The 144179-nt window shown below is 35.4% G+C and overlaps 2 protein-coding genes across 4 annotated transcripts; one reads left to right on the forward strand and one right to left on the reverse strand.

Moving 5' to 3' along the window:
* Positions 1 to 1041: 1041 nt before the first annotated feature.
* Positions 1042 to 67001, reverse strand: LOC149769965 (cyclic AMP-dependent transcription factor ATF-2-like). 3 transcript variants are annotated; one of them, XM_089949613.1, is made up of 13 exons: positions 66940 to 67000; positions 65469 to 65569; positions 63858 to 64063; positions 55932 to 56045; positions 48671 to 48773; positions 44706 to 44830; positions 36355 to 36764; positions 30832 to 31198; positions 30122 to 30309; positions 20002 to 20064; positions 11141 to 11237; positions 9326 to 9434; positions 1042 to 5218 (listed from the first exon to the last, which is right to left on the reverse strand). In XM_089949613.1, exons 4-13 carry the CDS (start codon positions 55980 to 55982, stop codon positions 4971 to 4973), a joined length of 1761 nt encoding a protein of 586 aa, XP_089805739.1. In that variant the 5' UTR covers positions 55983 to 56045; positions 63858 to 64063; positions 65469 to 65569; positions 66940 to 67000; the 3' UTR covers positions 1042 to 4970. The 3 variants fall into 3 exon arrangements, with proteins under 3 accessions (XP_089805739.1, XP_089805740.1, XP_089805741.1); XM_089949614.1 differs by lacking the exon at positions 63858 to 64063 and having other exon boundaries at positions 66940 to 67001; XM_089949615.1 differs by lacking the exons at positions 55932 to 56045; positions 63858 to 64063; positions 65469 to 65569; positions 66940 to 67000 and adding an exon at positions 47097 to 47128.
* A 2368-nt stretch (positions 67002 to 69369) lies between these two features.
* Positions 69370 to 112575, forward strand: LOC149769966 (uncharacterized). The gene is made up of 14 exons (XM_089949610.1): positions 69370 to 69585; positions 75591 to 75824; positions 76195 to 76389; positions 80344 to 80481; positions 81247 to 81387; positions 87590 to 87730; positions 88104 to 88244; positions 88729 to 88869; positions 89126 to 89266; positions 90480 to 90594; positions 91171 to 91226; positions 94858 to 94976; positions 102046 to 102109; positions 102838 to 112575. Exons 1-14 carry the CDS (start codon positions 69501 to 69503, stop codon positions 103011 to 103013), a joined length of 1887 nt encoding a protein of 628 aa, XP_089805736.1. The 5' UTR covers positions 69370 to 69500; the 3' UTR covers positions 103014 to 112575.
* The last annotated feature ends 31604 nt before the right edge of the window (positions 112576 to 144179 follow it).

Here is a 144179-nt window from a genome sequence, read left to right on the forward strand (position 1 = left end):
AATTTTGTCAAATTCTGTTTGAAATGCCAAATTGACAGATCAGCGTCCAAAGAAGAAATCTAAAAGGAATGTTATCTGTAAAGTCATGTACGAATTGGCCAAGCAGAGTTTTACAATAAGTTGTAAATAGTGACCATGAAAAGACAATGCACTCGGAAAATACACAAGTATCATACCGTAAGTTCACCTGACCTTAAAGTCAGGTATGATAAAATATTTAAAAAATCCCTCGGTAACAAATACTTTTCTTTGTGTATTTGTTTGGATGGATCAGTGGTCATCAGATCTTGACAAATTTAATAAATATTTCAATACTGAATTTGCTATTATTTTATAGCTGATCAGTGCCAGAGTACTTTTTCACCTATTCCATGTAATGATCCTTTCTTATATACAGACATTCAATTGTGAGAAATTCAGGAAAATGCACACAAACCATTCTTAATTTTAAAAAAAAATAGAATTGGACTTTTTTAACCCTCATTAAGTGAAAAAAATCTGATCTTCTTAAAACAGATCAATATTTCAACATTTTACAAATCGTTATGCTCAAATAACAACTACTGACTCAGTTCTGCTGGATCATTATTGTGGGTCTAACACACTTTCAATACACAATACAATACAGCCAGTATAGCTGGTGGAGGAATAACTGTGGAAAAGCCTAGTAAGAACCACTGACTTATGGGAAGCTACAATCAAGCTTTCTCACATACCGACACTGACACTGACTAAGCCTAAGACTTGAACCCATGTGGACAGGGGTGAGATGGCAGTGATTGGAAAAGGTACCCACCCATATCAATAGGTAATGGCAGGCAGATATAGTTTATGACAGAATTAAATATGCCAAACACTTACACCATGCAGTAACAATGTCACAATACATACCATTCTGTTGGCTCTTGAAGATCAACTTAAATTTAGGAGAAATGAAAATGGGCATGGTCTTTGTGTAGTAACAATGCTAATGTATTGTACAAGGAACTATACAGGTCTGCATCTTAACTTTAACAGTAAATGTAGACATAGTCAAGAACATGAGCTTTATAAACAGGTTTTATTAGTGGATCATATTTTCACACTTTTACAGCATCATAACTATCATATTTGGATTGCAATTTCTTCATTGCATTGAAACTTTTTCTCAGTACATAATTCATATCTATAGCTAGGTAACAATACTGAACACAATATCAAATGTGTCAGTATGCTTTCTCATTCAAGCATTATCAAAACAAAAACTTATGAATTTGAAAGAATATACTCTACATGTCACTAACAGGTACTGAAAAGAAAAGAACAGTAACTATTCCATCACATAAGTTTATGACACCCCCCACCTCAGTGGCTGAGTGGTCAAAAGTGCTCACCTTTTACAGATCACTGACATATTACTTCCATCCTCATGGGTTCAAGCCTCAGGCTCAGCCAATGTAGATATAGGATAAAGTTTGCCAGTAGCTTCCTGCAGGTCATTGGTTCTTCCCTGGGTTCTTCCTTCACAAAATATAATGACTGCTATGTATATCCTATCGTCCTAAAATGGCATTAAATCCACCCCAACCCCCTTCAAACTTTATTAAAAACACATCTTAATGTTACATATATCAACACCGTTGGACTGCACTAATTGAGACAAAACATTTCCGTTTTTTTCCTGAATGAGGTTCTCATTGTACATTTATGAATGCTACTCAACAGCAAACAAATATTGGGCTTTGGAAATGTGCATTTTTAATTGAAAAAAAAATTAATTTTTGGGTTCAAGAGTTAATTAGACATATGACCATGTACTAAACCACAGATTTATCACTAGAAACAAGTATAACAATTACAGATTAAAATTTTGCATTAAAATGTACTTAAAAAAACTGTCAACTTTATTCTACTAATTTGCATATGTTGGTATTAGTAATGTTTTCTATCTAGATAAGGGTTGTTTTAAATTTTGATCAAATAAATAAATATATATAATGCATCAATGTCAAGCATAGCCAATGTGTGGGATTTGGCACTGAGAACTGCCCAAGGAGTAAGAAGACGTCTATGTATTTTGCAGTGTCTGATAGAAAATTCACCACAAAGATTAGTTGGGAGCATGAGTGGTGGCAAAGGTTGCAGTTGGTAACATTGTTGAACACTATGTTCATAGTACGGACTGCCAAATAATATGCAAAGATTTAGCACAACACAGCTTTGTTATTTTAATACTAAAAGTGGAATTGGAGAAGATAAACTTCTTTATTTTTATCTCAAACTTTTTGAGATCACATGTTGCAGACATTAAGTTGGCACAATTAGTGGCATTAGTATCTTATACATATGAAAAGATACTAATATGAAACTAACTAGGATGTAACCAACTGACTTGACCAATATGATTGCCTGGGTGATTGGAATGACAATACAAATACAACAATACAAATATATGTAAGGCAACAACCAAATAATCCATACAGAAATTGTACCTCAACTGACTATGGAGTTCTGTAACCTCCAAAAAATCTGGTAAGAAATCAATAAATTTAACATGCAATCAGCTCAATTATGACTCAATTACATACTTTGTTTCTGTAATCAAGTACAAGTTGAAAATTCCCTATTCTGACACGACTCTGATAAATATTTGCAAAATTAGAGGTTTTTTCCTGTCAGAAAAAAGCATACTTGTTCTTTCTCCATACTTTCTGCCATTTTTCTGGAAGCAAGGAAACCATGTAGGAATCTAAAATATCGGTACTGATGTTAATGTCTGAATAAACCTGGTACTAATTAATACTTCCGTAGTAATATATTTAACCACTGTTAATAAACATTTAAATTTATGTTCCATCAACAAAGTTATAGTTTGTTGCAGGAAACTCATTCACTGCTGTTATTTTTGTGTTCACTAATCAAAAGGTCATTTTGGACATGACCTTCAATCAAACTGGTACATCATAAATTTTCATACTAATTAGGATTTATTTTGGTAACCAGATCATCGCCCAAAACATCAACATTTTTGTCCAAGGGTGTCATATAAAGTTGCTACTGAAGCCGATTGCTTGATAAAATGATAAAAATGTCGAAGTTTGTAATTTCAAGAATTTCAGGTATCACAAAAGAGCGTTCAACAGTACTTTACTATTGTAATGTACAGTAATTATCTGACATAGCAAAGCATACAACTGTACTTGACTGATGTTATTACAGTAGTTACTGGCAACACACAATAGACTGCAACATTACTTGGATGCTATTATGTACAGCAATTACTGGCAATTACATAGAAGCATGCAACAGTATTTAATTAATGTTATGTACAGTAATTACTTGCAACACAGACAAACATATAACAGCACTTGACTGATGCATATGCACAGCTATTTATTATCATTTATTTATCGTGTGCAGTGCATGTCCAGCCATTTAACAGTGTCATCATCAGCAAGGTGCAGGGCTTGCAGTCCATCAGGGAACTTTGTCAGTGGATGCACAGTAATTACTGGCATTACAGAAAAGCACACAATAGTACTTGACTGATGTACAGTAAAGAAGGCAACAGTACTTGATTGATGTTATGAACAGTAATTACTGACAACAAAGAAAGTATGCAACATGATTGATGTTATGTACAGTAATTACTAAAAACACAGAAAGCCTGCCAAAGTACTTGATTGATGTTATGTACAGTAATTACTAAAAACACATAAAAGCCTGCCAAAGTACTTGATTGATGTTATGTACAGTAATTACTAAAAACACAGAAAAGCCTGCCAAAGTACTTGATTGATGTTATGTACAGTAATTACTAAAAACACAGAAAAGCCTGCCAAAGTACTTGATTGATGTTATGTACAGTAATTACTAAAAACACAGAAAAGCCTGCCAAAGTACTTGATTGATGTTATGTGCAGTAATTACTAAAACACAGAAAAGCATGCCAAAGTACTTGCTTGATGTTGTGTACAGTAATTACTAAAAACACAGAAAAGCATGCCAAAGTATTTGATTGATGATGTTATGTAGAGTAATTAGCGGCAATAGAGAAAAGCATGCAACTGCACTTGACTGTTGTTATGTAGCATAATTACTGTCAATAGAGAAAAGCATGCAACATTATTTGATTGATCTTATGAATAGTAATTACTGGCAAAACAGAAAAGCATGCTGCTGTAATTTGCTTATGTTATGTACATTAATTTCATTACTCTTTATTTGTTTACACTTAATGTAGTACTGAAAAAATTAAAAGCCAACAATTGTATTCAGTGCTATAAACTTAGAGCTGCTTAAGTAAAGGATAAATGGATACTTTAAAATGCTTTCAATAGATACCCATAGATTTTTAGGTTAGAACAGTATAGGATTTTCAGCATGAATTTTGAGTAACCAAAGTACCCTGGTTGACATTTAGATATTTACAATATAACCCCCACCCCTGCCCACCCCACCTCACCACCGCCAAAACAAATGTCTTTCCTGGGTATCATGCATTTCTAAATGGAACAGTTCTTTCTTCATTACCAACAGAATCTAAGACACCATACAGAAGAACAACAGAAGAACAGAAGAGTAAAGGGAATGATATGCATATAAACATTTTACAAACACACTTTTGCATTGCTGATGCACATTTAGTTAATGTTTGGTGAATTTGATAGTTTCACAAGGCAATTATATGAACTATACATATAAAAATGTGTGCTTCTTTAAACACATGTGCATTACATTAACTCCAGTAGAAAATAATATGATTTCACTTGGTCCTTTTCGTCATCCTCAAGTTGGTTGTCTTGACATTATCACAATGGTCATGGACAGAACAGCAAAAATAAAGCAGTAGGAATTATAAAGGGATAATATTTTCAAGGATTTATAAATGCTTGCATCCAAGAAGTTAAATGGTCTCTTAAGCACATGGTTCAATACATGCAGTAATCACTAATTCATGCTGAGTTCAATGTCCAATGGTTAAGCCTTGGTCAGGACTCATCATCATCATCATCACTGTCATCATCATCATCATCATCTCCTTTTGTAAAGATGTTTAGGTTAGGTGTTACTACAGTGGGTATCATGGTAATGGTGCTAGGTGTCCCTATGTTGGTTGCCACTGAAACCCTTTGGATTGAAGATATGACAGTACTTGGTGTAAGACCTGAAGATGTGCTAAGAACTCGATTTCCACTGACCAAGCTAGTTACTGGGACTGGATCATTTAATAAGTTATCTGAAAGAAAAATGTTACTGACTTAAAATATTAAACAACAACTCTTATGATGCTATTTTACTCTAACCTTTAACCTCTAACCTTTAAATCTATAATTTTCTTTGTTAAGATATGTGCCAAGCCATTGATATAGTTTGTTCAAAAAACTTATTTCAGAATAAAGGCTACTGTGCAAAATCCATTTCTCTTTGATGCAAAATGATCCTGACCTTTAATCTTATAACCCTCAAACTGAAAGGCTTTGTCCTATCCTAAGTACAAACTATCCACAAAGCTTGGTCCAGGTGTGTGATGTAGAACTAATGATAATGTTTCTCCTTTCAGTTAATGACCTTGATATTTTATATTATGACCTCCAAATTAACAGGCTTATATCACAATCAATTCATAAAGTTAGCTCCAGGATGTAATAAGGAATTAAAATGTCTGCATGGAAATTATTTTTCTTTCAGTTGCTGTGACCATGAACTTCCAAACCCCCAAAACAGTAGCCTTTTTTCCTTATCCAACATGCAAACTATTTAAAATGTTTTTCAGTGGTAGATAATGGAGAACTTTATTTATTACATGTATTTTTTTTAAAAACAATATGTTTTTCTGAAGCTAACTTCTCTGCTTCATATTCATATAACTATATATATATATATATATATATGTATACACACACAAACACATATATATATATATGATTATACAACTAGATATAACTATATATATACACACACACATATAACTATCTTATATATATATATATAGATACATACTCACACACACACACAAAGAAATGCAACACATGCTAGAAATGGAAAGAAATATTTCCTTTAATTATGTAATGTTAATGATTAAAGTATCTACAATTCTGGATCAATCATATATACCATATACAAGTAGTGTTTTTTTTTGTTTTAAAAAAGCTGCATTTGAATTGAAGACATTTATCTCTGCCATTTTCAACTTTTTTTGAAATTTTCACTGTAAATCCATAATTTATGATAAATTACATGTTAATATTTTAAAGAAAGTGCCATGCTAATGAGATCTGATTAGTTAGTTCGGGTGACTCAGTGGTTTTAATAAAGGTTATGTCCCTTTGCAATCGGTCAATTAATCACCAGGGGAAATAACTCAGTCAGAAGTTCTTTCAGAGAAAGCATGATAAAATAAGCTATACTTTTTTTGTCTTTGAGACATTTATGCTTGCTATAAAATTGATACAAAGTTAAATATACTTTCATTACTTCTAATATACTTTCATTACTTCTAATTTATCTGACTCATTTACACAGAGTAATGCATTGTTTGTCCAATAACTGCCCATGTGTTGCAAACAGACATGATGCTTAATTCTGTGGAGATCATTTTGTGAGACATGCAAGTGTGTAAAAAGTAGATCCTGTCTAGTTTTCTACATATGCCTATGTGACAGTCTGCACTTCTTTTAAGATTCATAAGTGTCTGTAACTGGAGATGTATGTAAATCACATAAGTACAATAATAACTATATTGTGCAAATTAAAGGTAAAGTTCTAAATATATAATATGAAAGATTGCACAAAAACGTTAGAAATAAAACCCTTCAAAATAAATGTTAACATGAAGTATTACAATATAAAAATATTAGATTAAAAGTGTTTTAATATTGTTTAAGAAGTATCAATACAAAAATCCTTAAAATATATGCTCATAATCTGTAATATAAATCAAATCCCCTTTTGCAAGATTTGATATGGTGGTAGTTGGCTTGTGAAAGGATTGGGTAAGAGTCCATCTGTACGTTGCAATCTGATGCAATGTATTCTAACAACATGGATGCCCTAGTACAGTGCCTGAAAACTGGCCTAAAACTTGACTTGTGCTAGGTACATAGATATGAAAAAAAAGACAGACATTCAAACAGTAATAAGAGAACGGGTCCAGCATAATACATGTCAAAACATAGAAGGTGAGCTTATTACCAAACACAGATATCCTTTGTAATGTTGCCAACAGTTTTGTACAAAACTGGAGCTTTTCACCAGACAAACATAATTACACTGTATGGTCTGAATCATTTAGGTACAAAAGCTATCTGGATGATAATAAGTATTAATGAGCTTGCTTTACACCACTATAGTACTGGGTTTGATTCTAATATATGCAAGGTTAAGTACTGTATTTATCCAATGATAAGCTTAAGCTGAAGCCCACATCTAATTTTTATACATATTTTGTCCAGTATTTATTAAATATATCTTTCATAATAAGCACATTCTGACCATCCAGGAAAATTTATTTGGCTGGTCCCTTGGTCCTGTTATTTTAGAAATACTACTGATGTTATTCTGAGATTCCTTCTGAATACAGTATGCTGCCTCAAAGACTTCATGACTACATATCAACAGCCGAACCAAGAAAACAGTATCATGTTAGAATTTGCATTAAACTGGCATACAGTGAATAGTTTAAACTGTCTGAGAGGTGACATAGTGGAGCTGGTTACTGATTACTTGTTTAACTTAAGTGCTGATGGAATGACATGATAGGCTTTGTGTACCACAGATGACTACATGTCAAATCAGTCTTGGTAATGGGTCTTACAAATTCACAGAACCATTTTAGTTAGAAATAAGTATGGATCTGACAACTCACAGTACAGTTTTGGTTATGAAACGAGTATGGATCTAACAAACACTCAGTACAGTTTTGGTTATGAAATGAGTATGGAAGTGTGGGTCTCATAAACTGACAGTAGAGTTCTGGTTATGAAACGAGTATGTGTCTGACAAACTCACAGTATAGTTTTGGTTATGAAATGAGTATGGGAGTGTGGGTTTCATAAGCTGATAGTAGAGTTCTGGTTATGAAATGAACATTTGTCTGACAAACTCACAGTACAGTTTAGGTTATGAAATGAGTATGGGAGTATTGGTCTGACAAAGACTCAGTACTGTTTTAGTTATGAAATGAGTATGTGTTTGACACACTCACAGTACAGTTTTGGTTTTGAAATGAGCATGTGCCTGACACACTCACAGTACAATTTTTGTTTTGAAATGAGTATGTGTCAGACACAATCACAGTACAGTTCTGGTTTTGAAATGAGTATGTGTCTGACACACAGTACAGTTCTGGTTTTGAAATGAGCATGTGCCTGACAAACTGAAAGTATAGTATTGGTTTTGAATTGAGTCACAGTAAACTTTTAATAGGATTGGTCAGTAGGACATTTAACTTCTGACAATCCATAAACAGCAATGTCCATAATCTTCCTATGAGAGAAATACTCCAATCCGCTGCCAGCTTGGTGAGTGCAGTAAATAATTTCAGTACATTTTACATAGTATAGTGCTTTAGTGTTGAACATTGATGGCCAGACCAAAGTACAATGGGTGAGCTAATATAAAATACAATATCCAACAGTACACATTCTGTAACTTGATAACAAGAATGGTATTATTATATGCTCATTTTTTTCTCCATTAAGTTTAATTGTCAGATGTATGTAGTATTTTTCCATATTGCATGGCTTCATATTGCTTAACATGTATGCCTAAAAACAGTAAAGTGTATTAGTAACTACTTTGTTAACAAAACCATGTACACTCATGTCAAAGAATCTATAGCTTTTGGTTGATTAGATCTGTTTGTGAATGAACAGTGCAAGTTGTTTCATTCATTTGAAAGCTGAGATGATAAAGGTCAGGCAGTATTACTCAGAAAAAAAACATTCATATTTTCCCATACAAATGCAGTAACCTAGAATTACATTCACTTTTCAAAAAATTAAAGTGAATACAATTATATTTGAAGAGAAACCTTATTTTAAATATTTTTATGGCTGAATTGCACATAAATAGTGTAACATGATTTGACATACTTTTTTGTCAAAATAGACCTGTTGTGACATAATGCTACGTAATAAACATATTGGATATTATTTGTACAATGGTAACCATTATCTGCCTGGAAGTCACAAGCTGGGTGTATAATACTCAGACTTACATGTAGTGTGTTGTGGGACCTGCAGTGACATAATGCTACGTAACAAACATATTGGATATTATTTGTACAATGGTAACCATTATCTGCCTGGAAGTCACAAGCTGGGTGTATAATACTCAGACTTACATGTAGTGTGTTGTGGGACCTGCTGCTGGAGAGTGATGGGACAGTCTTTGTGAGCCAGGAGAAGTGACTTCAGCTGGGCGACTTCTGTTCGCAACTGGTTACACTCACCCTGTAAACAGGAAACAAACATTTAGACAATTAATTAAAGAACTTCATCAATATCTCACAGTGACCTAATTCTGAAGCAATGTAATATTGCTAAATAAGATACATCTGATAACCATCTGTCATACACTAGTAATATAAACAGTGTCATGACTGTAATATGAATTAATTAATTGGATAATAAACAAATTTGCCCCAAAGTAACTTTATAGTGAGCTAAAGGTCAAAGTGACATACTAAGGAACTGACTTATTACACACTGAAATATCTGACAAATTTCATCACACTGCTATAATGTATGCCTGAGAAATCGAACTAAATACAAAGTTCTTTACAAGAAATGCATCCATGCAACACAGATGCACCTGCCAATGCTCAAGACCATATTGAAACAATGGCCATAACTCCTTAGAGTTCTACAGGAAAACTATAAAAAATCAAACCATAGATTTCCAAATGGAAAGCCTCACAAAGAATTTTGGCTTTGATGCATTAAGTTCTTCCTAATCTATTGAGTAGAAATAAAATGTTGTGATACCCTCCATATCTTCATCGGATTCATTGGTCTTGCTATTGTTCCATTACACTACTTAGTTTAATATAAAGAGTTTATGTTATCAACCTGGCAATGATGTTGGTGCTACTATCTCACCTACAGTTTCATAGTAAGCCTAATGCTGCTAGCCCAACAGATCGTGATGGATTGCCATTAATGTTGCTAGCCCAACAGATCCTTATGAATTGCCATTAATGCTGCTAGCCCCAACAAATCTTAAAGGATTGCCATTAATGCTGCTAGCTCAACATATCCTTATGAATTGCCATTAATGTTGCTAGCCCCAACAGATTTTGAAGGATTGCCATTAATGTTGCTAGCCCCAAAGATCCTTATGAATTTCCATTAATGGTGCTAGCCCAACAGATCTTGAAGGATTGATACTAATGCTGCTAGCCCAACATATCCTTATGAATTGCCATTAATGTTGCTAGCCCAACAGATCTTGAAGGACTGCCATTAATGTTGCTAGCCCCACAGATCCTTATGAATTGCCATTAATGGTGCTAGCCCAACAGATCTTGAAGGATTGATACTAATGCTGCTAGCCCAACATATCCTTATGAATTGCCATTAATGTTGCTAGCCCAACAGATCTTGAAGGATTGCCATTAATGTTGCTAGCCCCACAGATCCTTATGAATTGCCATTAATGGTGCTAGCCCAACTGATCTTGAAGGATTTATACTAATGCTGCTAGCCCAACATATCCTTATGAATTGCCATTAATGTTGCTAGCCCAACAGATCTTGAAGGATTGCCATTGATGTTGCTAGCCCCACAGATCCTTATGAATTGGCATTAATGGTGCTAGCCCAACAGATCTTGAAGGATTGCCATTAATGTTGCTAGCCCCACAGATCCTTATGAATTGCCATTAATGTTGCTAGCCCAACAGATCTTCATTGATTGCCAGTAAATCTAGCAATTGCAAGGGAGGTAACCACTGCTAATCGTTTTCTCTCAGGACTGCTATGAGTTATGTTCATTTATATATCTTACCTAGGCTTTTAACGTCAAAAGGCCAGTAAAGGTATATATAGAAAGGGCCCTTTTTAAAACACAATATCTTTATTAACACAAGATAGACATATTCTACTGGCTTTGACAGATTAAAACCTTCCATGCCACAAATTGATGATAGTTCATAACACCTGTAGCCTGGTATTAGTAGATGTCAATTCCTCGGCTTTTCTTTCCAAGTTTACAATCCACTGCTTCCTTTTCTGTCTACACCTTGCTGCAGCTGCTCTGTGGAGAAAATAATAATTATCATACTTAAAGAATTTCCCATTTTATTGCTCTATCTCATATTTTTTTATATTAGACATGCATAGTTTTATATCCTATATGTGTTAATTGTGCATGAGTTTAAAGACACATGAGGCAATATCAAAGGTTAATTTACAAGGCTTGCAAGAATTGCACCACCAAACCTAATGCATGCACATGGGGCTGGATGAACTTATTGTTATCACTTTGCAATGGAAAATGACTGGACTGGATGACACTCTATCAACAGTGATGGATTAACTGCATATCATACATCTGAAAAACTAAACAAAGATACTTCTACACTGTGCCTTTTTATTCATATTACCACCCCTAACATTCAACTCATCCCATTCACATGGTGAATACCCTATACTTTGTATTCATATTACTACACCTGACATTAAACTCATCCCATTTCCATGGTGAATACTCTACACTTTCTATTCATATTACAACCCTGACATTCAACTCATCCCATTTCCATGGTGAATACCCTATTCTTGTTATTCATATAACCACCCCTGACATTTAAATTATCCCAATGACATTCCACTCATCCCAATGACAGAAAACAAATCCTTTGAATATAATTTAATTTGTCTAACTATGACTGCATATGCAAATACTGGTCAAAAACTATTTGGATATATCACCGTAAATGAGATTTAAGTAAATTTAATCTCTGACCCTTCCCAGGGACCTCACATGAAGGAGACAGAAATAATATCATTCGTTTGCATGCTAAGCATGTAGGCCAGATAACCATGTGGACAAGATAGCTAACAAGTTTTGTTGTTGTTATTGTGGGTTTAATGCCATTTTTCAGAACACGATAGGCTAAACATGGCGGCCAGTATAATTGGCAGATGAAGAACCTGGGAAAACCCCATACATACACATTTTTTTCAACACATGACTCGAACCTACACTGACAATGGTGGGATTGTAGTGATCAGTAACAGCAGGTGCTTTAGACCACTTAAAGCCAAATTTGCCTAGCAATTAAGGATTAATAGTGGTATTGGATACACAGATGGATATTCAGTAAAGCAAAGAAAGATGGGCATGCAAGAACAAAAATAGTAGTACAGTGGTCACCCTCATATATTTTCAACCCTTATACACCAGGAAAGTGGCCTTATAAAATGGGTGTCCATTCAAAGGGGGACTATATTTGTGATTAGTATATGTATGTATATGAAGCAAGAAAGTTACATGTAACTTCAAAACATTTAACGTATTCATTTCAAATTGTAAATATACATTAATAGTTGCTAATTCTTAATTTGGATGATCTTGACATATTCAGAGCAAAACCATACAAAATCCTTGTCATTTAAATTTTGGTGCAAACATCGCCCAACATCTAGAATCATTCTCTTTTTGTTTACTCTATTTTCCCACTGATGCAGAATATTCTCCTTATCTGTTACTATGTTGTTTCTTCAAGTCTTTCCAACAACAAGTTTGGAACTCTTCAACCGAATTAACAAACTTTTACTTTTCTTTTAAATTAAGAATTTTCCATTTACATGATAAAATATTGATCTTTTGTAATGACTTCTTCATTTGCTGCCAACTGCGATTTAATCATGCGATGAAATCTTTCTTGAGCAGACGAAATGCTTTGTGTATAAAGGAAGTTACACATGTACTGTCACATAATTTTTTGCTCATTGCCTGGTAACCTGTTTTGTTCAAGGTACATTCTCTTCGTGTGTGAATCTTCGTGTGTGAATCTACAAAAGCTATATTTAGCCTACGTATGCCAAAAAATCTCGTGACAGTAAGTGTATCGCTTCCTTTAAAAACAAGGTATTTCAACTAAACCACAAAAGTTTCGTCGTCAACTCTAAAAAAGTTTTTGTCAGCATAATTAAATTGCAGTACTGTACAATTAGGATCATAAGAATAAAGTGTCACAAAACTTTAACAAGTCACCAAGAAAATAAACAATTATTACTTTAGAAGAAAAAGTTAAAGTTATCTGACTCAATGACAATGCACAGAGTTCAAGAGCTCTTGCTAAAACAGTTTATGTTAGAAATACTCAAATAAACAACACCATAAGGAGAAAGCAGTGGGATAATGGAGAAATGGAATGAGAATGATTCTAAATGGCAAGCAATGTTTGTGCCAAGATTTAAATGGTTTTGCAGTGCACATGCCAACAATACCCCACTCACATTTCATGCTTAAGAATCAAGAATGTATGTTCACTTGAAATATGTCTATTCTTCGAAACTTTTAATAATTAATACTACTTTTAAATCAAGATATAAAAGCTTTGAAGTTACGTGTCGCTTCCTTACTACATATACATTCATATACTTCTCATAAATAGAACCCCTATAATTATGAGCAATACCCAATCTGGCAAGGCATGATGTCCAATAAATATAACTGTAAGAAATACCTAAATAGACAAGGCATGATGTCCAATAAATATAACTGTAAGAAATACCTAAATAGACAAAGCAAGATGTCCAATAAATATAATTGTGAGCAAAACCCAAATTGACAAGTCATGATATCCAATAAATATAATTGTGAGCAATACCTAAACTGACAAGGCATGATGTCCAAAAAACTGTAAGCAATACCTAAATAGACAAGGCATGATGTCCAATAAACATAACTGTAATAAATACCTAAATAGACAAGACATGATGTCCAATAAACATAACTGTAAGAAATACCTAAATAGACAAGACATGATGTCCAATAAATATAACTGTAAGAAATACCTAAATAGACAAGACATGATGTCCAATAAACATAACTGAGCAATACCTAAACTGACAAGACATGATGTCCAATAAATGTGTGTGTGTGTATGGTTTGGATTTTTAACATAGCTTTAGCAAGTTTTCAGTCATATCGCTATGATGTCTACAGCATGGCAGTTTATAGTGATGTCTAGCACTGAGGCATCATGCTGCAGACATGTAGCACAACCTTGGGATTGCAGTATATTGAATCTAGGACCTCTGAATGCGAGATAAGACAACTATCGCCTGCCTGCACGATCCAGCACCCATACTACCACGGCCACCTCCACATCACCAAAAAATGATGTTTTGGTATCCGTTCATATACGTCTTTCCTTAGTTCGATCCAACAAGTTGTTCGAGTTATGTTTCATATCATATCTGCAACTAGTGGATTCTTGTTCCATTTGTTATTATGACGCTATGCTGTAATTATAGGTTACTGCATTTGTATGGGAAAATAGGAACGAGTTTTCAGAATGAATACTGCACGAACTTGTGAGTGCAGTATATCCTTCCGACAAAACGAGTTTATATTTTCCCATACAAATGCAGTAACCTTTTAATTATATGCTCATTTATTTATTCTACCTAAGGTTTAATTATATAAACAAAATACACAAGAAGAAACAAAGTAAGTGAATGTACACCGTATTCCAAACTAAATACACAAGCACAGATTCATCATTACACAACATCAACATTATTAATGGGCACATAACTCCGCCCAGATAAATTTGTACTTAGTCGCGTGCTAGACATAACTCTTGAAAGAAAATGGCATTTTAAAATTAAAATTTAGATTCATATTGTGAATGAATACACATTGCAACATCTTTTTCAGTTGATCTGGAATGAATAGATTTTGGTATTTTTATTGATTCCACGAAATTTTGTGATCATGGACTGGATTCATCTGTGCAAATTCTACATGAAATTCATTGGATTGAAGTAGTGAGGGAGACGCGTGTTGACATTTGCAAGTGTTTCTGTTCTGCCATTGAATATTCAAAATCATAATGTGGTAAAAATAATAAGTCTTTCAATTGCAATTATCAAAAAGACACTATCGAATTTAATGTTTATTTCATTTTGAGTGCAATAAGGAGAATGCAACTGCACTTGGAATATATTCAAAAATACAGTACAATTTTGAAATGTGTAATGAAGCTTGAGAACCCATGACATGGATCATGTAATTTGGATTTGCAGAACTACTATAGGAAATTCAAGATTTAAAACTGTAAGTATATTTTTTGCCATTCTTATTACCAGCAATTTTATTACATCTGACATCTCCCGCCTAAATCCGAAACATTGTATCAAAAAAGTTAACGTGGAATGTAGCAAAGCAGCTGGTATGTGGCAGTCCATGAAAACATCTGCTTTAGTTCATTCAGAAACAAATGTAATCAACCAAAATGTAAACTGCCTACTATGTGAGTTAACATGATTTGTTTATAAAAAGTGCTGGCCATCTGTGTCCATTGTTTGTTAACAACAGAAAGTAGTTCCTTTAAGAGTGCAATATGAAGTTGCGCATGAGTTCATTATCATAAAATACTGAATGATTCTGACAATGCAAAGTTAACGGAGAAAAAAATGAGCACATAATAAGATCATTTTTTATTGGACAACATGTCTAGATAACATTGGAAAAAACTGCTGGCATTCTGCATTAAAAACATGTGCACATGACAATATCTGTGGCACCTCTATCAAGTTAGTCTGGTTCAATGACCAACTCCACCAAATCTAATATGAAAAGCAGAGTCTGCACCAAACCTGAACAAGCTGATATCTGCATTTAACTGCTTGTTTGTATGTTTGTGATTTTTCCTATGATCCTATAAGACTAATTTAGTCATCATTTCTGTAAGACTTATGGTTGCACAAACCAATCACCTGCCAAGATAAATCATATTCAACATCAACAGGGTCAGACATAGACTAAGCCAATTAGTTATTAAAGTACATGTCTAAGATCTCTTACTTAAAACACTGTCGATAAAGCAAATGTCTATGATATCTTCCTTAAAACACTGTCGATAAAGTACATGTTTATGATCTCTTCTTTAAAACAATGTCGATAAAGTACAAATGTAGGGTCTCTACCTTAAAACACTGTCGATAAAGTACATGTTTATGATCTCTTCTTTAAAACAATGTCGATAAAGTACGAGTGTAGGGTCTCTTCCTTAAAACACTCTTGATAAGTACATGTAAGCAATCTCTTCATGGTTCTCACGCTTTTCTAACGATAAATTTCCAGGTCATTTCCAGGCTTTTTCCAGGATGAAATTAATTTTTCAAGGTTCACATATGACCATTTCTGAATGGAATTGAAGTAAAATTTGATTATAAAACATGCATTTTCTAAATCTAAAGATGTTTATTTTTCAAGACTCTCCAAAACATACAAGTCAGAAAAGATGATCATGTACAAAACCACAAAATGTATCACACGAAACAAGTTTGATTATATTCCTATAAATTGCATGTAAAGTCATTTCAATGTACAGAATAAAAATTCTAACTTTATTTTGCTGACCTGCATCATGCTGCTGAGTGGGAACAACATAATGAACATAAATTAGTTTTGTTTCTTTTCAAACCTTTAATTCTAAAGAATTCTATAGCAATATGTATGTATGTATGTATGTATGTATGTATGTATGTATGTTATAAAAAGTAAACATTTACTATTACAGTATTAAAAAATAAACGCAAATACTTAGAATCTTGTCTAGTAACGAAAAGAGTTTAACCCTGAATTTATCTGTGCCAATAAAACCCAAACAAGATTTTTCAAACAACTTAATCTCCTTAAAACGATCTGCTTAAAAATCGATCATTAAAATAAAATTCAAAAGGGTTGATTTCAGTTTTTACAAAAAAACTTCAAAATTATATACTGTTGTATAAACAAGGACTGAATTTCCTGTTAAATCAACTTGTCTTCTTGTAATTCATTAAACCAATCCCCAAACCTGTACCGATATAGAGGCTTGTATCGTTTTTAATATATAATACAAGGGACGACAATTTCTCATTTCAGCTCCGAGATTCAACAATATGGGCTACAAATTTGGCTTAAAACGAATAGCAGTCCGTTTTTGATCCGGGCTTCCTCCAATTATTTCCACCCCATTTTTCATATTTGGACATTTGGGTGTGAGTTAATTTCAATTTTATATCGAACGTTTTGAATTTGCTGCCACCATGCAGTAGTGACATATGGTAGTCACTTACCAGTGGGCCTAGACAATTTAAATGTATGTTATATCAACTTATATCTGTAGGAAATCGATAGGAAAATAATTTATTTTCTTCCAAATGGCAAGTATTATAAGGACTAGAAAAAAACCACGGCATAGATAAAACCTGACCCTGTACTCGCCATTTGCATTACTAGTCACATGACTTCACAATTCTCAAACGACGACATCGGAAGTCTAACTGTCACTTGATGTCAACAACAAACTCCTTTTTAATGTTGTTGTACAGAATTTCAATTATATTAAATGAAAATCTGATACTTTTTGATAAAACTAGCAATCTGTCCAGTCTGATTTATCAAGCAGAGAGCACATGTCAATATGGTAGTCACGCGATGCAACAAAACTCAAGAAGCTGTTTTTGGAATATATAAATATGGAAAATTTTGTGTTGTTTCATTTTTGTATTTTTATTAAAGCCAGTATACAACTTTCATTTAATATCATTTTTCTTCTTCCTCTGCAACATTTCAAAATGAGTTGTTGGATTTTTTTAACCAGGTCACATCAACGACGTAGTTTTTATCTTGTCCTTCAGCAAATTAAAGACATAATGATTACAATAGTCACAATATCTGAGAAAGTAGTTAATTTTCATATCGTTTTCATGCATGTATCACTTGACCTAACAACGTTTAAAGTTTGCTAGGCCACCAGGTAAGCAGCTACGCTTTGCCACCACCATGTTGGCCTCTTATGATGCTAGACTGGTTTTCATACCTTCCATGTAAGGAAAGATACGGATATCGAGCTGTCTTTGAAAATAAAAGTCTACTACTAGTCTAATCCACTGAGCATTTGGACTGACTCAGCACATATGTTTATTGCAGGCACCCAAATGATCTGTACTGCACCCTCTGAATATTCTGGTTAGAATTTGATAAATTTAACTCATGATCAGTTTAGTTATGACTCAATTATGTGATTGTTTTGGGTGTCAAGTGCTGGCAGAAAATTCCCCCATTTTAACCAACTTTCATCAATATTTGAGAAATTCAAAGACTTTTCACAATAGGGAAATTTTTTTATTATTTCTCCCAATATTTTCCTAATAGCATGGGAACCTTGTCTCATTCTTAAAACACTGTTGATGAAGTACATGTCTATCATCTCATTCTTAAAACACTGTCGATAAAGTACATGTCTATGATCTCTTCCTTAAAACACTGTCGATCAAGTTGTAGCATCAACACTTTCTGATGACCATGATGTTAGCACAATGGCCTAAGTGTGGTAGAAATTAACTCGGGTCTCCACTGTTTTGGAATATATCATCATTCTACATGTGAACCAAATACGTGATCAGCTGCACCCTTTTCTTGCGATTAGCATGCTGTTACAACATTTTACGTGTTCAGAGACAATCAAAGTCCATCAATGTGCAAAGATGCTAACTAAATTGAAAACAGTGGAATCACTCCTTTGTTTGAGCCTGCCATAAGAATAAACTAAATTCAACCAATATACTTTACTTAATCACCTGGTCTATCAATGCTGATTCAATCTGAATAGATAATTGTGTGTCACATGAAAATGTGAAAGATCAGACCTAATTATATATCGCTTTGAAAAAACGGGACTTTAACTCAACAATGTCAGGATTTATCTCTGTGTACCAAAAAACTTCTCTGATGTTGATTCAATGAAATTGTCTGAAAATGAGTCAAGTGTGAGGTTTGATAATCTGTGGTTATTGGTGCATATCCAAAGTGTTTCATTAGTAACTGTGCTTTGAGCAAGAGTTTTAAGATTTTTGAGAGTCACGCTGTTTATGTATGTGATCCGGATTTTTAACGTAGCTTTTAACAATTTTTCAGTCATATCGCTACGATGTCTGCAGTGTGGCAGCTTATAGTGATGTCTAGCACTCGGGCATCACGCCACAGACACGTTGCATGATGTCTCACCCAGTCACATTATCCTGACACCAGGCTGACCAGTCCTAACACTAACCTCTCAATGCTGAGCACCAAGCAAGGCAGCTGTTAGTACCATTTTTGAAGTCTTTGGTATGACTCAGCCGGGGTTCGAACCCACAACCTCCCACTTCTATGGCGGACGCTCTAACCACTAGGCCACCGGAACAGTCACACGTTGCTTATTGGGATCAAGCATGAACAGATACAAGGAGATGTGCTTTTGTAAGTATTTAAATTTTGTGACGACAGTTCCACTTGAATAAAGAGCAGATCTGAAGAAGTATTTAATCTAATTTTCATTTACAGTATCATTACCTTTTATATTTCCTTATTTCCCCTCTATCCTTATCTCACGACATATCCATTTAAGGTAGTGAGTAGAGATTACAGCTGCCAGACATAACAGAGATACATGTGCATTGAAATAATAAAAAATACTTTATACTTTTTTTCTTGAAGAGTTAAAATAAACAAATGTATGTCAAAACTACTATTTTATAACCAGCTTACATATATAATGTTGATTTATCAAATACTGATTTTTATAAAAGCAACACAGTAAAACAATTAGCGGGGGCTTACTTACTATATGTGGCTCATTTTTCATACGGTCTAAAAGTTTGTTGTTCAGGACAAAAACTACATTCAAGAAAATTGATACCCAACAAAGAATAGTGATAAAACAGTACCCAGTATGGTTAAATTTTCACTATATTGCATACTTGGGGCGAGAGAAAACTACAGAATTCATGTTCTTATGTAAAATATTCACCTATTTCTTTCCAAGAATTTCCTCCTTCTCTCTTCAGGGTCTTCGTCTCCTTTTGCTTGTTTCCTAGAAAGATATACACATGCTTATATGACAAAAGATGGCTTCCTAGAAACATATATATAATGATAAATTCGAAACTATTTTTTAAAGTACAAATCAAAAACTTAGGGATCATATCTTTTTTCTAAATTTTAATGAATCTCCTGTCTAGAAAAAACCATTTTAAGCATGGCATTATGCTGCCCCCCCCCCCCCCCCAAAAAACCTTGAAAGAACTGTCATGCTTATGAAACCAATTTTTGGAGTGCAATATACTATTACGCCATCAGAATACCTTAGAAGTATAACTTCAACATTTTGCAAATCCAGTCCTTCTAAGTTAATATGCAGCCTCAAAAAAAGCCTAAATATGTTTGCTGACATAGATCTGAGTCAGACAAGAGTGATCTCCCCTAAGATAGTTGAATTAGTGCTAAACTCCTTCGTTAGCTCAGTTACTACTGCAGCATAATGCATGCTCCTTCAGTAAGATGTAAATGAGTTGATGTAACTGCTAGTAGTATGTAACTGCATGGAAGTAACTACCTGTTAAGATGTAAATGGGGAGGTTGGGAGGGTGTATGTGTATTTTGATCAATGTAAGTAATTATCAAAGATATATTTTACTCCAAAAAGTGGTTCCTACTACTTACCTTATGAGATTAGGTAAAATATGTAGGGAGATAGGTCCCTGTACCCCAGAGAAGGGCCATCTCTGGTCCCCTACAGTATGTGGGGAGCTTCTGATTCTTAACTGATTCGGCCCCGATCCTGTCTGTAGGCATGATGAGGCTGTACCCTACTTCTGAGCTCTGCAGCATCAAGGTTATTTAAGATACACCAACGTGGGTGGTATTAAAAAAAAGCAGACAGATAATGCTCTAAAATGATACCAAATAATTTGGAAGTTCTAGCTGCACTACAAAATACAGAGGGAAAAACCTCATTTTCTGGACCTGTTTTTTTTTTCACGCAAAATTCGCTTGAGGTCGGAATGCGATTTTGTGTCCGATCTTTAGACCTTTTGGCCTCAGATCTAAGGCATACCAGTCTTAACTGCACATAGACAGGTGATTCTTTGCAAAAACTAGGATAAGGTGGGCATTTGGAATAAATTGCGGTCTCCATACGAAAATGATGGGTCCATTAAGCAAAAAAAAATAATAATAATAAAAAAAAAAACTCCAACTTTTACCCTTCTACTCAAGCGCAAGCAAAATAACCAATGGAAAATGATATTTCTAATACAATCAGGCATTAGTCTCATGGAAAATCGGTTGAAAGCCGATGTATTGTGATGTATTCAGAAATAGCCCCCCCAAATGTCTTTCGTACGCACATTTCAGGCAAAAACGACAAAAGCCTCTGGGGCTGAATGAGTTAATATGACTCTGCTGGTGTACTGACTCCATATGCACAGATGCAGTTATCGGGAAAACATGACATCCTGCAAATAAAGCTTAAGTTGTAGTGCCACATCACTAAGAAGCTGACAAACAACCTGGGAAGTAGTCTGTTCTGTTGCTGCTATGGGACTGAGCCTTGTGGAATCAAAGATATGTGGGTAAAAGCTTGAGAAAGTTCACTCTGACCTCCATCCCATGGCTTGCAAAATATCAGTTAGGGAACAGTTGTACTTGAATGCAATGTCAGTGTCATCTGCCCTAACCTCATGAGCCAAAATGTGCAATAATTTCATTTGATCTTGGGTTAATCTTCTATATGCAAAGTGAATAACTCATCTTATCCCAGCTGATAGAACCATCTTGGGTTAATCTTCTATATGCACAGTGAATAACTCATCTCAGCTGATAGAGCCATCTTGGGTTAATCTTCTATATGCAAAGTGAATAACCCATCTTATCCCAGCTGATAGAGCCATCTTGGGTTAATCTTCTATATGCAAAGTGAATAACTCATCTTATCCCAGCTGAGCAGCCTCTTGGGCTAATCTTCTATATGCAAAGTGAATAACTCATCTTATCCCAGCCGATAGAACCATCTAGGGTTAATCTTCTATATGCAAAGTGAATAACCCATCTTATCCCAGCTGATAGAGCCATCTTGGGTTAATCTTCTATATGCACAGTGAATAACCCATCTTATCCCAGCTGACAGAGCCATCTTGGGTTAATCTTCTATATGCAAAGTGAATAAACTCATCTTATCCCAGCTGATAGAGCCATCTTGGGTTAATCTTCTATATGCAAAGTGAATAAACTCATCTTATCCCAGCTGATAGAGCCATCTTGGGTTAATCTTCTATATGTAAAGTGAATAATCTATCTTATAGAACCTGAGCTGAGGTTCTGATCAAAAGTACAAAAAGATTAGATCTCCTTCTGCAAACAATTTCAGTTTGTTTTTGGTACTGTTTCAAAGCCCTCAATGAGCCCTGTATATAGCATGAGTAGGAAGCAGGTCTTGTATGAGAAATGAACTAACGATGATCTAGACAGTGGTTGAAATGGTGCCTTATTCGGCCAGGACAAAACCCATGGTAGAATCTATTTTTAGCAATGTGCCTGCTAGTGTGGAACAGTACCCTTTAATTGAGATGAGTACTAATGTCTTAACTTTTAAAAGTCAAAGGAGAAAGTTAGCTATTTAGGGTAGTGATGCCTATACTATTATCCTCACAGTTGAGATAAGTCTATCCTTCCCATCATACACTTTGAAACTAATGGGCCTTCTCACCTTAGCAATTTTCACCACCGCTTCATCGGAAAACTGCTTGCCCCTAAGAGTTGATTTGATGTGATCCAGACATGTCTGTTCAACAGATCCAAGTTTGGATGAAACTGCTGCCATTGAGGTTACATGAGCACGCAAAGAAAGTTTATGATTTTCCATGGAAATTCTAAGGCCTGATATAACACGTCATCTATCCCACCTGAATGAAACTATCAGGATACAACAACACTCGAATTCCCTGACGTTTTGCAAGAACTTTTGGATCAGATGTGCTGGATGATATGTGTGCATCCCAAATGAACCAATCCATGGAAAAGCACTGACTTCTCCAGTCAATTGATCACAACTGGAGATGAAAAGGTTGGGAGATTTGCATTCCACCCAGATGCAAATAGATCAACCAGTAGGTAATCCCAGCAAACTCTCTGATTGCTGACAAATGACCTATTTTTAGCTATAAAGCTTGGTTGTGTCAAGAGGACCACCGAACCGTCCGATCGGAACTGAAGTTAATTAGTGTCAATGGAAAGGACATGTAGCTTGCTCACCCAGCATGCTGAAGCTAAAGCTACCAGGAAATATGTCTTGTATAATTGTACCTTAGCAAAGTGTGGTTCAAAGGCTCAAATGTAAAACAAATGACAGATTCCATTTTGGAAACAGAGCATAGGATTTTGGTCAACTGAGATCAAAATTGGCAAAGAGATCTGATAGATCTTTATCATGCTCAACATTGCATCTACCATGTTGGCAGAATGTGTCTGTCATGCAGCAGAAGCCTTTGATAGTAACTGAGGTCAACTGTTTCTCCTCAATAAGCCAGGGAGACAATTTGGCCAGCTGAAGGATTGTGGCACTCAGAGGGACACAGCTAAGATCAGTCACAGTCCCTGAAAACACACCACTTTCCCTTTTAAGTCTTCAGAGTTGAGGCATTCCTGCTCTAGAGATTCTCTCCACAACTGAAAGTTGAAATTGTTTATCTTGCAAGGCTGTCCAGATAAAAGCCAAGCATGAAGAAGATGGTCCAGGCTGGGATGGAACACCCAAGACTGGTTGTTTAAGAATCTTCCAGGGCAGACCTATGGCTAGATCAAGTAGACAGTGATGAAGGACTTGTCCATCTGAGAGGGGTTTTCAGAATCATCTTGCATTTCTGACCCCATAACTTCTGGATTATTTTTGGTACCAAGAACATGAGAGTGTAGCCAAATGCCTACAACACCTTCCATTTGACTGACAGAACATTCATAGCCCATGCTTCAGGATCTGGAACTGGAGAGACAATGGTGGGCAACTTGTGTTTCTACCTTGACACAAAAAAGATTGATCATTGGATGCTGCCAAAGTGTGTTAGAATAAAAACCGATGGATGGAGAGACCATTCCATGTCAATGACTTGACCTATCCTGGATAGAGAGTGATGGCCAAGATGAAATGTTTCAATGACAGCAGTCATTTCTAAACGACCGATGCGGAGAGGCCGCTCTGCTGGCATCCATGTGCTGCCGACATTAGTGAAGTCCAGCAACTGGTGGGCACCGCAACCATAAGGACTGGCATTGGTACATACCACTGTTTCCAGTTGGGGCTTCTCCAGTGAGACTCCCATGGTCAGCCAACCTGATTGACACAGGAATGATTGTACCTTAGGCATGACCATGACTGTTTGATTGAGCGGACTTGAAAAGGTGTGCCATTGTGAAAGCAATGTCATATGTAAGGGGTGCATAAAAAGAGGGTCGAGCAAATTCAAGTCGGTAACCATACTGAATAATCCAATGAGTAGCAAGAACTCTCTCACTGAAATCCAAGTCCTTTTAGAAATGGACTCAATGAGATCATCACTCCTGATTACATGTACAAGAGGAAGCTGTACCAGGTTTGTGATAAGCTCCATACCTAAGGAGGTCAGACTTTTTCCAGTTCATTAGAAAGCTTAGATGATCTAAAATTGAGAGAATATTGTTTCTGCCTTGGAGTAGAATACAGCTTACCATATGATTCTGGGTGATGGCATCAAGGTTTCCATCATTGTAGATTGGAACAGGGTGACAACGCAAACCAAAACCTAGGTTAAAACCCAAGGGATGATGTTGAGGTCAAAGGTTGGACTCTGAACTGATAAAATGTACCTCCTAAAGAAAAATGGAGAAACTTCCATGATGTGGGGTGGATAGGAGCATGAAAATTTGTGTCTGACAGATTGAGACTGATGGCATATTTGGCTGGTGTGATAGAGAGACAGACTGATCTCACCATTTCCATTTGGAATTTCTGTGGCAGATTGTATTGGTTGAGGTGACTCAGTTCAATGATCATCTTTAACTTGGAATTCACCTACTGAATAAGGAACAGCATGGAATAAATGCCAGCAACTATAGTTTTTGCATACTCTCCATGACCTGTTTTTCAATGAGTGACTGAGTATTGTGGAAAGGCATCCTTCTCCCAATCTGATGGTACCTTCTGTGAAGAGAGGAGAGTAGAAGAGTGGAGGGGGTTGGATAAATGATATCCGAAGTCGCTTCAAAATGACCTTGATGACCCAATTGTTTTGAGGAAATAGGTTGATCAAGTGAGCCTAAAATTGCATGTAGGCTGTGGAGGGCAGTGTAGAGGGTAGGTCAATGTCTAGAGTTAGGAGGTGAGAAACTTGGTTTCTTACCGCCTCTGTATGTTTGCCTCCTAGCTTGGTTAGACTGTTGTCTCCTGGCATTGGATTGGGATCTATACTGCACATTTGAGTGGAAAGATTCTTTGTCTCTAGTACGCTTTATCGTCCACCAAAGTGGCACAGACTGATTGTTTCACAATGCCCATGTGTTTTTAGGGGCAAGTTGAAGGGGCAGTTCCTGAGCAGCATTTAGCCAGATTTCTTAAATTTTTCCTCCAAGAGTAAGGGTGACCCAAACAGGGTCATCCATGAAGTAAGTGTATGATGAGGCTCAAGCGATGTGGCCTCATACATTCATCACATCAGTTCTAAGTTGGCTGAAGCTGTCAAATCTTTGGCCATGGAATGGTGAGCTACCTGGTACTGACTCTAGTAATCCTGGCCATCAACTCCCAAGTGTGGTCATTGCCAGATTTTATCATAAGTCAAAAAATTGCCAATAAGGCCAAGTCGAACATTGAAGACATTGTGACTACGTTCCAGGATAGCTTTGACATGACATAGAACACATTTTTGTTAATATTATAAAACAGTGGAACAGACATGTGAACTGCTGCTGGATTTTTATCAAGAGGCAGGAGACCTGTACAAAAGGCATCTGCGTGACTTTTGTACCAGTGAGAGGAGAACATCACTGGTACTTGTCTTCCTGAAAAGAAAGCCTTAGAATACCCAAGGTCACCAATTCTAATTGACAGCTAGTCAATGCTCTCCTTAATTTTAGCCAATTGGAGAAGAAGCCAAAAGCATGGCATCTCTTCCCCCATTTAAAAATCTACTGATGCTTTAACTTTAAAGTCTTGAGTAGCAACAGGAGGTGGAGGGCATTCTGAAGTTGCCAACACCCTATAAATTTCCTCATGATACTAAATTCAGTCCATTCCATGGTCGGATAGGAGTACAGATGATCTGAAGGAGCTTCTACATATAGTGTGACCTCGCTATAACACGCTCCATTATAACATTGAGTCACACTGTATGCACTGTGTGTTAAGTCCTGATCTGGTTATGCAACTCTGAATAAGCTATACCAGGTGGCACTGATGACTCAATTCCATCATTCTTGAAAATGTCACTAATGTGATAAGCAGTCAACATATGCATGTTCGGCATTGCTGGCTGGTTTGTTTACCAAATGGTTGGTCTGGATACTGGCAATGTAGAATATGTACTGGCTATCATCGGTACTGGCCACTCCATGGGCCTGACTGGATGGACAGATTTCTCACTTAAGTCTCCGTCTTAGTAAGCGTATGTCACAGTGTATACAGCTCAATGGATGGATCTGTCACTAAGATCCCTGTAAATCCCAGTAGGCCTGACTGTTTTATAAAATAAAGTCCACATGCTAGAATGGCTGGATGGTCAGTGATGGCAAGACTGCATTACGAAATGGATCCAGTAGATTGGTACAAACCCCATGTGTCCAGACTTAGAGGCCCCAAAGGCTATGTTCAGATATGTGGAAGAACTTATGCAGAATGGCAGTCTAACATGGGGTGGGGGCACTCCTCCAATGAGCTGATAAAGGTTTGGAAGCAAGTGAGGGAAATGAAGGTATTAACAGGTCTGAAGTTTATAATTGTGTCATTAAATCCTAGACCAGATAATTCTGCAAGCGATGAACATGAGGTGTGGGCAGGTACCTAATATCCTGCACAGGACTTGCTGTGGAGATTGATTTTGGATGCATACCGAGGGTGTCAAGATGATCTTTCCTTGACTTAATCCATTTTTCCTTCCTTCTGGACTACAGTAACCCAAAATTACTCTGTCCACATCTTACACATGGTGCACAGCACATGCTAACCAATTCCTTGACATCAGTGGTCAATTTATAGCTCTTGGAAAGAGATGCATTCCTATCTGCTGCCATATTACTCAACACTAGTGACCAGGGCAAAGAATGGCACTGAAATGATTCCCATCTGATGAAACTGTTGCTCTACTGAAGTTAGAAAAACTATGCCTCAGACAGGAAAAAAGCAAGAAACAGTTTGAAATTCAGATGGAGTATACTTACTATGTATGAGAAAATTCCTCCAATCTGCTATGAATTGTGACAAGCGGCTTGTGACATTAGATATCTGCATGTTCTCTAAAAGGAATGGTAACTAGCACAAGTAGTAACTTAATTATGGATGGGATTTCATGCCAATCCCTATAACCAAGGGAAGATCACTTCAGTATGACTCCTAACTATGTGTACACCCAACTTGTAGCTTCTTTATAGCTAAAAGTTAACTTGACAGGGCTGAATTTGCAATGGTTGTTATCCTTCTCCTAAGGTGTTATGATCAGGTAATGCATTTGAAGAAAAAAAGCATAGTTTAACAGTAAATGTTTCTCCAATACTTACCTGATCACATTAACATTAGGTATAGAAGCCTGCTACCTCCAGAATCTAACCCTACCAAAAATGTAAGTTTATCTTTTCTGTCAATATCATATAAACAAACGCAATAACTATTGCCCATTACCTATCTTTGCCACTGCTAGGTGTCACCAATTTTAAGCTGACCTTGATTTTTTGTGGTGGTTCAGTTAGACTGTAATCTTTCTGTGCAGATCTATCACTAGCTCAAGTAGATCACAGATCCAGACTTGTCCAAGAATTATATTGCAGTTATGACCCCTTTTTTTCTGTATCAATGGGGGGGGGGAAGCAAAGACCATTAACCAATCCCAACTGAATTGACAGCACATCGATGACCCAAGTTTCTGGGTCCAGGGCAATTGAGACAAAGGTGGGCAGCTTGTGGTTCCACCTTTTTGCAAACAAGTCAATCACTGGATCCCCAAAAGCACAAACATCTGAATATGTGTTATGAACTCCATATGAATTCTGCTAGGAATATGTCTGATTTGCAAATCAATCTGAAGTTGGAAGCACCAACAATGAAACTGCCCAACCAGCAGAATCAGTCAGGTAATCTAGTGCCCTCGTTTAAGGAAATAGGTCACCACTAAAGAGTTATCCAACATAATCAGGACTGATTTCCCAAAGGTTGGTCATTTTAGAACTGAAATATGTTTACGATATCTTTAAATTCTAGAAAATTGATGTGAAGAGGTCATTCCTCTTGTCTCAATGTCTTTTGCTGACTGTATCAAAATCCAGCAGCATGTGGGTTCCCCAACCATACTTACTGGCATTTATCATTTTTAGTTGGAGTTTCTCCAGAGGAATTCCTTTTTTGAGCCAATAATTGTTACACCACAGACTAAGAAATAATTGTACCTTATTAGTGATACTGACCTTCTGGTCAAGTGGACTGGTAAAAGGGGTACCACTGAGCCAGTAAAGTCATTTGTGACTAGTAAATATGAAGGCAGCCCTGCAGAATCAGATCTGCTGCTGTATTGAGTAACCCAAGGAGTTGCAAGAACTCTCTTGCTGAAATCCACATCCTGTTGGAACAAGGGAGATGTACAAGGTAGAGACTGATTATAAACTCCATGTCCAGTTTGACAAAACACTGGAACGGGTGAAGGTTTGACTTTTCGCAGTTTACTAGAAAATCAAGATGATTCAAATGGTTACAAGACTGTCTTTGATGAGAATAGCAATTACCATGTTTTTTTATGGAACAGATTGTGTAGATATGCTGACATTGCTGTAGGGTACATCGAGCTTAAAAGGGTGACAAAGCAATATACAAGGCACAGAAGCTGATACTTAGACTTAAGGAAAGGACTTTAAAGTGGTCAATGTTGTCACCAAAAAATCTTTTACATTGCCAGGTGAATAGGGACATGAAAGTTGGCATCTGTGAAATCCAGACTTATTACATACTCATCCTAAATAAAGTCAGATAGACTGCACTGTCTCCAATTTTAACTTTGTTTGAATAATGAATTCGAAGAGCAAACTAATGTTTATTAATTAATTATTAATCCAAACAAATCCAGCATTTTAAATAGATGGCTTATATTTCACACAAAATTTTTTGATTCGATGGGAAGTTTATTTTATACTATGTTGTGTATTGAAGCAAAGCTTAAAAACTGGTGACGCCAACTGGTGGCAAGGGGAGGTAATGGGCAAGAGTTATTTTTCTTTGTATAAACAGAAAAGACAAATTCTTTGTTTTTAGTATTTATGGATTTGGAACGTAGCATGCTAATATTCCCAATGTTAATGGGACTGGGTAATGTATTCAAAGGAGAATTGTATGTTTGCCATGTACTTACAGTTAAGAAAAGATGCATTATAACCCAACATATATGAAGTCAAAATGACACAATCTTGAAAATGTAGCTCTATTCTTCGAAAAGAGATTAAAATCTCTCTTCCCTAACTGATCCTGTTCTCACATATGTTTACTATATTTAAACCACTTATTGGATAACTTTATCTCTGAAACCTGATAACATGTTGAAGCAAATATACACTAACAGTCCCACAGAATACCTTACATGGAAACAAATTACACATGCCACTAAAACTCTATTTAATAATATCTATCTTTTGCAATTTTTGACAATACCATATTTTTCAGTCCACTTCATAAATTAGCATTTAGATTGATAACATTGCCTGTTCGGCTTATACAATGTTATGCCATTATCAAGAGGTGTTATTACATGAGTGTAATAAACATATTAGATGCATTGATGAATCCAAATAACACACTAGTCATGTTAAAAAAACATTAATACACAAATACTTTCTGTAATAAATAAAGAATGAAAACTTATGAAACTAACGGGGATGATAATGTATTTGGAAAGCTGTCAGACAGACTCCCCTCTGGTGATGAGACAGTCATGTCTGACATTGGGCTTGGCACTGTAGACTGAGGCTCTTTCTTAAAATCCTGTACCATTTGAAGAATCTGTGCTATTTTTACACTGCTACCTGGCGTTGTCTGCTGCTGAATGGCTGCTTTCAATTTCTGAAGAGACATTTTAAAAACATTTTTTATGTTTAAGAAGATAAACTACATAACATTTTTGCAAATAACATTATTTCTCATCACTTTTTGTTTTAAAGTTTAGAAAAAATGAATTTTTTTTACCATTAGTAGTCAGGCTGAATGTGATGTGTAATGCTTTTGTTTTATTTCATTAATTACTGTGCCATAGTCACACACACCACCAAGGATCGTTGATAGAAACACTGCCATGTGAATGTTTATAAATCTGCTTGAGATTATTTTTGAGTCACAAAAACATACTTTCTATTATAAAATATTTAGTTTTGGTCCAAAAGATAGAATGCATCTCATAATTCTTAAACAGCTCATGTTGAAAAAACAGGTACACTCTTTATCATGGAAATATGGTCTTACCATTGGTCAGAGGGACAAGGAATAAAAAGTTTTCAAAGATTACTTTGGGGATACAAGATACAAATTTACTGTATTTCTGAAAAATCCAATACAATAAAATTTCATTAAAAAAAACAACTAATGTACCTGTTTGGTGAGAGACTGTGACCCTGATAATGGTGAAGTAGCAGGTGACTTAGAAGTGACTGGATGGGGCACGGTCTGAGTTTGCATCACAGGGGATACTGATGAAACCACAATGCTTCCTGGGGCTGGGATGGTCACAGGAGCAAAACTATGTAAAGGCAAAGAGTTTGTAAGATATGTTGGCTTAGGGAGTGAGGCTCCAAAAGAAGCAGTAACAGCTGGAGTTTGTGTGGTGTTTGGAATGTTGGTTGAGATGGTATTGGTTGCTAAGGCTGCTGTGGGAAACTGGACTGGTATAGTCTGACCATTTGGAAGTTGAAGCAGAACTTGCACTGAAAATGGCTGTTGTAACATAGCTGTTGTTTGTCTGAAAAATAAGAAAAAATATAAAATGCCATTGATTCATTAAATTTTCATGTAAATTAAACCAACAAACAGAATCCTGATAAATATATATTATAACATATTATCTGTAACAAAATTATGTAATATCAATGATTTTTGAGTTTTTGTTAAAAAAAGATATTTTTGTGGGTACATAAATTTGTGGTACTGCCTGTAGAAGGTATCTAATTTCATGATCTACAAATACCCAAAATTAAGAATGCGAATGAATACCATTTAGAGAAAGCTGGAATTAATTTGATTATTTACCTGACAAGCATGGGACTGAATCGACATGATGTTGATACAGTGGTTTGTCATAAAATCAGCGAAGTGTGAGCTTTAATTAGTTTATATATACACTGTGTTTCATTAATATTAGTGCTTCAAGCAATATTTATAGTATTTTACAGGCTCAATACTTATGGATGAATGGATGAATAGACAAATGCATGAAAATGTAAAAATATTTTTAATACTAAAACTAAAGAATTGTGAATAGTCAAATACACATCTAGATTACTTTTGTGTGTGTGTGTTTATATGTATATATATATATATATATATATATATATATATATATATATATATATATATATATATATATATATGTTGTATGTTGACTTCACTTGCAAAGATTTTGGAAGGGGGATGTCAACGTGTACTGCATGTATGCTGGTGGCTGATGAGCCCAATACATGACAGGCATGTCCGTCCACAGAGGTGGGTGCTGCTGATGGTTCCAGGTTATTTCTTTGGCATCACTGTTCCTCTAAGCCAGCCCATCTGTTTTGTTCAAAAGTGGCAGTGGCCCGGTTAGCTGTATGTCAGCAGCTTGTGATGTCCATTGGCAGTGATCGATGCCACAGGTGGTGAGGGTCTTTTTCAAGGAGTATTTATATCTCTTTTGAGGTGTCAGTGGACAGCTTACTAAACAGTACAATCTTTGGCAGGCGATGATCTTCCATCCTGGACGCATGCCCTGCCCAGTGTAGCTTTATCTTCATAAGTGTGGCCTCAATGCTGGTGATCCCTGCTTGTTTAAGGACTTCAGTGTTGGTGACACAGTCACTCCAGTGGATGTTCAGGATGGAGCGGAGGCAGTGATGATGGAAGCATTCAAGGAGGCATAGGTGGTGGCTGTAGGTGACCCAAGATTTGGCGCTATATAGGAGGTTGGTCAGTACAACAGCTCTGTAGGCGATGATCTTTGTATCTCGCTTGAGACTGGCGTTGTACCACACCCATTTATTGAGTCTGCCGAAGGTGCTGTTTGCCTTGGCCAGTTTGCTGTCTATTTCTTTGTTGATCTTGGCATCAGAGGATATCACACAGCCCAAGTATGGTCACTGAACATGCTTGGTGGCTGACACTCTTCCTTGGGAGCAGGTTCATGAAGAACCTGTTTTCTTTACGCTGACCTCAAGTCCAAAGAGCTGGCAAGCTTCTGCAAAGCAGGATGTTAGGCACTGTAAGGTGGTTCCTGTGTGGGCAACAAGGGTGGCAGCATCTTCAAAGAGAAGTTTTTGCAATAAGTTTTTCCAAAGTCTTGGTGTGGGTCTCAAGTGGTCTTAAGGTGAAGAGGATTCCATCAGTACGAAATCTGATATAGATGCCATCTTTGTCATTAAGGTCTTCTGTTGCTTTTTGGAGCATCATGCTGAAGAAGATTGAGAACAGTGTGAGGGCTAAAACGCAGCCCTGCTTCACATCATTTCCAGTGGGGAAGATCTGTGACAGGTCGTTATTGTTTCTGACCTGACCAAGCTGGTCTTCATATAAGTTGGATGACCATGGTAAGGAACTTTGGAGGACAGCAGAGCTTTTCAAGGACTTTCCATGGTCCAGTTATGCTCACTGTGTCAAATGCCTTCATCAGGTCCACAAATGTGATGTACAGTCCTTTGTTTCTTTCTCGACATTTCTCGTGGATCTGTCTCAGGGTAAACACCATGTCAGTTGTATGGTCTATTGGCTCTGAAGCCACACTGACTCTCTAGAGCATGTTCTTCTGCAATGGTGGGCACCAGTCTGTTCAGCAACTCTCTAGCAAGGATTCTGCCTGCAATGGAAAGCAGAGTTATCCCATGGTAGTTTGAGCAGTCAGACTTTTCCCCCTTGCTTTTGTACAAGGTGATGATGACTGCATCTCAGAGGTCTTGTGGAAGTTTCCCTTGCTCCCAGCAGCAAACAAAGAACTTGTGGAGTTTGGTATGCAAAGCTGGGCCTCCTCTCTTCCATATCTCTGGTTGGATACCATCTTTTCCTGTAGCCTTTCCAGTCTTCAGCTCTTCTATGGCTTTTACAGTCTCTTGCAGTGTGAGTGCCTCATCAAGTTCCATCTTTGGTGGCTGTTGTGGGATGCAATCAATAGCTGCCTCCTGGGCTGTATGGCTAGTGCTGAAGAGGGTGTGGAAGAGCTCTGACCAGCGGTTCAGGATAGATTCCCTGTCAGTGAGTAGCCCTTGGCCATCTGCACTCCATAAGGGGCTTTGTATTTGGAAGGAAGGACCATACACTGCTTTCAGTGCCTCACAGAACCCTTTGTAGTCACCAGTGGCTGTGTACAGCTGGGTTCTTTCTGCAAGCTTTGTCCACCATTCATTTTGTATGTCTCGGAGACTGCACTGGAGGGAGCTGCGGATAAGGCAGAAGGCTCTTTCTTCTGTGGATAGGATGGTTGAGTAAGGTGGGCTTGGTATGCTGATCTCATTTTAGCAAGCAGTTGTTGGATTTCTTGGTTGTTTTCATCAAAACAGTCTTTGTTTTCCTTAACGGTAAATCCAAGGATTTCTTATGAGGTTTGCAGAACGGCAGCCTTGATGTGATTCCACATATCTTCTGGAGGTAGATCTGGTGGAAAATTAGGTTCTTCAAGTCTGGACTGCAGGAAATCTTGAAAATCTGCCTTGACGTCTGCACACAAAAGTTTTTCGATCTGGAGCTTCCTTCTCAGGGTACCTCCTTGTTGTCTGGGCCTGGGTTTGAAGTGGAAGTCAAGCTTGCATTGGACAAGATGATAATCTGTTTGGCACTCTGCACTGGGCATGAATCTAGCATGAAGGACATCTTTAAGTCCCTCTGGCTTACTATGATGTAATCGATTAGGTGCCATTGTTTTGATACAGGATGAATCCAGGTCGTTTTCAGGCCGTCTTTCTGCTGCAATATGGTGTTTGTAATGGTGAGCTGTAATTCTGCACAAAATTCAAGAAGAAGCAGGCACCCATTGTCACTGCAGCCACCCATGCCATGTTTACCAAGAATGGCTTCTGAGTCTTGGCCCATTCTGGCATTGAAATTTCCGAGGATGATTATGTCACTCTCTGGGATGCTCTTTAGAAGTCTGCACAAGTCAGTGTATAATTTATCTTTTCCAGAGTGTTGGAGCATATATACGCCTTGTTTTTTTCTGTTATGTTTTGACCATGTTGGAAGATGGCTGTTGGCTGTGGCAGGCCAATTGGGGGAGGGGTAAGGAGCTTTGGTTAGGCCCCTTTTCTAGGCCCCTCTCCATGCAGAGCAAGCAGTGTTGTCCCTAGAAAAAGCTGCATGGTCACTCAGGATGCTGCCAGGTGATGGTGTCGTCTCCAGATCAACACTAGACAGCCAAAGGCCTGAGTCGCATGCATGTAGGATTGGGACAGTGGCTTCCAGTGACATCTTTCACCTGCCATTTTTGCCCCGTTCCCATCGCTGCAGGGCTTGATAGAGTCGAACATAAACAGTAGACAGTTCCTTTATGCCTGTGCAATGGAAACTTTTACATGGAGTGCAGTCTGCGCAGACTGGCCATACCCTTTAAACCTGGGGTTCATCTGTCATAACCCAGTAAGACAGGATGGTGACAGCAAGGTCTGCAGGCCGTATGTAGGTTTTATATCTGAGTTTCCCTCTCTGAGGCAGATGGTCAACCATGGCTGAAGAGATCCACTGTCCCTGCACCATAGCTGGTCAGCCACAGCTGCAATCCTGAACATTTGGCCATTGATCTGTATAGACCTTCTGCCCTAGCTGGTGACTTCCCTGCAGAAGTTCATATGCCTAGTGATGCAGTGTTTATATATATATATATATATCTTAAATGGTTTTGAGGTCTTAATCTGAAAACAAAAGCGCTGTACATGGAAAACATGTGAATAGCAAATGGTACATCAGGCCTACTAACCTAATATGTATGTCTAGTTTCACAGAGATAAATGGTTCTGAATGTGGGTAATTGAGAAAGAGACAGACAGAATAATGTACAACAATACTAAAACAATTGTGAATAGGAAAAGACACATCTGGAACACCATTCAAATATGTCTACCAAGATCGACAGAGATACATTTAACAACTTTTAACTGCTATGATGGCCTAAGTGATGGCCTAAGTGGTTAGAGTGGCCATCTCGAATATGGGAGGTGGGTTCATACCCTGGCCAAGTCATACCAAAGACTTCCAAATATGGTACTTACAACCACCTTACTTGGTGCACAGAAATAGTAGGTTAGTCTTAGGACTGGTCAGCCTGGTGTCAGAATAATGGGACTGGGTGGCACATGATGCGAGATGTCTGCAGCATAATGCCCCAAATCACACACACACACACACACACACTTGAGCAACTTTTGAGCAACAAACACAAAAATGTACACATACAGATAGATGCATTACAGACAGATATACAATCATACAGACCAATAAATAAATGCATATGTGTGTTTTGGATTCTTAACTAAGCTTTAAAATATTTTCAGTCATATTACTACAATGCAGAATGGCAATTTGTAGCAATGTCTAGCACTGGGGCATCATGCCAAGGACACATAGCTTCATGTCCCACCCAGTCACATTAACTTGACAGTGGGCCAACAAGTTCTAACACTAACCTCCTAGTGCTGAGCATCTAGCAAGGCAGGTGTTAGTAACATTTTTATACGTCTTTGGTATGACTCAGCCAGGGTTCAAGCACATGACCTCCCACATCTGAGGCATACTCTCTAACCATTAGGTCACCAAAGTGGTCTAAACCAATAAATAAAACATTCACAGGAATACATTTCTGAAGCAGATGCTAAAGTAAACTGCTAACAAGAACAACAGTGAATAGTAACCCCTATGCATTTCTTGATAAAAGCAGCCTCTAAAACTTACGTATTCATAGTCAGATTTGATGAAGCAGCTGAAGCTAATACAGATTCCACTTCCGTTGTCGATGATGTAACCATGGAATTGTTTATAGAGTCTATTTTTTGGTTGCTAGAGCCAATCACACTTTCTCCATTAGATGTTGATGCAATAATATATTCCTGTTCATCATCCACCGTGGTTGATGTTGGCTGCACATGAGTGCTCATGAATTTCTTCCGCTTTTTGGGAATTATTGACGTTAAAGAATGTTCTCGTAAGGATGATAGGGAATTTTCTCGCAGTCTATTCAGTGTCTGTATTCCCTCAATATCAGCATCATGAAGTTTGAAGTAAGTTTCACTCCTATGGGATGACGATCCTGGTACTGGTGTGTTCAGATCATTTAGCACAGGGGGACCTGGAAGAGGGTTACTCTGCAAATGAAAAGTAAATGTTATTAAATGGTCAAAAAACTATTTCAACTGTTACGTATAGTGCTAAATGATTGTTAAGATAGTAATTCATTAAATCAAAGGTCCTCATATGATAGTACCATCTAGATCAGGGGTCACTCACATGATAAAACAGGTATAGGACAGGCCCTTGTACGATTATACAGTTATTCCACTGGCCCTTGTATGATTATACAGTTATTCCACTGGCCCTTGTATGATTATACAGTTATTCCACAGGCCCTTGTACGATTATACAGTTATTCCACTGGCCCTTGTATGATTATACAGTTATTCCACTGGCCCTTGTATGATTATACAGTTATTCCACTGGCCCTTGTATGATTATACAGTTATTCCACAGGCCCTTGTATGATTATACAGTTATTCCACAGGCCCTTGTATGATTATACAGTTATTCCACAGGCCCTTGTATGATTATACAGTTATTCCACAGGCCCTTGTATGATTATACAGTTATTCCACAGGCCCTTGTATGATTATACAGTTATTCCACAGGCCCTTGTATGATTATACAGTTATTCCACAGGCCCTTGTATGATTATACAGTTATTCCACTGGCCCTTGTATGATTATACAGTTATTCCACTGGCCCTTGTATGATTATACAGTTATTCCACAGGCCCTTGTATGATTATACAGTTATTCCACAGGCCCTTGTATGATTATACAGTTATTCCACAGGCCCTTGTATGATTATACAGTTATTCCACAGGCCCTTGTATGATTATAGTTATTCCACAGGCCCTTGTATGATTATACAGTTATTCCACAGGCCCTTGTTTGATAATATGGTTATGACATAGGCCCTTGTACTATGACACAGGTATTATCATGGATTCCGTTAGATCGGCTTAATGTTATCACTGGTGCACAAATTACTTAGTTTAGTTCTTGACTGATGGGAACCAACCATAGTGTGCTTTCACATCCGATCTTAGTTTTTCTATGATAAGACAGAGGGTCTTCTAAATAATTTTGTAAATGTTCTGGGTGGGGTTCTTACTGTCAGATATTTCATCTTATTTATTTGAAAAATTACTAACATGTTTTCGAAGTCTAGGTTGTCAAAACTGGGGGTCAGGTTGAGTAAAAACCAAACTTTGGTATCAAAATTGGGGCTCAGGCTGAGTAAAAACCGAAATATGGTATCAAAACTGGGGATCAGGCTGAGTAAAAAACAAACTTTGGTATAAAAACTTGGGGTCAGGCTGAGTAAAAAACAAACTTTGGTAACTGGGGGTCAGGCTGAGTAAAACACAAACTTTGGTATCAAAACTGGGGGTCAGGCTGAGTAAAACACAAACTTTGGTATCAAAACTGGGGTTATGCTGAGTAAAAACCAAACTTTGGTATCAAAACTGGGGGTCAGGCTGAGTAAAAAACAAAATTTGAGTCAAATTTGGGGTCAGGATGAGTAAAATACAAACTCTGTTATCAAAACCTGGAGTCAAATTAAAAATGTGGGGGTCTCTGAAGCGCAAATAAGAGTAAAGGGAAACACTGCACACACTGGGATTAGTACATTATGCACTTCACACACTGGGATTTGTACATTATGGACTGCACACGCTGAGATTGGTACATTATGGACTGCACATATTGGGACTGATACATTAGTTCTTTTATTAAAATTTAGGACTGGTCTTGTACTCTTCCAAAAAATATACTACTGCTTTAACTACCATGAAAATTACAAACAATATTCATCATATCATATTTATTTTTACTTTTTTATTTATATGACAACAAACTCTGTGACCAATCTGAGCTATATTTACTGATGATAGACTATGGTATGAGATTAAAACATTGCAGTCTCCTTTACTTCAAGTTAGAACATTTTTTTTTCAATAAATTACATTTTCTTATGGACTGAAATAAATAACCAAACCAGGCAATTAAAGTATACAAAAAATGTGATTACTCTGTTTTGTGTTTATGGGATTGCGTGTTGTATTTGTGTTATACGGGATTGCCTCATGTTATATTTGTTATACAGGATTGCCTCATGTTTTATTTATGTTATATGGGATTGCCTCATGATTTATTTGTGTTATATGTGATTGCCTCAAGTTGTATTTGTGTTTTTTGTCACTCAAATTTGTTGTCAGTCACCAAATAAAATATATTTGTTTTCAGGAAAACATATTTTTTCTCAAAAGAAAACATTCAGAAATTAAACTAGATCCAGATTTTTAATCAAAATTACTGACAATAACTCAGAAAAACTGCAGATTTTGACATGGTAAATGGCAGACACTGACTCATTTACATGTAACCTCTTATCTCCTAACATAATATTCTGACATGGTAAATGGCAGATACTGACCGATTTACATGTAACCACTTATCTCCTAACATAATGTTCTGACATGGTAAATGGCAGATGCTGACCGATTTACATGTAACCTCTTATCTCCTAACATAATATTCTGACATGGTAAATGGCAGATACTGACCCATTTACATGTAACCTCTTATCTCCTAACATAATATTCTGACATGGTAAATGGCAGATACTGACCCATTTACATGTAACCTCTTATCTCCTAACATAATATTCTGACATGTTCTGCTAGACATTTACTACCTGTACGTCTCTGTTATAACTTGATAAAGCAATAGTTAAATGGAGATATGTGTATGCCATTTAAATTCCTGTATCACATCAAAGGGAATGACTTATTCTCCATTTTCTACTTTCTCTTTCTCTTGCTAGTTCAATCTCATCTCCCTCAATTCCCCATATGATATGCTAGTTTGCTGTAACATTTCCCCTCTGATGATTGCTGTAAAATTTCCCCTCTGATGATTCCCTACATGATATACTGGAAGTAACTTGGTTTAATTTCCCTCCATTGATTTCCTAAATAATATGCTAGGTCATTAATTTTCCCTCCATTGAATACCTAAATGATATGGTAGGTCATTAATTTTCCCTCCACTGAATACCTAAACAATATGCTAGGTCATTAATTTTCCCTCTATTGAATACCTAAATGATATACTAGGTCATTAATTTTCCCTCCATTGAATACCTAAATGATATGCAAGGTCATTCATTTTCCCTCCACTGAATACTTAAATGATATGGTAGGTCATTAACTTTCCCTCTATTGAATACCTAAATGATATGCTAGGTCATTCATTTTCCCTCTATTGAATACCTAAATGATATGGTAGGTCATTAATTTCCCCTCTATTGAATATCTAAATGATATGGTAGGTCATTAATTTTCCCTCTATTGAATACCTAAATGATATGGTAGGTCATTAATTTTCTCTCCATTGAATACCTAAATGATATGGTAGGTCATTAATTTTCCCTCTATTGAATATCTAAATGATATGCTAGGTCATTAATTTTCCCTCCATTGAATACCTAAACAACATACTAGGTCATTAATTTTCCCTCCACTTAATACCTAAATGATATGCAAGGTCATTAATTTTCCCTCCATTGAATACCTTAATGATATGGTAGGTCATTAATTTTCCCTCCACTGAATACCTAAACAATATGCTAGGTCATTAATTTTCCCTCTATTGAATACCTAAATGATATGCAAGGTCATTAATTTTCCCTCTATTGAATATCTAAATGATATGCTAGGTCATTAATTTTCCCTCTATTGAAAATATAAACAATACGCTAGGTCATTAATTTTCCCTCCAATGATTTCCTAAATAATATGCTACCTCACTGTCTCACTTTCTTCTATTAATTCCATTTTGTCTCATTGCCCTCTGATGGTTTTCTCAATAATATGCAAGTTCACTGTCACATTTCCCTCTGAGGATTTCCTAAATGATATGCCTAAATCAGGTTTTCTATATTTACAATCATTTGTGACCACTGATCTCGTAATCGGGTAGAAAAAAATGAAAATTTGCAGTAGGGTCTAGCTAGAAAGCTATTCACGATACTTTCTGGTTTGACACAATATACACCTCTCCCTTGACAACTCATGCACAACAGGGTCCAAAAGCAGAATGCACTATAAAGAAGGGTGTGAGTTACCAAGGGACCTCCAAAAAATGTTATCCATCCCCACTGGACATCAAGCAAACCGTGGGATAGGAGCAGGGCCTCTGCTAGGCTTCACATTTGTCACCAAATACTAAAGAATTTTGAAAGTAGCTATCTGCGGCAGTCAGTGGATCATGTCAGTAGATGAATACGATGTTATGTGAACATGATTTGGTGTCATTTGCACGTGTTGTTAATTTATGTTTGTTGCAAATTGTGAGAGTGAGATACACTTGGGACTGCTTAGTGTTTAAGGATTTTTTAGTTAGATAACACGTTTTTGTGTTCTGAACTTAACCAAGTAACACAGGATGCTACTACAAGGATGCCAGTCATCGACTGTAAAGGGCCTGACATGCTTATATCAATGAAAAATTTACTTTATAGAACTGTATCAAGCACAAAGAATATGGCAAATCTAGCTATGAAAAACAAAGATTTATATCCAGCTGCATCAGAGGCAGCTACCAGGTTACTTGTTGTCCCTATTTCTACTGCAGGATGTGAGAGGGGGTTAAGTTGCCAGAATCTGTCATGAAAGCAAACTTATTTCTATGGGTATATGTACTCTGAAAAATTTAATGATAGTTTCAATTGATGGGCCCAGTGTTGAGAATTCTGATTTCAGGAAGGTATTTTAAAAAATGGTCTGAGAAAAAAAGAAGAGAGAAACTGATGAAGTCTCAGTGACACTGTTCATAAGAACTAAGCAGTATTTTGTATTATCAGTTATAAAGAAACATTCTAATTCATTCTTGCTTTTCATATACTATACACTGAACTTCATGTGTATATAACAGTATTGTTATATTTATTAATAATTATTCCTGTGCTCTGAAATGTAATAAAAACATGCAAAAACTGTTTTATTGTCAAGTTTATATAGGTTACAAATAGGGCCAATATAATATTACGCATATATTTAAGTCTCTGCATCTTAGCATAAAAATGGCTCATATGGCTGAAATGTGGCACCAAATTTCTAAACTGGCGAATTTCATGGCACAAAGAAACACATTTCCAAGAGAGGCCCTGTGTGGTGTATGTGTGTAAATGTACTGTTAAATGGCTGGTAACTCATTAAATAATCTCATCAAGAAGACTTTTTAATAAAGTGCTTTTTCTAATGAAGTTGTTTGTTATTCTGTATAAATTACATTTATTTCCAAGATGCCTAACATCTGAAAGATTGTTAATATTATTCCAACCAAGTTTCAAACAATATTCATGTGTACACAAGACTATTTGTGTATTACATCATTGCTTTTTGTTGTTGTTGATTAGTCTGGTTTCATATGTCATTAATGTCTATGAAGTTCAGTGCAGGGAATCTACAAAACAAGGACCAGACTACTGCATATATTGGGATGCAATAAAGTAATAATTTTTTTCCTGCCCAAAACTTATGGTGAAACTTTTTTTTCATCTCGGTCATAGGTCTCAAGACTTAAGAAATGAAATAAATTTGTGTTGAAGTTGCGCCCTGCCCCCAACCCACATGTTGCAATAAAACAGATAAACAAAACACTTGCTTGATAATAAAATGAAAGAAACTAACCTTGTATTGTTATCATTTATTCCTTTTTCTCGTCATGAGCAGTAAAGATCAAAATATATCCACGAACTCTGGATATGTAGCGTAGGCATCCATGCTGTAGTGTGTATTGCTTAGATCTGATAACATGAGGCACATTGTTCACTGACGTGAATATTGAGAAAACATTTGTGTTTGGTTATACCCAAATGTTTGAATAAGTTATTTGACTGAAATCTGGATCCAACAAAATCGCAAACGAGAGGGATATAATCAACCAATTGTTTGAAGACATCACATGGTGTTAGGAGCAAAATAACCAAGACTGAATTATATCCAGGTCAACTATATGACAACATCTCACAAATAAAAATCATTATTTGAAATTATATTCACTTGCATGAAAGTGACAATATTTTCACAGGCAAGGGTTACAAAAAGCATTATTAAAGAAAGTTATTGCTGTGTATTCTGTTTACCCACAAACATCAATGCCTGTTTGTATTAATTATAACTACTGATGCCAAATAAATAGAAACTCGGGTGGTGAATAAACACAACTAGCAGCGAGCAGTAACTCAAATGTGTGAACTTACTGACAGGACACCAAAGACAAAGGTTATTTTTATTACAAAGCAAGCTGACCTCGGATGCCAACTTTGGATTCTTTTAAGTGTGCCGATGTTTTCTTAAATGTCAGCTGATATATGGAAGCTAACTTTGGTTTATTTTCACCAGTATTGAAGAGAATTATGAAAATAAATTGTTAATTTTTTAAGTGACACAATATAGCGCTTTGTGCAAGAACATTGACAACCCAGCGTTGCCCAGAAAATTTGGAGAAAATGAAACCATTTTATGAATTTGTGAAGGCCAGAAGACAAGAAGATGATTTCGCTAACAATATGATCATTAACATGGATGAAATTGTAGTGTACTTTGCTGTGATTCCTGGATCGACTGATGGGGTTAAAAGTGTGAGAATTAGCACGACAGGTGTTGATTTTTAAAAAAATCTTACTTTAGTCCTTGCAGTTTCCGCTTCAGGAGGATTTGCAAGCCTTTAAACTTTTCTTTTATTTAACTGCCTTTATTTTATACAAAGATGCAATTCACATGATAATACAAAGTATGCCAGCTTTTAATTCAGTGCAACCATACAACAAATACTTCTGCAAGTCAGTTATCAAAACATAGATCTCAGCAAAACGCTCACGGCCATAGCTGTTATGATCAACTGATGCATTTTAGGTTTGAATACAAGAGGGCACATTGTATTTATGATGATTACACTTAAACCGAACTATATGATAAAACTAAAACACAAAATTTGCTGGGGCCCCGAGTGGCCGAGTGGTCTAAAGCGCTGTCATTTAAGGATCACAGCCATCTCACCTCTGTCTGCATGGGTTCGCGTCTCGGATTCACCCAATATGGGTATGTGAGAAAGCTTGCCAGCAGCTTCCCGTGGGTTGGTGGTTCTCTCCGGGGTTTTCCCGGGTTCTTCTTCCACCATTAATACTGACCGCCATGTATAGCCTATCGTGTGCTGAAAAATGGCGTTAAACCCTACAACAACAACAACAACAAAATTTGCTTGATAAAAAATTATTTAATTGATATTTATTTATTAAAGTAATGCCTCTAGCAGGCCTGACATTTTCATTCATAAAAATTTTGTTGGATATCGTTATTTACTGTGTACTAAGAAGATCGTTTGGAAACAGCATGTAACAAATTATATATCTTCTTATTAAAAGTTAATAATTTCATAATATTAATTAAAATTTCCAGGTCCAATCTACCATTTTCGACAATAAAACGTGAGATACACTGATGTGCTGTTTACCAATTTTGATCATGATTTTCAACAAATAAGGCTAATATTATTTTGCATCTTTTAGTTTAAAAATTGGGGTCCATGACTGACCCTGCATTATAAGTGGGTTTGCGAGTTATCAGGGCACGAGTTATCGAGGGAGTGGTGCAATTGGAAAAACAAGAGGCCTTATTCTGTTTTTGATCAGAAGTACCTGTATACTAAATAATAAGTCATTATTATGCATGCAATCAATACACTCCAAAATCAGTGACTGGTCAGCTTATCACATAAATCAGCGAAATGAGTATTAGTCAAAGGAAGCAGTGCATTTAGAGCAATGTTGGACAAGATAGATTTTCATTAATTTTAATGGCTCAATGTCGGAATTTGGTGGGAATAAGTTTACTAAAGAAACGGATTTATTACTTATACATAATGTTCAATAAAAAGCATGAACCATTTTACTGCTGAAGATTTTCTACATATTTGACCTAAGATTGCAAGAACTCATACTGTGGAGTCATCAGTGCTGTCAGTAGCTTTCTTGAAGGCATCATCAAATGGGTTCTTGGTTAGCTCTTGAAAAAGTCCCATTTCTTCACAGTTCCTAAGGAATTTTGTTGGTGTTGGAGTCTGGTCTGAAAAGGAGAAACAACCAGGTCTCTATTTCTTCTCTTCTTCTGTCTTATTCCCAAATCTTATCTGAATAAAAATTATCTAAAAATCCACAAAATTCAGAAGAGATTATTTTTGGTTACATCTCATGGCTGCTTCAGTGAATAATCTTTTGAGTTGTCTGAAATGGATTGATTGGCAGTGTCAGTAGGTGATTAACTATAATTTTAGTCATATAAATGAAACTTTGCCTTAAAATAATTACAAATTTCAAACAAGCCCATTTATAAAAGGCATTTAGATTAGTTAAAATCAGATTATGTGATGCAGAGAACTAGAATTTATCAATTCATAACACAAGAAAGGGATTACTTATATATTCATGCACCCTACCTGTGTGCATTGGCAATATTTCTACACAATACATAGGCTAGAGTGGGTACATGGGAAAGCCTGCCAGTAGCTTCTCGTGGGTCGGTGGCTCTTCCCTGGGTTTTCCAGGGTTCTTCCTCCACCAGTTATACTGGCCACCATGTATAGCCTATCTTGTGCTGAAAAATAGCGTTAAACCCTACAACAACAACACAATACATAAAAAACAGTTGTTATATATTACTTGAGATTTATTATTACTTTTGGAACATTAATTCCAGTACTTCCTATGTTACAAATTCATTCACTATGAAATTCAAAATTCATCTTTTACAGATTCATTCTCTATTAAATTCAATTTTAAACTGACAATGACCAAACTATAAAGACCTGATTATTCACTATAATATTAAATTTTAAACTGCTACTGATTCAAAAATAAAGACCCAATTATTCACTATAAAATTAAATTTTAAACTGCAAATTCCCAATGTATATAGTCCCAAATATTCACTATAAAATTAAATTTTAAACTGCAAATTCCCAATGTATATAGTCCCAAATATTCACTATAAAATTAAATTTTAAACTGCAAATTACCAAAATATATAGTCCCAAATATTCAATATAAAATTAAATTTTAAACTGCTACTGATTCAAAAATAAAGACCCAATTATTCACTATAAAATTAAATTTAAAACGGCAAATTCCCAAAATATATAGTCCCAAATATTCACTACAAAATTAAATTTTAAATAGCAAATTCCCAAAATATATAGTCCCAAATATTCACTATAAAATTAAATTTTAAACTGCAAATTCCCAAAATATATAGTCCCAAATATTCAATATAAAATTAAATTTTAAACTGCAAATTACCAAAATATAAATATGTATTACAAACATCATCTCAGTAGTATTCAGATAATTGCACAAAGAAATGACTTTTTTTTTAAAAGTGCGATCATGAAATTTGCTAAATCAACAAGCAAATCTGTTGCACGTATCCTGTTGTCATTTATAAAAAGAAATAATGTTTGTGAAATAATGTGGTAATATGCATAAGGTCTATTCTAAATATGCTAGTAATTTATTTATACCGCATCAGTTTTGTTTTAACATTCTTAACATCAGTCATCGAGAAATTATTTGAAACAAATCTTGTCAAAATTTACATATAAATGGTGATCTGAAATGTATGAGACAAACTTATTAAGTATTGTGTTCCCTTATCTTCATGGACCAAGAAATATACAATGAAAACCACCTGTTTACATTACCAGCAATGTTTTATTAGTGACAGCTGAACCAACCACATTCCCACCCACAATTAGTTGGCTAGTGACTACAGACAAACCCACACCCTACTAACATAGAGTTTAATGTCATATTCTGATGTAAACCCTTCTCATCAGAAAAACCCAACTATGTTTTAATAAAAGGCTTGGTTTGGAATAACTCTGTATACAATGTTCCCATATATAAATGATCTTACATGAGTGGTCATTTCAAACATGAAACATGCCTCAAATTTTTAAATAGTGGTAAATAATGGGTTCTCAATCTTGTTTAAATGTTCTGGCACCAACTGAAGAGAATCATGAAAGGAAAGTATGTACTACCTAAATACAAAATTTTTCTTGATGGAATCAACTGATTTCATAAGAAAGGAGGAAAGATGGAATCATAAATTTAAAATGATCATGGTTGGGTATTTTTTTAAATAAAGAGTAACTTTTAACAAATCATTCACAAAATTATAATAAAGTCTCTTGAATTTTGTTCACTTTTACATGATTATTTAATCCTATATTAATATCAAAGCAATCATACGATCAAAATTTTAAAATAGAAACAATACCTAGAAATAAATGCTCTGAAGACTGGATTACTCTATAAATAAAATAACAACTTACCTAGAAATAAATGCTGTAGAGACAGGATTACTCTGTAAATGATAACAATTTACCTAGAAATAAATGCTGTGGAGACTAGATTACTCCACAAATAATAACAACTTACCTAGAAATAAATATGTATGTTTGTGATTTGGATTTTTAATGTAGCCTTAAAAAATTTTCAGTCATACTGCCATGATGTCTGCAGTGTGGTAGTTTATAGACATGTCTGGTACTTGGGCGTCATGCCACAGGCATGTAGCATGATGTCCCACCCAGTCACATTATCCTGACACCAGGCTGACCAGTCCTAACATTAACCTTTAAAGCTGAGTGCCTAGCGAGGCAGCCATTAGTACCATTTTTATATGTGTTTGGTATGACTCGGCTGGGGTTTGAACCCACGACCTCCTGCATCCAAGACGGACACTCTAACCAGTAGGCCTCTGGAGCAGTCATCCTGTGGAGACTGGATCACTCTGCAAATAATAACAATCTACCTAGAAATAAATGCTTTGGAGACTGGACTACTCTGTAAATAAAATAACTTACCTATTCAAACGTGCTGTGGAGATTGGATTACTCTGTTAATGATATCAACTTACCTAGAAAAAAATGCTGTGGAGATTGGATTACTGTAAATGATATCAACCTATCTAGCAATAAATGCTGTGGAGACTGGATTACTCTGTAAATGATATCAACCTACCTAGCAATAAATGCTGTGGAGACTGGAATACTCTGTAAATGACATCAACTTACCTAGAAATAAATGCTGTGGAGACTGGAATACTCTGTAAATGATATCAACTTACTGGGAAATAAATGCTGTGGAGACTGGATTACTGTAAATGATATCAACTTACCAAGAAATAAATGCTGTGGAGACTGGAATACTCTGTAAATGATATCAACTTACCGGGAAATAAATGCTGTGGAGATTGGATTACTGTAAATGATATCAACTTACCTAGAAATAAATGCTGTGGAGACTGGATTACTGTAAATAATATCAACTTATCAAGAAATGAATGCTGTGGAGACTGGATTACTGTAAATGATATCAACTTACCTGGAAATAAATGCTGTGGAGACTGGAATACTCTGTAAATGATATCAACTTACCAAGAAATAAATGCTGTGGAGACTGGATTACTGTAAATAATATCAACTTACCAAGAAATAAATGCTGTGGAGACTGGATTACTGTAAATGATATCAACTTACCTGGAAATAAATGCTGTGGAGACTGGATTACTCTGTAAACGATATCAACCTACCTAGAAATAAATGCTTTGGAGACTGGATTACTCTGTAAATGATATCAACTTACCTAGAAATAAATGCTGTGGAGACTGGATTACTGTAAATGATATCAACCTACCTAGAAATAAATGCTGTGGAGACTGGATTGCTCTGTAAATAATATCAACTTACCAGAAAATAAATGCTGTGTAGACAGGATTACTTGCTAAATGATATCAACTTACCTAGAAATAAATGCTGTGGAGACTGGATTACTGTAAATGATATCAACTTACCTAGAAATAAATGCTGTGGAGACTGGATTACTGTAAATGATATCAACTTACCTAGAAATAAATGCTGTGGAGACTGATTGGATCCAAGTTGTAATGCTAGTGACATGTCATGCTTTTTCATATGTACTGCCAGGTGATCTTCATTTGTAAAGCGCTAAAAAGGCAGAAATAATAATAATAATGATTTTGCTGTGCTCAAATATTTGCTAGTACAGGAGAAATTAGCTTGAACATTAGGGTTCAAAGTTTGTTTTAAGCTAAAAACAAATGCTTACACTGGCAATCTTAGATCTAATAAACACTGACAATCTTAGATTTGATAAATAAAGGTAATCCTAGCATTGATAAACAGAGGCTATCTTGGATTTGGTAAACACTGACAATCTTAGATTTGATAAACAGAGGCAATCTTAGATTTGATAAATAAAGGTAATCTTAGATTTGATAAACACTGGCAATCTTAGATCTGATAAATAAAGGTAATCTTAGATTTGATAAATAAAGGTAATCTTAGATTTGATAAATAAAGGTAATCTTAGATTTGATAAACACTGGCAATCTTAGATTTGATAAACAAAGGTAATCTTAGATTTGATAAATAAAGGTAATCTTAGATTTGATAAACACTGACAATCTTAGATTTGATAAATAAAGGTAATCTTAGACTTGATAAACACTGGCAATCTTAGATTTGATACACACTGGCAATTTTATATTAAACACAGACAATTTTATATTTTTGATAAGCATAGGCAATCTTAGATTTGATAAATAAAGGTAATCTTAGATTCGATAAATAAAGGTAATCTTATATTTGATAAATAAAGGTAATCTTAGATTTGATAAATAAAGGTAATCTTATATTTGATAAATAAAGGTAACCTTAGATTTGATAAACAAAGGTAATCTTATATTTGATAAATAAAGGTAATCTTAGATTTGATAAACACTGACAATCTTAGATTTGATAAACAGAGGCAATCTTAGATTTGATAAACACTGGCAATCTTAGATTTGATAAATAAAGGTAATCTTAGATTTGATAAATAAAGGTAATCTTAGATTTGATAAATAAAGGTAATCTTAGATTTGATAAATAAAGTTAATCTTAGATTTGATAAACACTGACAATTTTATATTTGATAAGCATAGGCAATCTTATATTTGATAAACAGAGGCAATTTTGAAGTTGATAAACATAGGCAGTCTTATATTTGTTAAACAGAGGCAATCTTAGATTTGATAAATAAAGGTAATCTTAGATTTGATAAATAAAGGTAATCTTAGATTTGATAAACACAGACAATTTTATATTTGATAAACATAGGCAGTCTTATATTTGATAAACAGAGGCAATTTTGAAGTTGATAAACATGGGCAATCTTATATTTGATAAACAGAGGCAATTTTGAAGTTGATAAACATGAGCAGTCTTTGATTTGACTATAGAAATTAATATGAGCATCTACATTATGGACCTTTGTATTCCTGTAAATTCTCAAGAGAAATGATCAATTATATAAACATAAATGAAATAATTATTAAGGCCAGTACACATGCTATGATTTCTCTCACTAGACATCCGGGCACTGCTCATGGGTACAATGTAATGATGGACCCTATGGAAAATAACGGCAATCTAAATGTCTTACCTATAAAGCTGGCAACTCCAATGTGGGGTTCACAAAAAGTCTTGGAAGAGCCAGTCAGTAATTTACTGATGCCAAATTAAAATGCTAGGTAAAGTCTAAAACATGGGGTAATGAGTGTGTGTGGAAGGGATTTTTTTCTTCGTTTACATTAACAATGAGGACGGAATGTGAAATTTAGCCAAACATTCACTGATGTAAAGAAAATAACTTCCTTTACTATATACTTAAATGTAAAATATTGAGACTTATTTACAAGATAAGTTTCATATTTTTGCATTTCTACATTCTGACATGTGAAAAATGTATTCTTATATTTTCACATTAGAAAATATGATATTTTCCATCATGCCTTTTGATGCTTGATGGTGTATGCCTATAAAATTTGTGCCTGCAACAACAAGTATTTTGTGAGCACAAATAAATGGAAACTGCCTTAGATTTCAGAATGGAAATTAATCTTTGATAAAGAAACCTGACCAGATGCATTCACCTCTCTATGAAGTTATTTGCCTCTACTTCCCTTGACAAACTCATTGCTGAATCAGATGTTTTCAGATGGGGTCAAATAGTTTACAAAATGACAAAAATGTAATTTACAGCAACATTCTAGGTCAACCAAACACATATTAACTTAAAGGTCATGTCATCTTTAAAAATGTCTCTCAATGCTATGGTCATCTGTTACAGATATGCCAACATATTAGTTTAATTTCCAGAATTCAGACTGCAAACAGTCCTAGGCATGCACGCATTGGTTGTACTTTCAGTATTCAGACTTTTAACAGTCATAGACTTGTACATATTGGTTCCATTTCCAGTCTTCAGACTGCAGACAGTCCTAGACTTGTACATGTATATTGGTTGTATTTCCAGTCTTCAGACTGCAGACAGTCCTAGACTTGTACATATTGGTTCCATTTCCAGTCTTCACAATGCAGACAGTCCTAGACTTGTACATGTATATTGGTTGTATTTCCAGTCTTCAGACTGCAGACAGTCCTAGACTTGTACATATTGGTTCCATTTTCAGTATTCAGACTGCAGACAGTCCTAGATTTGTCCAGTATTCATACTGTAGAAGTCCTAGACTTCTACATATTGGTTGTATTTCCAGTATTCAGAATGCACAGAGAGTCCCCTTGACTTGTACAGACTGCAGACATTTCTAGACTTGCACATATTGGTTGTACTTCCAGTATTCAGACTGCAGACAGTCCTAGACTTGTACATACTAGTTGTACTTCCCATAGTCAGACTGCAGACAGTCCTCCTTGTACATATTGGTTGTATTTCCAGTCTTCTGACTGCAGATAGTCCTAGACTTGTACGTGTATATTGGTTGTATTTCCAGTCTTCAGACTGCAGACAGTCCTAGACTTGTGCATGTATATTGGTTGTATTTCCAGTCTTCAGACTGCAGACAGTCCTAGACTTGTACATGTAGATTGGTTGTATTTCCAGTCTTCAGACTGCAGATAGTCCTAGACTTGTACATGTAGATTGGTTGTATTTCCAGTCTTCAGACTGCACATAGTCCTAGACTTGTACATGTAGATTGGTTGTATTTCCAGTCTTCAGACTGCAGATAGTCCTAGACTTGTGCATGTATATTGGTTGTATTTCCAGTCTTCTGACTGCAGACAATCCTAGACTTGTATCATGTATATTGGTTGTATTTCCAGTATTCAGACTGCAGACAGTCCTGGACTTGTACAAGTATATTGGCTGTATTTCCAGTCTTCAGACTGCAGACAGTCCTAGACTTGTGTATCATGTATATTGGTTGTATTTCTAGTCTTCAGATTGCAGACAGTCCTAGACTCGTGCATGTATATTGGTTGTATTTCTAGTCTTCAGACTGCAGACAGTCCTAGACTTGTGTATCATGTATATTGGTTGTATTTCTAGTCTTCAGATTGCAGACAGTCCTAGACTTGTGCATGTATATTGGTTGTATTTCTAGTCTTCAGACTGCAGACAGTCCTAGACTCGTGCATGTATATTGGTTGTATTTCTAGTCTTCAGACTGCAGACAGTCCTAGACTTGTACATGTATATTGGTTGTATTTCCAGTCTTCTGACTGCAGACAGTCCTAGACTTGTATCATGTATATTGGTTGTATTTCCAGTCTTCAGACTGCAGACAGTCCTAGACTTGTATCGTGTACATATGCCATTTTCATCCTTGACAAGATAACAAATACACTTCCAAGTAGACTACCCTGTTAGTCCTCTATGTTGTCCTTGTGGGCCATTGTAAGTTGCTTTGATGTATGACTCATCTTAGTCACCATACAACATAGTTTTGCACTGCATGAATGCTTTAAAAACAGGATTGCCAGTTTGGAAGGCATTATGGTGTTAGCTTATTAACAGAAGAGATAGTGCAATTTCATCATGTAAGGGATTCTTATCTTGAACAGGTCTGGGTGTGAGAGCAGTGATGACTAACAACAAAATCCCTCACACTATACTTCCTGCAGATGCAAAACAATTGCTGTGACAAAATGCACTCATTTCTGTCAGTGTAATAAGGTGAATAAGCTCCATTCCGTTCTGATTAGTGGATTAGCTACCAATCAGAACTGTAGGTTATTCCACTGCATGATACAAAGGGAGTGTAAGGTTCGAAACTTGATGCAAAGTAACAGAAACATTACATAAATATAGGCTATTAAATGACTAGAAAAATACATCAATCTTACATGGAAAACTAGGTTGGAATGCCTCCTTTACATTAAATATTGTTAGTGGCAGAACATGGGTAAAAAATATTAGCATTGAATTAGCACTATGGTGGGGGGAGGGGCTGATTTCAAACCGCACACGTTAGTCACCGTGTGTTGGTGACAGCTCTCGCTGATGAATTCTCAAATTTAAATCATAAAAAAGCATGCAACAAATAATTATTCATGACTGCTAAAGATTCAAGTTTCTTGTAGATGACAAGTATTAATTTTTATAAACGTTTTGTGTCCTATATCAGTACAGCACTTATTGTTGACACATCCACACATCTACAATGATTAGGCTGAAAAATTCATCTACAAGTAGTAGCTGGCACACCACAAACAGTCACACATAATCACACATTTACAAAGACATTAAAAAAATCCACAAATCCTTTTTTAAAATCCACCTCACTGCAGAATACAGTATTAACATGTAGTTGCTGACTTCACTACTCCCGATAATTCATTGGAGTGTTGGAAAGTGATGCAAGCATCAACAGTGTTCAAACTTCTCCAAAGATGTTGATGATTTTTAATCAGCTGAAAAACGACCCCTCTGCATCTGGGGTGTCAAACTTCTTTTACAAAAGAGTTTGTAAGCAATATTGCTATCCAAGAAAATTTCTTACACAGATCTGAACTATCCACAACTGCAAATGACAGATTGTGCTCTGCAATGAAATAGCAGAAAAGCACTTAATCAGCTTTTGTGAACTGGACAGTGAACAATTGTTTAAACATGCTACGTGATTCTGGAGTGAGCTCTATAGCTGGACACAGTACAGATACAGTGAAATGTTACTACGTACTTGCAATGGATGTTGCATACCCCAGAATGACTAATGTCGAAATGATGTTATATATAAAGCATGAAATGCACCTCCTTACAGCGTGCTCCACAAAGTCAAACTCTGTCAACCAGGAATTCTGAAATTTATTTTTGCTTGGCTTTGTTCATGTCACAGATGGTTCATCCTTCTCTGAGTCACAGCTTCGTTTTAAAATTTTGCCCTAAAAAATGAATCACACTAGTAATTATATCTTTCCAACTACTGATACAAATACATTCTTTTCAATTTATAGTAAGAGTAAAATTCAATTCAAAAAACCAATGCCGCTGATCATGAACCATTCCATTGTCTTCAAAAAAAAGGCTCACACATTCTCGACACAATTACTTGCACTTGTTTTTGTTTGTCCAGGATGCATTTTTAATTGAACTAACAAATTATCTTATTCCATTTTGTGTAGTTTGATTGACTGGTCTCGTCCATAACACTAGCTCTAGAGAACACTGCTTTTATCTGGTCTCTATGACAATCAACTGTATAACTTACCCAGTGGTGAGTCTTCCATTCACATTAAGTGAAAGCTATGAAAATCACAACTATTTCCTGTTCAGAAATGATATGGGAAATATAATGAGGTGTTAAGAAAGATCTATTTCTCCTCATTTCTGTGCTTTCTTTTCTTCATAATATTGGTTGGAAATTGTGTTTTGTTCTTTTTAATACTATGTTGGGAAGTTTGGGAAGAAAAACAACCCTGTATTGTTTAGTCTGACATGCTGTGATCTGGTGGGCATGTAATATGTTAACATGATCAAATACAGTCTGAGAAGAGATGGCAATGGTGTTCGAAGAATACTGTATTTTGGGCAGTTCCTGCAGAGGCCATTGGTCAATTTTTAAAATAATTGAGGAATCTGTCAATGTGTATATTAATAAAAATAATCTTGAGCAATTGCATTGGTGGCCATTAAAAACCTGTTTTAGCACCAATTCCAATCCATGCCTCCACACCCGACTGCCCATTTCAATGAACTAAGGATCAAGATAAAAGAAAAACTCATTTTAATGCAGATTCCAATCCTACCCTCCTTAACTACACTGTTCCTTAAAGTGACCTAAGGATCATAATAAAAAAATAAATCTGCTTTAATGCAGATTCCAGTCCACTCCTCTCCAACACACCCCAGCCTATACAGTAACCTTAGGATCATAATACAAAAATAAATCTGCTTTAATGCAGATTCCAGTCCACTCCTCTCCAACACACCCTAGCCTATACAGTAACCTTAAGATCATAATAAAAAAATAAATCTGCTTTAATGCAGATTCCAGTCCACTCCTCTCCAACACACCCCAGCCTATACAGTAACCTTAGGATCATAATAAAAAAATATGTTATATATGTTACTCATGTAACTACTATGATGGCATAAATAAGGTTAGGTTAAAAATAGGTCACTGTAATTTATATTTTTGTATTTCTGACCACTGACTCCTTCCTAAATATAAACTGGCGAATATCAATGACGACACCCCTGCCCCTCCACTTCTGATGGTTACCTCGTGCATTACAGGTACAAATTTTTGTAAATGAGAGAAATGAAGCAAATGAGTGATATAAGGGTAATCCTCAAACTCAAAGGACTAAAAACAAATGAATTTTACGACGATGGATTAAAACTGCAGAGTAATGCTTATCAATGAGGCATGAAAGCACAAAAGTATAATTATTCTTTTGACCAAAATGATCATTAGCCACCGGCAATCAAATAACAGGTGTCTTAAACTCCACGCCTGCTAAATTCTAACATAATCCTATTATAATCACTTGAACGTTGTTGCTGCATGCTACTTGAATGATACTCAATGTAAAGAATCAAATATAATTTTGCCAACAAAAGAGCCTGCATACCGAGGACTGACCTGTACCCAAAAATAAAAAGGTGTACTTTCACGTAGATTTTGGCATCCTGGATAACCCTGAATAATATATGCTGATATACTGTTAAATAGGTCATTGTAATTTACATATTTGTATTTCTGACCATTGACCCCTTATAATGCCAATGCTAACATCTACCCCAACAATTTTCTCTGAAAAGTGCTACTTATATCTTATTTATAACTGTTCACATACCTGACTACAACCATCTTGCGAGCATATAAACGGTTTGTCTTCATCTGCCATAGTGTTGTAAGCTTTGCCTTCCACACAACATCAAACACATTTATCACACGTATAGGTGTTTCTCTACAAAACAACAATGAATTTACACATATATATTAGACTAGAAAAAGATTTTTGTATGATTTAGAAGATATATATATATATATATATATATATATATATATATATATATATATATATATATATATATACACACACACACACACACACACACACATAAGGTAAGTAAAGAATAAGTTATACTTTATTACAATTTTGTTCCAAGAAAGTAAAAGTACATATACTATGTAGGTTAAGGCCACCTCCTGTCCAGGCAACCCATTTTAAACATTTTGGTGATATGTATTTGTGCCTTACCATAATATGAGAAAATATAAATTTTATCCTCTAAAGCAACCAAGAAATTTGAAAAACTAGATTTTAGTGACCAGGAACAGCAAATAAAAATTTGCACAATGTGCAAAGTTCTCTCTGGTTATTGTGAAATTCATATGAAGGTTTTTTTTTGTCGGGGGTGTGGTGGGAATTTGAGGTATAAATGATATCACGGATGTTCATTCACTTCAAACGAAACAATTCATTATCAAAGAAAGAAAATGAATTATTATTTACTATAATATATTTCTGTATCACTTGTATGAATGACATTTTGAATACTACATTAATCCCATTAATTAAAAATGTATTTTGTTAATGAATAGCCACCCAGTGCTGATGTACAGTACTTGTTATAAATATGTAGATGTTATAAATACGTAGATGTTATGAAGCAAGAGATCCCATTTCCTCAATGTAATACTAAAATAATATCTATTTTGTACTTTAATGTAAGACATTCTCGCTTTAATGTGGCATTATGAGTGCTGTGCAACTGGATCAATGACCACACCCATGTTATATCAGTTTTATAAAGAGGGACTGTATAGAGAGGGACTAGGATATTTCTCTGTAACTATCTTCTTTTTCCACATCATACAATTTTTACCTTGAAATTGGCAATATGCAAATAAACAATCTTTACCAAGCTGTCTTTTGACAATGATTTGAGAAGACATATTTTTTATTTTCCAAATAGTAAATATATATTGGTTTCCTGTAATAATCATGTAAACAATGGTGATATATGCAGCTTGAGTGCTAGACTTTCAGGTGGCTAATTGTTAGAGGTCAGTGCCTTATATTTCCAAACACACCTGTATGTTATTAACAAACATCACTTAGTTACCGTGAAATTGGTGACATGCATCAAAACAATCTTTGACGCACTGATTGTTAAGTCAGAAATCTTGGCACAGTGGAGCTCACAAATTGCCTGTGGCTAGGTTAGGACCTGAGAATCGGTGAAACCTGTATGTTGGCAAATATTAAGTTTAAGAAACAACTGATATATTAAAACATAATCATTTATTTCCTATTTGTCAAAACTTACTTTAACTAATACATTCATATTACCATCTCTGTATCAGACAATGCGAGACTGACCATCACTATAAGGATGTGATGTGATGTGATTAGGATTTTTAAAGAAACTTTAACAATTTTTCAGTCATATCGCTACGATGTCTGCAATGTGGCAGTTTATAGTGATGTTTAGCACTGGGGCATCATGCCACAGATATGTAGCATGATGTCCCACCTAGTCACATTATCCTGACACCAGGCCGACCAGTCCTAACACTAACCTCTTAATGCTGAGCACCAAGTGAGGAAGCTGTTAGCACCATTTTTGTAAGTCTTTGGTATGACTTGGCTGGGGATTCACTATAAGGAAATGACAAACTCAGCATACCGTGTGAAATAAAGGCTTGATAGATCAAAGAAACTGGAGGAGGCAGTTATGTATTAGTGAAATAAAGGTACTGATATATGTACCTTGGTGAGATTGCAGAGTATAAAACATACAGAACATAAAACATTCTGAACTGAACTCTCAATTTTTGGACTTGTCCAAGGGCAAGTACCTTGGAAACATAAGACTGCCCGAGCTCAATTTGAGCCCAGAAGTCGGGCAAGTGGATTTGTAAAGCCCTGCATGTGGTTTTCTGCAGTATTAATCTTCATGTATGTGCACTGAGATCACATGACAGCCCATCTAAAAACAGTAGATGAAAAAGTATAGTTTTTTGCAGATATGTTACACTAGCAGTTTGCAGGAAGTTATTTTTGACCCATTGAGCTGATCACTTTTTTTAAAATTCATTTTTGTTTCTTTTTAAATGTTTGTCCAGTCTGAAAAGACATATTCAAGTTAGAGTCTAACCATGACTTTATAATAATTTTTAACATTTTCCTCCATCTTTTGGTTTCTCCCAAATTAAATAAATAACATCATTCCAAATTGTAACTAAAATAGTCACCTTTTGCAACTACAAGTTTAAAACTAGCAAAGGAAATTGTCAATTGGTCACTTTCTGACAACTTGTAGAATCATAATAAGACAGCATCTCTGGTGGCCTAAGTGGTTAGAGCATCTGCCTTGGATGCAGGTTCAAACCCTGGCAGAGTAACGCCAAAGACTTATTAAAAAAATGGTACTTGCAGCTGCCTTGCCTGGCACTCAGCATTAAGGGTTTAGTGGTAGGACTGGTCAGCCTGGTGTCAGGATAATGTGACTGGGTGGGACATAATGCTACATATCTGTAGCATGATGCCCCAGTGCTAGACATTACTATAAACTACCCCAGTGCAAGACATGACTATAAACTGCCAGTGCTAGACATCAGTATAAACTGCCACAGTGCTAGGCATCACTATAAACTGCCCCAGTGCTAGACATCACTATAAACTGCCCCAGTGCTAGACATTACTATAAACTGCCACAGTACAGACATCATAAATAAATCATAAATCAGGCAGATAACTGGTTGGTCTGCCATACTAAAAAGATAGACACTAACTGCACTCCCATGAAGCTGTTGCCTGACAGAAGCCACATGTGAATATTCTGCTGTATTTTGAGGATTTAAAAATGTAAATTTGGACAATTCCACTTGTTATACAGTGGTATGAAATCAAATACAATAAATCACCTGCACTACAACTCTCCATTATTTCATCAAAAATATACAATACAATCATTAATAGATAAAATAATCACACAGATCAAAGTCTGTTCAGTAATTTCAGCTCAACAAGAATTTCCCATTACGGTTTAACAATTCTTAATGTAATGCAGTGTGAGGGACCATCTTCGCACAGCTAAAAGAGACCGCTGTAAAGCTGACAGGCTTTGGCTTTTCACCAGACTCACTATTCATAAGCAAATTTATGAAGCCGCTAAAAAGAATGTCACAAATATCGTCCATGCAGCGAAATCAGCCCACTATACTACTAACATCATGGAAAGTTCCAGCTGTAAAGAGCTCTTCGAGATTACTAACAAGCTAATGTCAAGGAACAAATCTACACCACTTCCAACTACCTTCTCTCCAATCGACCTTCTGGACATGTTTGCCAATTTCTTCCGTGACAAAGTACAAACCATTAGAGATAAGCTTGACACCACAATTTCAATTGACTCGTCGTCACCATACAGCTGGGATATAGAATTTGAGCGGCAACCATTAGCAGCATTTGAACCTGTCTCTATGGATTTCTACGTACAATCGTGATGAAGAGTGCACCAAAGTCATGTGAACTTGATCCAATTCCAACATCACTGCTGCTTGAGTGCTTAGATCCAGTATTGCCATCACTAACTCATGATATTAATACCTCTCTCTCATCTGGGGAATTCCATCATTTTTCAAAACTGCCATTGTAAAGCGTCTGCTGAAGAAATCAACACTACATCATAACGATTTAAAGAACTACCACCCAGTTTCTAATCTCCCATTCATATAAAATATCTTAGAAAAGGTTGTTCTATCCCAGTTGTATCTCATCTAAATTCAAACAGTCTTTTTAGCAATGTACAATCTGCATATTGCCCTTGCCACAGTACTGAAACTACTCTTCTAAAAGTAGTTAATGACATTCTCTCTGTGTTGGATAGCGGACAAATTTTCGTCATCACCCTCCTTGATTTGTCTGCAGCATTTGACACAATAGACCATGATATATTACTTCACCATCTCCAGCATGGATTTGGCATTCATGATACAGCCTTTCTGTGGTTCAAGTCCTACTTGGTCAGCAGGATACAAATTGTATCTGCAAATGGAATACACTCCAGCCCAGTTGATCTATGTTGTGGAGTTCAACAGGGGTCTGTTCTTGGACCTGTTCTCTACATTCTATAAACTCAGTCACTCTCAAGTGTCATAGATCATCATCCAGTGTCTCACCAATTGTATGCTTATGACATTCAAATATACAAATCTAGCCACCCAACTGAAGTTGATGCTACCATCCAAGGTGTAGAGAGGTGCATTTCTGATGTGAAATCATGGATGACATGTAACAAGCTGCCGATGAATGATGATAAAACTGAGGCCATTCTGATCACAACACAAAGACTTTCTCATTCACATCCTTTACTTCAAACAATAAATATCAGCAACACCAACATTAAATTCACACAATCAGTATGAAACCTAGGTGTTACTCTGGACAGTACTCTCACATAGCACCAACAGGTCATGAACATATACAAGGTTGCATATCTTGAGATGAGACGCATCAGCTCAATTCGCAAATATCTTTCAGTTAATGCCACTAAAACACTTGTGAGTTCATTAGTACTTTCCAGACTGGACTAGTGTAACTCAATTCTGTCTGGTTCATCTCAATATCTGCTCCAGAAACTTCAAAAAGTTCAAAACACAGCTGCTCGGATCATACTTAAAGTACCACAATCAGAGCACACCTCCCCGCTGCTCTGTACCCTACACTGGCTATCCACTTGATCCAGAATGTAATACAAAATTTTTTCTCTGTGCTATGTTTCACCATCGGACTCTAGTCCAACATACCTATCCGACCTCAGCTATGTGTACACACCAGGAAGATACTTACGCTCCTCTTCTGACAATCGTATACTCATTATTCCAATTATGAAAACAAAGTCATTTGGACAGCGTTCTTTTGCATACCAGGGCCCAGCAACATGGAATGAATTGCCCAATGAACTTAGACACAAAGACACAGTGATCACATTCAAGAGGGCTCTCAAAACTCACTTATTTCGACTGCAAGAACAAACTTAAATACCTAATAATGTTTCCTACCATAAAGATTCTCAGCATGTTTTTTTAATGTTTTCTAATTTCATGGTGTTTGTTTTTGTAACCATATCATTATATGTTTTTTATCTTATAGGTGTTGTCTAATGCTGTAAAGCACTTAGAGCTTCTAAAGATTAGGCGCTATACAATGTCCGCATTATTATTATTATTATATTTATTTCCCAATCAAATGAAAATAAGAAGTTCTATATTATTTTACTTCATTCTAGTCATCTTAAAATCTTATTATTAAGACATTTATGGCTTTGTTAATTACTAAACTAATTCAGGAAAAACAAAACAGCAAAACATCGTAGTGATATGACAAGAGCTTGCCAGTCCTGCTTCAACCATCTGCTGAGTGGGAAAATGTGTTGATCAAAAGACCATTTTAGCTGTGCTGATATTTATAATGAGAAAATCCAGTAGCTGAAAGACACCCAGGTGTACATGTTGTTATTGTAAGAGTACATCTGAAGAACATCACCCAATAGCTTATCGGCAAGTTGAAAGGCTTGACTAGCTGCAGAGTGGTGGGAAAATGTACTGATATTTACAATGACTGAATACAGAGGCAGAAAGACCCAGTGATGTGTATTTGTGTAAGAGTACATGAAATGAACAACTTTACCTTTCATTATTGTGTTAATTTCCATGTGTAGCCGAATAAGCAGCGCACGTGACCTCAAAATCAAGACATGTCGAGAGTTAGACAAAATGTTGGATAAGTATTTTGGGGCAAATTGGTGAAGATTGTAATGAGATTAAACTGAGTGCTACAAGTTGCTAGAACTGATATTTCACATGGAACGATATGTGTGATGCTTAGCTTAGTGCATGGAGTTAACATGTTTCCTTGGCCTGTCATAATTCACTCTTACTTTAATGGACAAACAAGAGTTATATGTCAGTGGTGTCAAGAAGTTAGAAAATTAAACTCAATGGCAACCACTGGTTCTACTCATCTGGAAATTTAGCCACTTCAGGTATGCCTAATATGCTTTTGGTATAGGACTGCAACTTTTGCTGGTGGGCCTCCTGTTTTTCCCAGAATAGGAGTCCTGGTCTCCTAGTTCTAAAATCCCAGTGAGACCTCTGATAGTGATGTCTAGCACTGGGGCTTCATGCCATAGATATGTAGCATGACGCCCCACCTAGTCATATTATACTGACACCAGGTCAACGAGTGCTAGCACTAACCACATAATGTTGAGGAACAAGCAAGGCAACTGCTAGTAACATCTGCATAAATCTTTGGTATGACTTGCCCAGGGTTCGAATCCACAGCTTTTCGAATCGGAAACGGACAGCCTAACCACTAGGACATTGAAGCGTTCATTTTTTCGTGTTATAAATAATTGTCAGAATTAGTAAGAAGATATTAAAAAGTTTACACTTATAAACTTAATCACGAGACTTCAAAATATTTACTCCTAAGAAATCCTAATATCCTGTGATGAAAAATATTGATAAACCTGTGCAATATGAAAAGTTAAATGACAAATTTGTCAAGAATTTCCTGTTACTCTTGCTGTTGTTATAAACTTCATAAACTGTGGAAAGCATGTTAACTTTATGCTTGTTTGCTTTTTGTCATTGATTTGTGTGTGTGTGTGTGTGTGTGTGTTTGTGATTTGGATTTTTAACGTATCTTTAACAATTTTTCAGTCATACTGCTACGATGTCTACAGTGTGGCAGTTTATAGTGATGTCTAGCACTGGGGCATCATGCTGCAGACACATAGCATGATATGAGCGCCAAGCGAGATTGCTGTTAGTACCATTTTTGTAAGTTTTTGGTATGACTTGACCGGGGATCGAACCCACGACCTCCCGCATATGAGGTGGATGCTCTTGTCATTGATTTTATTTTAAAGATATAAAAAATATACCAAAAATATCTTATCAGAAACAAATGTTACAAAATTGTAAATTTAGATTGAAACATATGTACAAGAGCACTGTAATAATAAGCATGCATGATGTGAAGAATAATGTATAATTTCAACTTGTACTGCAAAAATATCTTATTTCATGCAAAAAAGTTGTGGTGGTGCTTTGCAAAAAAATGAACAGGAACACTTCAGAAGTACCTGGAGCGCACACACAAATCATATATATTCAAGAAAGCTGAATGTTCACAAAAGTGTTCAATAAGAAACATACAATTTTCAGCATACAATATGCAACACTGGCAAAAGGTATACTATTAAAAACAACAGCAGGCTTTAATACTTATTTTTTTATCTGCTTAACTAAAATCATAACTTTTTGTCATCTTCTAAAAACAATTCTCCAACCACTGATTCTTCTCTTAATGTCTATGATGACAAATTTATTTGGGCATTGCGGCCTAAAATTTGAAATTCCGCTAAATTTGAAAGTAGGTCGCCCAGTGGCAAATTGTGATAGGCACTTGATGCGCTTAATGATGTTTTATATTTTATAAACCATCTGTAATATTTACGGCAATGTCTCTCGTTTTAACTCAGAGTTTTGATGCAGCAAGTAACTTAACAGGTGAGAAAAAACGGTATTCTTTATTTCTATCGAAAATTGGGAGCACTATTAAGGACTTTTCAACATTCAGTTTTATTGAAATCTGTTGCACATTCAACACCCTGGGTATTTTCTGAAACCACAAATATCACGTTTATGTACTTAAGAACATTAATATATCTATATTTCACCTTTTAATTAAATTACAAACCTAATTTCGTTTTACGATTCATATTTTGACAGCTCTCCTGGTATTAGATGGCGCTTGCATTCACTTCCGTATCGCTTTGGATACATTCTTTATTTTACGTAGGTTAGGAAGAGCAGGTGCGCGGTCAGAAAACAGAACGGAAAGGTGCGACCAAATGATTGTGAGAAATGAAATTCCATAAATCGTATTCGTTTGTCCCGAAATAACTAAAAATAGATAAATAGAGAAGCAGATAAGATTGATTTAGATCAATCCAAATTAAAACAGCTAGTAAGATAAGCTTTAATGAGGTTTTTTTTCTTCTGACATTACATAAAACGTGAAAGGAACCCGCTAACAAAATATTTGATTTACGATACATATAAAATGGCCATAACACATAATTATGACAAGAGACAAAACACAGCACCGAACATAAAAGTTAAGCAAGCACAAAACTTTAAAAGAGACATGACTTTGCGGAATTAAAATCATGTCTTGATGTAACTTAAGGTTAACAAAATTTGGAAAGAAAAGGTTAAACAACAAGTATTTTCAACTTTTGTGGTAACTTTAGAAAGAAATGAACAGCAATTTAATAGCAATGCGATTTACTGTACAAAGACAAAGCTGAAGACAAAAGGATACGCATATATATATATATATATATATATATATATATATATATATATATATATATATATGTGTGTGTGTGTGTGTGTGTGTGTGTTGTTGTCAGGGCAGCATAGCTGAGGAGGGGACCGATTATATACCAAGATTACATCTTCATTTACTGACATTTCAGAACGAAAAAAAAATACATTCGACTGTACTCAAACACGAATTGTTAACTCATTACATAGACTGGCAGATGCATAACTAAAAAAAAATGTTGTTGCGACTTATAGACTGATTGATAGATCAGTAAAACATCTGGAAATAACATAATGTGTATGTGGTCTCAGAATACACAGAGACTAAATGGAAAGACACACTATAAATGAAAGAATTTAAAATAACCTTCCAATTTTTTTTCATGATTTGTGTTCTAAGCACATTTATCGCAAAATATCATTAATGAATATTATTATTGTTATATCAATAATGATACACTCAATTTAGCAACCATCTTTATACATCACAAATATTTTGCTACAGACCGAAATGCAGAAATTTATTCTTAAATCAAAAAGATTCACAAACACACGATTATGTTTTGTTCCGTGATGATTACGTTTAAAATTTCACGAGCCGGACCACAACGAACATCCATCATTCCTTCGTCCCTGTCATTTCATTATATCATCTGTCCTTACTTTTTCATAACTCTTGCCTGCACGTTCGTATATGAGTTAGTTATGCTTATAATGAGAGGTTATCAAAATTTGTGAGACTGACTTTGCCAAATCAAATTTTCTACAGATTTTTAATGGCTTTTCTGGACAGCAATAAATAATAATAATAATAATAATAATAATAATAATAATAATAGTTGTTGTTGTTGTGGGATTTAACGCCATTTTTCAGCACACGATACATGGCGGCGAGTATTAATGGTGGAGGAAGAATCCGGGAAAACCCCGGAAAGAACCACCGACCCACGAGAAACTACTGGCAAGCTTTCTCACATACCTACATTGGCTGAATCCGAGACTCGAACCCACGCAGACACAGGTAAAATGGCAGTGATCCGTAACGGAGGGTGCTTTAGACCACTCGGCTACTCGGGGCCCCTAGGAATAATAATAATAATAACAATAATAAATAATAATAATAATAATAATAATAATAATAACAATAATAATATTTGTGAAGGGACAAATTTCTGGCGATCTATGAAGAACACATTAGTTGAGACCAGAGAACAATTAATTAGATTTATGGGGACAGGCGCTTATCAAATCGCCATACTGCATTGATCGGTAATGTCTTTTCGAGGGGAACATTTTATTCTTAATTAATCATTTGTTTATACAGCAGCCAGACGGACTATTATGGACAGTGTAATCTTTGATTTCATGGTAAAACTGTCACAAATTGAGAATTTCCAGTGACCAGTAGTCGCAAAGTAGAAAGTCAAACTGACCCCAGATTTGGCGCTTCTGGAAAAAGGCGGCAAATATACTTAATCCTGAATGGTTACGCTAAATAAGGGACGTGTTTCACACACTAAATTTCCTAGTTTTAATATCACCTACATCGAAAATTTTAATCAGTCTAAGCTTTTCTGCAAGAAAAAGCAAGTGTAAAGAAGACCACGAGAGCAATTTGGGAGACATTCTCTCGTAAAACTGTTGTCCAAGAGGACTGATGTCGAAGGAAAACTGACGAACAAATTTGGCGATAGAAGCGAGAAACATTGAAAGGAAAGGTAGTTGTGACAATTCCATGTAATTTGTTGATGCCATATATAATGCTTTGCAGAATTTATTTACTTATATTTGCATGAATCTATTTGCTACATTCATGTATCAATTTGCTATATGAAGTATAACTGTGTTGAGTTGTGCATAGGAAGTCGTGCATTAATCTTTAGATACGTTTGACGAATTGTTTGAATTAGTCGTCTTATTTGCATAAGAATTAGGTTCTAAGAATTTCATGCATTACATTAGTTAATATGAGTTACGAGAATCCGTGTGAATACACTGAATTTAGAAGATTTCACGTATGATTAAGGCTGAATGTGTAATCACCGAACATGACGTAGAAGCCATGTAATGTATTTCATTTATTCACTTGTGTAAATTGAAGTTGGCTCGGAACCGTTATGCTTTGTGTGGTGTTAATGCGTGATGTTAATGCGTTATGAATTAGCCATTAAACTAACTAGGGTCATTATAGGACATGTGGAGCCGATTGAGAACCTTCGCATCTGTTTAGCACCGATAGTAAGATCTGATAACGAGAGGGGGATAATTCAAGTTCCGGTATTCATAAACAACAGGAAATTAGGTTGTCTCTATTTATATCTGCTTTAGCTCCTGCTACATAATATCTCTGAGACGTATCCTGAAACGAATTCTGCGACGTATCAGCTCTGCGACGTATTAATTCTGAGACGTATTCTGAGACTATCTCTGAGACGTATAGTGAGACGTACTTATCCCGAGATCCAGGTATCTGTGAATCTACGTGCTATGCACAGAGTGAGGACCGAAAGAGGCAAGACCGACGGAAGTCGAAGGAACAGCTACAGTGGAAGTGGAGTGAACGAAGAAACATGTTATGCAATTGTACAAGGCATTGATTTCGATTATTCACTAGATCCTATGATGAATTAAATCTCCATTAAAACAGATCGGCTACTTTATTTAAATATATTTGTGTTTTTTTTTTGTAATTCGGTGGAAGTTTTATATCTAAAACCAGAGTACATTCCTGATGTAACGAATTCTCATTTATATTTACTTGAACCGGGCAATAATATCGAGGGCGGTCAACCTCTAGATAACGACAACCAAGTTAAGCGGACACCTTGAAAGAAGGTACAATCCGTGAACCCACACCTCTTGCAAGAAGAGGTGACTTTGTGCAAAGTTTCTACAGAGTGGACCGTTGGTAGTGTGACAACCGCTTACAATAATAATAATAATAATGATAATAATAATAATAAAACGCATAGAAATCACAATCTGTGTGCAGATTAATGAAGCAAAATTGTAGCTTTCATTCACAAATGTACAATGTGTATTGTGAACAGAGACTTTGACCATCTTCTCGGTCTTTTGTGAAGGAGATGGTAAGAAAATAATGAATAAGTCCACTCGAAAACTTTACATGAATTTTGCTATTAATGTCATAGGAACAACGATTTTAAAACGAATTTTGGCCTATATAATTTGTCAATGTATTTCAAATCAATTCTTTAAATCTCGAAGAGGCAACATAAAGATATGGACGATGAATGTATGAATACAACGAGATTTATTCCACTGAGTTCTTTCACAGATAAGTTAACCTTAATTATGCCTTTATATAAATTTTCCATACTTTTGTTGCATTATTTATGGCAGGTCCCTCCTTAGAAATTGTGTCTGGTATTTTATGTGTATTATTCAATTGTACTATCTCTAAAATAAGGAGACAACTAAATGATTCATCTAAATATGGCTAAATCAATATTATGATCAAATATCACGCGACAGAGCTTGGAGTGCAACTCCTTCTAAACTGATTGCATTATTCGATCTATCAGTTATGCTTAGTTCGACTATATGCTTGAGCTTCGGGACACCTTCTCTAGCCAAGGTTCCGATAACCCTATGTACACCTTGGCATATGGAGCAGATATTTCTCTGCTTCGGGTCTGTGAATTTCTTTGGATGCTGCGGCAAGCCACCACATTCAATCAAAATTAAGTTGTTCAAGTTTTAACACTGCTCCTACGTGATCGAGACAAGGGGAGCACACGACTTGAATGGACTGAGAAAAAACAATTTTCCAGTGTCGGTCCGTGTTTGAACAAATATTTTTCACTCAAATACACATGTAATGGCTTCCCTCTGACACGTAGTCATTTCGGCGGAAATACAATGCAAAACACTATTGTTTAGTTGGCATTATATACGAAGGGAGGCAACACATGGAATCCAATAAATGTCGCTAGGACAAAGCACCAATAAAGCTGTTCGATCTGCCAAGGTGTAGGGTTATTGGAACCTTCGTTAGCGAACATGGCCGACAAGAGAGGGCGTGGGAGGCAACCGGGGATATAACCGCTTTTTCAGTACAAGGGGAGACAGTAGCGCTTGCAGAATAGCCAGAAACACTCCTTATCTGGTAGCGCGAGAACGGGGTAAAGTGAAGTGAAGTGATTTGGATTTTTAACGTAGCTTTAAAAAAATGTCAGTCATATCGCTACGATGTATGCAGTGTGGCAGTTTATAGTGATGTCTAGCACTGGGGCATCATGCCGCAGACATGTAGCATGATGTCACATTATCCTGACACCAGGCCAACCAGTACTAACACTGACCTCTTAATGCTGAGCGCCAAGCGAGGCAGCTGTTAGTACCATTTTTACAAGTCTTTGGTATGACTCGGCCAGGGATCGAACCCACGACCTCCCGCATCCTAGGCGGACTCTATAACCACTAGGCCACCGGAGCGGTTAATTAACCAAGTGGTATGAATACTGTGAATTTAGTTGTTGTTGTTGTTGTTGTTGGGTTTAACGCCATTTTTCAGCACACGATAGGCTATACATGGCGGCCAGTATTAATGGTGGAGGAAGAACCCGGGAAAACCCCGGAAAGAACCACCGACCCTCGAGAAGCTACTGGCAAGCTTTCTCACATATCCACATTGGCCGAATCCGAGACTCGAACCTACGCAGACAGAGGTGAGATGGCAGTGATCCGTAACGGAGAGCGCATTAGACCACTCGGCCACTCGGGGCCCCTATAAATTTAGTACACACGATACTACCTCTAAATGATATCATGCATACAGGTTTAAAAAATGCGCCCATTGGTTAAAAAACTTCCTGGTGATTAAAATATTCAAGAGGACCTATCTTCTATGCACAACAAATTGTATGCTGTTCGTTACTGTAGCTTCCTATACGAACGCCTGCTAAATAGAGCGTTAATAACGCCACAGTTTTAATTCATTTGTGATTTCTCTGTTGACTGTCACATTTAAAAGACGTCTTCTGCGGAGATGTCACTCTTGCTTTGGATGAAATTTGAAAACAGGATTAAAACCTTGTTTTTTCTTCTGGTTATCAGTAGTCATGGAGTGTCTTGTAAGTATCTGAAATATTTTTTGTTGTTTTTTTGTTTTTGTTTTTGAGGGAGATGGTTATATTTTAATTTAAAACCTACGTCAAACACGTCGGAACAAGACGCAATATACGCAGTTATATATGCACACTATTTTTCACATATGTAATCTGTATTTTGAGATCAGCCCAATGCATCTTGCCGTTCATCAATGTCCTACTGCTTTCGCAAGAGCCGTCACTCAGTTTGAACATTCGTCCAGAGTTGTACAATAAACTTATTTGAAACCATCATTTGAATTATATGCGGTTTAAATTACTTCCGTGTGGTAGGTGGAATAGACCTAAGTTTGTGATTACTCATCTGTATCTAGGATACTATCTGCCAATGTTTCTTTACCTGGATACTTATGATGTGTTAAAGTTCAAACTATAATGTAGTAGTACATACGTTGAGAGAACTGAGACAATACAATTGTATTGCAGTTATACATCCAATATATGGATACAATAACATTAGCTTTCGTTCGAGAAAATGTATTATTACAGCAAGACTTAGTGGTGATATGAAATCAAAATCAATAATCGCTGGGTCACTCATAGTCAATGTATTGCCATATAATAATCATTGGACCACATATAGTTAATGTATTGGTATATAATAATCACTAGGCCACACATATTTAAGGCATTGCCATATAATAATCACTAGGCCACACATATTTAAGGCATTGCCATATAATAATCACTAGGCCACACATATTTAAGGCATTGCCATATAATAATCACTAGGCCACACAGATTTAATATATTACTATAAAATTAATCACTAGGCCACTCATAGTTGATGTAGTACTATATAATAATCATTGGGATTTTCATGGTTAATTTATTACCATATAATAATCACTAGGCTAATTATAGTTAATTTAGTACTATATAATAATCATTGGGATTTTCATGGTTAATTTATTACCATATAATAATCACTTGGCTAATTATAGTTAACTAGTACTATATAATAATCATTGGGATTTTCATGGTTAATTTATTACCATATCATAATCACTAGGCTAATTATAGTTAATTTAGTACTATATAATAATCACTATTGCTGCACTAATTGGTCCCATCAGCTGTTATTTACTCTTCTTTCAGTCCCGAAATAAACAATTATAACTTATTTTCTCTCGATTGTCCTGAAGTGTTGCTAAGAAATAATGAATGATTCTTGCATTCTGTAAAACGCAGAAGCATAGCTTAAAGAGAAAATACAAGTAGTTATTAAAATCAGCTTCTTGGTTCTTGTTTAGGATGAAAATGTAAACAGGGTTTTGATTTAGTTGGTACATGAAGGGTCACTAGCCCCAAGATGTAGAGTTATTACTTTCAAATACAAACTTTGCCAGAAAATGTAACATATCATATCCTGTTTGATTTTGGATATGTCACGTCCACGTTAGTCTTGGTTCATACGGACATTTAGCTACAACAACGATTTTCAAACAAAAATTTGTATAAAAAAGAAGAAAAGGTATATAATTATTAATTGGCTTCTAAATGTGGTAACCGTAGCCGATATATATATATATATATATATATATATATATATATATATATATATATATATATATATATATATATATATATATATATATATATATAGATAGATAGATAGATAGATAGATAGATAGATAGATAGATAGGTAGATAGATAGTCAAATATTCTTGTCTTATTAATAGTTGTTGCCTTCCATTTCCATTTTGTTCGAACTTGGTAAATGATGTAGAATTTGCTTCGACTTTATGCAATTTTTGGTCGTATGAATACAATTCACAAAATGCTTAATAAGACAAAATATTAATTAACACTGCATGCTAAATAAGACAGGAAACTAAATAACATAAAATACGAAATAACAAATAATCTAGAACATTTTGTGACACAATAGTAGCTGCTTGCTGTATAATTGATTTTTTTTTAAAATCATTTTAGTGACAAGTAGTAAAATTTACTAAAAGCTGCTTGGTGAAACACTGTACAGGTTAGTAAGATTGATAAATGTCAGTTATATTGTTTCAGTTTGAAAATACTTAGAGCTAGACAGTGCCCTATCACCTTATTCAAAAAGTGACACGTAAAATTTAAAACATTATGTAAAATGCAAACACCTAAGCGAATTAAATAAATGTAATATAATTAAAACAGCAAACAATTCGTCAATTCCACAAACAGAGGGAAAGGTGCAGTCTTAAATTGAAAACATTGGGAAGAAAGCTTTTCTAAATCGGACATAGCAATAACGATAACTATGGAGAAGCTTACAAACATGCTTATGACGAAGGAATTAATAGTACAGAGAAACAAATGAGATTGTTTGTTTTAGAAAAATGTAAGTCACCGATTCAATTTTAATGATGCATTATGCCATACTATACATCGTAGCGATATGAATGAAACTTGTTAAAACTATGTTAAAAATTCAAACACACACATTATTATGGTTGAGATTCTCCGCAATATTCGCATTTAAGATCATTGATGCTTGCGTATGTTAGTATTAATTTGCTGTCGATGATTAATCGATTTCCCAACGACACTGTTAGAGTAACCACTGATTAATTTTACATCAGCAAAACAAAATTACCAATCTTAGTCACGTTTAACTTACCAGTTCTTGCACTGATCGTGGAATGTTGTGTGTTTTCGAGTACATTTAACCATGATCATAAATGTGGTGATAAACCTGAACTGATAACTCCATCTGATACGAGCACTGGAGAATTAAGAGCGAACAAATACTTTATGTACATTATATTAGACTGGACAACTATCACCAAATGGTAATTTGTCTTAGTGTACCACAGCACCGTTGTTCATCAATCCTGTAACACGACATAAACTAGTTTATTTGAATGGTCCGGGTGGTTCCAGTAAAAGAACACGAGTGATGTACCTGCTTAACGGTACCAACATGACTGTATTGACCCAAAGACTCGTCAAGGATAACCGATCCGTTGACACATAAAAATGAGATAGGTTCTCTCGATAGTGTGGTGATCAGCGGGTCCCAGCACGAATGGGTCAAAAATGTGTGCCGCGGGTCATCGTTTGGGGTGAGATCAGCACGGCACCGAAAAAAAATATTAGAAATGTTTCTTCGTTGGCTGTCACATTACAAAGAAGTGTTCCACTGTTACAGGGTCATCGATGATACACTACGACCTTTAAAAATTAGAATGAGTTTGAAATTTTATAGAGTACGATGCGAAGAAATGAAAGAGGCAATCATCGTTGTGCGACTTTATAATGACCTGGACGCCTGTCGATATTGTAGATATGCATCACGAAAATCGTTCGAGATGAACTTCAGACTGAGATAATTAAACTCCATCAGCAGAAAACATTTGTGTTGACGGTTTTTTTTAGATCCCACGTGTGGCTTCGTTATTTATCGCGGTTATTCCACTGGGTATTCTTGCAACTCTCTGATGGCAATCCACAATTGCTTGATAAAGAGCTTTGCAGCGTGACCACGTGACCTTTACATTAAGCTGTTGCATCAACGACGTTACTGCTCCAATAAGTTATGTACCAGAATGAACATGCAGTAATCGTGACCAGCGCAAATGACATCTTTGATCGATTCACGAAAATGCAGCTGCGATTTCAGTAGCTGTTTTAGTTGATACCGGTTATGCTTCTTTTTATCTGCTTGCATCGTCAAAGATCTTTAGAGCATGTTCATATGTGCGTGATCGCCTTTGTCGATCGCTTACTGTGTCGTGTGGTAAAAACAGAATACCTACCTGATGAACTCCATTAGTAGTGTTATCATCACACCATCCATATTGTATCGTTTTAGGTGGTGGTATATACATTTGCCATATTGCCTGTAGGGTCAACCAATCAACGGCAACATTACGTTTGAGACTCGCTGCATCCACGAGTTTGTTAGTCGTTGATGTAGCTCTCTAGTAACAACCAGGGCTATAATACATTGATTCCACTGTTGATTACTGAGCAATAAATGTGCCCGTAGCTCGACAGAAAGCCTCCGACCAGCAATTTACCATTAATAGCGGACTTCAGAAGGTTCACCAGAGACTCTTTCAGATAGTTATTCTTGATCGATCCAAGAGAATGGATTCATTTAACATCAGCGATATGTCGTTGATGCAGATTGTTTAAAATGTAACATCGTGAATGTATCATGCGCGATCGATATCGTCAACTGGTGCTTCGCCATGATTTGGTACAGTCGGATATCAAGTCCTGTTCCTGAACACATGTAATTATATCCAGGAAGCTGTTTTACATCATGATATTTCGCTCTTGCAGTTCCTTGCAATTTTGCACGCGCCGCTGCCACATTGCTACCTAATGCTTGTGTTATAAACATCTACATTTTTTATGTATCGAGGATTGCTTGTATTTATTCTTCGTCATCACCTCTGTGGGATTATTAGTCCCAGTGATAGTTTTACATTTATGATAATATGAGCTCCTATCGTTATTGTATTACACTTTCATCCAGTGGAAGTGATTGACTTTTCAATGATACGTAGCTTTATTCCGACTAAGTATCATCATGCGCAAACAAATTCAATTCGTGCGATAATTACTGGGCCGTCTGGGCCTGATAACATTCAGCCGTCGCTAAACCAGATAATATGGTGGTTGAAATAGAGAAGAAAAAGACGTTATTTAGTTGCTCCATCCGCAGATAATCAGCGTTGTTAGGATGTTTGCAAAACAATTTTCGCTGCTGTCACTGAAACATGCCACGGAACAAATGATCAGACAGTCTGTTTTATCAGTCAGCAGCTAAGCTCAATCGATCTACAACATTAATGGGAGTATGAACAATCTAGTTATTTACGACTATGTTATGTTACATAAGCAAACAAATCCAGCAAGGATTTTCTCAAGAGGCCGACATAAGAACACACTCGATGTATTAGGTTTCCAATCAATTGATGCTAATACACTGACACACGTTGTCGTGGCAATTTTTTTGTTTGTGTGGTGGCTAGTACGCGGACTCTTGGCATTTGTCGTGGCTATGAGCGAATAATTTTTGCAACGGATCAATCTCAGGTCCGACGCGGTCCTCTCACCCTAGGTACTGCAAAAACACATGAGTATCTTCTCCTCACACGTCACGTGTTATGAATGACACATTGCTATTAATTCAATTTGACAGAGAGGAAGAGATTGAGAGACTGAGATCAGGTAATGTATTGATTTGTCCCTTTGTACATAAGACACAGACGTAGTGTTACGTTCTGCATACACAATGCGTGATGAATCAGAAGAAAGTCCTTTTTACAAGAAAGGAATGTCATTAGTACTCCGTGTGATAAACTGAGACCCGATGACCGTCAAAGTTAGAATGAAAATACCGCAAACTAACAAGGATACGTTATGTGCGTTAAATGAGAAGACGTTCCTGTGTTACTGTCTCGATCAATGTGTGTGTGTGTGATTTAGATTTTTAACTTACCTTTAACATTTATTTCGTCATCTCGCTACGATGTCTACAGTGTGACCGTTTACAGTGATCAATATTTACTAATGAGAGCCTCCATATATGTGACCAGACACAAATGCACATCTTATATCCTAAAAATAACAGGTAAAACAGTCATGGGAATTCGTAGCCTCGCTAATTAAACCAACCTCAGTATATCCCAGTATCTTATATACGTTATTCACATCATCTTCATTATATTCCTTCTATACATTTTACCACTAACTAAATATTCTGAACATGAACTACTGACCAATGAACGTCGGTTGCCTCACGCATCTTCATATTGTTACGGCGAAAGGCAATGTTTGGATGCAATAAAATGACGTTTTGTTTTTCGTAAATCAGCGTGTATTCGTACCACATGTGTGTTCAGTCCAGGCTTGATTTAGTGTCAGCATTGCCACTTAATAGGATATAGTCCCCTTGCTTGGAAGACTTATGTCCTTTAATTCGATAGACAAAATAAGAATTATATTCTTATCATTTTCGAAGGTTGGCGAAACTTCGCTTTGAATAAATTCGCGTATCAGTCGTCAACAATCTACTTTAACGGCTTTAACTGGACGGCTGAAAATGCTGTTGATGGAAATAATGATGGATCCAGCCCTGATAATTCCAGTACATGTAGTGCAACTAATGTTTCCCTAGGAAACCATACTTGGGAGGTTGATATCGGATTCCAGATCATGGTGAAGAACATAACTGTTTACGGAAGAACAGATGGAGGTACGTATATACGTAAGTAATTACGTACATAGGTATTTAGGTAGGTACTAATGCTATCCTTTTACACAATCAATTAAACCTTTAAATTTTAGAATGTCAGAAAACAATAAAGAAATGCTATTTAAGGTCTTCACTTAAAAAATATAGAGTTACAACTTACTTGTGATCGCTTCCTGTATTTTCATCAGCGTTATCTAGATCTCTGACTGTTTTATCTATATATGGTGAATGTATTAAATGGTACACGTAGGAAATACAAAGGGTTTAGCTATAGTAGTATCATCGTACTGGTGAATTCGAAAATTCCTATGTTTCTGAAAATATTTTGTTGTTTTGTTTCATGTCATTTTAATTTTTGCTTTCATCCTAGTTGATCAACTATCAGGTTTTCAAGTATTCGTTGGAAATAACTCAAGCCCCTGGAGATTCAATCAACCATTAACAGCACAAAATTCGTCAAATTTTACAACCGTGTTTTCATCTATCGACGTTCCTGCCCGCTTTGTGTCAGTTGCAAGACTTAACAGAACCTTACTGACCCTGTGTGAAGTCACCGTTGAGGGTGGTAAGATATGTTTTACACTAGTCTTCATATAATTATCGCTTTAATGGAAATTATGTGAAAAATACAGCATGATCCAAAATGTAGTCAAGGACTGTGAAACATCAATGATCACTCCTTAATCCATAGTGATTGTATTAGGTTATTATTACTAAGTGAAGCCACTTATTGGATTCGTAAAGTCATTAAAAGTGACGCTTCAAAATTTGAGAATGAACAATATCATCAGAGATCATTTTGTTCTAGAACCAATTACATTGTATTTTATTATTTTCTCATTAATTCTATAGTTGAGAGAGTCGGAAAATTAAAAAGCAACATGAGCGATAATATTCGATTAAACTGACTGTTTTCACTTATCCGAAACATTTTAATATTTCTAGTAAAATCAGCAATAGAGAAAACAATTATTGATCTTGCCGAAACTTAGTTCTGTAATGTTAAATAAAATAACGATGTATAGAGTGAAAAAGACGTAGGCAGAATGTCCAGAAATACACAGTAATCATATGATGAAAGGGTAACATGTTTATCGAGCATTGTAAGTTGTCGGATCATTTTTCTGTATCGTTTGTGTGATCCTTCATAGCAAAAGAGAGCTTTTGGAAGCAAGAACCAGGCTTGGGGGCTCAAACATGGCTCGTCTGTCTCACGTGGGCACTACTAATTGGTTGCCGGTATATAATGGAATGAGATTCATTGACCTCAGAAAGAAACTCACCCGGTTAACTCAGTTGGTGAATGCTTCTGATTATCTTCTAGTTCACTGGTGATAATAACCTGGGTTATTGCATGTGGGTGATTGATGTTAATACACTGTTGTGGTAATGACCTAGGATTATTACATGTGGGTGAATTGATGCTAATACACTGTTGTGGTAATGACCTAGGATTATTACATGTGGGTGAATTGATGCTAATACACTGTTGTGGTAATGACCTAGGATTATTACATGTGGGTGAATTGATGCTAATACACTGTTGTGGTAACGACCTAGGGTTATTGCATATGGGTGAATTGATGCTAATACACTGTTGTGGTAATGACCTAGGATTATTACATGTGGGTGAATTGATGCTAATACACTGTTGTGGTAATGACCTAGGTTTATTACATGTGGGTGAATTGATGCTAATACACTGTTGTGGTAACGACCTAGGGTTATTACATATGGGCGAATTGATGCTAATACACTGTTGTGGTAATGACCTAGGGTTATTGTATATGGGTGAATTGATGCTAATACACTGTTGTGGTAACGACCTAGGGTTATTGCATATTGGTGAATTGATGCTAATACACTGTTGTGGTAATGACCTAGGATTATTACATGTGGGTGAACTGATGCTAATACACTGTTGTGGTAACGACCTTGGGTTATTACATATGGGTGATTTGACGCTAATAGACTGGTGGTAATGCCTTTTGATTAATACTTGTTGTTGAATTGACGCCAATATACTGGTGGTAATGTCATAGGGTTATTACATGTCTAGCAGTCACACGAATAGACTGGTGTCATTGACCTTTGATTAATGCATGTGGGTGAATTGAGGCTAATAGACTGCGATGATAATGACCTTTGCTTATTGCATGAGTGTTAATCGACGAAACTGGACTGGTGGAATGTCCATCAGTTATTACATGTAGGTAAATTGACCCTAATAAACTTTGATTGAACAGTTTACTTGCTAGGAGGGGGTAGTGTTAAAGACTAGTCGACCTGGTGTCAGGATAATGTGACTGGGTGGGTCATCATGCTACATGTCTGCGGTATGATGCCGCAGTGCTAGACATAACTGAAAACTGCCACACCACAGACATCGTAGCGATATGACTGAATTGTTTTTAAAGCTACGTTAAAATCCAAAACCTCTCTCTCTCTCACTCTCCCCTCTCTCTCTCTCTCTCTCTCACACACACACACACACACACACACTGTGATTGTAATGAGCTGGCTGACGCTAATACACTGTGATGACTGATGGTAATGACCTTTGATTGTTACATGTGGTTGACTTGAAGCTAATATACTGTGATCGTAATGACGTTCGATTGTTACATGCGTTTGACTTGACGCTAAGAAACTCGGGTGGTAATGACTAATGGATATTAAACGTGGGTTAAGTGACATTAATAAATTGAAAGCATCTTAAAAGTTTCGCCTTAAACATTCACCAAAACTGGTCTCAAATTCCAACAATAGTATATTCACTGAAAAGGTAGACTTTAATGTAGGTGCGTTTATTCTTTTATTTTCTTTCTTTCATTTCTTTTTGGCTGTTATTTTTTGGTCAGATATAGCGATATAAAAAGAAATCCATATTCTATATGTTAAACATAGCTCATTTACCAAGAACTGGAAACACAGTCTTCATCCAATACTATTCAAGGGGATTTGGAATTCATAAAAGCAAAGTAAATTCTGCATACCATAGTTAAAGCTTACATCAGGCAAAAATTGGACAAACCAGTCAACACATATCTTAATGCATGAATCATTGTCAATCAATCTTTTTCATCACATGTTGCTGCACATTTTAACGACAGTTCCCATACTTCGCGAGATTTGTTCATTTCAATTTATATAGTTGTTTCTCAGATGAAACGTCAGTTAAAGGAAATGTATTGGATTCACCTGCTTAATACGGCATATCCAAAAGGTCAAAATTTCAAAACTCTGTACGACATTCATTATTGTTTTAATATAATGCATTATGCTATTTTATTCTATGTTTAGGATTGGTATTTGAATTACATTCTTTTACACAATGATTTAAGAATATTTTATATTATTCCTATTTATAGAATAACTTAAATAGTGAAAGTGATAAATTAATATCATAAAAATAAGTTTACTGATTAATTTAAAAAATAAAGCATTATGAAATGAATTTTCAATAATCATAGTTTAATTATTTATACAATACTTATTATTTATATTATTGATAGTATTGGGGCCCCGAGTGATCTAAAGCGCTCACCGTTACGGATCACTGCCATGTCACCTCTAATGCCATGTCGCCTCAGTCTGCGTGGGTTCGAGTATCGGATTCGGCCAATGTGGTTATGTGAGAAAGATTGCCAGTAGCGTATGGTGGCTTGGTGGTTCTTTCCGGGATTTTCCCGGGTTCTTCCTCCAACATTTATACTAGCCGCCATGTATAGCATATACTGTGCTGAAAAATGGCATTAAACCGTACAACAACAACATTACAAGTATTATACAGATCACAATTTTTATTATATAATCTGAATTCTGAGCGAACATGGAAACTCTTCAACAATAGATCAAGGTAACGTATATTAAAAATAATACATCACACATAATAAAAATATTTATAAAACAGGTTATCTCTATTAATTCAAAAATGTGATATATATATATATATATATATATATATATATATATATATATATATATATATATATATATATATATATATATATATACATATATATATATATATATATATATATATATATATATATATATATATATATATATATATATATATATATATATATATATATATATATAATGTATGCTGTATTAGTAATTTTGTTAAAAAAATCAAATATAAAAAACGCATGAAAAACTAGTAGTAGCTTAAACCTTGGATTAGGATCCGATCATGAAGCACCGGGTTATGTTGTCTCTCGACCTATTCTTCTGGACACTAGTAAAATGGAAGCCATGATTTTGCTTAAGGAAGCCAGGTTCTCGCTCAGATCAGCACAATAATTAGCGTGTTGCCGCCCTTAGGAAGGTTATGAGAGATGAAGCTACTCTTGCAAAACAAAGAACAATATTGACCTAAGATGATATTCAGTTCCACTCTTCTATACACTCTACAAAATAACATTTACAACTGACACAAATGCAAGCCTAATTAATTCGTTATGTCAATTATATTACTCTGATACACGGCGTTTACCTTCTGTTAAATTGCAAGAATGTCTTGATGGAGTTTACTCTGAGTTCTGTAACCTGACATGCGGAAGATGCAATCAAAGCCGACCATGTGACAAGGATACTGGAGCCTGTCTTCATGGTTGTGACAGGGGATGGAAGGGACCACGATGTGATGCAGGTTAGACAACTTGGATTTAGCGCTTTTAACGTTTATATTGTCAAAGAATACCCTATCAAAATATATTTTAATGTTAAATTATATATGCTTAAAATCGGTAAAACAACTACAAAAGTATGTATGTAATATATGCATGTATATAAAAGGTTTTGCCACACATCAGTACAATCATAGCTATCTAGTGCCGATTAATGTTATGCAGTCAAATGGCAAAATTACCAAAACAGATAAAGATCTTGAGAAGAAAAAAATCTCTAAGACAAACGATCCAAACGGCTTAAGAACGTATTGCATATAAAAGATAAAGGTATATAGCGTAAATTCTTTGAGAATTGATCAAACATTCTATGAAGATCGTATTCTATAAGGAGATGAAAGCATTTTTTTTGGTGACAAAGAAAATTCAAGAAATATCTAAATCGAGTTGACATTAAAAACTATATTTTGAGGTTAATTTATTTGCCATCATTTAAAATTACACAAACTTATATAACATCGTATCGCCATCACACAACAAAGAGCACAGCTCTTACCATGGAAAACTAGTCACAAATTAATGTTTCATCACTCAAAATTAGCTAACAAGTAGATTAGATGAAATCTTAACTTTTACACTTTGTTGAACCCCTTTTCTCAAAGTGTGTCATTGATGTCTTCCGGATGAAAAGAGCATAGTCGACCTGAGGTATTTATTGATGTTATATGCTAACATGAATATTTCTATTCGTAACACAAGATAATACAAAATACGTAATTGTCTTCCAGACTGCGAGAAGGGAACGTACGATTCTGGCTGTCGAGAAACTTGTGGTCGCTGCCTTAATGGCAATACAAGTTGTTCTACAATAGATGGGCATTGCTCTGATGGATGTCAGGAAGGATGGAAGGGAGAAAAGTGCAAAATAGGTTTTTGTGTACTATTTGTGGAGAAATAATTATATTATAACCTACATTTTAAATGCACAAACCTTGAACAGTGTTTATTTTTCTCCACTTAGACACCCTGTCTGTTTGTTTATTTCATTAAGGAAATATTTATTATCTAAAAGTATTTGGCAGTTTGAATGTGGATTCCTTGGAGACCTCCTTGGCATCCGTCCGTCTACGAGAGACGATGGCATAGCTCCAAAGTACGCTTTTGCTTATCCTTCTTTTTAGCTCTCTTTTCAGCTTGCTTTATTCTTCTCTTTTCCTCTGCGTTTTGAACTCCCTGCCTGACAGCTAGACGCCAGCTGGAACGGTTGTTTGCACAGCTCTCCCAGTCGTTGACATTGATGTTTGCTGTCTTCATATCCTTCTTGCAAACATCTTTGTAGCGCAGATGTGGTCGTCCAGTTGGTCGTGCACCTTCTGCTAACTCCCCATATAACAGGTCCTTGGGAATGCGACCTGGGTCCATTCTCTTGACATGGCCGAGCCAGCGAAGGCGCCTCTCGCTGAGTATGGAGAACATGCTGTTCATGTTGGCGCGTTCTAGAACCTCTGTGTTGGGTACTTTGTCCTGCCACTGGATGTGCAGAATGCGCCGCAGACATCTCAGGTGGAAGCTGTTGAGTTTCCTCTCGTGTCTTGCATAGGTGGTCCATGTTTCGCTGCTGTAGAGAAGTGAGCTGAGCACGCACGCTTGGTAGACACGCAGTTTGGTCTTCTCTGTGAGGTTGGGGTTGTTCCAGACCCTCTGGTTAAGTCTGGCCATCACTGCTGCTGCCTTGGCAATCCTGCCGCCCACCTCAGAATCAATGGAGAGTGAGCTGGAGATGTTAGACCCGAGGTATGTGAAGTTCTCGACAACTTCCAAATTGTACCCATCGATGGAGACAGAGGGAGGGGAGTCTGTGTCCTGTGCCATGACATTTGTTTTCTTCAAACTGATGGTCAGTCCAAATTCCTTACATGCATGGGAGAGGCAGCATACCAGCTGCTGAAGTCCATCTTCCGTGTGTGATGTCAAGGCTGCATCGTCGGCAAAGAGCAATTCACGGATGAGTACCTCTGTGACTTTAGTCTTAGCACGGAGACGGGCGATGTTGAACAGCTTGCCGTCAGCCCTGGTATGGATGTACACTCCCTCGCTGCAGTCCTTGAATGCGTACTGGAGAAGCATGGAGAAGAAGATGGCAAAGAGCGTCGGTGCAAGGACACAGCCTTGTTTGACTCCGCTAAAGACTGGGAATGCTTCAGATGTTGCGCCATTGATGTACACTGTGCTGTGCATGTTCTCGTGGAACGACATAATGACAGCAAGCAGACGTGGGGGGCAGCCGATCTTCTGCAGGAGTCTGAAGAGTCCACTCCGACTAACCATGTCAAACGCCTTAGTCAGGTCTATGAAGGCAATGTAGAGGGGCATCCGCTGCTCGCGACACTTCTCCTGCAGCTGACGTAGTGAGAAGATCATGTCTACAGTTGACCTGCCGGCTCGAAATCCACACTGGGATTCTGGGTATACGCGGGAGGCTAGGATCTGCAAGCGTGCCAAGGCAACACGGGCGAAGGCCTTTCCGACGATGCTGAGGAGGGAGATGCCCCGATAGTTGTTGCAGTCACTACGGTCTCCTTTGTGTTTGTACAAAGTGACGATGTTGGCGTCACGCATGTCCTGTGGGATGTATCCCTGTTCCCAGCAAAGGCAGAAGAGTGTGTGTAGGGACTGGAGCAGTGCTGGTTTTCCGCTCTTGAGGACTTCAGGCGGAATGCCGTCGCTTCCAGGAGCCTTCCCACAGGCAAGGCAATCGATGGCTTTTCCGAGCTCTTCCAGGGTGGGCTGTGTGTCTAGCTCCTCCATGACAGGCAGGTCTGGAATGGCGTCCAGGGCAGTTCCAGTGACATTGTTTTGGGTTGCATATAGCTCGAGATAGTGCTCAACCAATCGCTGCAGTTGTTTCCCCTGGTCTGTGATGACTTCGCCCGTCTTGGACTTGAGGGGGGCGGTCTTGTAGCTGGGGGGGCCTGTCGCCTTTTTGATACCCTCATACATTCCTCTTGTATCCCCGGTGTCAGCAGCTGTCTGTATACTGTTGCAAAGGTTCAGCCAGTAGGTGTTGGCACAGCGGCGGGCGGTCTTCTGGGCGTTATTCCTTGCAATCCTGAGGGCTTGTAGTGTTCTGGGGCTAGGTGCAGCCTTGTATGCCAGGAGGGCTTTCCTCTTTGCCTCAGTCACGGGCTCCATCTCCTCCCAGTTTGCCTCATACCAGTCGACATTCTTTCGCTCCCTCTTCCCGTAAGCTGTGATGGCTGAATTGTACACAGAGTCACGGATATGGGACCACTTGGAAGCGATGGTGTCATCAGGTGTCACTTTGGTGAGGGCTTCCTTCAGTTTTCTGATGAACTGCTGTGTTTTCTCTGGGTTGCTTGCACAGCAGGTGTTGATACGTGGGTGACCCTTCTTCTTGGTGTGGTGCAGCTTCTTGGGTAATATTCGCACCTTGCTGGCCACGAGGGAATGGTCCGTGTCACAATCGGCACAGTGGTAGCTGCGGGTAAGGAGGACACTGGCCAGTTCTGCACGCCTGGTGATGACGAGGTCTAGCTGGTGCCAGTGGCGTGAACGTGGGTGTCTCCATGACACCTGGTGGATCTCCTTGCATTTGAAGAAAGTGTTTGTCACACATAGGCTGTGGGAGCAGCACATCTCCAGCAGTCGCTGACCATTCTCGTTGATTTTGCCCCTTCCGTAAAAGCCGAGACAGGTGGACCAGGCCTCATGGTCAGCTCCCACTCTAGCATTGAAGTCTCCTAGTAAGTAAAGACTTTCATTGTTGGGGATACTGGATATTGCCTGATCCAGAGCCTCATAAAACTTGTCTTTCTCCTCGTAGGTGGAGTTGAGGGTTGGGGCGTACACACTGAAGATGTTGACCGGGCCTAAGGATGTTGACAGCCGGAGTGCAAGGATTCTCTCAGTACCTGATGATGGAGGTTCAATGAAGGCGATTAGCGTGTTCTTGACGGCAAAGCCTACATCATGCTGCCTAGGTTCATCCAAGGGCTTCCCCTGCCAAAAGAATGTGTAATTGGCTTCCCTGATGGTGCCGCTGTCAGCCAGTCGGGTCTCCTGGAGGCAGGCAATGTCGATGTTCAGTCGGGAGAGTTCTCTGTCAATGACGGCAGTCTTCCGTGCATCGTCGATCTGCTGTAGGTCAGTGGTCAATCCAGGACACATGGTCCTGATGTTCCAGGTTGCAAAACGAAGAGTTGGAGTCTTTTTGTTTCTTCTTTTAGTCTTTCCTGGTGCAGAGTTTTGTGGCCCACTTGTCGAGATGGTTCTCTAAGCTCCACGCACCCAGTGAAGCAGGCAGGCCATGGCGGGCAGCACCTTACTGACTGGGGGCTGCCCAGCTTGAGGCGGGCGGTAGCTGTCCAGTGAGACCTGATGATCTCACCCACCGTCAGAAGTAACCCCTGGCGCCAAGCTCTACGCCAATCGAGCTTTGACTTAGAACCGGTAAACTGCTACTTCTCGTGTTGTGCCGACGCCGTACGACGACGCTGAAGTGTCCTCTCCAGTGGAGCTATGAAGCCTGGGCAGGGTGGTATGGAGAATCAGCTGTTGCCCATGCAGCAGATCCCCCCTCTCCACGCAGCTGGTGTGCCCAAGGGAACGACGAATGCCGATACAGCTTGGCACCAACGGCGTCGCAGGAGTTGCCGGAATGACGTTGAAGTCAATGTCATACCGCCTTAGGGACTCCATCTCCGGATTTTCTGTCGGGGTTTACTCCCTTAGCCTTTCCCATGAGTGGGTATAGCCACAAGGCAGCAGAGGTTTGGAATCGGAGTTTTCCTTCTCCTAGATGAGCTACCATCCAAGGTTTACGAGTCCCATCTACCCGAAGCAACTGGTTTTAAGGCGCCAGTGGGCCGCCTTCACCCCTTCTCCTGTTAGTAGAAAACATGGTCTGCCGGGCTTCAAATCTAAGCCACTCGCGAAGGCCAGGAGCTGGATTTTAGTTGACAGAGGCAGTAAGAGACGCAGGCCGTATGGGGCATTTTGGAGGATTGGGGCGCTTGTCTCCCACTCCCACCCCGGGCAATGTCAACCTTAGACCACAATGTGGATTAAACGAATGATAATAAGATTTAAGTGCAGAAACATTTGGAAAAAGTAAATAGTTAACGTAGCATTGCATCGATTGGTAAATTAAATGGAGATTGGAGCCTCAGTCTATCAAACCCTGGAGGTAGGTGTAAGTGTAACAGATAAATCATGGCCGGAGTAATGATTAATCCTATAAAGTGTGACTAGGGCAGTACTTGATTTGGTACTTAATCCCATAAAGTGTGACTAGGACAGTTAATTGTTCTCGTACATAATCCTATAAAGTGTGACTATGGCAGTTAATTGTTCTCGTACTTAATCCCATAAAGTGTGACTAGGGCAATTAATTGTTCTCGTACTTAATCCAATAAAGTGTGACTAGGGCAGTTGATTGTTTGGTACTTAATCATATAAAGTGTGACTAGGGCAGTTAATTGTTCTGGTACTTAATGTCATAATGTGTGACTAGGGCAGTTATTTGTTCTGGTACTTAATTCTCTAAAGTTTGACTAGGGAAGTTAATTGTTCTGGTACTTAATATCATAAAGTGTGACTAGGGCAGTACTTAATGCCATAAAGTGTGACTAGGGCAGTACTGAATTAGAGAAAGCGTGACTAGGAACGTTAATTGTTCTGGTACTTAATATCATAAAGTGTGACTAAGGCAGTACTTAATGTCATAAAGTGTGACTAAGGCAGTACTTAATGCCATAAAGTGTGCTTAGAGCAGTACTTAATTAGATAAAGTTCGACTAGGGCAGTTCATTGTTCTGGTACTTAATGTCATAAAGTGTGACTAGGGTAGTTAATTCTTCTGGTACTTAATGTATAAAGTGCGACTAGGGTAGTTAATTATTCTGGTTCATGATGCCATAAAGTGTGAATAGCCAGTTAATTATTCTGGTACTTAATGCCATAAAGTGTGACTAGGGCAGTACTTAATGAAAAAGAGTGTGACTAGGGCAGTACCTAATCCCATAAAGTGTGACTAGGGCAGTTAATTGTTCTGGTACTTTACACAAATAAATCGATAATGAAACCAGTGTCCCCATTACAATGACGTAGTAACAGTTTCAGCCTGACTGGAAGTGTTTGAAAAACATTAAGTTAGATAATTATGAGTGTTGTAATACTGATATGAATGTCACAAACACCCGTTACATCGCATCTATGCTGATATGCGTATCACAAACAGCCTTTACATCACGTTATTACCGATGTGAATGTCACAAGCACTCCTTATATCATATAAATGCTGATATGAATGTCACAAGCACCCTTTACATCGCATCTATGCTAATATGACTGTCACAAGAACCCTTTACATCGCATCTATGCTGATATGCGCATCACAAACTGCCTTTACATCACGTATTACTGATATGAATGTCACAAGCACCGCTTACATCGCATCTATGCTTATGTGAATGTCACAAGCACCCCTTGCACCATATCAGTGCTGATATGAATGTCACAAGCACCCTTTACATCGCATATATGCTGATATCCGTAACACAAACACCCTTTACATCACGCCAATACTGATATGAATGTCACAAGCACACCTTACATTACATAAACGCTGAAACGAGTATCACAAACACCCTTTACATCACGTTAATACTGGTATGAATGTCACAAGCATCCCTTACATTACATAAATGCTGACACGAGTATCACAAACACCCTTTACATCACGTTAATACTGATATGAATGTCACAAGCATCCCTTACATTACATGAATGCTGACACGAGTATCACAAACACCCTTTACATCACGTTAATACTGATATGAATGTCACAGGCACCTCTTGCATTACATCAATACTGATATGAATCTCACAAACACCCTTTACATCACGTTAATACTGATATGAATGTCGCAAGCACCCCTTACATTACATAAATGCTGACACGATTATCACAAACACCCTTTACATCACGTTAATACTGATATGAATGTCACAGGCACCTCTTACATTACATCAATACTGATATGAATGTCACAAACACTCTTTACATCACGTTAATACTGTTGATATGAATATCACAAGCATCCCTTACAGAGTGTGAACGAGGGACATACGGCAGAGGATGTGTGGAAACATGTGGTTATTGTCTCAATGGTAATAATAGCTGCTCAACAATAGACGGACATTGTATGAATAGCTGTCTTGGAGGGTGGAGAGGAGAAACGTGCAAAAAAGGTAATTCGAGTTCTAGCAATACTACTACTTATAATAATGATAGTCCTCCTCCTCCTCCTCCTCCTCGTCCTCCTCCTCATCATCATCAGAAGAAGGAGGAGAAGAAGAAGAAGACAAAGAAGAAGGACCACTGAACTACATATAAAATCAATGTTTATCAGGACATTTCCAGGGGACTTTAAATCTAGAAAGATATACATTTAAAACTCTTCCAATAGTAACAATGTCACGAATTGCTTTCCAAGCATCACGAGATGATAAAACATAAATTATCCTGCTTTTTCAGACCACGTCACTGTTTCGACTTAAATTTTGAACCCACTAAATCCTAGAAGATATATTTGCTGTTGGATCGTGTGATTTATTTTGTCAGATTGCGAAAATGGGACGTACGGCCCTGGATGTCAGGACACATGTGGTAAATGCCTCAACGGTAACAGCAGTTGTTCAAAATTGGACGGATATTGTGTTCAGGGATGTGAGGCGGGATGGCAAGGCGCAACGTGTAAAATAGGTATCTTGACTTACATGATGAATGCTCAATATTTCTTGATGATGAAGATAATAATAGGCAACATTTCAGCACACACAGGGAACCCGTCACTCCGTTTCTTCATATTCTGTATCCAATTTTTATTAACAATTTACATAGTGTAATGACAACAACTCAGTATCATGTATTCTTGTTTTGACAATTGTGGTAAATATTGTTTTAAAACAAATTGAAAATTAATATATATATATATATATATATATATATATATATATATATATATATATATATATATATATATATATATATACAACTAATTAGATGTTTGACTTGATAGTATAATGTATTAACCAGATAGCATCCATCATGATGATGCGAACGTGCTTGTACGAATAAAGAATGAACACAAACGTATATTCTAATTAATTTACACATATATTTCTACATATAAAAGGGCACATGCAACTATTCACTTTTTCATATTTTAAAATACAATTATCTTTAGGATGCGAGCAGGGAAGATATGGTCTCGGATGTGTGGAAACATGTGGTAGCTGTCTCAACGATAACAACAGTTGCTCAAGCACAGACGGACATTGCACAGATGGTTGTCAAGCAGGATGGCGTGGTGAAACGTGCAAAATAGGTCTGAGAAAAACCAACAGTTATGTTTCAAAAATTCATAATCAAAGCAAAAAAAATATATATAAAACAAAAATAAAAATAAAAACATCACATGCTCTCGATATTAAACTATTAACTTGATATTTCCTATCGGCCTTATGGTTAGTCTATATTATGTTTATACCTCTATGGGTACCTGATTATTTGTTGTGAATAAGTAACTTGTCTTAATTTAAGTTTGATATTCTGAAAATAAAGAAAACCTATATCCTTTCCAGAGTGTGATCACGGAACGTTCGGCCGTGGATGTCAAGACAAGTGTGGTAATTGCATTAACGACAGTAATAGTTGCTCAGTTAAAGATGGAACCTGCTTATATGGCTGCCTAGATGGATGGCTGGGAGAAACGTGTAAAATCGGTATGGCAAACTTTGTATTATATCACGACGACAGTCCTTATGATTTGCATGTGTATAATATTACATAGGATTCAAACTTGACTTGAACGCTTAAAGCGCAATCAAAATACTACATTGCTAGTGATAAACAACATTTTAACCCATGCTTTTCTTGTTTTATTAGTTAATCTGAGTGGAGTCGGAATATCATATGGTCAGGTATAATGTCCCTTGTTTTCACTAAGTCATAGTTCTATTGAAAACACGATAAGAATGAAATAAAAGTATTGTCAGAAATTTTTGAAACAGTCAAGCAGATTTATTTCTCTCAGACTATTTAATATACAATGTATCAGGAAACGTAAACTAAATATTCAAAATTAGACAGTTACATTTAAATTAACATAACACAAATATAAAGAAATTCTGCCTATAAAATACATAAATTATATTCAGATTTCAGTATGAAATATATACATCTTTATGGCTTCTTTCTCAAATGCATTCAAACTCATCTGGGACACGCCAGATAAAAAGAAATTTCCACAATTTTGACATTTTTGGGGTGATCATTTTGATAAATGTAAGATATTTGGGTTATTATGATGTTACATATTTTCTGTTCAGAAGATGATAACATTCGTCTCTTACGTCACCTCAATAAAAATGACAAAGACACAAATGGTAAAGAGAATCTCCATTATTACTAAGGTATCAGAATTTAAATATGACATGGTTTTGGATCAAGCTTACGACGTTTTTCATTAACTTTAGATGACAATTTGAGTTAGTCTAACTATTTATAGCTAATGGTCCTTAGCGCTTGATAAGATACCGTATCAATTGAACTTTATGGCATCATTTTGAATGTGTTCTTTAACTATTTCCATCTTCTGATTTGTTTTTCGATATATTTTCGCGAATAATGTTCGGTAGTAATATCGGAATATAAAAATCTTTTCATGCACTTTACAAATACGGCATGTTAAAACCATTTAGTAAATTCAGGCTACACTTTCTTACAATACCGAGTCAGATAGACAGACATACAGATATACAGACTGTTAGACATAAGAAATGCAACAAAATGGATACATAGATAGAAACCTTCATACGTACCCACATACCTACCTACCTATCTACATGCATGCATGCATGCATACGTACACACACACACACACACACACACACACACACACACATGCATACATACCAAAGATTCTTTATATATCAGATCAGAGTCCGCCTTCCGCTGGTGTCAATGGGGCTGCCATAGGTGGTGCAGTTGGTGGTGTGGTTGTGGTTGGCGTCTTGATTATTGTTACCATTTTTATTGTAAAATGGAGGCGGTACGTTTTATGTTCATATATTTTATCATTTAACATTCGTTTTTCTTAATTTGATCGGGTTTAATTCATACGAATATACGTACGTCATATATAGTAAATAGTACTTGTATATTTATTTCAACATAAGTGTAGATTTTCTCATACCTACATTATTCAAAGTAAATAGTGCATGAATATTTATCTCAACATTAGCGTAGTTGCCATTATTTGTTTCAAGTTTGCACACACACGCGCGCACACACGTACACACATACAGTAAAACACACAAACACTAAAAAAGTGCAACAACAAAATCTCTTTTAAATGTTGCATCTTCTGCATGCGTCGCGGAAAAATAAAATGAAGAGAAGAATCTTGCAAGTAAGTTCATAAGTATATATATGTTGGCTTCTTTAATACATGTAGTGATGCGACGTTATTCACTACTAAACGGAGACTTGACTATTCACTCCTAAACCTTGGTTGGTAGTTTTAAACGAGTCACTCTTGTATCGTGTTTGCTAATTCTAATACCTATTTAAACATACCATTCTTGTATCGTCTTTGCTAATTCTAGCTCCAATTTTCTTACTGCAGACGGGACACTACTGATAAAAATACGCAAATAAGGAACGTTGCTACACATAATAAAGGTAATTATCTTTACCGTTTTCTCTTTAATTATTTCTGAATAGTGATATGTTAGATTATACTGTCTCAGTCTAATAACAGAGAAAAGATTCGCATTAGTAAAATCACGTACCCAACTATATCATCGAAGGGCAGTAACATAAATTACTTTTTGTGCACAATAGACTCGTATCAGAAAAATCACGTACCAAACTTAGTCATCGAATTAGCAGTACCATAAATTACTTTTTGTACACAATATACTCTTATCAGTCATATAAAGAACCCAGCCAGCTCATCCAAAAGGGCAGTGCAAAAAATACTCTGTGTACGCAATAGGCGTATATCGATAACATCATATACCAAGATAATTTGTATATAGGGCAGTACAAGAAATACTCTGTGTACGCAATAGGCATATATCGATAACATCATATACCAAGATAACTTACATATAGGGCAGTGAAATAAATACTTTGTGTACGCAATAGGCATATATCGATAACGTCATATACCAAGATAACTTACATATAGGGCAGTGAAATAAATACTTTGTGTACGCAATAGGCATATATCGATAACATCATATACCAAGATAACTTATATATAGGGCAATGAAATAAATACTTTGTGTACGCAATAGGCATATATCGATAACATCATATACCAAGATAACTTATATATAGGGCAGTGAAATAAATACTTTGTGTACGCAATAGGCATATATCGATAACATCATATACCAAGATAACTTATATATAGGGCAGTGAAATAAATACTTTGTGTACGCAATAGCCATATATGGATAACATCATATACCAAGATAACTTATATATAGGGCATTGAAATAAATACTTTGTGTACGCAATAGCCATATATCGATAACATCATATACCAAGATAACTTATATATAGGGCAATGAAATAAATACTTTGTGTACGCAATAGCCATATATGGATAACATCATATACCAAGATAACTTATATATAGGGCAGTGAAATAAATACTTTGTGTACGCAATAGCCATATATGGATAACATAATATACCAAGATAACTTATATATAGGGCAGTGAAATAAATACTTTGTGTACGCAATAGCCATATATGAATAACATCATATACCAAGATAACTTATATAAAGGGCAGTGAAATAAATACTTTGTGTACGCAATAGGCATATATCGATAACATCATATACCAAGATAACTTATATATAGGGCAGTGAAATAAATACTTTGTGTACACAATAGGCATATATGAATAACATCATATACCAAGATAACTTATATATAGGGCAGTGAAATAAATACTTTGTGTACGCAATAGCCATATATGAATAACATCATATACCAAGATAACTTATATAAAGGGCAGTGAAATAAATACTTTGTGTACGCAATAGGCATATATCGATAACATCATATACCAAGATAACTTATATATAGGGCAGTGAAATAAATACTTTGTGTACGCAACAGCCATATATCGATAACATCATATACCAAGATAACTTATATATAGGGCAGTGAAATAAATACTTTGTGTACGCAATAGCCATATATGGATAACATCATATACCAAGATAACTTATATATAGGGCAATGAAATAAATACTTTGTGTACGCAATAGGCATATATCGATAACATCATATACCAAGATAACTTATATATAGGGCAGTGAAATAAATATTTTGTGTACGCAATAGGCATATATCGATAACATCATATACCAAGATAACTTATATATAGGGCAGTGAAATAAATATTTTGTGTACGCAACAGCCATATATCGATAACATCATATACCAAGATAACTTATATACAGGGCATTGAAATAAATACTTTGTGTACGCAATAGCCATATATCGATAACATCGTATACCAAGATAACTTATATATAGGGCAGTGAAATAAATAATTTGTGTACGCAATAGGCATATATGAATAACATCATATACCAAGATAACTTATATATAGGGTAGTGAAATAAATACTTTGTGTACGCAATAGGCATATATGGATAACATCAAATACCAAGATAACTTATATATAGGGCAGTGAAATAAATAATTTGTGTACGCAATAGGCATATATGAATAACATCACATACCAAGATAACTTATATATAGGGCAGTGAAATAAATACATTGTGTACGCAATAGGCATATATCGATAACATCATATACCAAGATAACTTATATATAGGGCAGTGAAATAAATACTTTGTGTACGCAATAGCCATATATCGATAACATCATATACCAAGATAACTTATATACAGGGCATTGAAATAAATACTTTGTGTACGCAATAGCCATATATCGATAACATCATATACCAAGATAACTTATATATAGGGCAGTGAAATAAATTCTTTGTGTATGCAATAGGCATATATGAATAACATCATATACCGAGATAACTTATATATAGGACAGTGAAATAAATACTTTGTGTACGCAATAGCCATATATCGATAACATCATATACCAAGATAACTTATATATAGGGCAGTGAAATAAATACTTTGTGTACGCAATAGGCATATATGAATAACATCATATACCAAGATAATTTGTATATAGGGCAGTACAAGAAATACTCTGTGTACGCAATAGGCATATATGGATAACATCATATACCAAGACAACTTATCTCTAGGGCAGTGCAATAAATACTCTGTGTACGCAATAGGCATATATGGATAACATCATATTCCAAAATGCGTATCTATAGGGCAGTACAGTAAATATATTGTGTATGCAATAGCCATATATGGATAACATCATATACCAAGATAATTTGTATATAGGGCAGTACATGATATTACTTTATTTACGAAAGGAAATTCACATAAATTGGAGCACACTCTGTAATTTATGGCAAGGTGCCAATACAAGGCGGTTGGCTTAGCGAATATTCCAAGTGAAGACTTTATAAAATCATATAATTGACAATGCTGAAATATTAAGGTATAATTTTATTCTCGTTCCGTAACTATTTTCTTCTTATATAATGCTTTTTCTACGAACTTACCCATAACAAGCTTCTATAACAAGTTATAAGTAATACAGCACTCTGATATCTTTTACAGAAAGATGTTTTGAAATAGAAGGATGTGACGGAAAACTATATATATATATATATATATATATATATATATATATATATATATATATATATATATATATATATATATAGAGAGAGAGAGAGAGAGAGAGAGAGAGAGAGAGAGATGGAGGGCCCCGAGTGGCCGAGTGGTCTAAAGCGCTCTCCGTCACGGATCACTGCCATCTCACCTCTGTCTGCGTGGGTTCGAGTCTCGGGCTCGGCCAATGTGGATATGTGAGAAAGCTTGCCTGTAGCTTCTCGTGGATAGGTGGTTCTTTCCGGGGTTTTCCCCGGTTCTTCCTCCACCAATAATACTGGCTGCCATGTATAGCCTATCTTGTGCTGAAAAATAGTGTTAAACCTTATGACAACAAAAACAATATATATAAAGATAGATGAGTGCATGATCTTTTGTTTAATAGAGCTGTATTTAAAAAAATCAGAATGATTTCCAAACTTATTTTAAAACGACGTGATTATTTATTTTTTTAAGGGCCATGACAGTTCGCAGTAAACTTAAATGTAATAATATTTCCTTAAAGATCATGAAAGGTCTGAAAGCTATTGCGAGATTGGGAATTATTCTTCGGCTGGAGACGCTTCTTATTCAGGGACGATACATAATGCTTCAAAGGAAATTCCAGCAAACGACGACTATGAGGTATTTTCAATTACTGTATTCTACTGCATGGTCATACTAGTTATTTTTCTGGCAGATGAAAGCAGGATTGGAATAAAATACGTATATCTACAGGTTCGGAAAAATAGCAACAGCAACAAACTTGAGAAAAAATATTTTACTCTATATAGACTCGTTTTGAATGAAGTCATACACCTCTTGCTTTTGTACAGCTGACTGACGTATACTATAACGATAGACGATAAAGACTTTCGATGAACAATTACTGCATATTTAAAGGAATGCAAAATATTGTGCAGCTATATGAGCTTTCTGACGCCGACATTTTTAAATGAAAGATATTTTCCCAATAGATATTAAAAATAGCACGCTTTACTTGTTGATTTAGTTTGGTGACTATTTCAGTGATACAGACCAAGATCCAAAATTTACTTCAGATTTTCTATACTACATACACTTTTTGAGTACTATCCAACACCCACATTTGAGTACTATCCAGCACCCTCTTTTGATTACAATCCGTCCAATAACCCCTTACGTTGAATCTCTCGCTTTTTATTGCTATCCATCACCCATACATATTATCCAAACGCTTTGTGCGGTGTGTAAATTCTCCGTATCTGCTATCTGACGAAAAGGGTATGATCTAAAAAAGGGGGAGGATCACAAAAGTATAGTATCCAACTCATCGTGCTTGATTTACTATCCAACTCACAATTCATTTGTTTAACAGCAATGAGGATTGAAATATCAGCTATGTAAATGAAGGATCACGGCACCTCCCTTACACTTAATAACAAGGTTCAAGGTAAAAATATTTGAAATGAACATATTTACAAGGTGTACAACACTCTGGAATTAGACTAGACTTCCTATGGTCTAACACAGGGCCATTTTGCTATGACATTTCACTTTTGAGCGAAAATAATATATTACTATATCTTTTTATCATTGTTTATAGAGTACGTGTGGTCAAACCTAGTGACCAAATGTTCTACGGGATAGCCAAGAATACAAGACTATGTTGATGAAGAAAATACACACAGTATTGTGCGCGTACAGTGGAAACATATCCTTGCGATTTCACATTATTGAATTGAGTAGATACCTTATATCTTCTCATAAAGTTAATGATATCTTGCAGAGAAGGCGATCCCTATGGATAACAATATTCCATACTGTGGTTGTTTGGAAGTTAAACAGTTACCAAGTGGATTCGTTATTGACGACAGTCGTACCATGTTGATGACATAAACTTGAACGTCTTTAAGTTTAAGCTTAACATTAGCACGTAACCACTGGATTCAAAGAAGCTTTGTACGAACTATAAGTCCTAAAGATAATGAAGTTCCCAAGCATTCTTTCCTCTTTTGGGGGTTGCGTTATTTAAGTTCGCATGTTTTTCGCATGTATTTAAGTTAAAAGAGAGCTTCGTTTTGTTTCCTGAAAAGTCATGTTGGTAAGTATTGGTCACTCAAGTCTTTATACTGCTTTATCAAAATCTTTTCTTTAGAGATTATGGCCCATGCGTGTTCTAGATATTTTCCCATCTTGTCTTCTGAACTCATCATCAAACATTTGCCGTGTTTCTTCTGACTAGAAATTATCAATCTGACAGCCATAACCAGGTTACCTGGCCAGACCTGTGAATCTATTACCCAAACAGCAATGGAGAATAACTGTTGTTCTTGTTCTGGCCATCATGACATCATGACTAATCTTATCTCGTTCACTTCTGCTGCTGTTCTGGACAGTAAACATCATCTTCGCCTATCTACATAGGTTTGTGTTCCACTTTTGGTTTCTCTGGTTGTCTCGGATCACGTTTCTCAAACTGTTGATTTCCAGAGCATTGCTACATTCTACATAAAATATTAAGTTCACTGTGTTTGCCAGATGTACTGCAAACTGAAGTTCCTCACGACGTTTACCTGATTTGGTAGAGTAGAAATGTCTCTCGTCGCTACATTTGTCTGGAGTGAATCAAAGCCCAACAAAGTATATCCTTCTGCATAATCGTCATACGAAATGCCGTGGGTCTTGTCGTTATTTAACTCTCCCTTAGCTTCTAACAGTGTAAAATAAGATCTCAAGTACTTTTTCTAGGCAAAGTTAATTGCAACGAGTCTGGTACATTATACCTGGTCACCTCTGGTCACAACTATAAAGGACACGTTAAAGTGTTAGAACGTATAATTATTTTGCACATAGTTGTAGAATCGACCATTGCTGTTAATGTATTATGACTGCTGTTTTATGTTCGTGTTTTCCCTTTGGATAGTAAGCAAACCAGGTGAGGATCTGATATACAGCATTATGTCTTCGGGAAAAATACATTTTAAGACGATAAGCGATTTTATAATACACTATCGTGGTGTTTTGGATTCGTATATAAGAGGATCATTTTCATCCAAACGTTTTTGAACTCGTTTGTTGATCTCCAGTCAGATTTTTGTCGTAAGTAGGATGAATGATTTCTACCAATACTACATTCCAGTGAGCCTCGTGATCAAACTGTATTGCTTGAGGTAACCTGATAGTGAAGCGATACAATGTTTAGTTGTGAAACACATCCATGAAACTGTCACTCAGTAGTACTAAATAAAATTGACTGTTCATCGTTCGATGTCTCTGTTGTCCGATGAGTCGCTCGATGTCAGAAGATGACTTTCCAGAAGGGCTCCAGAGGTTGCTAACGCGATTCAAAGAGTTATTGCTTTTACTGGTGTAGACGAAGCTAACTTTGTTGTTCTTGTTACTGTTGTTATATTTTAATAAAGGCCGGGGAAGAAAATAACCAATAAAACTGATTAAATTAATACTCCACAGTACCGTATCTCCTTGTTGCAAGCTCCAGTTTCCAAAGGTTTCTCCAATTACACAAAATACACAAAGATTTGGGAGCAACAAAAAGATTTGATTTTAGTGACACGTTCTATACACAGACGGTTGTCTTTGCTCTCGTTGGTTTTGTAGTTCTTGAAAAGGTAATCTCTTATTAAGAGATTTAGCTATGTTTAACAGCATGTTTTGTAACTTGTACTTAAACAAACTTTTGATGACATGCGAAGCTACAGCGATCCGTGAATTATAAACCGAGTGGATATCCTTTTCACCTAGCGTTTATTTCTTGAAGTCGATTGTTTTGTTCTTTACTTGTTTTTCGATCGCGGATGCTTTCGATATCGTTCTCGTCGTCGTTATCTTTAGTAATTCAGTGTAACTGAGGTAAGTAAAATATTGCTTGTAACACTCCTCCGTTCCTATCTTCCAATAGGTTTTTATTCGATGCCCACCAAATCTGCTGCGTGCAAATACTTTTTCTTCTTGGATAATGTCTTAGACATTGAAAATGATCAAATTGCTTACACAAACTATACCCCAAAACTTACACACAAGAGTGTAATTATAGCATAGGTATTTGTTTTTAGTTTAATGCATCTGTGATTTCGATAGTATCTCACTTCCAAGTGATCTATGGAATTCTGGAAAGGAACAAGTTTGTATATGTATTCCACAAAAATATCGAAAAATGAAAATAGGAAATAAAATATGACAACGAAAATTGAAAATTAAAATAAAAACGAAGACTAAAAGTGAAAATTAAAAACCCAAAAATTTAATTTGAAAAAGATAGACTTAGTGCAAGTTTTAAAATTGGTCTTAAAATAAATGGTCAACACCCTCTACGATGGCAAGTTTTGAACCACCCTTACCCTCATGTGTGATAGTATATGAGTATGTTCTTAAGTGCAGTGTGTGTACGCACCCTTGCTTGTGTGTGACAGTGTATTTGTGCCATTTTATTCCCTTTCTTTGTGTATTTGTAAGAATGGTTTGTATATTCCTACTCCTTTTCCTTGGATAGTAACTATGGGGTGTTGGATAGGGGATAATTGGACTGGATGTTGGTTTATCTATCAGACTATTGGATAGTAAGTGAGGGATATTGGTCGCTCAAGTTGCATGTTGATGATATTTTGTCAGTGTTGAATAGCAGATTACTGGGTGCTGATACTACTTAAATGGATGTTGGTCAAATCCAAACGGCATTTAATGTGTATATTGTTGGTTTTGGATAGTAAATAACTGTTTGATGGAAAGTTAGTGATCATCACCCAAATGGAGTTTTTACGGTAATGTGTGGGTGATAGCTAGTAAATATTATATTTCACGTTAGGGGACATAGAGATCCATGATATATGCATTTACATTAGCAATCCAAAGCTAGCAGTTATATATTTAATGTTAACTTCCCATAAGTTTCATTAAATAGTGGTCTAGAACTGATATATCGCATATAAACTTCAGTGAGAAAGGCTCTACGCATATCATTTATAAAATATTTTTCAACATTTACAGGCCCTATAAGGACTGACACTGATAGAGTTGCCAATGTATCTAGTTTATATTTTAGAATTAATATGTGGTACCAGAATCCATATTTTATCAACGATATGAATTTTTATTTTTATTTTGACAAATTACTTTTATTTACTAAGAAAACCTTTTGGTAGTTCGATATATCTACACAAGACCTTGTATGTAACCTGTTCGTACCAATAACAAAAAAATGTTTCGAGTTTGTGAGGTTTGAAAATCTATTGTTCTCAAACGACTCTGTAGTCTTAATTTAGCAATATAAACAAGAGATAACCAACAACTTCTGTAAATTCAATAAATAATTCATTTCCCTAGAATACAAAATGAAAATATAAAGTAAATTACGGTATTGCGAATTAAATACAAACTAATCGTAGAATGTCTAAAAGAAGTCCTGACGAATAATGTTCTGAACGGTCTTTATTGGTAATCTTAAGTATTTCCGATACTGAAGGTGTTGATGTGCCTGTAGTGGCATGAAGTTGCTATATTTCTAATACGCGAATGGCCTGCATTGTCAACAGTTTTTTGATAAATCACAATAATACAATCCAAGAAGTTCTTATTTTGAATTCACTAGAAGCCCAATTAAATGTCTCTGTCTAATAATAATATTGAGCACTTTGTTATTCCAGAGAATAAATAATTTGAATACATACATTCCTGTCCGTATGAAAAATACCCCACAACAAATGATTCTGGTTCAAGATCTTACATCACATTTCACCCAGTAAACACTTTTATATAAAAAACCAAGATATAAAAGGAAGATCCAACATGTAGAACAAAACAAGCATTTCCAGGACACTGCAGTGTATAATTACAAAGTCTGTTACTAATTTGCAAGACAGAACATGATATACATAACGTTCTCAAGTCAGATCAAGAAAATAATCTTAATGTTGAACCAAAGTTCACAGATAAATATGAAGTAGGTATTAGTTGCTTACAGAATTAAAAAAATTCAACAATGAACTTGATTTCGAACAAGGTCAGCTGCAAGATACAATTGTACAGAACCCTTAATATGTAATGAATAAAAGAAATTGACAAACAATGCAAATTAAATATAAATAACATTAGAAAAGAGCAATTAGTTATTTGTTTTTAAGCCTCCGCTTAAGGCATGGACAATTTTGATAATTTGCTGCTGTTAGTCTAAGCCAATTTAATATTACTAAAGTGCTGGGATTCTTTTCAGTCTGTGCTAGAGTCCAGCACATGTTTATAATTTTAGTACTACTTTAGTCGTTACTACGTCAATTTAGTCTAAATTTTCGGGATTTTCTCGTCTTCTTGTCAATCCGGAACCGTTCATAATTTTAGTATCATTTGAAACGACATCTATTTTAGTTAATTATGAGTTACTTCTGTTGGTTATAACATCTGTATAAGATATGCAAACTTAGCAACACCGCCAGTGTAAACTGAGATATATGTAATGCTTTATATATAAATCTTGGTTTCATGCATACAGCCACAAGGTAGGAGTCACCACACATGGCGTGTTGATTAGGTTGCGTACCATTTGAGTCAACCACTTGAAACAATGTAATAATGTATATCAATTTGAAATAAAACCATTTCTAACATTGTTACAATGTACTTTCAGTGTTCTCTACAATGTCTTCCTAATGCTTAATTCCCGTTAAGAGCCTCATACGTTAAAGTCAACCGTTTTCTACAATATTACTTGGAACCTCCCTCATGTTAAGTCCAAGTTTTCCCCTATGACTAAACTGTGTCTCTCGAATGTGTCTACCTACTGCGTAATTTAATTCCTGAATGCCTCAAAATGCTCTCATATGACTGCTTACAATGCGTGTGGGGTTGTTGATGTTCGATTTCTTTCCAATGCACTGCTCTTTCCTTTTGACATCAAGGCGCTTGACATTGAATCCGGTTACTGTACTGTTACACACCGCTTGGTTGGCTTTTCCTAAATATGTTGATGTACTTTAACATTCATTTAGCGAGTGCACTTCGTAGGGCGCCATGTCATGAACTCCCAAGCAATATTGATCAACGCTGAGCGAAATATAGCGAATAATCGCCAATCTTAATATGGTCGGTACCGAATGCTTACATAACCTGTATGACACTTGCTTCAGGATGGGTGTTTTGATCGGTCAAATACTTTTGAATTACACTTTAAAAAGCCCTGATCATGCGCATAATTGTTTAATACTCACGGTACTAATTAAGTCATCATAGCAAACCTATGCAAACACCATGATATTAAAAATTTAATAACTTTAAATTTCTGAGTGCACATGATCAACCTGTGTTTATCAATTTAGACTAAACTATCTCGTGTGTAGAGGAAAGGTTTTAAGCTGCGGCATTTTGTATACCTGGATATGTTTGAAACATGTGCTTTCAATTCCTCACCAAAGAATCAGGTGCTAATTTTAGTAATGAGTGTTCCAAACTCAAGACTATTAAAGGACTAAAATTCGATCATTAAAACAATGTCTCTATTTGTTTTCACGTAGAACTAAGATAATCTCTCAAAAGAGTCTTTTCCCTACAACATAACTTACATTATTAACCAATCCTGGTCAGCCAAACCCACATATACTCTATTTTATGTTCACCCATTTCCAGGCTGGTTCCCATTTTTCCATACCATTAGTACAGTGTGTGCTCTAACATCAAAGTAAACTGATATAGGACCTGTACCAATATTTACACTCTTTTCAAACAGAAACTTGGGAATTCAGCACCGATCGACGTGTCTGTTTACTCTGTGATAGATATCAGCACAAAAGGTGGGTTAACACACACACACATACACACACACACAGAGAAAATATTTTGAACAATTTGGACGATGTTCATGAAATTTATCGCAATAATATTTCCGAAGGCTATTTGGCTTCATTTGTTAAACATGTTATCTATCTATCTATCTATCTATCTACCTACCTACCTACCTATCTACCTATCTATCTATCTATCTCTTAATATATATATATATATATATATATATATATATATATATATATATATATATATATATATATATATATATATATAATTTGGCATAACCTGTTTAAATTTTACATACAAAATTTAAATAAATTGTACGTAATTTCACTAAACTGAATCATTCTCGCTGAGCCTGTAGATCACCGGACCACTGACTTATCACCTGATTGGTCAATTACTGGCCTTACTGGATCAGTCATGCCAGACCTCCTGTCTGTGCAGCCTCTTGGTGTCCAATGCATTAAGTCACATTAAGTGTGATTAGTCGCATGTTAATTTATGTTTAATGCGCAACGAATGGTAATATCTTCTACTGAATACTCTTTCTGGCATTGATCTTGGCGTATGGTGATTGTTGGGGGTGAAGAAAGCCTGAAATACTAAAGCAAACCACCATATTTGATTTAGTATTTCGACACGCGTTCAGATTTCATGCACATTTTCTTTAACTTGGTTTCCACCAAGAAAAATAAATCAATTACATTAAATTTCTGTTTTATTTACACAGAGAATAATAAAAGGGAGACAATCCAACTTAATGCTGGGTCCAGTGTTGAGTATGCCCAACAGCTCTTGACGCTTGAAACAGAATTGAAAGCAATGGAGGAAAGAAAAAAGAATATACTTATGAAGAAAAAGAAACTTCTCAAGAAGCTTGCAAAATCCGAGTCAACTAAAATATAAATGACTGTGCGAAACATGAACATATGCACATGTAAACGACGTTAATGGAATTTTACCTGTCGACATACTGATGGTGAGGGTAGGGATCAGGTGGGGAAATGGGTGGTAGCAAACTAAAGGTGTGGTTTTGTGGGATTAGCGGCATTTTCAGCATATGATATGCAATACATGACGGTCAATACATTTTTGCGGAGGTATAATTCAGGAACACCTTCTGAAATATATCGACTACGGGAAGCTTCTGGTAAGCTTTCACACATGCCCATGTTTGTTTAGCCGAAACTCGAACAATGGTGACACGCGTGAGCGATCAGTAAATACTAGCGCCTTAAACTACTCATTGTCCATCAAAACAATAAAGATTAGATTTAATACATACATTGATAAAAAGAAGAAGAAAGAACAGACGAATGCGATACTTACATGTTTAATGAAAATGACATCACAAATTGGATGACGCATCTTACTTAGACATTAACTATAGAGAACAGATATTAAAAGCATGGCATTTGACAGAGTAGCAGTAATTAACATCATTCGTAGGTAAAATCACCAGCAGTCGACAAAAATTCACTAGAATGTGTTAAATGGCTTTCCTGGTTCATCCCGATAAATATGACACTAATGATGAGTCGGTGTTATGGGGCCGCGAATGGCCGAGTTGTCCAATGCCTTTTCCCATCAGCTTCATATCGCCTCTGTCTCAGTCTCGATCAATGCGGGTAGGTGAGAAGGCTTGCCAGTAGCATCCAGTGGGTCGGTGATTCTCACTTGTGTTTTCCCGGGTTCTTCCTCAGCCAGCAATACTGGCCGCCATGTGTAGCCTATCTTGTGCTAAGAAATGACGTTAAACCCACGATAAACAATCCTTCTTCAGAGTCTGTTTGTTGTTTGCAGTTAGTTAATAAACAGCTCGGTCACTGGGGCCGACAATGATGAATCGAACAGACGTTAATTTTAATAGTCTTTCATATATAGATAATTTAATTGTGTTAGTATTTATTGAGAATTATTGTTTTTATGTTAAACTATATTCCCTGTCCCCGTCGTAAAAGTATGACGTTTATTAAAGATGCAAAGCAGAGTAACAGTTTACATGTATATATTTCTAATCTAAACTGAATATATATATATATATATATATATATATATATATATATATATATATATATATATATATATATATAGAGAGAGAGAGAGAGAGAGAGAGAGAGAGAGAGAGAAAATCTAAGATGAAATGTATTATACTCATATTTACCAAAGTATTCTGCAATTTTTAAATCTTAATATATGAGTAAGTGTTTTTGTTTGTAGAGATCTCATTATTTACAAAAGTGACACACATTTCATGTCATTCGTTTTCTTCATGTCTACCAGTTTCGATATGCAGATGGCATTGGGAATTATTCTAAGATAAGAAGTGGTTTTGAACAAATCGTTTATATATGTATACATATATGCAGTTTTCGATTCAACTGCTGAACGCAAGCCGGAATGAAATATGTATCATAGCCTTTGATTAAAACACGATAAATGGAAGTTATATGGTCTGAATTAGGGTATTGCCCGATTGCTCTAAGTCATGAGATCAAAATTATAGTTTTCAGATGAGAAACTCAGTTCTTATAATTCTTTATATTGCATTCCGTAAGAATTAATTGGTATATACTTTAGGAATTTTTATGAATATAATTTTTTTTCTTCTAATTTGAATCAGTGTTAGATCAGGGGTCAGCAGCTTATTGTATGTAGGGTGCCACTTTTTTCTTGATTAATTACAAAATTAACGAGCGCGTGCCACCATTTAGAGAGTAATACTGCTTAAAACGAGATTTGCGGCTGCCCTTTGCGTGCCACACAAACCTCTTAACGTGTGACCGGTGGCGATCGTGCCGTAGGTTGCGTGATTTAGATAAAGTGAATATCGGTCCAAATGTCCTGATACAAACATACTGTTGGTAGAAAGTTTAACATATAATAACCGCATGCAAAATTTTCCACGTACCCGTTCTGTTCGTTTTAATTTTGTTATATATTAAAACAACTTTCCTCGTTTGAAAAATATAGCCACCCAAAAAAGTTTAATGTCTGTTATCGTCAGGTGCAATACATCTGTGTCAAAAGTTCAGACCATTCATTCATTGTTTAAATCCGCGCTATGCATGAACTGTCAAACATTGGTTCACTTTGTTCATTTGAATTGCTAGTACTACATTTCCTTTCATGCGAACCGAACACAGTCGTTTATTTATCTGATTTAATTTAAATATTTGATAGGATCATATGCGTCTTTATATCTGTGACCAAAGCTTAGTCTGTTCATCGTGTCCAATATTTAAATCCAGTAGATTCATAAATATCAATGCAAAACGGTATTCAGTTTACGCCGTTTCACCCAGTGTTTTTGAGCTCTGTAAGCTATAACATTTTTGTTTCAATGCAAGGCCTCAACGTCTTATTCTTTACCAGAACATTATCTTGTATCAGCTCTAATGTACGATGCACATGATAATACTTACTACAGAGACTGTATCATGATATATTTTTAGAAATATTATGCAGAGTCATTTATGTAATTTTGAGTTTGCATAACAAAATCTGCATTGTACGTAGAATCATTACATTCTTATGTTTTATGGGATGAAATTAAACTTACAGTTGTAATGTGTTTTACAGTATGCAAGAGACTGTAGTTATGATTCATGTGCAGTTTTTAAAAGAAGACACGCTAGTATGAGTTTGGACACCGTTTAACGAATTTATATTCAAGTATTTTACTGATTAATAAAGTTATCAGTGTCAAATATTCCTTTAGAATTCTTAAAAGAATTAATGAATGCAATACACATTTTGTTATTACTATGAAATACGTCCTTGAATTATTCCCTTGAATACCGTCTGACTTGTTTCAAATCATCGTTCGTTTGCTTCCATTACATGTAAATACCGTATAGCCTAAGCAAAAATTACATTGATTTTTCATCTTTAAACATGTGCTACAATAGCATCCGATATATTAATTACTGGAATGTCCAGTACTGAAAAAGTTATATCGTGACTATTTGATAATAAATCCTATCAATTAACAATTGAAATATTATATTAAAGTGACAACCACGGAGATTTAGAATATGGGTGTCTTAAGCATTGTATTGAAAACAGGCGCTTGTTTCTATTGCTCTGTTATTATTTAACCATGTTTAAGCTTTAAATCTGTTTCTTTGTTTGCATTTCTATTCGTAACTTTTTGTCGTTTCAAAAGCTTCCACAATCCTTTGATGTGACTGTCAGACACTAACACAATCCACAAGCAAACCATTAGGTCACGATGACTTTCGTTTAATCTAGTTCCTTGCCCTCTCTCCACTTTGTGATGAGGGCAATGCACCGATCGTCGCCGGGTTACAAGCGTCTATTGAGAGTAAACACGTTCTTGTCTTCAAATATTTGTGTATATCAGTATTATATTTTGTGTCGTGTGACAGAAAAAATGGACTGCGATGAGTTCTTCTAGATAATATTATTTAGATCATCTAATAACACCCTCTACTTATGAATTAATCGTTTTCTTTTTTAATAAAGATGCAACAGTGGTGTTAGTATTACATAATTTGCAACTAGTCCTGCATTAGGAAATCCGTCATGGGAAAATGCCAGTTTGTTCCAAATCAATTGATCTATATGATAAACGAAGAAGAAAAGTCCCTGCCTCCATACATCATTAATATTTCTTGTGTTGTTTTGTTTACGTATTAGCTTCTCAGCAAACTTTCGTATTGCCTGAACAAAAACTGCATTGCTATTTCATCTTTAAACATATACTACACTAGCATTTACTTTATTAGGCTTATGATACCCTGGAATATTGTTGACTAAAAAAGAAATATAGTGATTATTGTATAATAAATAATGTTAATTAACAATTGTATTATTACATTAAATAAATTGACAATAACGGAGATTAATAATCTAAGTGGGAGTAGCAATTAGTTCAAAATAAGTCCTTTTTGCATTTCTCTGTAATATTCAATCTTGTTTGAGCTTAAGATTTGTTTTCGTGACCAACGCTCTATTCGCAATCTTTTGTCGTTTTAAAAGGCAACCACAATTGTTTGCTGCGGCCGTCAGCCACTGAATCACCCCAAAAACAAACCATTAGGTCATAGAAGGGTCTCTTTAGTCTCGTTCCTTGCCCTTTCTCCACTCTGTTACTCTTCATTATCAGGTTAATGCATTGATAGCCGCCATGTTAAAAATCGTACATTTAGAGTACACTCCCGTATTGATCTGGTTGCTTTACAACAGCAGATATTTATTATACGAGTATTATATTGTGTGTTCTGTATCCTGTGTCAGGAAGAAATGCATTAGCATGAGTTCGACAGGTTAATATCATCATAGAAATTATATTTAGACCACGTGGTTTTGTAGGTTGCGGCATGATTACCATAGTATTTACGATTTATATTTTTTATACCGATGCAATAGTAGTGTATGATATTTTGAAGTTAGTCCTTTCCTTAATAAATCCGTGATTCGTAGATTTTTTATACCAAATTTACGAGAAACATGAACAACTCATTCATTCTCGAGTCATCGATATTGACGCTTTTAAGGACTTTCACTTTTTCAGAAATAATGTCCATTCATATTGGTACATTACATTTTATTTTAAGGAGCATTGAGTTTATTAAAGCATGTGTATAAAATTTCCCTTATACACTACGTGGCAAATATACAAGTGGACGACCTGTAGACACAGCAATGTATTACGTCACTTATTTGTTTGCGCTTTACATGAGTATAATTCTACTGTTACATTGTTGTTCGTGTCATCCGCGTGTCAACACTCTTTTATTTCTGACATCTATGTGCACGCAAAAGTTGATGTTAATGTATTTATATTTAAACATTGCTTAACATCAGAAAAATTATTGGCGGAAATAACGTGTGTTTGAATGCCTCCTGCACAATCTCTCCGGTGGCCTAGTGGTTAGAGCATATGCGGGAGGTCGCAGGTTTGAACCACAACCAATTCATAATAAAGCCTTATACAAATGGTACTAATGGCTGTCACTCTATACGTTCAGTATTAAGAGGCTTTTGTTAGAACTGGTAGGCCTAGCATCAGAATAATATGACTAGATGGGACATCATACTACATCTCTGCTGCATGATGCCCTGTGCCAGGCATCGCTATAAGATGACACATTGCAGATAACGTAGCCATATGACTGAACAATTGCTAAAGATACGTTAAAAAAAATCCTGACCACAAACACACTCTTTCTCTCCATCTTGGCTTGCGCTTTATTCGTAAAATGTTTTTCGTTTCAAAAGTCACCCACATTACGTGGCTTACGTGAAACCAAACAATCTCTCAACACAGCAAGTCATTGTATTACTTTACTTATTTTGAGGTGAGTTAAAAGAATATACGTCTTTCTGTGACAATGTTGTACGTGTCAGCCGTGATAAAATTATATCTCAGAGTAATATCAATGCCACAGGGAAAAGTCATTTTATCCCTTACATTTTCACAGAGAAACTTAATTAACATTTCTAACGCTTTTCTTGTACTAACTTTGTTTTGGGAGTGATTTATTCTGAAGATCTAAAATAATGCAATGTGGAAAAATTAAGACGGTATTATGAAAGAATTATTTACTTCTAAGTAAAACAATATTAGGAGTTGCCTCGCAAACAGTTTTTAAACAGGCTAATTGACAATTTGGGAATGCAAAGGCACCTTAGTAGACAATGTGGGCATGCAAAGGCGTGTTATTAGACAATGCTGGCATGCAAATGCACCTTAGTAGACAAGGTGGACATGCAAACGCACGTTAGGAGACAATTTGGGCAAGCAAAGGCGCGTTATTAGGCAATGTAGGCATGCAAAGACATGTCAGTTGACAATTTGCACTCAAGCAAAGGCCTTATCTTCTAACTAACAGCCACAAGTAATGAAACGTATATATATTCAAACAAGCTAAAACAATCAGATTCAGTTTAATGAAGTGGGGTAATAATTGATGGCAAAGTAAGACAAGTGGGTACTAATTGATGGCAAAGTAAAATAAGTGTGGACAGAATTATTGACAAAGTAGAACGAGTGGTGAAATAATTGTTGACAAAGGAAACAAGTACAGCAAGACTGGATGGAAAAGTGAAACAAATCCGAACAATTACATCAGTGAAATGGTGTGATTTAAAAATTGTGATTTTTTTAAATATTTTTTTTTGAAATCTTTAAGGCATCCGAGGAATTATTTCAGTTAACTGGTGTAATTTATAAATGGGGATTTTATTTAGCATAATAGCTAGACCAATTAATAAAGCGATCTTATGGTGCCATTCAGATCGACGCAAGATAAATTTAGCAAATGTTACAAGCTAATATTCGTCACGAATTGTGCGCATCACATACAGTAAAACAAATCTTTATTTTATTTAATATATTATACCTGAATTTTAACTTGTAGTTATCTGTTATTTCTATATGTTGCATTAATGTGTTATTTGCATACTTTGTATTGATGTCTTATTTGTATACTTTGATATAAGCAAAGCGTCATAATAGAAATTACGTCAATTGTCATGTGATGCAGAGACGTCCTGCTTAAGGATACATTCATTATATCAAAACATATTTATATGTGATACCTTGAGAATCATTATTTGTTATTATATTTGTGCATGTAGAATATGGCACTGATATTTAAAAATTAAGTTTAAAAGGTTGCGGAGTTCACTGTTCTTGACATGTTTTAGCACGGCCTATGGAGTAACTGACATGTTTACCACTCCTCAAAATTAACATCACACCAGGCACTAAAATCTGGAAAATATTCAGACAAAGTCTTTAATCTGGTTATACATGGACGGGCTGTATCGGCTGTTTAAAGGTCAGATGAGTTGAGCCTTAACACTCCCACTGAATGAAGGACACTGAACTGTTACAAAATTGAATCCGTCGCACAGAGTAAAATGATATGCTTAATATTTAAATTTGTCAATAGCATTGCCTTTACCTATTACCTTTATAACCATTACAATTGATGCTCTGTCTTAGATAATTTTATTTATCTTACATGCATTTTCCAAATGTGTAATATAATATGTTTAGAGCTTTCGTCTGAAAATTAGATTTAAATTAATCATAAGCATTAGCGACCGTTTAAATTTCAAATTAGTTTTGACCCTGGATAGATTGGGTATTCCTCTGCTTATAAATTCCATGAATACAAATAATAACAGATACAGTTGTAGAATAATTGAAATGTGTAGATCCTTGAATCTTTTTGTGTTAATCGGACGTATGTAAACTGACTGCGACATAGGGCAGTTTACGTGTAAAACTACATGAGTTGTTGATTATGTTTTGTCTGTATATCTGTAATCTGACTGTTTATGAATCTGAGTCATTCACCACGCAATGACAATAAAATTGAAACTGTTCAATAAATGTCTATGAGATTGGATGAAACAAAAAGCGAACGACTTGTATACAAAATTTACGGAGCAAAGATAGGATCTTTGAGATCTAATAATCTATTTATTAGGTGTTGCTTCAGCCGAAAAGACGATGTTTGTTTGCGTTTTAAGTATTATATCCGATGATTATTTGAAATATCGACAAAAGAAACTTTTGGTTCTAGAGCAATATCTTGTGCAATTATGGGCAGGCATTATAGATAGTTTGATAAGTGGCCGGCGTAAGGAAGAAGATTACATAAATCGAAAGTAACAGAAGTTGAATTAAATCAACGATATAAAAATACATTCTGTGTGTCCGGTAGCAAACACAACGCTAACATTAGCATAATATTAAGAAACCTTTGTCAGACAGTTCTAAGTCTTGTAATGAAATTTAATGTATTAGAGAAAACAAAGATATAAATGATATATACATTAATGTGCTTGATAAATATTTTATAGATCTCAATCAAGCTATTGATTCAAATGAAAATAACGACTTTCCTGCAATGTTATCTGCTGAAAATGAGAGATTGATTAAAGCTATTACTGTGGAGGAAGTACACATAACAATTTAAAGTCTATACATAGTATAGTGTAGATATCATTAACGAGTGTACTGAAACGGATGAAACATTACCTTTTCAAATTTTGTTTTTTTTAACTTTGGTATTATCCAGAGTTTGTTTTCTATTATAAGATTAACACAACGAATATATAAAAATAAATATATTCAACAACTACCCTCGAGGTACAGACCTACTAAGCTGTGCTAGAAAGTTGTTTAACTCTACATTAAATGCAATACTTGCCGATTATTGAGACTCATCCGATATTTTACATGAAAATCAGTCTAGATTTAGAAAAGATTATTCCCCTCTAGATAGTAGTTTTTCTCTACATGCAATGGTACAATTGTAAAAAGCAAGAAGAAATATAAAATTGTTTTCTGCATTTGTCGCGTTATACATACCATTAGACACTTTATGAAGAGTTGGGCTTTGGAAACAAAATAGATGACTCTAAATGTTATTCATGGCAAAGTACTCAAGGTAATAAATAATAAGTCAACCGGTAAAGTCGTCAAGCTAATAGGAAGTATATATTATAAAGTTAAGACATGAGTATATCAATCAAACAAAATCAGATTTATAGCAGTGTGGAATTAGGAAAGATCGAATTAAGTCAGTGGGTGTAGCGATCAAAGTAATAAGCAATATGTATGGCTTAATTGAAGTTTGGGTATATGAATGAAAGAAAAATATATATTTATACCAATACGGAATAAGGAAAGGTAAAAACTCTCACTCATTTTGTTATCGTTACATCTTAATAATTTAAAAACGCTTTCCCTGCAAAGAGCTAAAAAGGTGTGCATTTTAAGCACAGATAAACATAATTTACGCTTTAGATAAATTTTATTTGTTATTCGTTATCACGAATTTAATTGGTTTATTTATTCATTTGTAATAGATTATGTCTCCTCTAAACTACAGTAATTGACAAATGAGGGGATCAAATACGATAAAGGAAAAGAAATTAGCATTGCCGAATCTGTGGAGTCGTTTGACACATCTACTACTACCACTTCTAATAATAACACCACCACCATTAATAATAATAATAATAATAATAATAATCGTTTTTTTTATTCTTGAATATAACTAACTAGATCTCCAGTAACACTGAATGAGTTCACTTCTGTATATAGCGTTGTGAATAGAGATCAAAAATCAAAGTTGAAAATAAGCAAAATAGTTATATTTGGTTAAATGATATCTAACGGTTTATCGTTTGTGTTTGGCATTACATCTTTGATAATAATATTTTCTGTATGAGAATTCTGTTATCGAATCTTATTTCTATGACGAAATACACCATCATAATATATTGTTTTTGAGAAACACGCATACATTTTTATCAAACAATTAGTGCAGGTTTTTTGGCCTGTACTTATTACAAGAGTACAATACAAAAATTGTATACCATATTATGTTACTCGATTCTCCTTATAGTATATCCAGTTTCTATTTAATAGGTTTCATTTGTCAAACATATTATGTTGTATTAAAGGCTGAATAATTTATGGTTACTTTTATTACTCTTCCCTGTGTTTCGACTAAAGGATCAATATATTACCAACCTGCCATCCTTGACTTTATAATGCCTCTAATGTAGAACTTAACGGATATTGTAAAAAATAGTTGTCTTTTTTTAACCTTTTCTACCGGGCTAATCAAAAAACAATATAAATTGTTTAACAAAGCTACATACAACGAATCAAATGTTTCCCAGTGAAATTAGAAGGTGGCAAAATATGGATATATCTGGAAGAAAACGTGCGTTTTCCCCGTCAAAAGATAACTAATGTCATGCTCTTTTTCAATTCCGTCATTTTGTGACATAAAATAAAAAATATATAAGTAAAAAGAGTATCAAACAATGTTAATAAATACAAATTTAGTGAGCTGCTAAATAATACAAGTTTCAACGTACCTTTTAAAACATGAAGTTAATTGATATAAGTAATATTCACATCATTCTCTACCCATGGAAACCCCAGATAGTTATGTATGTTAAAATTTGTTTTCTACAGCCAATATGTCTTCTATGTTACAAGTTCTTGTTTCAAAATGTTCCGCCTGCAATATTGTATTCGTATATAATGTTAAAACTTTTCTCAGATTAGCTTTTGATCATTCCCACGGCTTTAATTGGTTGATTTATTCATTTGTGATAGATCATTTCTCATTTGAACTAAAATAATTGACCAATGAGTAGAAAAATACGATAAAGGAAAAGACATTCGTATTGCCGAATCTGTGGAGTCATTTGATAATACGACACATCTCCTACTACTCTTTCTAATAATAACAAACAACACCAATACTACTACTACTACTCATTTTATTGTGAATAATAATACTATTATTATTATTATTGTATATATATATATATATATATATATATATATATATATATATATATATATATATATATATATATATATATATATATATATATAAATTGGGCTATGTGTACAAATGTCAATGACAAAGTTGTCGCCGATGCTATTATTATTATTATTATCAATAACAATTATTGTAGTAGTACTAGTTGTAGCGGTGTTAAGGTAGTAGCAGTAATATTAGTAGAAGTAACATTGATATTAGTTATTATAATTAATTTAAATAAAGTATATATTCAGTATTTATTATAATGTCTAAACATTCACGATGAGAAATACATTTCAAAGTTGAGTTTCTTTCTTTCTTGATGAAAATGACAATTTCTGTTGACCACCTTCCTGACAGATTAGGCACTGATGATATCACGTGGAGTTATTTTAAATAAAATGCTTGGCGGTCATTGAGCCTTCCCACCATCTGTAGAAAATCTGACCACGGATTTCTAGTTTTACATCCTTTTGGCCACCCATATTTATCTATATTTCGGCTTTTAACCATTTATTGACTTCTGAGCTCATTTTGGGTGAGATTATTCAATCTTCTGCTGATTCTTACCTTCATACACTTATCACAGCTGTATCGAGCAACATTTCAATGATAGTCAGATTCCTAGGTAAGGCTGTGCCATTATAGTGAAATAACACACAACAAAACGTATCAGGTGTTACCCAGCGTTATTTTTAATCAAAGCCTACTGGGGTCATGATGTCATTTACTGGTCAACGAGCACATAGTTCTTGACCATACGTCACACTGATTTACCTCTGCGGTTTAGCCACACTGTTTTAACAACCACAACAACAGGTATCTCAAAAAAAGAAAAGAATGGATCTTGTCCCATCTTTCCATTGTAACAATCAGTCTATGTCATAAAAATTTCACAGTGAAATGCACAGCTAAACGAAACCTCTAAATTTACATATAACTGTTTGGCTCCATTCCTAATGAGCAACATCTTATTTTGGTCTGACCTCTGTCAAAATTATGAAATCCATCCAATTGCACATGTAACACAACATAACAAAACATTACCAATGGGAAATAATAAGATAAATGTCCAATGAGGCAGTCAATCAATTATTCACTTACAGATAAAAGGCATAGTTTACACGTTAATGAAAACTTTTTATGTTGGCTACCCTCTTGAGGATACTGTATTTCAAACCGAAATGGAAAGAAAACCGTTAAAGATTTTCATCCAAAAACGAAGGATATATATTTTTATAGCAATTTTAAATATAACACTAACATTAGACGTCAAATCGTTTGATTATATTCAAACCTGGGAATTATTTAAGTTTTTCAGAAATGTTTAACTACATTTTTAAATTTAAAAGCATATTATGAAATTATTTATGATTATAACATGTCAAATGATGTGCACGAAGAATCTAACACAGGACACCTACACAAATGCTTGCATAGATTCCTGCAGAGTGCACATGCCTTGTACTAATGCAGCACATATGTGCATATTACGTGCATAATAAAAGCTGTAATAAACCCCCTATTCCCACTACTTAGAGCCCAGATGGCAGATGACTGATCTTATTGCTCTTTATTATAAACCACTGAATGTAAATATATTATGAGTTTCAAAATTAATTGCAAAATTTCTGCTGAAGTTAATCGAGGATTCTAAGTGAGATTTCAAGAGATAGCAATGGGAAATACAGGGGCCAGACTCTTGTTTACACCCATAGATATTCCTCCGCCAGCTTGAAGCGGTATGCAAAGTATGCAAAGTAAAGCAAATAGAGTAGCTGAGTAGCTGTCAGAGAATCATAAACTCGTGCGTGACATAACTAAAGATCGTGGTAGCCATAACCCTTCCCCTATCAATATTGCATTTAATACACACTTTAACTCTTTTTGCGTACTTTGTACCGATATACCAGGATTCGTGTCTTCAGAAGGTGTTGGAATTGTTTGTGAAACAATGACTGACCATAAGCGTATTATTGCGATTTTGTGAAAACAAATAAGGATGGGCTAGTGCTTAGCTCAGATGAAAAGGATATGAAACTGTATGCTCTAATGGTCTTGGAGATTTTACTGCAAATATCCCATATCTGTGGCACTTCACTCAAACATTGAAATAGGTCATGTAATTGGGATACAGTTTGCGTGTTAGTAAGATTTAGTTAAGTCTGTGACTACAGATGACGATGCAAGATCAGCCCTTAGGTTTCAAGAAGCAAAACATTGTGTCCTATGTGACAAGTAGAACCTTTAGGTGATCCAACTCATCTGAGACAGACGTAATTTAAAAAATGAAAATCTGTCAGATGCAACGATTCTATGTTTCATAATGCTTATAAAGAAGCAATAAAGAAGGAGGCATACCATTTTCTTAGGCAAACCTTTAAGGCCCATTGCAGCTCGGTATTAAAGTTAAAAACATCGTTTCTGGAAATGGAGGTATTTTATAGAAAATCGAATTGTTGTTACCTTAAGTTCAGATGGCTACACCACGTTTCTATGACAGCGATTGCTCTCGTTGCCGGTGATACTAAATTGTTCAGTGGTGCCGGTCAAAAATACCTAGAGACTCTATTCCAACTATTTCTTTTTAAATAAAATCGTCAATCTGCAAATGGATGAGAATGACAAGCGGTTACTACCTATATATATATATATATATATATATATATATATATATATATATATATATATATATATATATATATGCGCATCATGTATCACTAAATCAAAACACAAATAGTTTTATACTTTATATATTCCGATTAATACTTACTGATGTATTGTTGATACATAGACGGTTTCAAGTGAAATCTAAACTATATCCAAAATTAAATCAAAACCTTCTGACATAACTTCCATTGAAACCCACTCCCACCCTCATATATATATATATATATATATATATATATATATATATATATATATATATATATATATATATATATACTTCAATGACTTGTTCCACACCAATTTTGTTTGTTTGTACTTAGATAAGTATTCCATTTGCAAATGCAGTCTTTGATACATAATGTTTTTAAGTTGTAGCATGCAGCTTTGGGATCCGTTTAATATATTTTCTAGAACCTGATAAATCTATCTATCTACCTACCTACCTACCAATCTACCTATCTATCTACCTAGAATCACCTAGAACCTGTTTAGAATCAAACATGTTCACTATGTCCATCGCTATGAAATCACTGCATTACGTCGTTGATTATGAGCGCAGTATCATTTTAGTTTATGTGATTTCCGGTTTGCATACATGCCTACATACGCATACTCTTACATACATGCATATTTAATAAATGCTTAAAGACATAGCTGCATGCATGCAAGTATACATACATGTTTACCTACGAAGAAATAAAGGCATACATATATACATACATACATACATACATACATACATGCATGCATATATACACGCATACTTATATTTCTCTCACATATGCTAGTATTCATGGTATCAAGAACGGAACACGCATTTTCGTATTGCTCTATTGGCTATTTCATATCTATGCTGATATGTCACGTGGTTTTTACTTAGGTAGTAATTAAATTTTCCATCGCAAAGCGACTCATGGATATATTGTCATACCCTCGTCCTGTATTGGCTCCCTTATGGCGTTAAAGAGTATATATTGCCGGTGATACAAATATGAGACACAGTCACTGGTAAGGACGGCAGATAGCGACTTGAAAAGAACTTGCTGGCGTTGTTCTCAAGGGTCTAGCCAACGACTGTAGAAGGTGTCAACATAGAGGAAATTGCCCCAGTAGCGGAACATCACGTGAAGACGGAAGGTAAGCCTCTCTCTCTCTCTCTCTCTCTCTCTCTCTCTCTCTCTATATATATATATATATATATATATATATATATATATATATATATATATAAAGGCAAACGACTCCAATCTGAAACGGGCTTATGTCCATGATATCTGTCGTTAGAAATACCTCAAGGCAGCAGTCTTTCTCAACAGCATGGTTATTAACAATACCGACACTTTAAATAATATTCTTCTAATTGCCTTATGAAGATACATCACAAAATTCTGACTTCACGGTTACACAGTGTTTATTTATTCACTTTTGTATGAAGTACCATTTTACGTTTCCAAGCCAAAGATTGGTAATGTTCCCCATGCACCGTAAAACCTGGTTCGAACACTTGATACAAATACTTATTTCTACGTCAATCTACTAATACCTCCTACGTTACAATATCCCTAGAATTGCTTTTGCTAAGAACCAGAAAGCACCTATTTGGCATAATTGATAAATCACGCGAAAAGGTCTTTGTAACACTGTGATTGTAACGTATACGCCAAGAATATGACTAATTAATTGGTGTGAGAAATATATTTTCAACATATTACTCCACCTAATAAGACAAATAATCGCTAAAATGTTACCAAGCTGTAATGGAGACGTAAGTGCAAACATTTCATACTAGTGTGGTTTTATCTGTTAGTAAATTAGAACCTCAGAACCAGTGTGTTTCTGTGCTATTATTAAAATCTTATAGAAGAACATAAAATGGGGAAAATCGATGCCTGAGGCTATCGCATCACCTATACGAATATATATATATATATATATATATATATATATATATATATATATATATATATATATATATATATATATATATATATATATATATATAACAATTCATATTGCAAATAGCAATCCTTTCAGGTGCACTGGATTCATAGACAAGACTGTGTCTACTTTTGCAAACATAACCGTTTTTATGATTCATTTGTTTGTCTTGTCTATGTTTTGTATTTGCCCTTGAAAAAGACTCCTTGAAGAGTCGAAAGCGCTCAGGATAGTTACATGCTAGTTTTGTACTGTTCGTTATCAGTTTATTTCATATATGTATATTGGATGCTAATGAACCAATTACTCGCTTAAGTTCTTTGAGGTTATATTACTAATGTGAACGAATTAATACACTAATACACGAACATTTGTCTTGCCTTCGTATACACTGGCTGACTGAGCCGAAACAATTGACCTCATACCACAATTATTTGTCTTGTATTTCATGCATGAATAATCAACAGTATGCCACTTGTACCCTAACTGGTTGAATTCCTTTGCGTTTTGATAGACAATAACACACCTTAGTTCGATATACTGCACTGTTTCAACATAGGGTAACTACATCGGCCATCTGCATTACTAATCTAAACGTAGAATATGTAACAGCAAAAACATTAACCCAGAAATAGAAACATTTAACATTCATCTGTTTTAAAAAAGAGGCATTTTAGGATTTAAGCTTCAAATTGGACACTTGACCTTTAAATTAGCATACTTTAAACTAAACGTATATCACTTTTTCTCACATATAATTATCAAAGAACACATAAAGTAATCATGAATTGATGTTCTCGTTATTATTGTTATTATTATTATTTTAATTTTTCTTCATTTACATTGCAAATGTGAAAAGTTGAATGTTTTTCACGCGTTTGTCTCATGAAATTTTCATGAATAAATTCTTGGATGCAGTGTTACTCGGTATGGTTTCTCATTTATTTCTCCATTAATTTGCGTCCCTTATCTCCATTCGAGAAGATGTATGGAACAGTGCTGCATTAAACCGAAGCTAAATGCATGGTTAGATACTGGCGCTAATTTTGACAATAACAATAATCATTACTTACAGCAATTATAGGTGACATATAACAAATATATTAATGTTATTTGATTTTTATGTCTTTGTTCTCGTAAACGCATACCTTAAATTCCTTGTAATAAATTTGATTTTCTTTGCAACAGGGTAGAATCTGTTTGTTTAAATGTTCATTATTTGCACCTTTGAAAAAATGCTATATTCAGTCAGCAGCATTTAATGTAGTCTGCGGTCTGGACATTTTGAGAATGAAGTCCTGAGTTAAAGCGGCAATATAGATTTTCTTTCCTATTTGTTGTGGCCATGTGAAGTACTCAGCTACATGAATGTGTTAAATTATTATCTTACTTTACCGCTCCGGTGGCCTACTTGTTAGAGCGTCCGCCTCGGATGCAGGAGGTCGTGGGTTCGATCCACGGCCTTGTCATACCAAAGACTTATAAAAATGGTACTAAAAGCTGCCTCGTTTGGCGCTCAGCAATAAGAGGTTAGTGTTAGGACTGGTCGACCTGGTGTCAGGATAATGTGACTGGGTGGGACATCATGCTACATGTCTGCAGCATGATGCCCCAGTGCTAGACATCACTATAAACTGTCACACGGCAGACATCGTAGCGATATGACTGAAAAATTGTATAAGCTACGTTAAAAATCCATATCACACATACACACAATCACACATACACACACTCATTATCTTACTTTAAACCGCTCAGAAACAATTCAAGTAAAGTCTTTATTGATGGGCTATGATTTCTCACCAAGCTATTCCAATGTATTTATTTTAACATAGTTATTGTTAAAGTGGATAACATGAGCAATTCTTGTAGAAGACTAACCAAATTTCGTGTCGGAAACTTTCACTTTGGAAATAGCATGTGTGAGTAATCTATTGGTTATAAAGTGTAATAAAGTTGTACACATCATCATTAATGTTTGCACCATAAATACTATTGTGTATATTATGTCATAGATAGCGAGCATGAAGACACGACTAACATGGTTTCTACGATCACATTTATTTCGTATGAAAAATGGATCTTCTTCTGAAGAAGCTAACCCATGCATTGCACTCAAACAGACATTTCTTAGTATCTAGGGCTCATCTAAGCCAAAACCGTTAGGAAATTCAGTTATAAGGAGATTTTGAACAAATTTCTCATATCATATTATGAAAGTACTCATCAAGACGACGGTCACAATGGTCTATATGTCCACAAAAAATGCCTTTAGTTTATATTGCATTGACAGGAAATATAAACCTGGATTATTACAACTTTGCAACAATAACATGAGTGTTTACATATTTTATGGTATCAATTGAAATAGTGATCGGAACATTTCTAATGGATATTATCAACTATATCTGTTGTTCGTTTTGGGGTTTGTCAACAAATGAATCATTTGTAGGATATGTCAGTCTGGCACAAGCTTAAAAAGCACTAGTGTTTATACTTATGAGTGTCATGTGTTATTAAAGCAATTGCTTCCCTTGTATCTTTCTTGTAACTATTTTACTTGTAACAAAACTTTCACTAAATTCATAAATATTATGTTTCTGCTAAACACAACATGTATGGGTCATACAGCCATTTTTTTCTGTAACATCCTTTCTAAAATGGAATAAGTGTAATGTGGATAAAATGTGATTTTATATTTTTTATTTTGTTATGCTGAAATACACTAAGCTTTCTTACGCTTTGTGTATGATATTCTACAAAACCTGTTGTCCACAAAGGGTTGATGGTATCACAACTGATTCACACAAACTGATGAAGGTAAGACAATTCTCTCTGATTTGGTTTGTGCAACAAAACTTGATCCAAATATAAAGCATTATTTCCCCCAACAAATTATTGGCACCGTCAAAAATACAATGCCCAGACGATTCTATATGTTAAGAAGAACACAGCTTTCAAAACTAATCCAAGCTACTGTAAAGTCTAATCAATACTGTATATTGCTCATACAAACTGGCTATTTAGACGCGCGTAGAAACGTTATAAGTCAGTGTTCAAGCTGCAGTTTAGTTCTTATAAAAAAGTACCTACTTTATTAATCACTGAGAGGTGATTTGGTAACCAATGTATAGTCTAAGCTTTTGTCACAGGTATATAGACACCTATAATCCTAACAAAAGTTACAATTATTAAGTTAACGGCAAATATGATCATAACAAATATTTAAATTAAACCAAGCAAATACGCATGTACGGTCTTCGGGAACGGAAAACACTACATTGATGTTGATGCATCTGACGAATTTAAACTGTGGAAACAATAAATATCATAAACCTTTGACCAGATTTTAATACATGTTCCTTGCTAATGTACTGTATTTTAATGGATCTATGGACTAAATCTGTCTTAATATCTTCTGTTGCGTGCTGATGATCCAACGATTGCCTACAATCACAGTTTGATAAGTCAGATGCATATTGTATATGATAGTATATATTGGAAATATCGATTAAACAAAGAGTATGAGTTTTATAAAGTATCAGAAGAAGAAACAGTTCGGTTCAATACAGGAACGTATTTCTGAACATTTCTGATAATTTTAAGTATTTACGACTTGTTTTTACTAAAAGGGCTCGTTTCAATGGGACTGTCAATAAATAAGCACTATCACTTGCCAAAAACTAAACCCTTTCAATAACAGGTTGAATGTTGTGATCGCTGCGAACATCATGATGTGTGTTTCTTTTTCGACTGACCTTGATTATATTCTTCATGTGTTGCAATCTGGGTCAAAGAGTTGGAATCACTTACCGCAGCACATTTTCTTTAGCCGTGACCACATATGTATTAACGGTCTTTAGTGAAATGGGGCCCAAGTGAGGTATCCGTGGTCTATGTGTTATTGTTCATATGTCGTATAGACAGGAAATTCTTGATACTTGATACAGCTGATGAAACTTTCTTGTCTTGACGTTTAGGAATCAGTAAGACCTAATACAAGTTCTTGAATCATTTTTATTGGCCGAACAAAACGTGATATTTCTAAATACTGCAAAATTTGTTGCACTTGTCAGCTAGTAGGAAATCCCAATCAGACGATATATAAGGCTCATCTGCAACATATTTCCGCATTAGACGAAACATTTAGCAGAAAATACTTTTGACAATAATGTGGGAGTCAACAATAGTTTGAGAGGCAATATCTTTGACGATTATCAAAACTGAATAACCATAGTATACTTAGTGACTTCCCAAACAGTTCCAATCATATAACTGGTTGAAATAAATGTCTAGAATTTCCCAAATAGTCCTGCATGATTTAGTCCTACAAAGTTTCTATCACCCTGAACATCAAGGAGCTTTAGAAAGTTGTTATCAAACTTTTAAAGATAAGATTGGGTCACATTGCATTGCGAAGAAGAAAAAAGCGACGATGTTGTCCATTGATGTATTTTGTTCAAGAATTATTAGGCATTGGCTATTTTTGACTAATGCTTGGATTCGTTGTCCATGGACCATTCAGGTTATTCAAGGAGAAACTTCTTTTAAGTGATGATGCTAAATTTAATCATCTGGACAATGTTTCTGATCTCAAAGGTTTGTAAAGTCGCTAGAACTGATCTTTACTCTACTTTGTCAAGTATGAACATAATACAAGAATTACAAAATAAATAAGTTTTCAGTCTGGAGTTCTTGCTCTCTGGCCCATACCTAAAATTCCTCTACCAGCTAAGTATTATGGTCCTTATACAATTGAAATGAAACTAAGTAAATTATATTATATTCTTAGGAATTAGTACTCCTTGAGAAGGAAACATACACCGCTTTGTCATATGAAAAGTTGAATATTCAATAAGGATTCCAGATGGTATGCGATCGGACTGTACTGACATTTGTTTAACCTGTTACGAGTCTATGCTCTTAAAATAAGTAACACAAAAGAGTGAAACACAACAATCTTCGTAAAATGTGACAAATAATATGTTTCCCTATAATGCAAAGTAAAAATGGGCAAAACTCTCTTAAGGTTGTATGAATTAAATTCCAAAATAATCGAAGAATTTTACAGACACAACTCATATTAATTTAAGGTCCTGAATAAAATTGTAAATTTGTAGTCCCGAAGAAGTCAAAAAACTGAAAGCGATATTGTGTCTGTTATAGCTCCTAAAATTTTGATGTGCCAACAGACGTTTTGTTAAATGACAGTACTGTACATCCAGGTTCTGATTCAGCATAAATTCCAGTGAATGTCTTTAACTAGAAAATTTATGAGAGTACTATTGGATTTCAAGAAAAAATAATACTTCCATTTAATAAATGGAAGAAACAAAATTCAACCAAACTAGACACAATTTCAAGGTGCTAAAGTAACTGATACAATTCTCTCTATATGTATATATTACCATACGTTTGAAATTGCAATATCAACAGCTATGAACCTCATTCTAACACGATGAATCCTCTCAAACAGGAATGTGTTCAGAATTCTTTTAAAGGCATTTAGGCTTTTATCATTGTGTTCCTTCAATACTGTTAGCTCATCGACATATTTCAGTGTAATGACAGATAATATTGAATATTGGAATTAATTATCTCCTACATATACCAATGAATATTGCAATCTTCTTCGCATTACTCTATTGTTTACAGTATTAGTGATGCTGAAATCTATTATCAGATCATGACTCCATGTTTTTCATTCTTTTTCCTCATCTCAGATCAAGCCTTAGTTTTAGTGACTCTCACTTCTCATCTCATAACGTGGCCCCATTTGTTTCATCATTTGCTTGGGTCTTCGACAACGTGACGATTATTAGTTTACTATTAGCTTGGGTCTTGTGTATTGTGAATAAGATTAGCTCGGCGATTAGCTTGGGTCTTGTATATTGTGACCAAGATTAGCTCGGCGATTAGCTTGGGTCTTGTGTATTGTGAATAAGATTAGCTCGGCGATTAGCTTGGGTCATGGGCACCGTAATGTACACGCAGAGACATACAAAAAACACATTATAGTCTTATTATGTATAATTATAGTACTCATCTTGCTACATCCATCCATCCATACATACATACATAAGTACATACATACATACACACATACATACACACATACATACATACATTATTTGCACGCTGATTTAGTACGTGTGCTGTTAATTAGAACTTTGAAATTTATGCTGACCAGAGCAGGTTAATTGATACACTGAAAGCAAGCATTTAGTCATACACAAGACAATGAAGAAGATGAAATGCTAGTTCACCCGTCTCATATGTGGGTTGGGAAGTGAAAATTAAAGAGAGATAATAAAGTGTGCAAGATACGATGACATGGTAAAATACAATTTCATATATAACAAGAGAAGCCCCGAATAATTGGTCTTATTTCTATTTTAGGTCTGAAGAATGACGAACGGGTCATTTGCATTATTGGTACTTGTTGTGATACGTTGTACTGAATCACAATATTACATTAATGCTACGGAACAAAGTATCCTATCACCAAATAATTCACCTTATGATTGTCCGTATCCACCTAAATTTCCGCCAGTGTATACTGTTGGGCGTACAATGTGTCGGACAAACGACCTTTGCGGGTATAATCAACAGACATCATATAGCTGTGCTATACTGACTGGAGCGACAGATGGGATTATTGCTGCACTGGATCATGTGATTATTCTGAAGAGTTATTCTTATGGTGTTCATCTGGAAGTACATGGCAATATTGTGGAAATTGTCTAACGAAAGATGTCAAAGGAAGACCATGTCTTTTAACATTTCCATGTGGTGTGCATAAGAATGAAGTCAAAGATGGAGATCTATATTATTGGTGCTATGTTGATTTAGTTGGAAACTGGGAATATTGCTGTGCACCGCATATCAATGCGATAAGCATGATACGAGCTATTTTTGGTGCTATATTGGGGGATATAAAAGCAGCGACAGCTATAGGGAATGTGTACCATAACAGTTCTTTAACTGGCAAACACACCGATCATTTGTGTGCGTGTGTGTGGGTAGTTTCCTAGTTTCTTCCACTTATCAGACACCTTGTCATTTAAAAGTGACATGTTTATTTTAATGCTTAGACGTTTAGGTGTTTATTAATATAAATATCGAATCTTTGTTAAATTTGTAATCGTTTCCTACTTTTATCCATAAAGAGAAATGCAAAATCATTACATTTAATTAATTCATTTTAGATGCATTTGTCTGTGCTGCCAAATTGCAATCAGATTCTACTGAACGTTTCACTCGATCCAGCTTTGCTTCAAAACACCATTAACAAGACACAACCTTAATTGTCTCAATGCTTGTCAGCAAATGAGTTATGGGCAAAAACAACGTATTATTTTTTCTGAAAGAGAGGATCAATGTACTACCAATAAATCATGTGATTGCTGTAAATAAATTTCGTGTGTTTCAGGACTTGATCCTGTTACATAATAAAACTGAATAACGCGAATTTACATTTTATCATTTATGTGACAGAGAAATGTAGCTCTTCTGCAAAGTTTATTTCTCTTTTCTCAGTCTGGTTGTCCCAGTTAGTTCGTCTGATTCAAGATGTCCACACGCTAAGAACTACTTTTTAAAAGAATTAATCCTTCTAGTTTTCTTCTGTGCCTGACGGAATTATTTTAAAATCAAACAACGACAAAAAACTGCAACACATATTAGTCACATATAAAAGTGATTTAGCAAATTATTTTCTCTTCAACTTTTCCACAAATACCATATACAACATACTGCGAGACACGCACACAAACGAAGTCAAGATATTTGATGTTATGCTAGAAACTATAGTTCGTTCCACACAGCATGGTGAAATTTATCCTATCTGTATGCAGTTGCTTTTAATGTGAGTGCCACTAAATGTATCTGAGAGTCCTTACTTTGTTTTAAATACTTCATGTAAAACGTACAAAATACTGTTAGCTACAATTAAAATGGCAAAATAGAACATTTATTGAGTGGAACAAATAATGACAGGAAACACTTTAAAGGCACACAAACTATACACATCACTGCTACAAAATGAAAAATTCAAACTAGCTCAATAGCTAATGCAAAGACCTTAACAACTATACATTTGTTATGAGACCGCGTTCTTCAAACTTTTTCAATACACTTCAAACAGCGCCAGTTGATTAAAATGTTTTTAATTAATGAAACTTTCTGCATTTAACCGAGTAGTTTATCCATCAATCCACCACAAGAAGATTTGCATGTAGCCTATCATTGCATTAGAAAAAGCAACACTTGCCATCTTTCCCGAAATTAAATATTATTTTCCAAGAATATCATGAATTATAAATCTAATTCACTACACACGTAGTTAGAGCTGTTACCTTCCAGAGAACTTTTTCCACATTTGAACTGTTAAAACTTAAACGTTACGCCTATGAAACATATCAATTTCTTATTGTTATGTTTATATAACACCCATCAAATGTGATAATAAATTGACAATATCAACCGGTTTTATGTTTCTTTTTTTCTAGAACTTGTTTACTTGGAGTAGAGAGGTCTGACTCTTGTTCCCTTTTAAAAGAACGGCATATATAACTAGATTCTAAATGTCGAAGATAATGATTCGAATGACAGCAAGAAGATGACGAAATTATTTTAATTACTCTACTGCTGCTCCTGCTACTACTACTACCATTACTTATGCTACTACTAATACTGCGATGAATAATAATACTAACACTAATACTAATACTAATACTAATAATCATAATAATAACAATAATACGAGTGAGATGCTTCATGATTTGGACTGCATCAGCTCCGTCATAATGAAGTTTTAGTAAAGACTGACCGTAACAATTGCAGCAGGTCCTAATACATTTATTTCCCTATGTCTGTCATCCTGTAACGACAATATAAAACACATTACCTTTATGATTATCAATTTTAATTTATGTCGCATTTATTGAGGATAAGATTGTTTTGTTATCGACGATCACCTTTCATTAAGGTGATAAGTCTTTCACTGCATTTATCATGGATTGAACACAGTAATGCTACAACCGAAAGCGTTATTGATTGAGAATTATTATTCTCTATTTGAATACGTCATTGACTGAAGATGGCTATTCTCTCTGAACACATCATTGATTGAAGACGATAATTGTCTCTAAAAACATGTTTGATTGAAGATGGTAATTGTCTCTGAATACATCACTTATTCAAGATGGCACTTCTCTCTCCGAACGCATCATTGGTTGAAAATGATAATTATATATAGGACAACACACTAGGTTGATGCACTCATCATAGATAGATGATGGCAATTCTGTCTGACGATATTATTGATAGATGACAGCAATTCTACCTGAACACGTCACTAATTAAAATCGGTAATTTTCTGTCTCAACGCATCATTCTTTTGAAACTTGGTAATTCTGTCTGTTAATACTTCATCTCTTGAAGACGGTAATTATCTACTTAGAATACATCTTTAATTGAAGCTGATAATCTCTCTATCTGAACTCATTGATTGGGTATGGTAACTTTCTCTTTAAATGCAGCATTGATTTAAGATGGCAATTTAAATAGAAACGCATCAATGATTAAAAATACTTCTCTATCTGAATTAAACGTTCATTAGAAATTGATATTTTCGATGCATCGTTCAAAGAAAATGGTAATTCTGCATCTGTGTGTATTATGTAGATTTTAAGCAGTGTTTAAGTCATATTTCTACGATGTCTGTAGTGCGGATGTTTATAGTGAAGTCTATGACTGGGGCATCTCGTCGCCGACATGTAACATCATGTCCCACCCTGTCACAATGTCCTTACACTATGTTGACCAAACCTAACCTCTTAATTCTGGGCGCCAGGCTAGGTAAATGCTTCTAACAATTTTTATATTGTTTGGTATGACTCGTTTTGAGGTTCGAACCTGCGATCTCTCGTACCCAAGGTGGACGATCTGACCAAATATGTTACTGATTAAAGACAGTAATACCGAATATGAACGCACCAATGACTGAAGATGAGTATTCTATGTCTGAAGGCATCATTGACTGAAGATGGCAATTATAGATCTTTATCACATTCGTTTCCTCAACATCTGAACTGTTCCTAGCATTTGAATGTATCCATCGGTGGTCGTAGTCCTTCCATATGTTCTCCAACGTGTATCGTGTGCGGCATATTGTCAGCTACACAATCACTTTTCAACTTCCAAATCTCGTGTTATATCAAAACAACAGAAACGTTAATTTATGAGATTCATTTGTATAGAAATAAGTGTGATCATGTTATTTATCTTTGCTACAGAATGAAACGTAAGCAACATAATCAAGGCACAATTATGTTAAGTGCTCTTATTTTCTTCCATTTTAAAGGAATTTGACTTTAGTATCAATTCTACATAGTTAATTCCCAAACCCGTATGGCAACATTACTCTATATCCAGGCAAACATTGTGTGATCTCCAAAACATGCTGTAGTAACAGTACAACAAAGCCCTCCTCCCAAAACTGTGTAGTAACATTACCCTTATGTCCAGCAACTAATTATCTGATTTCCAAAACCTGATACAGTAAGAATACTGCAACTGATGTTGTGGCAATACCACATAGCTCTAATGCTACTTCCCAAACCCATGCAGTAACATTACCCTATTTCCCAGCACTGATTTTGTGATCTCCAAAACTTGATGTAACAACATTACTCTAACTGATAAAGTTACAATACTACATAGCTATCCCCCAAACCCACATAGTAACATTACCCTATGCCCATGTACTGGTTTTGTGATCTCCATACATTGATGCAGTAGCAACACTACAAATAATGTAGTAACAATATTATATAGCTCTAATGCTATCCCCCATACCCATGAAGTAACCTTACTCTATATCCAGGCACTGATTTGTTACCTCCAAAATATTATGTAGTAACAATAATGCATAGCCATCACAGCCATCCTCCAAACCCCATGTAGTGGCATTTTGTGATCTCCAGAAACTGATGTAGTAACAGTACTACATAGCTATCCTACAAACCATGCAGTAATATTGCATTCCTTCCTGGCACTGATATTATGAGTTCCACAACCTGAGGTAGTAACAATATCAGATAGCGAATCCACCAAACCATGTATGTGTAGTAACATTACCCTAATTCCAGCACTGAGTTTGTGATCTCCAAGGCCTGATGTAGAAACAATACTACCACTGGTGTAGTAACACTACTACAAAAGTCTCCTGCTATCCCCCAAACCCATGTAGTAACATTAATCAATTTCCACGGTAATTCTAACATTCATTTTGTCATATGATGTATTAAGATTATTATAGCTATACCTAACACTGCCTCCAGAATGTATAAAACATTCAGTGTTGTCTTTCTTATCGGATATCACCTTTGTATTTAATATTGAATATAATTACTACACGCAAATCCCTTCATCATAGTGGTATTACCATTCCGGTGGCCTAAGTGGATAGACGAACCGCCTCAGATGCGGGAGGTCACAAGTTCGAACATTTCCTGAGTCATATCAGATATTTATAAAAATAGTACTAACAGCTATATTACTAGGAGCGCAGCAATAAGAGGTTAGTGTTGAGACTGGTCGGCCTGGTTTCAGGATAATGTGACTGGGTGGGAAATCATGCTACATTTCTTCAGCATGATGCCCCATTGCTAGATATGACTACAAACTGCCACACAGACACCATTGTGATATAAATGAAACATTGTTAACATTAAAAATCAGAATCACACACACATAGTAAGGTTACTCTAATGATTATCAACTGTGACTACCTTCCGAAGTTAACGTTGTTCATCTCCATACTCAGTGTAGTGATATAACCCCTTATATGACTTTGTGTAGAATAGGACAATTCCATTAGAAGCTTATAATTTTAAGTCATACACAAGGATGTTCTTTGCGTTTATTGCAACTTTGTAATCCCAATGATGGAATTCTCAATCCTACACTAAAGCACAATGATGGATTCTTTTCCCGCATTAATATGCTAAAAATCTTAGTCAAAGTTAAAAGGGCATGATGTGAATACTGCTGTAACTTTCAAGCTGCGAAACGACCATTGAAAAGTTCCTTATTATATTATAGATCATAAAAAGTTTGATTTCCTCTGAACTTTCCGGGATATTTAAAAACATTTCAGCTTTCAAATAACATTACTTGTAGTTAAAATAGCTATAGTAATTGCAATCTATAATGTCTGAATTGCGTACTAAAAATATCGCTTGTTGAATGATACAGATATCAACAGAACACAAGATTAAGTCCATTTGTATTGGCAAGATTAATCAAGACAGACAAGTAATACCAACATAGTTCTTAATTCAACTTTGAGCAAGAATTGATATAGACCTGAGACAAAGTACTGAGAATATACATTTAAAAAAAAACAAATATCAATTACAAGAACAGCTTTTTCAACTCAGAATTGGACTATAGATGCTGTTCGTGCAGCTAAGTCGATCAGTGTTAAACATGTTTGTGGGACTTAAACCACTGCTCAGTTTTATATGTAAATATGTTGCCAATAATGTTTAACTTAAATATTGGGGAAAAAATTAAAGTGATGATGCAAACAAGTGTTTGACATTTTGTGTGCACTATGATACCAAATTACTTACGTCATGCTGGGATCAGCCGGACACAGATACGCTGAGATCAGCCCAGAATACACTCTAATGCTGGGATCAGCCTAGCATAGAATAGAAACCATCATAATCCTGTACAGTGTTTCATTCAGATTCGATTCATTTGTAACTCCTATACAGAAAGAGCCAATTTTTAACATAAAATGGTGAAGTTACTATATATATATATATATATATATATATATATATATATATATATATATATATACATACATGTGTGTGTGTGCTAAGTGACTTGGCGGTGCATCTAATATTTGTCATCGTGAACAGAGGTGAATTCAGAAATAATTGGCTGTTGAAATGTACTAGTTGTACTATTCTCAGATTACTGCATTGCAGACACAACTTTGTCAGACTTTATCTATCTCACAATAATATTGCTAAAATGTAGATCTCCAAACATTGCCTAGATGTGTATAAAAGACTGTAAATTAAACTCCTTGTAGTAACATTATATTTTAATAGAAGGTATAGATATTTCAATTTACAATTTTATAAACAGCTGTTTTTCTACTGTCACCATATATAATAATACAAACTTCTACAATAATAACTTTGACATTGTATAGTCAATAGCACTAAATCCATTTATCCACTTACATGGCTGAGTGTCAAATGAACAAGAGGTAAATAATTCCTTTCTTGTTTTTTGTCTTTATCATGCATCCATAGAAGTTGTCCGTTGACTTAATAGTAAAACATGAAAAAATCATACCAGTACGCTTTTTATACATAGAAAATAACACGCAGCTTGAATGAGAACTTTTTAAACATGTCATATGCCTAATTATGTTTAAGATAATTCCTGAATGCTTTGTGGCACTTTAAACGGAATAATGTAACATTGCTGTTAACAGTAATGGTTATGATCGTGAGATCCTATGTTTGTAAGGACGCAAACTGCAGCACTTTGTTATTGTTGGTGTTGTAAGGTTTATCACCATTTTTCAGCATAAGATAGGTTTATAAAAGCAGCCGGTATAAATGGTTGCGGAAGAACCCGGGAAAACCTCGGAAAGACCCACGGACCCACAAAGAGCTACAAGAAATGATTTTAACATATACACATTGTCCGAACCCGAGCATCGAACCCACACACGACACTGACCTGTAACGGTGAGCGCTTAAGATCAATCGTCCACTCAGGGTCCCAACTATAGCAGGTGTCCAAATTCTGTGTCGACAATATATTTAATTTCATATATAGATTATGTCCTGATTTTTTAAAGCTTGTCATTAAAGATTGAACAGGTAAATCGCACAAATTTTACGAATCAAATTTGCTTTGTTTAATATGGTTAATAGAGATTTTACAGAGGTTTGTGTCACATGTCAATGGCCATTTATGGACAAGTCACAAGACTGTTAGCCTTATTTTGAATAATTTCTTATTTCAGTTTCCACTTTCTCTTTGTTAATGTTTTTTCTTCCATAAAATATTTACTTATTGTAACATGTCCAGAATGATACGAAATAGATAACCAATATGTTTATCTTTCTGTCATGTGTGTCAAGTTCTGTTTACATTGCGCTGTAAATGTGGTTTCTTTTTAAAATAATACCCATATACAATTATTTGTTGCTATATTCGACCAGAGCTAACTCTTGATTCCTCTCCTTCCAGCAACGAAACAGAAAATAAAAATTAATTGGTTACTACTAATATGAATACCAGCTGCATACCAACTGTGATGATACAATCATGTTTGTGACTTCTGAGAACCATACAATTTATAGCATATAGGAAAGGATAAATTGTCCCGTAAAACACATTGTTATAATACATATGTAGATTGTCATATAGAAAAAGTACTAGTGAACGACTTACACATCTGTAATATATACAAATATATTCTTAACAATATTTTTCGTCACGATTGAATAATAGCACATATAGTCAACGGGATTGTAAGAGGTGCAAACATACGGGTTTCTGCTTTACATGGCAACCTGATGGAACATTTTATTGTGACATTAATCACCCAGATTTCCAGCAATTTACTTTAGTATAATTTCTACAAAATGTAATCTCTCCACCAATATCCAGTATTCATAGCATATGTAAGAGCTTTCTTTGCTTACTTAATTCGCCTCAAATACTTCCAATGTGAGCAAAAATGTGGTAGGATGTTTCACATTGCATGAATTATGAATGTTCTACAAATGCATATATAAAATGCTATAAAAGCATATTTACTTTTCGAGAATAAAGCATTGTTAATATTAAACAAATTGGAAGCCCAGTTATAGTCAATACATTTTAGATGTATAATTGATATCGCTAATCAAATATACTGTTTAGAATTGTGTTTAAAAATGTAAATGGATATTACCTGGAAAATCTAATACAAAATATTCATTTCATTTAAAAGAGAGTAATTCACTACCTTATGTTAACCTGTTTGACTTCAATTGCATTTTTGGAAATTACTATGCATATAGGTTATGAAAAACAACTGAAAACCTAGCCATCAATTTAAAAGAAACTATCAAATCAATTGATTCAACTATCATAAGATGGAAAATATACCTTCACATGATGTCTGACCGATGCTGCAGATACCTGTAGTGTCTCCTTTTCTGACGAAATAAAATGGTGTCTTTGGAAACAAAAACATTGTCTTTTTATTGGCTGTTTATGTTTAGGCTCCATTTTGCCCTACAGTCTCACTTCTCTGAGGATAAAGTTTCAAAAAGTACCAAACAACTGATATCAGTTTGCCTTTATGATAGTCCCAATTACTGGATTCTAGGACACGAAGTCTATGATATTTCAACATTATCAGCATCAGTTTGCTCGAATCCAATTGACTATAATTGCTTCAAAGACAAATGTCTTGCTATGTGATTTTCCAGTTGTTCTTGTGTAACTGTGCAGGTCACATGGGTGTATACGTTTCAGACTTTTTAATCAGAAAATCTTCTTATCACAAATAAGCAGAAATATTTGGGGAAAACAAATATATATACATAAATGTAAACGTATTGAAATGTAAGTGATCAAATTAGATGTTCAGGTCTTTACAACCTCCTTGCATTTATTGTACAAATTTCTTAACATTTTATACTCGAACTTGCTATTTTAAAATTCTACTTTATTATTGACAGCAAATATTTGTTTAAAATGTGCAGTGGAATATGTATGTATGTATGTATGTATGTATGTATGTATGTACGCATGTATTTTTTTGTATGTGTGTATGTGTATTTGTATGTGTGTATATGTATGTATGTATGTATGTATGTATGTATGTATGTATGTATATGTATGTATGTATGTATGTATGTATGTATGTATGTATGTATGTATGTATGCATGTATGTATGTATGTACTTGCACAGAGTAAAGATAGTTACAGTAGCTCAGATGACCGGGAATCATACTCTTAATCCTAATATTCACACTTTGATATTTACTCAGGCCAGAACTGGGCCAATGGCTTTGGTGAGTCCTTAGGAAAACTATTTCTATCACATTTCCTTGGCATGATATAGGCAATAATTTGTTAAAAAGTGCTGCAAACCAACAAAAACATGAAGAAAAAAATCCTCTAAAATCTAGCTTCTATCAGTTGATAATATGCCAGTTACGGAAGGTGACTTTAAGGAGAGTTACTTAAAATTTACTTCTGGTTTTTATCAACATCGTCACGGAAGTGTATAAATCTTTCTTTTTATTAAATATATGTACTCGGGTTATTTTTTTGTGGACAATGATTCCCGAGGGTGATTTATGTATATTGTACACGTGCGAGTTACATTCGATGGAAAGATCCGAATACTTTCAGCGCACAGACGATGTATTGCGGCATCGTCTATGTATAAATACCTCTCCGTAGGTCAACATCTTTCCCTTACGGAACGTCTTGTCATTGAGCGGTCTATTATAAGGACTTGAGCATCTTCAACTGTAGAGCTGATAAGAGTGATCGGGGTGGCAGCTGTTTAGTTAACCAGAGTGACCAGAGTGATCAGTTTTATCGGAGTGATCGGAGTCGACGTGGTGCCAGCTTCAGTGCTAACCGTAGAACTTGACAATATCATCTGTGAAGCTGAACCATAGCAGCCGTTGAGCTGAGTAAACAGTGTTGAGGTCGAGTAGCAGGTTTTCTGGCGTTGAGGACCAAAATTGGTGGATGCTGATTGCCTGACTTCAGCATGGAATACTGACTGTTTGATAGAGCAGTGTGACTGGTAGCCAAGTGTGCTGGTGACGGAGTGTGTAACTCAATATATGTAATAGTTTAGATGTGGGGTAATCTTTCGTGTTTGTAATAGGCAATGTATTTTGGGGGACTGTACACATATTATGTACATCCGTTCCTTTGTTTTCATCATTTTTACTATTTTAATAAATAATTTTGTACTATATGAGTAAAATACCACAGTTTTACTATTTGAATATAACACGTCATTCTTTCGTTCTGAAATCACTTTGATTCATTTACCCATTTTCCTTATACCGTGTAAGGTCATTTATTTGTATTTTCAATATTTAGTTCGTGCAGATTATGTTAATTGATCCAATATTTGGATCTTATAAACGCACGTATTGATCATAATTCTTTTCTCATTCAAGTCGTTCGTGACTCAATATTGTAATTGTATCACCGTCAAAGGTGATCTGTTGTAAATTCTAAGTCCCAACCGGTTATTTTATTACTCTCATTATAGTGCCTTCATTTATATCATAGAAAAGAAAGTTCTTTTATGCCATGTCTTACCGATGTAGCCAGCATTTAGTCAAGATCACTTATATCTGAATTTATTTCCTGATTGATATTTTGTTTTCTCACAATGGCTTCCACAGCATAACTTATATTATTATCGTGTTATAATTAATACACTAATTAGAACACTGACCATCTTCAGTCTACAGTCACAGTGATGCTCTATTCAAAAGGATGTGGTTATTTTTTCAGGCAGTAAGGTTCCAACAGTGACAGTTCAATACCGACCCATGGGAATTAATTAGTGAAGTTTGATTTTATATGCATTTGTTTTTACTTAGCTCTTAGTGCAATTTTTACACAGCCCGTCGTAATTACCGCCATTCAGTGTTATGATTTATCTGTGTTAGTGAACAGATTTTCTGGTCCTGGTTGTCCAGTGATACATCATACTCTGTTAATTATCAGAGAAGATGGTCTTCAAGTATCAGAGCTGATAGATCTGAGTCAGTGACAGGTTAGAGAAGATGGAAATAAAGGTATTAGTACAGCCAATAATTTTATGTGAATGGCTTCTCTATACCTGTAAAAATATACAATGCTTAACAAAATGGAACTTGCGGTTTGGTAAAGACATAAAGAAAAAAGGAAGACAAAACTCGTATTCAAAACCATATTGCTTGAACTGTTTCAAGCAATTACATCAAGCATAACTATCTACATCTACAACTGTCTATTCTAAAATGATTATTAGAAGCATTTTTAAGCGGCAATTATTATGCCTTCACAATGTGTTACCCCTTCCTCTCTCTATCTCACTCACTGTCTGTCTGTTTCTCTCTCTCTCTCTCTCTCTCTCTCTCTCTCTCTCTCTCTCTCTCTCACGTATACGGAGCCTCCAGTTTATAAAAAATAGATAAAATTAGTACTTGAAAGCTATGGTGATATAAGTATTATATTATCAAACTCCTTGTTAATGTATCACCGTTTATGCAGTATGCTATCAGCATACTCACTAATGCTTCTTATTAATATATGATTATATTAAGTACTAATTTTGATTTGTTTGGTTTGCTAAATCAAAACTCCTTTCCCACAAAACATTTGAAAACAGAAAGTGTTTATCACTTCTCTATCAAAATAGTTTTATTGTGTACAAATTATATGACACTATATATAAAAATATTCAATCTGATGCCACAGTTGTTGTTAAATGTTTAAGGCCATTTTGCAGTACAAGATATCATTCCTATACATGGTAGCCAGTATAAATGGCGGAGGACGAACCGGGAAGAACCAGCTACCACGAAAAGCTACCGGCAAGCTTTCTCACATACCCACATAGGCCGAAACCGGGACTCGAACCCACGCAGACAGATGTAAAATGGCAGTGATCCGCAACGGTTTATACCACTCGGCCACTCAGGACCCCTGCCACCACTGTATAAATATTATCATATATGTGGTTTACATGTGTGATGTATAGAACGTTTTGATAAGAAATCTAATATAACAATTTAATTTCGGTTAATGTTGTATGGTACGCTAGTTAAGGAATTTAATAACCGATGCAGCCCTAGATATGTATTATGCATGTATGCAAATGTAACTCACACATATACCAGGCCATACATTTTATTAAAAGTGTACATACATATCTTTCATTTGCTTAGGAATAACACATAATTCTTGTAATGTATTCTGGGTGAAGCATCCTGTATACTGAATGCAAATACAAATAAAAAATGAAACAAGAAAATCGGTGTCACTGCCACACATTGATAATTTGGTATTACAATCTACATATCATTTAAGGAGGAAAAAAATCATGCTTTAGGCTGCATTTTGCCCAAAACTTAATAAAATATAAAAAATAATGTACATTTTTAAAGTTTTGAAAATCCTTGAAGGTAGTCGTGTAGACCTTGAGGACACTCATGTTGGAATTGAGGGTACGCATGTACAACTTGATGGTAGGCATGTAGACTTTGAGGGCAGGCATGTAGACCTTGAGCGTACTCATACCATCTCTGGGAGTATCATGTTCACTTTGCGAGAGAAGCTCAAAATCATTTTTTGTGATAAATCCTGCTAAATAGGTACTGCATCAACTCTCTATCTCACTATTTATTTATTTATTTATTTATTTATCTATCTATCTATCTATCTATCTATCTATCTATCTATCTATCTATCTATCTATCTGTCTATCTATCTACCTATCAAACCATATTTCAAACAACACTAGTTATAGATATATCTGATATATAGATCCAATCCTTGAGTAATTAATTTCCTATATGTGAGAGGCAACACTATCTCACTTTTTGAGTCACGCTTAGGTTCAAGACACCTGTCTTTCGATGGACCTCTAGAAAATATTATTGCTCAACTGAGTGGTTTTTAAATTCAACAACACTATAAATAAGTTTCATCTAATTATCTCATGAACATGCACACAGGAACAACTGATTTCACACTTACATGATGTTTCTTGAATCACATTTGTATGATGCATTAGTTTGCTTTTCCAAGCCGAAGATTGATAATTTGCATGCACAGTAAAGCCTTACCCAACGATCTGATACAAAGAATATTTGTAACTCAAATTACTAAAAATAGTCTACATTACAATATCCCGATAATCCCTTTTGTTAAGAATCAAAAAAGGCCTATTTCACATAATTAACACATGCTACTAAAAAGTCTATACAATAGTAATTCATAACGTCTACTTCTAGAAACTGACTAATTAATTCGTATGCGAAATATATTTCCAATATATACTCCCTGTAATGAGACCAAAAAATTCATTAAGATGTTACAAAGATGTAATGGAGACGAACGTGTAAATATATACATTATGTTTTAATTTAGGATTACCTTTCTCTTTCTGGAATTAAATTTATTAAACAAATATTTCTAGAAGCCTGACAAATACCATTGATAAATTAATTCAATGCAAAACATATGTCTCGCCTACTTCCAAACTTGATACAAGTTCATGAAGACTTGTGCACTGATCATATTCGTACCTACATGACAAAAGGGATGAAGGGGAATTCTTTCTCCTGTGATTTCCAGGGAACATTTGAGAAAACAAGTCCATTAAATCCCGTAAGTGATTTTACATTTCATATCTTTCTAAATAATGTGATTTACTTTTGTTGCAAATTGGTTTTTCTCTAAAACAAAACAAAACTGTTTATGTGGCGTGTATGAAAGTTATATTGATAATTACTATAACTCTTCTATTTTGATCCGATTCCTGAATATTAATATGCACACAATAATGAACTGTAAACTTCTTAACGCATTTTTCATCATCTATACTTATTGCAGTTTAAGCTATTGATTAAATATTATATTGATCATATAATACAAGTAACACCGCATATAATATCAACACATTATGTAATATTTAAGAAATATTCTGAGGTATATTGAGTGACCAAAATATTCTATTTTTCATGTGGTAGTGTCAGGTGGCAATAATATTTAATATTTACTTCTAACTTTATTTATACCATGATAACATAGTACTCCATTTAACAGCTATCGCTTAGTTGCAAACAGGTGCCTGTGCTTGCATCCCGCCAGGCTATACTGAATCCTAAAAGTAAATAATTAATGTTATTCTAGCCATTGATATCTTCAAAACTACATTTTCCTTTTAGTTTTCAACTATAAAACTATCAAAAATACACGTTCTCTGTGCTCTTTTAACTTGTGTGAGGCTTAAATGCCTTCTGTGCATCTTTTCCGTAAGGTTGTACGATAAAGTTATTTCATTATGGCTTGTGATGCGGTAAAATGCAAGTCTATTTTAATGTATTATATTTGGTATACATGACTGACAAATATGTAGTTCAGACTCTTAGAACTATTTATATTATATTACATAAATCAGTTGTTGAATCTGGAAAATATGAATTTAATCCTACCACACAACCAGTTAGATAGATGTAAAGAGACAGGAGACATACACACATATTCCTTAACCCAGACAGGAGGGAGACAGACATACATATAATTATTTGCCTATTTGAAACCACATTTGCAATTTTGAAGCTGCAACAGGAAAAGTGCAAAACAATGATTTAATAGACAACACCAGTAAAATGGCAATCGAACTCGACACAAATCACATTTGATTATGTGTTACCTATATTTCTGGACATGTTCCAATATGTAAAATTTTAATGGAAAAAATGATAACAAAGAAAAAGTGGATATTGAAATAAGAAATTATTAAAAATAAAACTACTAGTCGAGTAACCTGGCCATAAATGGCCATTGACATGTGACACAAAACTCTGAAAATGGATATTAACCATATTGTACAAAACAAATTAGATTCGTAAGATTTGTTCGATTTACTTGTTCAATCTATAATGCTAAGATTTAAAAATTGGATAATCTATATATGAATTTTATATATTTTGTCAAGAATTTGGACACATGATGTAGTCCGGGTCCTGAGTGAATGAGTGATCTAAAGCGTTCACCGTTACGGATTAGTTCCACCTCACCTCTGTCTGCGTGAGTTCGAGTCTCGGGTTCTGCCAATATGGGAATGTTAGAAAGCTTGCTTGTAGCTCCTTGTGGGTCCATGTTTTTTGGGAGGCTTTTCGCGGGTTCTTCCCCAGCTATTTAATCTGGTCTCTATTTATAGCCTATCTTGTGCTGAAAAATGTTGTTAAACCTTACAGCAAGAACAATAACTGTATTGTCATTGAAATTAGTATTCTTATAGGTGAGCAAAAAACTGCTTGGTGAATGATTCAAATTCATAAACAGTCAGATTACAGGTATACAGACAAGACATATTCAGCAACTCATGTATTTCTACACGTCCACTGCCATATGTCGCAGTCACGTTACATACAAATTAAGACAAATAGATTCATGGATCTACACATTTCAATAATTCTATTGTTGTATGTATTATTATTTGTATTCATGGAGTTTATAAGCAGAGGAATATCCGATCTATTCAGGGTCAAAACTGATTTGAAATTTAAACGTTCATTAATGCTAATGATTAATTATAATCCAATTTTCTAAACATATTATATTACACATTTGGAAAATTCATGTAAGATAAATAAAATTATCGAAGACGGAGCATCAATTGTAATGGTTAAAAAGTAACAGATGGAGGCAATACTATTGACAGATTTAAATATTAAGCATATCATTTTACTCTGTGCAAAGGAGTCAATTTTGTAACAGTTCAGAGTCCTTCACTCAGTGGGAGTGTTCAGGCTCAACTCATCTGACCTTTAAACGGCTGATACAGCCCGTCCATGTATAACCAGGTTAAAGTCTTTGTCTGAGTTTTTTTCCGGATTTTACTGCTTCATGCGATGTTACTTTTGAGGGGTGGTAAACATGTCAACTATTCCATAGACCGTGCTGAAACATGTCAAGAACAATGAACACCGCAAAATTTCAAACTTATATTTTAAAGATCAGTGCCATATTCAACATGAAAAATTATAATAACAAATAAGGATTCTCGCGGTATCACATATAAATATGTTTTGATATACTAAATGTATCCTTAAGCAGGACGTATCTGCCACCAATTATTGTACTTTTCGATCCAGTCTTACTGTACTTGTTTCGTTTGTCAACAGTTATTTCACCACTCTTTCTACTTTGTCAATAACTCTTATCCCACTTAATTTACTTTGCCATCAATTATTACCCCACTTGTCTTACTTTGCCATCAGTTATTACCCCACTTCCTTAAACTGAATCTGATTTTTTCTACAATCTTATTTGAATATATATACGTTTCGTTACTTGTGGCAATTAGTTAGAAGATAAGGCATATGTGTGCCTGAAAATTGTAAAATAACATGTCTTTGCATGCCCATATTGCCTAATAACGCGACATTGCATGCCCACATTGTCTGCTAACGTGCGTTTGCATGCACAACTTGTCTACTAAGATGCCTTTTCATGCCAACATTGTCTGTTAGCCTGTTATAAAACTGTTTGTTAAGCAATTCCTAATATTTTGTTTTCTCAGAAGTAAATAATTCTTTTATAATACGTTGTTGATTTGTCCACGTTACATTATTTTAGATCTTGAGACGAAATCACTCCCAAAACAAAGTTAGTACAAGAAAAGCGTAAGGAATGTTAATTAAGTTTCTCTGTGAGTGATATTACTGTGAGATATAATTTTATCACGGCTGACACGTACAGCAGTGTAACAGAAAGACGTATATTATTTTAACTTGCGTCAAACAAGTAAGGTAATACAAGGATTTCCTGTGATGAGTGATTGTTCGGTTCCAAGTATGCTACGTAATTGGGTGACTTAGGAAACGAACAAACGTTACGATGAAAGTGCAAGCCAAGATGGAGATAAAGAGAGTGTGTGTGGTTTGGAATTTTTTCATGTATCTTTAAAGGTCACCTGACACCTATATTGTACAAACGTGTGATATTATTATAGTTATAAACAAAACGCATTGGTTATGTAAGCACACCATAAAAATGTTTAATTAGACTTACAACTCCGCTTTATAAAATGAAAAAATGATTCGGCAATCTCCGTAAACAATCGGTAGTTTCCGCGTGCCAAAACCGGATATGACGTACATTTATCCCTTCTATTCAACCTAGCCGTTTAAGTGCTTAATTTCCCCACGTAAATGTCTATGTGATATAGCGTACGATCGTGCTTTTGTACTGCAAATATGGTGCACTGTGTTGCATAAGGATGTAACCAAAATAGTGATGATGGGGAAAAGGCATTCTTTCTTTTTCCGAAAAACCATGTTTACCAGAAAAAAGTGTATTTAATCTGCGGGATAGAATAGGGGAGGGATGGGAAAGTTGTATCATTTATGCCGGGTTATAGTGAATTTGGCCCGAAGACAATTCGGCCCATCTCGAAATACAATTTGGCCAAACTTAACAATAGTTTGTACGTTCATTTTCTTTAACAAAAGAGTAGATTCAATGTAAGATAGGTTTTAGGGGGAAAAAAACTAAATTTAAACAAACTATTTTGATCTGCTTTGAAAGAAAATAATCATACTTCGTAACGTACATATTTATGAGAGAAAACACAAACTGACATATCTTGCTTGTTCTAATTAAATTATTTATATACATTTTTTATGCTAACAAATATATGCATCTGCACAACAACGTTCTCAGTTTAAGTCTTCCTGTCAAATTATCAATAATCATTTATAAAACAAAAATACCTAACAGATAATATTCTACATAATGCGTATAGATTTTGCAAAGGGTATTGTACAAGAGATATTATAACAAATATACTTAAGTTTAGGCTTCACGTTGTAACACAGCTGCATACAATACATACTAGATTACACATGAGAAGAGAGAGGGAAGGGGGAAGAATAATGTTGAGCATTTTGTCAGTATTTAGTTGCTGCAATATGAAGCTCTTACCAGTTAATTTTATTGTTTTTATTTTTCAAGGTGTCTTAGTGTTTGCGCGAGTAAATTGAAAGCTTGTCATTACTTGTCAATATTGTCAATCATATTTCCTTCATTATTCCGTACAAATTAGAAAGGAAACAATTTTGTGTTTAATTTGTCCCCCCCCCCACACACACACACACATACACACTCACGGTACAAAATAAATTGATAAACATACACTTGTTTGAAAATAAAATGAAATAAATTAATATTGCATTGTTATCATATATTTCTTCTGTTTTCATTATGCGAAAATTAATTTTTAAAAATATATGTCCACGTACTCCATATTTGTAGCGGGTGCCAGCTTGCGTATGCATCCTTAGTGTAGTGTGTATCGCTTATGTCAAAAAACAAAATCGCAAATGAGACGAAAGTGTCACCCGATTGCTTGAAGGCACCTGTCATTTACGCATGACAAGTTACTTATTGCAAACTGACCCAGATTGTATTCTATCCAGGTTAACTATAAGTCCGTATCTCGCAAACAAACCACCAAAAAAGAATCATTATTTTAAAATACATTCAATGTGAGTACAAATGATAAAGTATTATTAAAGCAAGTTATTATTGTGTATAATATTTTCCCTGCAAAACATGAATTATGATTACATATGGCAAACAAATAGAAGCCCGGGTGATAAACACAGCTGGCATGGAGCAATAAACTCATTGTTTGAACTTACCGACAGGATATCAAATACATAGGTTATTTTATTACAATGCAAACCAACCCCGGAAAATTCACTTTGGTATCTTTTAGTGTGCCGATTTTTTCTTCTGAAGTTGGCCGACAAAAGGAAGTCAAATTTGGTTCCTTTGGATTCTTTAAGTGTGCCGATTTCTTTCATCTTTTTTTTAATATAAAGTCTGCCGACACAGGGAAGCCAGGATTGATTCTTTTTACCTGTATTAACAGGAATTTTCGAAATAAATTGAAACATGGAACAGTTTTGAAAGCGACACAATCTAGTGCGTCTGGCACGCATACCAATATAAGGCTGAACAGTAAATTAGTTTTCATTAGTTTCATCTACAATATTCCCTATCCGTAGTTTATAGTGTTTTATTTTTCAACAACGTCTTGTAGGGATAAATGTACGTCATTTCCGGTTGCGTCCTCTATAGGTGGGAAATCGTAACTAAGGGGAAGTAACAGCGTTGTATACTTATATTTCGAGTAATTAAATTATTATTTCTTCTTTACTCTTGATAATTTTTTATTTATTTTTGGGCGAGTATAACTATTTTTAATCATGTAATGAAAATCTGATATAAATAGGAAACTGTTGGAGGATGGCCGGTGACCTTTAA

This window comes from Sinohyriopsis cumingii, unplaced genomic scaffold (assembly GCF_028554795.1).
Source record: "Sinohyriopsis cumingii isolate HCF-2022 unplaced genomic scaffold, ASM2855479v2 utg002917l, whole genome shotgun sequence".
NCBI lineage: Eukaryota > Metazoa > Mollusca > Bivalvia > Unionida > Unionidae > Sinohyriopsis > Sinohyriopsis cumingii.

What these genes read in the sequence shown, in the direction of transcription:
- LOC149769965 (XM_089949614.1), bottom strand. Translation starts at nt 55,982, where the DNA reads ATGGCAGATGAAGACAAACCGTTTATATGCTCGCAAGATGGTTGTAGT. An exon ending in TCCACAGCATTTATTTCTAG is followed by an intron (nt 44,831 to 48,670) that starts GTAAGTTGATAT and finishes TCTCCTTTTCAG; the next exon opens with ACCAGACTCCAACACCAACA. An exon ending in ACAGCACTGATGACTCCACA is followed by an intron (nt 36,765 to 44,705) that starts GTATGAGTTCTT and finishes TTTCATTTGCAG; the next exon opens with AGTAACCCTCTTCCAGGTCC.
- LOC149769966 (XM_089949610.1), top strand. Translation starts at nt 69,501, where the DNA reads ATGTCACTCTTGCTTTGGATGAAATTTGAAAACAGGATTAAAACCTTG. An exon ending in AGGCGCAACGTGTAAAATAG is followed by an intron (nt 88,245 to 88,728) that starts GTATCTTGACTT and finishes AATTATCTTTAG; the next exon opens with GATGCGAGCAGGGAAGATAT. An exon ending in CAGCAAACGACGACTATGAG is followed by an intron (nt 94,977 to 102,045) that starts GTATTTTCAATT and finishes CTTTTCAAACAG; the next exon opens with AAACTTGGGAATTCAGCACC.